Genomic DNA, 124,733 nt, shown 5'->3' on the forward strand with positions numbered 1-124,733 from the left:
AGCCTGCTGGATGGCTGCCCCGGGTCTCCTCACGCCAAGGACAAGTTAAAGCAGCACCCTCACGTCTGTGCGTCCCTTTCTGCGTGGCCAAGGCTGCTCTGGGCATTGCCAACCCGCCTACTCTGGCCTTCTCTCTGCAGCCTTTGGTTTTCTGGCAAGACCGGATGCGGGTATGTGTGTGTGTGTGTGTGTGTGTGTGTGTGTGTGTGTGTGTGTGTGTGTTTTCCTTTCTTTTTACAAGGATTTGAAAACAGAAAGGAAGGTCATAAACAAGCTCTTTAAGATGATCTGGGCTTTGCATGTAACTGAGGATGGGTTTGAATTCCCTCCCGCCCCCATGGCCTGAAGGATAAACGAAAGAGCTCTCTGGGGTGGGTGGCACGTACAGGACACCCTCAAGCTGACCTAAGATTCCTTTCCATCTTCACCTCCATTACAAGGGCCCCTGCTCCTTCTCTGACCCAAGCCCTCCGATGATACTACGTGGTCACTCGGGCCTCGGTGCTCATTCCCCACAGCCCCTTCGTTTCGGCCTGGGGTTCACCTGCACCAGGACTCAGCTCAGGTTCACCTCCTGAAACCTTGCCCACCGCCAGGTGAATCCAGCCAAAGCCTCCCTTGTGCTCCTGTGTGGACAGGCTTCTGGGTGTACCTACTGAATAAACACATGGCTGTCTTTTCCTATTAGATGATGAACGGTTCAAACACACAGACCCTATTCATTTTAGTTCCTCCACACCTGGAACAGCGTCTGCTACCTGGAATGTGCTCAGAAAACGCTGGCTGGTGGAGAAAGCACTTGCCATCCCACTCATCCCGCTTCCCAACGGTAAATGCTCCCCGCGACTCCCCCGGGATGCTCCCCGTCCTCCTGGCAAAGGGACACGCTTACTGCCTGTAAAGCAATGCCAAGCACATTCTTGGTGTTCCATAAATGCTGTCTTCAGAAACATGTGCAATATACTGTGGGCTGCATTTTAAATGATCCAGAGCTCAGTCACAGTCATCATGATACTAACAAATTACTTTTTCTTCGTTTTTATGTTTCAGTTATGATTGACATTCAATATCTTGTTCGTTTCAGGTGTACAGCACAGTGGTTACACATTTACATAACTCATGAAGTGATCCGCTGGGTAAGTCTTGCACCCACCTGGCACTCTGTACACATAACTATTGCAGTGTTATTGACTTATTCCCTAAGTTGTACTTTACATCCCTGTGACTATTTTGTAATTGCAATTTGTATTTCTCCATCCCTTCACCTTGTTCACCCAGCTCCCTCCTCTCCTCTGGTCTGTCAGCCATTGGTTTGTTCTCTGTATCCATGAGTTTACTGGTAAACTTCTTGAGTGCAAGCACTGAGCTAGGCACGTCATGTACATCACACCACCGCCCCTCACAGCAGCCTGTTGGATGGGCATTCCAGGACATTTTATAGACGAGGAGACTCTGACTGAAGGAGCTAAGTGATTCATTACACAACGCACATCTGGCCAGTGACAGAGCGGGGACATACACGCTGGTTTGAATGCAGATGCTCTGAGGCAGCCGGAGCTTGGGCACTGGCCCTTGGTGCCTGTATCTCCAGTGACCAGGCAGCATTTGAAGTTTGAGGGAAAGGGAACAAGCCATCCTTCCTTAACTCCACCCCCTTCTCCTCACAGCCCCCACTAACGGCTTCCCAACATAGCTAAGCATCTACTTGGCTGACTGTATGTATTATTCCAATGTCACTTTATTTTACTTTCTTGCTGTCAACTCATAGGTTATATCCTTGAGACCGTGCAAATAGCTCTGACTGTGGAGAGGATGCAGGCAATTTTTGCCTTGATCAGAACCAGGACTGCTGATAAACAAGAAACTTACAGTTTAGTGAGGACAGAATTGGGGTGGTGCCAGCATTAGAATATTTAATGCTTTAGTATTTCCTGGGAAGTTGCCAAAATCCGGATGTCTTTAACATAAGCAGAGACCGGAGAGTTTACATTAACCTTCCCCAGGTTGTACATCAGGTGCGTGGAAAGTGAGGATCTGAATTCACTCTGGATTCCAGGCCTGGGCTGGACACGCAGGTCAGGCCTGGGTTGTGGTGGGTCTTGAAAGGCAGGCAGAGGTGCACAGGCTATGTTGAAAAGACAAGGGAAGGTTTCTGAGCACAGGCACAATAAAATCCGAGCTATACAAGTTACCCATTGGAGAACTGGCCTAGCAATGGAAAGAGGCAGAAGTGAGGGTGGAAAGACATGAGGCTTGTGGGGAGACCATGTAAGCTAGGCGGCTGTTGCCTTTATAGTACCGTTTCCCCGAAAATAAGACAGTGTCTTATAGATATTAATTTTTGCTCCCAAAGATGCGCTAAGTCTTATTTTCAGGGGATATCTTATTTTCTATGAAGAAGAATACGGTATACATTTATTGTTAAATGAAAATAAAAAAAAATTATTACCTGTATACGGTACAATAGTACGATAGTTGTCAAAACAAACCAGACAAACTGTGAATCCTACAGTATCAAGAATTTACTCATTTATTCAATGACAATCATGTCATCATCTTCTGGAACATCATCATAACAATCCAATTCCTGAATTTCCTGGTGAATTTCTTGTGACTTCATTTCTTTCAGAATCAGTGGACCAAATCTCTCATGTTTAGCCTAGGGGGGCCTTATTTTGGGGGGATGCCTTATATTTCATTCAGAAGGAAACCTGTAAGTAGGTCTTATTTTCGGAGGATGTCTTATTTTCGGGGAAACACGGTAGCTATGCTTAGATGAAGTTTCCTCTCAGCACATTAAGCTTGACATGACAGAAAAGTGGGCCTGGCCAGAAGACAGCTGGCGGTGAGAGGTAGAGGAGTGTAATTAGCGGTAGAGATCCGGGGGTTACTATAGAAAGGCTGCAGACTTCGCTCTGAAAATAAACGAGTCACCAAGGCTGGAGTGGGGACAAGAGAGGACAGAGGGCTGAGGAGGATACATGCAGATTTGGCATTTGCCGAGGGGAAAGGTGGGGAATTTGGAAGAAGACAGGAGGAATAGGCAGAGAAATGCAGCTCAGAGCGACAGACAGCTTGCAACAAACAGGCTGATGAAGCAACAGCAGACACCAACATTCCTCTCAGGGATGGAAGTGTGTTGAGAAAAACTTTGATAAGCTGCCAGGGGGAAAGGGTGAGAGTGACGAGGCAGAGAGCAGAGCCCAGGAGATGAGAGAGGGAGTTACACTGCCCTGCACTGGGAGTGAGGAATTGGAGGTGGAGGCTGTGGAACAGGGCTGGGAGAGGCGAGGGGGTGGGTGGCTTGGTAACTCTGGGGCTGAAGGGCTTGTACCATATGGGTTCCTAAAAAGGCCTGCATGGCAATCGTGAATGCTTGGCTGTCTCTCCAAACCTTCCTTAAGGCTCTAACAGGCACAAAAGCCTGGTGTGATTGTTGGGGAAATCAAGGAACAGAGTGGAATCGCCTTTCAGCTATAGACAGGTACTGAATAGTGAAGTGATGAGTGGAAGATGTTTCATAGAAACAGAATTTCAGAACCAACAGCCTGCAGCCTGAAATCATGAGCACACCAGAAGTCAGGAAAGCTTGGGGAGGGTACTGGACTCCCAAAGGGCATGGGATGGGGGTGTGGCCAATGCCACTTACATCTTAAGAGACACCCAGACTCCAGCTGACATCTGTGGTAAAACCTTCTGACGAAAGACGTGCTATTAAATCCTTACTCTTTCTGAATGAGCTTAATATGTGGGTGGATTTTGTAAGAGTAAACACAGGGGAGGGGAGCCCTCAATAAATGGGTTTAAAGATTTATGAGGCTGGAGGGAGAGCACCGATCCTAATGCAGCATTACACAGATTCAGTTCATATGAGCCGCCCTAGGGCAGGCTGCCCAGCTGCGAGTCATTCATTTAAACCTTTCTGGTCCCTTTGTTTGTGAGTAATTGTTTCCTAGAAAACTTTTCCCAACCCCACAATGTTCCTCCTGAGCTAGAAGGATGGGACCTACCAGAGAGGCTGCCGCAAAGCCAGGGGTTGGAGGCTTCTGAGACCTGCTCTTGCTGTCTCTCTTCCAGTCACAGAAGGGTGGTGAGGCTGGGGAGGGGGCAGGGAGCTGCGGTCTGGGCAGACCCTGAGCCTGGATTAGAACAGAAGCTGAGATACCTGGCTAAGCCCCCCCCCCCCCCCCCCCCCCCGCCCCCCGCAACTCCCCAGGTCTCTTGACTTTCCACCTCAGACACGGATGAGACCTTTTCTCTTATTAGTTTACTAGAGGCCTGATGCACGAAATACGTGCAAGGGAGCTCAGCCCTCCCAGTCCCTCGCAGCCCGGCTGGCCCTCGCAATCCCGGCTTCGTCTGGACGGTTGTTCTGCTGTTCGGTCTAATTAGCACATTAGCTCTTTATTTTTTAGGATGTGAGTCACAGACCAAGCTGTGTGCAGGAATGTGTCCACATGCGTCTCTGAGCAACTCGGGAAATTTTGGCTGACATCGGGAGAAGCATACCACAGGCGAATAAAATCTGTGAAAGCACTAGTTTGAACTCTGTCAAAAAGTTGATGATTTTGCAAAGGTGATTCAGTAAAACAAAACGATGGCTTTCTTCCAGTTATTTCATAATAGAAGTTCTGCAAAACTCTCCAAGCTTGTACAAGGAAATTAAAAGCAAAAAAAATTTAAAACATAGGTGAAAAAAAACTACTAGCTTTTTCAATTTTTTAGCTTTCTACAATAATTACTGGATATGCTAACAGATTGTGTGAAATTTATGTATTACTTGGCCTCCGTGAATCCAGTCTTTTTTAAAAAAATTAAATCTTTATTGTTGAAAGTATTACATGTGTTCCCTTCCCCCCCCCCCCCTCGTTAACCCTTTCTAGCCCATCCCTGCCGCCCACCACAGGCCTTCACTACCCTATTGTCTGTGTCCAGGGGTTATGCATATATGCATACAAGTTCTTTGGTTGCTCTCCAGCCACCCACCTCCACCTCTCCTCCAAGAATCCACAGGGATCCTGTGTTTCTTACCTACAATTGCTAATAAATATTAAAGAACCAGGGAGAGATGCTGCCCAATGGTTGAAGAGGTTGGTGTGGATTGTGTGACAGATTGTACTTTTCACAGATGACTGCAACAATATTTGTTCCACACGTTTTTCTTACGAGGTAGCATTGGCCCTCCTCCCATTACAAGGTGAGGTCTGTGTCCTCTCTCCTCCAGCCCTGAACTGCATTAGATTTATGACTGCTTCAACAAATTGAGTGTGATGTATGTGACTTTCAAGGCTAGGTCAAAAGGTCTCCATATGTAGGAATAGTTGCTTTGAAACTGTAAATTACCGTGTAAAACCTCTGACTCTGGAAACCACCCTGCTGTCAGAAAGCCGGGGCTGTACAGAGACGTCCAGCTGAGGATCCAGCCGACAGCCGGGAACAAATGCCAGACGCAGGAGTAAAGATGCCTGCAGATGGTTTGAGCTCCCAGCCATGGAGTCTTCCCCAATGAGGTTCTCAGACTTTGTGCAGCAGAGATGATAAGCTGTCTGTGTGATGTCCTTTCTAATTCCTTCCCCACCGATGCTGAGAGTATAATGAAAGAGCTTCACCTTACTAAGTTTTGGGACCGTTTGTCATATGGCAATTGTCATTGGAACAGATAGGAACCCTATGCAGTCCCTGAGTCCGCCTGAGATACTTCATTGGAGAGGTAGAGCTCCCTGGACTCTATTTGAAAACCTCTGGATTAGCCAATATTCCAGGGCTAAAAAGTCTACGTTTCTAATAAACCTGGAATGTAATAGTTCATCAAAAAAGAGAAGTACCTTACCTAGTGTTATGAATTGAATTGTGTCCCCCCACAAAGATGTTGAAGTGCTAACCCCAATATCTGTGCATCCTTATTTGGAAACTGGAGGCCAGGTGCACAAAACTTGTGAATTTGATGGCGGGGAGAAGAGAGGGGCGTGGGGAAGCCTAGGTCCCAGGTGCTGGAGGGAAGCCGGTGTTGGCAGCAAGAAGGAAGGCCTACTCTTGCAAGAATTTTGGTCCATTGGGCCTCTAGTATAGGATAAGGTCTTTGCAATTATCAAGTTAAGATGAGGTCATTAGGGTGGGCCCTAGTCCAATATGACTATGTACTTATAAAATGGGGAAGTTTGGACTCAGAGATAGACACACACAGGAAGAATGCCATATGAACATGAAGACAGAGATCTGGGGTGATGTACCTACAAGCCAAGAATCACCTAGGATTGCCAACAAGCCAACGAAAGACAGGAGAGTGTCCTGGAACAGATTCTCCCCAGCCCTCAGAAGGAATGAATCCCACTGACATCTTGCTCTAGAACCGAGACAATACATTTCTGTTTGTTCTGTTTGTAAGTCAGCATTGTGTGGTACATTGCTATAGAAGCCCCAGGAGAATAATATATCCAGAAACCAATTTGGACAGGAACAATGGTCCTTCACAGTTTCAAGACCCTCAGTGAATAGAGTTAGATCTCCTGACTGATCAACGGTATTGTTTCAGGGATCATTTTGTATGAGTAACAAGAGGAAGCACTTTAGTGAAATATAAAGATAAACTAGAGGCCTGGTGCATGAAAATTCGTGCATTCGGGGGTGAGGGAGATGGTTCTTCAGTCCGGCCTGCACCCTCTCACAAACTGAAATCCCTCAGTTAGGGTCCCTAGGCCTGGCCTGAGATTAGGGCCTATCGGGGCTTTCCTTCCCCAGGCTGCAGGCAGCTGGCCCCACCCCTGCCGCTGCCACTGCTTATCATCTGTGCAGTGCTATCCCCACTCCCCTGCCACTGATGGCCTCCCTCAGCAGATGACAGGCTGGGTGCAATGGCTTGGGCCTCCTTCTTTCTTTGATTGGGGGTGGGGCTAGCCCAGCGTTGGCTGTCTGCCTATCTGATCTCCCCTAACCACTTGCCTGCCTACCTGATCACCCCTAACCCCTCTGCCTGCCTGCCTGATTGCTTAGGAGTAGGGCCAGCACTGACTTCCAGTTGGTCAGCCTCCAGTCGTTACTGGTCGTTACAACCCAGGGTTTTAATATATATTAGCATATGGGTTGGTTTCTGCTTTTATTAGGTCTCCAACTCTGAGAGATATGGTAAGCCTAAAATAACCATAGTACCCTAAACACATAGGCAAGTAGACAGTTTTAGAGAAATTCTAAAGAAGTCTTAAAATTCTTTAAAAAGTCTTATGGATCTTAATGTAAGAGCCAAAATTGTGTTTGGATGGGCAGAACTAAATATAGAAGGGGCATTTCTATGAATATCTAATACTGTATGGTTCCTGTTTTAATCAATTCAAATAAAACAGATAAACTGTAAATCCTTTATTGCTTGGCTTATTTAAAGCATTATATAGTTCCAGATAAAATTTTATGTAATCCCCCCCCCCCCCTCCAATATACGTAAAAAAATGTTTATGAGCCTAAGGATTTTAAAACAACCCAGAATGCCACTCTGTTCTTACCATTGTTTACTATGGTAAAGTCAGTGCTATTAAGAATGGCATTATCAGCCCTAGCTGGTTTGGCTCAGTGGATAGAGTGTTGGCCTGCAGACTGGAGTGTCCCAGGTTTGATTCCAGTCAAGGGCACAAACCTCGGTTGCAGACTCCTCCCTGGCCTGGGCCCTGGTTGGGCATGTATAGGAGGCAAACAATCCATGTGTTTCTCTCACATTGATATTTCTGTCTTTCCCTCTCTCTTTTACTCTCTCCAAAAATCAATGGAAAAAAATATCTTCGGGTGAGGATTAAAAAAAAGTATGCCATTACCTAAGGTTTTGGGATCAACTTTCAGACATTTTTGATGCAACTTCTTGATCAGATTTATAATTAAAGCCCTCAAAAGTCACTAGAAGTTTCTTTTTAAGAAAACTTTTATTTTTCTATTTATATATTTTAGCAGTTTTATATTCAGTGATTTAGGGAAAGTTATCTAAAAACAGTTGTCTAGCCAAAACTGGTTTGGCTCAATGGATAGAGTGTCGGCTTGGGGACTGAAAGGTCCCGGGTTCGATTCCGGTCAAGGGCATGTACCTTGGTTGCGGGCACATCCCCAGTAGGGGGTGTGCAAGAGGCAGCTGATCGATGACTGTCTCTCATCGATGTTTCTAACTCTCTATCTCTCTCCCTTCCTCTCTGTACAAAATCAATAAAATATATTTAAAAAAATAAAAAAAACAAATAAAAAATAAAAACAGTTGTCTAGCTGATTTGCCATACTGGGATTTGCTTGTTTTAACATTGTTGTTGGAAGAATCCGAAGGGCAAAGCAGCCTGAATTTCAGGAAGTGTACTGAGCACCTTTTTCCAGGAGGCTCCCAGGTCAGTGCAGGGTCCAGAACTAGTTTCTCCAGAAAGTGCCACCATGGCGTGTAGATCATTTCAAGTTAAAAACAATGAAATTCCAACAAACGCAAGAAGTTCTCTGTTTTGTCTTTACCCCCACCCCTCCTTGCCTGCCTAAAAAATCCAAATAGGAAAAGCTGCTCCAGGAAGGGAGCCTTGGCTATTCCCCTCAGCGTGTACGAGGTTAACGTGGAGGGCAGAGAGGGCCCAGCAAGGTCGGTGTGCTAGACTCCCCTCGGCGGCCCTTTGTCCTCAGTTGGCCAAATAAAACATTTCCACTTGTTTGCTCTTTCTCATCTACCTGTGAATCGCCTGGCTCCTTTTGAAATTCCAGACTCCTCCCTCCCTCTCATTAGTCCAGAATGGCATGCCAGCCTCAACTATCCACTAAGTCCTTGGGTCTCACAGTCTTATGGAACCCCTGTATGTATATACATACATAATTAATTTGGTCATTTTCTTCTGTTAATCTGTCTCATGTCAATTTGATTATTAGTCCAGCCAGAAGGGTTTAGAAGGGTAGAAGGAAAATTACTTTTCTGTCCCCACACTTCCATTTCCCCCTCCCCTCAATAAACAAGTCTCATGTAATGTAAATCAGGTATGTGATTCCCGCGGCATTCTTTGTATCTCCCATTTGACACAGGTTATCTGGACCTGACAAAATATTTATGTAGCTAAATGGTTAGACTGAGCAGTTTGGGTTGAAGCTAAATCTCCAGCTTTCAGTTGCACAAGCATGAACTTATTTTAAACATTTTCTCATTAAACAAAGGCTGTCAACATCCTGTCTTTGTTTCTGGTTGCATAGAAAAACTAAATCTGTTAGGGTGCTGACCTTGTTAAGGCTCTTAAGGCTCGGAAAGTGACTACCCAGAAAGTCTGAGTCACACCACCAAAAGCTGGGACCTGGGGAGAGTTAAGAAAAAAAATCCTGAAAAATAGTAAGTCCCGAATAAAGTCTCCCTTAACATTTTAACAAATGTCAGGATGATTTTTTTTTTTTAACACCACTTAGAGATCATTGATGTACATGCGCTTTCAGGTTTTTGCTGAGATTGGCTATGCTACAAAGTATTTTTCATAAAGCAATTTCAATCACTAAGAATTGTAATTTATACATATAACTCAATAGGCACAAATGGAACTCAACAGCTATTGCATAAATTTGTGGACATTTAGTATTCAAACCTATAATGAGTATGCCTTAATGTTTTGCATTGGTTTTAATTATTATTTGATTAAACTAACATGATATATTTAAAGCTGTCCAAATGTTACTTGGAGTATTATTTTAACAAAATTATTCCACATAGTTTATGTAAAATTATAAGGAAACCTCAAGAATCTTTGCATATCAAATAGAAGAAATGTTATGTTTTCTTTATCAAAATCACTGCTGGGAAGTTGATTTTTAAGAACAACTATGGAAGAGAGATAAAATGCAAAACTTACATGTTGCCTCTTTGTGTCACTTTCCCCAAGAATTTGCCCGAGTCCACTAAGAAGATTGAACAAAAACACTTTTTTAAAAATGATGATGTCTAGATGTAACTTTGAAATGAAATTAATTCCTTAAAGAATTAAAGAAATAAACTGAGGAGAAAGTCCACCTTCCACTTATTCCCAAACTTTATAATTATTATAGAAGAATCCATGAATCACAGTAATGAGAAAGGCCAATTTGTTTAGATGTTTGGTGTGAACATCTTTGCTTAATGCTGTCTTTTATGCAAAATATTCAAACTCTGAAAACATTCTATCACTATGGCATACTGATCATTTTTGCACCTTGCTTTGTTCAAATGTGTTCACATATGAAATCTAAAGTGTAACCTGTATTCAAAGATTTACATATATTGCATTTCTCAGTTCTTGTCCAAAATTTCTCCAGAACTCTCACCACAACGCCTTCCAACTGTCTGATGCCCACATTCAAGGTCCCTTTTGCCACACTCAGTCATTCATCTTAGTAGTCCTTCTTCAAAGGACTATCAATTGCTTATCAGTAAAATAACCAAGTCACAAGTGACTATAGAAAAATATGCAAAGTCATAATTTAGTTTCAAAAGTTACCAATCAAACTTTTTTGTATGAGTGGCACAAGTGTTCTTATAAAAGGCTTTCCTACCCCTGGAGCTTATGCGGCTAATCAGGGAGTCCTCCTAGCTGTGCAGAACCATTCTGATCCCTTTAATTAACCACAGTCATTACCAAGTATTTACAGAAAGCTGGGCTGGCTGGACAGCAATTGTACAATCTGATCTGGCAAATGTACAGAAATTGCACTCCAGATTACATATTATGGCACTAATTACCCAAATGAAACTCCAGGGGCACCTTGGGTAGATGCAGTACAGTGAATTAAGGAAGGAAATAATTAGTCACAATTGCAGAAACTGGCTAAACACAAAGTGGAAGAATGCATGCAGCCCATTTCCTGCAGAGTACAGGGAGCCTTAGTAACAGAATATGCAAAAACACAACAGCAATGCAAAAGGTAAACAGGAGTTCTTCAAACGAGTAAGAAAGGGACAAATCCCAATTTTAAATTACAAAAATGACTTTATTTAAGTTATTTTCTGTTCCTATGTACTACATAGCCAAATAACATTAAGACATTTTACCATGAAATTTGCACGATGACAAATCAACTTTCAAGCATTTTCTTGACAGTCTTAGAGGTTTTGCCAGCATTTGACACAATCTGAACACAGACAGACAGTGAGAGAAAACATAAGGCAAAGGGAAAACTGAGTGAGCACGTAAGGCGTTGGATTTCAAACCTAGTAAAATAGTCATTAAAGAGACAGAATCAGGTGAGGGGGAGAGAGGGGAAATGGTAATTAGCAGAAAACAAATGTATATCACATTAAAAACCATGCATGATAACTGTTTTTAATATGGTCAAGAAATTAAGTTCAAATGTATATATCCCTTTTCAAGGTCTTCTAATTAAAAAAAATTTCCTTGGGGGTGAGAGATCCTTTTCCTTCTACCCCAAATAAACTTAGGGATTTACCTATGTCAGTGACTGGCTTGGGAAAATGAAGTTAAGAGTGGATCCCTAATTTGAAATCGTATTAGAAGTGTATCACTGAAGCGTAAATCTGAAAAACCAGTGGCAGGTCTGGTTGAGACGGTCCATATTTTCTTACCATGTGTCTGAACAAACAAGGAAAGGTGAGAAAAGCATAGAGCTTCGAGACATCTCCTTCACTAACAACTGTGTTGTTTTGCTAATCTAGGGTTAGTGTGGAACCTTGCCCTGAGTTATTGAGATCCTACCCAAATGTGAATTGTCTGAATAACATGATCACATTTAGTATTGATAGGAGAATGTGAACTGAATCTTAACTTAGTCTCTAAACACAAATTGAAATTATATTAAAATTTATTTATTCTTTACTAAGTACTACTGACAGTTTGCATAAAGATGGATCATGAATGCTATTTAAGTAAACATGTCATTACTCTTCATCAGTTATGAAATTAGAGAGTAAAATAAACTACTTAAAAATGAACTTTGATTACAGTAGAATGAGAAAAATAACAGCAAAACTCCTCTTGGGGGAAATGGCACTAAGAGATGTGAAGATTTTGTCTTCTCTTCCTTAATATCAGAGATCATATTGCAGGAACTTAAACTTTCCTCATCCCAAGTAACTCAAGGCCTTGAGAGACAGATGAGTCACCTCTAAATGAACAAAATACTGCCGAAACCAGTTTGGCTCAATGGATAGAGCGCTGGCCTGCGGACTGAAAGGTCCCGGGTTCGATTCCGGTCAAGGGCATGTACCTTGGTTGCGGGCACATCCCCGGTGTGGGGTGTGCAAGAAGCAGCTGATCAATGATTCTCTCTCATCAATGTTTCTAACTCTCTGTCCCTCTCACTTCCTCTCTGTAAAAAATCAATAAAAAATATATTTAAAAAAATGAACAAAATACTGACAGCAGGCATATTTCCCATACCTTTATGAAAAAGCAGGATGCCATGTGAACTGTTAGAACTCACTACAGCTAGTTAGCTATATGGGGAATGTGTGGCAGGGAAAAAGGTAGGTGGACAATAAAAAATTGTAAATAACTGATTTTACTGTATCAAGAACCTTTATATTAAAGGTGTGGTTAAAAAAAAATGAAACGAAAACCCAACACATTAGTTTCTGAGGTGTGAGCTTAGGGGAGTTCCATTGGGATATACTTAAGCTCAGTTTCAACCAGCTTAACCATTAAAACAGACCAAAAAGAGTAGCTGTTATGGGCTTCAAGCACCCAAAGGAGTTATGAGTATATATGGTGCTTTTATATTTATATAAGCAGTTTCCCATGGATCCTATAGAAGTTCTCTCTTTTTTTTTTTTTTTTAGCAAGAACACTTATAAAATATGGGAAAAGATTAGGTAAACATCCCCTTTATATGAAGTTGATCTGTTAAAGGACTTTAGAAAAGTGAGCAGTTCAGTTACCTGAGTTTCTCATTTAAAGGCTAAATAGTAATTGAATGCTTTTTCACTTAAGAATGTGAACAAAAATCTATAATATTAAAATGAGCCAGTGTTAGAAAATTTCGATTCAAGATAGAGTTTGAGAATTTTGAATTTTTATAAAAGCTAATAGAAACATCTGTGAATTCTCCTTTTTAGTGAAAACAGAAAGACATGGAACTATGCTGATTTATTGGATGTTATTTAGAACTTAGGTGTAGGGTCAGCCTGCAGACTCATTAAGAAAGCAAATCGAGTTCTTTTGGAATTCTGAGCAAATTGTTACAAGTGATAAAATAATTACTAGTGACTTACTTCAGTTATGAACCCATGTGAGATTATGAGTTAACACCAGATAAAGACTTGAGCATACATATGATGTTGAACCTGAATAGATCCCTTTTGAAGATATAGAAAATAACCATAAGTTTTATACAGAAAAATAGTGCACCCAGTGTTTTAACAGTAGCTCTTGAAGTTTACCTTTCAAGGGGGTATTTTTGTCATGCTCAGCTGTGGACAATCTTCCAGATTTTTGTTTTGTTTGTCTTGTTGTTTAAAACAGGCCTATGCTTCTAAATATAGCACATTAATATGAGAGATTTTGTGGATTATTTTGTGCAGCAGCACACTGTTCATAATCAGGATCCTAACAATATCCTGGAATTGAGTATTTTACCCTACAAGAAATATAGCCATGTTACTATTTTAAGCCTATTGTTTCAATTACAGGTCGAAACAAATCTGATGTATAAATTACCATTCTAACCCTTTGACATAGAGCAGAGATGTGAAGCACTTTGGTCTGCAGGATTAGATTATTAAGTAAATGAGAAGCATCTTTCCCCAATTCTTCACCCCATGCTGTACTGCGACATTAAAAACACGACTGAGGCACACGTGTCGGTTGAGTAGTACCCAAGGTTGTGTTTCACATGACTCAAAGCAGCACTGAGCAAAGTCACCAGGATCCAGGGGCAAATTTTAAAAGCAGCATTTTGAAACCCCAACGCATTTTCCCACTTTCTCTCATTGTTAAGCCACAGAACTTGTGTAGAGGAGACGAGGGCTTGGCAAATAGTCCAGGTGATTTGGTAAATAGAACAAAATTCCATGATCGGTAGTACTGTCCTGGATTGTGGGCACGTATAGTGTTTTCATTTTCTGTTCCATACAGTTTTACAGCGAAAAATTTTGCCCAAGACTTAGAAAATGTTGGGTTTTTAAGTACAAAGACATGAAAGCTCTACTTGGTCATCAGGCAAAACTGCTTAGTGATATCCACTTAGCAATTTCAGAAAAATGTAACAGAACCATTCTACAGGATATACTTATTTTAAGCCAAAGAGAACATACAGGTTCCTGTGCTTGAATCACTAGCATCACAGCAAGAGCAGCCTTGAGGGGAATTGATTATATATATATAAATATGTGGGTTATTTTGTGCAGCAGGCAGAATTTGAATAGATTCCACCACCACACTGCCCGGAGGAACCAGTGGGCCTGACTGGTGTGCACCAGTTCTTTAACAGAATGCATTAGTAGTGAAATATTTTTCCATCTGATGTGTCTACATATCAAGATATCAAAGATGATTTAATTACTCAAAAAACCAGGCTTCTAATTCTATGATTTTTAAATTTAATTACCTGTTTTAATGAAAATAAATTAAGGTTGCTCACCAGTACTACTTAGCTATATTGAAATTAATGGGAGGTGGTGGGGGGGGGTGGGGGGGGAGGAGCCTCTGTATTTAGCTTTTCAATATTTTTAAATGTCGGTAAAAATGGAAATTGATTAAATTATAAATGATGAATTCAAGAATGCCAACTCTGGGAAATTATTGTATTTACTCACTTAAAAAAAATCCTTGTCTAAGGATAACTTTAACTGTCAGGTATATGAAATAACGCAATTTAGGGTTCTCTTGGAGGTGGGGGGCAAATTGAAAGATAATGTGTCAATGCACTTATGTGAATTTAAATTCCAGAAAAGAGTGTTTTATAGAATGAAGGGCTCGGTCAATGGAGAAGGCAGCTGGTATGAAAATAACTAGCACAGATTCCTTGGTGTACACACAATGACAGCAAGAGCAAGGAATCGTACAGGTGTAAACAAGCTAACAATGACCTTGGCAAAATATCTTCATCTATTTAAAAAAAACACCCCAAAGCATGCAACTTAAAAATTCTTTCCCTTTCACAAGAATTAACTGAACAACAACAACAACAGCAACAAAACAAAACAAAAAACAGATGGAACCATCAGTTTCTGTTAGTAAAAAACAATAATAGGTACATTAGGTTCCAAGACAAATAAAACTTTAAAATATTAATATTGAAAAAATACAATTATATTTTTATTAAAAAATACATACTCCTGACTTGATCTTTGTGTACATTTTGTTTTGTGTGAAAAGAAAAAAAAACAAAAAACCTGGAAAAGCATTAACACTACCTAATTATTTATACTGTTATTTGGTAGAAGCATGTTTCAGTCAAACTTTAAACAAAAATAAGTTATTCTGTTTTCATTTGCTCCCGGACATCAGAAGGCAGGGTTTCAAACAGGGCATCTTCCACAACTAAACCAGCTCTCTTCAGAGCCCGGCAGTCCCCTAGCTCGGGAGGGAGGGTTTCAAAGTGATTGCCTTTAAGATCTAAGTAGGAAAGGAACAGTAAATTCCCAATTTTTGGTGAGAGTACTGATAGGCTGTTTTTCCCGATCTTCAGAGTCTTAAGTTTCTTGCAGAAGTAGAGTTCGTCGGGAAGGTTCTCCACTTTGTTACAAGTGATGGAAAAATACTGTAAACTTTGCAGGACCCCGATCTCAGGGGGGATGAAACGAATGTCGTTGTAGGACAAGTCCAAGTATCGGATCTTGTTGCATAGGAAGAGGTGGGAAGGCAGCACCTCGATTTTGTTGTGGCTGAAGGACAGACGCTCCAGGCTGGTGAGTTTCTTTATGTGCTCCGGGATGTAGGTGATGCTGTTATGCCACAGTTTTAGCACCGTCAGCTTCCTCAGGTGCTGGAAGCTGACGATCTCCTCGATGGATTTCAGATTATTCTCCTTGAGGTCCAGCTCCTGGAGGCTGAGCAGGCTGAACACGGCATGGGGAATGCGCTCCAGGTCACAGTGCACCAGCTCCAGCTCCGTCAGGTTGGTCATCTTCTTCAGGTTGTTGAGCATCACCAGCTTGGTGCCGTCGTTATGGATGCACATCTTCTGGAGATGGCTGGACACGTCGACCACTGCCTGAGGGATTTTGGAAAGGTTGCTTTTGATAGAGAGGATTTTAAGGCTTTTGAGGTCCCTCAGGGACTCCAGGGCGACATTTTTGGAAATATCGTGACTTAGGGAGCCGACCAGGTAGAGTTCTTCCAGGTTCCGGAGTCCGTACATCCAGGGGGGCAGCTCCCTCATGTCATCAAACTTGACGCTCAGGACCTTGATGTTTTCCCTCAGGAAGGACAGCGCCGCGCAGTGGATTTTGACCGAGCACTGGTGGAGGGAGAGCTCTTGGAGATTTTCCAGCTGCGCCACGGTGGCCGGTATCATCACGTTCTTGATGATCTCGAGCTTCAGCGACTGCAGCTCTGTGATCTCAAACACGGTGTCTGGGAGGCCGGAGAGCATGATGAGAGGCAACTCCAGGCGGTTGTGGGCGTTCGTCTGCAGCTTCTGCCTCAGCTTGTCGGGAGTCCACTCGTTATTCAAGTTCAGCTGCTTTAACTTGTTTTCACTCACTTCGGACAGGAACACTGCGAATCGCTTGGAATACAGAGGGTCATACTGATCTATCATATGAAGCATAAAGGCAAAGTCGTTTTTCACGTCCGGGATATCATCGATTCCAGTCTCCTGCCGGACATACTCAAAGGAGTACTCCTTCAGGGAGCGGTAGAACAGCCAGTACAAGGTGTAAAGGCACGTCAGCCCGTAGATGCTTACGAAGCACAGGTAGCAAAAGGAGAGTTTTGAGAACAAGTGTGCCATGGTATGGTTGCAAGAGAAGTTCCTATACCCAGTCATGTCCTGGATGTCAACATTACAGTCCACGGTAAACTGGACCTTGGACACCAGGGCGCTGTTGTAGGCAATGATGATCAGGAATTTTATAACCTTAAGTACAGTCTGGCGAACATACATGGCATATAGTATATCACCTTCTTCCACGTGCAGCCTGAACTTCTTCACCTTCTCAAACAAGGCCTTCGCCTGCTCCCCTTCCTTCTTATCCAGGGCGCCCGCAGTGGATTTGTCAACCACAAACTTCTCAGGAATTGACTTTAAGGACTGAGAGTTGACCAGGGTGCCTTCCGGGCCAGCCTGGACGGTGTTGGACCTGCTCACGTTGTTCTTCCTGTTGTCCTTCTCTTCCGAGTCCTCCCCGGACACTTCCGATAGAGCCCGTGTGGTCCAGGGAGAGTCGAAACACTTCCCCAGGATGGAGATGAAATGCTCTATTTTGGAGCTGGAACCAGGGAACTTGAACCAAAAGTTGCTGCACAGCATGAAGATGAGGGTGTGGATGAGGACGAGGTAAGGGAAGTACTTGGCATACCAGTGGAGGGCTCGCTCATAGCACATCTGGTTGATGAAGCTGTACTGCTGGAGGTCCAGGTCTGTCTTCAGGCCTTTCATTTCCACAGTGACTGGGCTAGTCGAAGATGGGTTAGGTGGAGGCAGGGGGGTGGTTCCGGCAACTGCTTGAGAGACATTCAAAACGGAAGAGTGGTTCTCAGACGGCTGAACTCTTTTCGGAAGGCAAATGATCTTGTCTTGCATGACCTGAAACACAGAAATAATATTTTCAAATTATATTATTCAAAGAGCTTTCATAATATCATTAGTGCAAGGAAAGCAGCAATAACATCCAATAAATGTCCATTTCCTTTGTCTGGAGGATACAATGTCCAATTCCAGCACAACATTTTATTCTTAACCCACATGTTGGAAAAATGAAAATTTATGACTTTGTTAATCACGTCTAAGTTATGACATAAAACACCGCAGTTTTGTTGACACAGAATGATTCACAACAAAATAAATCTTTAAATAACTGTCATGTATTTTTAAAATGTTGCATTTCCTCTCTCTCGCTGGAGCCTGGGAGAACCAATCATTGGTCTGGGAAGTACATCCCTTTACCAGGCTCTGTCTTGAGCTGGATGGCTCCCAAGATTTAGATTCGCTTGGGTATGAGAAGTGAAAGGATTGAAAGGAAAAATATGGAAGAAATGCCTATCTTTCTCATTTCCTCTACTCTTTCTAACCATACCCTGGACAACATGCATAGATGAAAGTGACTGGCCTTAACGGAATGGGAATTTCCCAAGCTTTTATAAAAACCATATCTTCAAAGAGAGGAGAAAGAATATACAGGTGTTCAAGAGTGAAATAAGTATGTTTAATCTTGCTCGCTTTTCAGACAAAGTATTACATTGAGAACGTCTCTCCCTCTAAAAATACTGCAATTTGTTGAAAAGAATATTAAGCCAGCCTAAAAATGTCTAGCAGTCTCATAAGGTTGCACTTTGGGTAAAAGAGAATGTATCCTTTGTGAAGATTAGGCAGTATGAGGCAGAACACAGTTTGAATCAGTCTGGAGGAGTCATCTCCAGAGAGAAACACATGGAACTGGGACTGAACAATAAACAAACAGTTCAGAGGAGTAATAACCAAGGAACTGACAGTAATAATATATGGAATTAATAATGCAAGGAAAGTCTATTTGTACCTTAAAATATCAAATGACTAGAAATCCACAGTGTTCAGTAATTCTGCAACAGCAAATGTTTAGTAATTTGGCAACAGCTAAGTCCTTTATATCGACGAGAGAAGTAGAAGCTGAATCCACTGCAAAGCGGACTGCTATGGCCACAAACTGGGGACATGGGAGATACGGCCCGCCAGACAGAATTACAAGGTTTGATGATGCGGTGCGGCATCCAGCACGGTAGAGTGCCTGGCACACAGAAGACCAGTTTCCATTTGCTGAGAGAGTGAATGGACCCGGAACTGACACCAGCCCTTCCAGTTCAGAGCTGCCATAGGCCTGTGTGTGGACCACATCTCTTCTAGATAAGGGTGGTGATTGTAGTAAGGCAGCAGCAAGCTTATATTGTAGTTCACATGCAACTGACTTACTTTAAAAATGTCATGGGTATTAATTCTTTTAATTGTCACCTTAACCTGACGAGGCAGGCACTCTTATTATTCCCATTTCACAGGAGACCACAAAACACAGCAAGGTGAAGTCACTTGCTCATGTCATCTAGCCCAGGCCACCAGGACCCAAAGCCTACATTTTTATTTTATTTTAAAGAATTTCTAGGATTAAACCAAAGGATCCCAATCTGATAGTGATTTACAAATTACCTTATATGAATTATTCCCGTTTTTTTTGTTTTGTTTTTTTTTTTGAAAAGCTTAAATTTTCTCATATCCTAAGCATATAACCACGTAAAAAGAGAGGTCAGAGGAAGGGGGTGGGCAAGTTTCACCACAGGATTTATAAAAGCTCTGTCCTAGAATGTAAAGCAGGGGCAAGTACTTACATAAATCAAAAGAACAACAAAGGTAATCGCATACAGAGGATTCAGTGGCTACTGAGGTGTGAGGATTGAACAGAGGTCTTCATAGAATATCATCACTTGCCCATGTTAGAGAAAAAATGCCCATTCAACATACCTATGTCTATTCATACTAAAGTACTGCCAATCTCTATGTCAAATATTAAAAAGCTTAATTCTTTTTCCTTTAAGGTAAATATAAATAAAACTTTTAATTTTTATCTGATATCTCAATGGAGCATCCTTCACTTATCTTGGGGTCAAGCACTATGCCATGGAATCCCAGGGACAGTAGGAGAAAGCCTAAACAAATGCCAGACGATCTTGGAGGAATATAAAAGAGAACGAGTAAGAAAGTAGGTGTTTGTGTCAGGTTCTGAATGTTTTCCTATTGGTGGTCTCAGTGATCACGTCGACAATCTGTGGAGGAGGCAGAAGGCGGGGCCTGAGCCCAGCAGGGAAAGGGATTGCTGCTCTGCGCACCTTCTCCCAGAGGGACACCTTTGAGCTAGCATGCTGCTATGCCATTGCTAGTGGTGTGATGAAAATACAGAAGAATCGGTGTGAAGCAGTTAGAAGGTAAAAAGGCAGGCACCTCACAAGGTGCTAAATCCCTGCCATGCAACCAGGCAGACCCATTACTGTCCCCCACCCAGCCCTTTCCCAGGCTTGCTCCTAATGACGGGAGGTGATAAACTCTGCACCTTGGTTGGGTTTCAGGTTATGCACTGCACCAGGGTGCCCAGCTAAGGGGCACCTCTCGTGGCTATGGCCACACAGTAGGGGTCCTTTTATTTATTCTGAACAAAGCACCTGAGCAGTGCCTCTGCCATGCTAGGGAGGCGGGTCACATCCTCCCCTTTCTACAGAAGAAATGGACCGAGGTCCAGAGAACTTGGGTAACATACTTGCCCAAGTTCACACAGCTAGAAAATTATAAAGCAGGAATTTAAACCCACCTTTTCCACAACCTACTGTATTTCCACCACTCCACATAGTCTCCCCAACTCACCAAGCTTCTGCTAGGACCGTGGTCGGCAAACTACGGCTTGTGACTGACATGAGGCTCTTTGGCCCCTAGAGTGTGGCTCTTCCACAAAATATCATGGCCTGGGCGAGTCTATTTTGAAGAAGCGGCGTTAGAAGAAGTTTAGGTTTTAAAAATTTGGCTCTCAAGAGAAATTTTAATCATGTACTGTTGATATTTGGCTCTGTTGACTAATGAGTTTGCCGACCACTGTGCTAGGATGCCTTTATAGAGAATGGCCTAGGGTAGGAGGGTAATTAATACATAGACAGTCTCCAGAAACTCCTTTCAGCCTCTGACATCTATTTATCTTTCAATCTTCTCAAAGATATAAATTTTAAAATGTGTCTACTTAAATCCCAGAAGGGTCAAGACAATGGCCTATTTTCCAGAAGCTGTTAAATTCCGAGAACTTGGAACAGAGTAGAAAAATATACTGGGCTTGAGTCACGAAGAACAATAACTGCTTGTGCTGCTAATAGAACATAAGCTAAGAAGAATTCAGCAGAGACACAGCTCAGAGTAGACTTTGCAAGGAAGGTGGTGGCAAGCTGTCTAAACCAAAACTATGACAAGGAACAGGGCAGGTTATGGAGCTCGTCAATAAAGAGTGTGGAGATCTAAATGGTAATAATTAAAAAAGAGAGAAACTTATCCTGCATGATTAATGGAAACTGTATTTCTGAACACTACAACTTTGAGAAGAACTGGGAGAAGGATCAGCATTTTCAAAATCATGAGTAAAAAGAAGGACGATTAAAAAAAAAAAAAAAAAGTAAGCCAGACAGGATTCTTAAAAAAAAGAAAAAGAAAAAGCACCAGCTGGTGTGGCTCAGTAGTTGAGTGTCAACCCATGAACCAGGAGGTCAAGGTTTGATTCCTAGTCGAGGCACATGCCTGGGTTGCAGGCTCAATCTCCAGTGGGGGGCATGCAGGAGGCAGCTGATCCATGTTTCTCTCTCTCATTGATGTTTTGCTCTCTCCCTCTTCTTTTCTCTCTAAAAAATCAGTTAAAAATATTTAAAAAAAAAAAGAGGACACTTTGGTTATTAGCAGCTTCCATCTCACCTCCATGGACAGAATCCCTGCTGATTTTTATACCAGATGTTATGAGGGCTCCTCTTCTTGGCACTGTTGCTCCAGGGTGGGGGGGGGCAGCCTGGTATAGGTGTCTGAACTGGGTTGAAACCCCTTGCTCCTTGGGCGGTGGGGGGGAGGGGACTTCTGTAGCTGAGATAACTCTCCAGATTCTCAACCACCACATGTGGGAGTGAGGCCAGCCAGTTTAACATCTCTGTCCCTCCTAACAGTCTTAATGTGGCTTCTTCGTTGCATCCTTAGTTATAGGACTTCTGCTCATCTAGTCTTCAGATGGTCATCCAGACTGATAGTCTTGTGATTTAGCTGTAATGTTGATGTGGTGAAAGGAGGAGGGGAAGGCAGCTTCCTCTGACTCCTCCATCTTGGATCAAATCTCTGTGTCTTGTTTTGTTCAATGTCATTTCGTTATAACATTGATGAGATACTATAGACACTTAACTCTCACTTATGTCCATTAGCCTACAGCAAAATTGGTTTCATGATATGTCATTTCACTTAAAGTCACAGAACCCATGGGCCACATTATGTGAGAACTTACTCTTCTTCATTTCTTTTGACCTTTATCCAGTAATTTAAGGATTGGATTGTAAAACAGGTCCTAAAGAAAGGCTTCATAACAAATTTTGAAGGAACAGCTGTAGGATTCCAGACTGCTGATGCAGGCCAAGACAATGCTAGGGGAAGAAGTGGGAGAAAGCCCCACCCCAACCCCATTCTCTAGAACACTGTGGCTCAGGCCATCAGCAGCTCTCACACACATCACAACCCGGAGGATTTCCACCAGTATCTTCTAGGGGCAACCCTGAGGAGGAAAGAAAGCTGGAGACTGGAGCTACATGGGGTGTTTGTGCAGTGGGAGGGAGAAAAGGGGGAAAAGACAGTGGGGAGTGGGAGAGAAAAACATTAAAAAAGCAAGCTGAACAAAAGAATCTGACCCAAAATATAGGAAGGTGAGGAAGTTATTACCCTAAAAATGGATATGAAAATATTCTTGAACGAAATCATCAATGTTGAGGAAAATACCTATGTTACTTTGGGAATGAGGAGAGGAACACATAAAAGAAAGTGAGCCATGGGGTGGAAAGATCATGTGAGGCCAAGGCAACAAAGATGGCTAAACTATCTCCTTCATATGGGGACCAACAGGCTTGCAGATAGGAGAAGGCGCATCAGCAGAGCAGAGAGGGGCTAGGATCAAAGAAAATAGGTCAAGCAACATGGTAGGAGGCTAAAGTATACACACTCATTATTTCTATTTTGAGATGTAAATACCTTTTTATATTCCCCAAACTTTTTGCGAAATCTGCTACACACACACACACACACACACACACACACACACACACACTTATAACTACACCTTTTATGAATAGATTTTCTGGAATTCACAGGAAAAAGCGAGTAAACTTCATGCTTGATTCGAACTGTACAGACAGGGAGAGTTTGCCTGGGAGGGTAAAGATCTAAGCTGTTCCCATGGGACCAGGAATTGAGACCCTGAGAACTTGATCCTTGCAGGAGTCTGCCAGAACTTGGGGTGGGCTGTGGACTGGAATTTGACCCAATATACCCAAGATCCCAAGGAGCAGCTGACATCTAGGTGATAGGAGAATATAAAATGCTCCTCTCGTCTTTACAATTACAGTCCCTAGAGGAAAAAAAATCTACATGTAAATTGGTTCCATGATTATGATTATATCTATGTAATATTTCTGAAAAAGAAACCCAAGGGTTGTAAGGACTAGAGAAATGGGCTCACTAAAATTAGAATTTATGAAATCTCATTTTGCAAATTATTTTGAGATAACACAACAACTGTTTCTGGGAAGAAAAAAGGAACTCAGCTTCCTTAATTCTAAGGTAAATTAAATAAACCAAATATCTTGCTTTTGTTTTCTACAGGAAGAGGTTTTCAAAAAAAATAATAATGTGAAAATTCAAGTTTCCTTGAAGAAGGAAACAACCCATGAAACCTTGCCCTGAATGCTGCTCAGATCTAGGAAAAAAAACCCTCAAATATTTAAAACTGTAATTGTAAAGTTTATACCAGCAAGGAGATGCATTTTTTAAGGGTTTTAAAAAACGTTTCTACTGATTTTTAGAGAGAGAAGAAGGGAAAGGGATAAAGAGATAGAAACATTGATGAGAGAAAAACATCATTGATCGGCTGCCTCCTGCATACCCCATCCTGAGGATCAAGCCCACAACTTGGGCATGTGCTCTGACCAGGAATTGAAGTGTGACCTCTTGGTTCTAGGGTTGACACTCAACCACTGAGCCACACCAGCTGCACAGGAGATGTATTTTTAAGTGGTGCTTATGTGAACTTTACTACACTAATAAAAGAGTAAAATGCAAATTGACTGTACCTTTGTGATGATCACCAGCCAATCAGGAGTGAGAATGCAAATTAACCCAACAAAGATGGTGGGTTAATTTGCATATTCAGGCACTGAGTGGCGGGGAGGGAGGGGGGGAGGAGAGAACTCAGGCTTTCTGCACTGCCATAGCTGCTCTGAGCCTCTGGGCAGTGTGGGAAGGCAGAAAGCTGCTCCAGGCCAGAGCAAAGGTGATGCCAGCAGCCAGAGGAAGGAAGGTCCATTCTTGGAGAATCTTTGTGCATCAGACCTCTAATTTCATGTAAAATTATTGTGCATAGACAATTAAATATTAGGGCCTTTTAATTGTAATTTTCACAATTTTAATATTCATAATCTTTGTATGATATATCTTTGATGATTGTTATTTGATTCTCAGTCCTTTGTTAGAATCATAACACCATTACAATGGAAAAAAGTAAGATCTTAATTTAGGCAGTTTCCAGAAAAGCACAGCAATGAAAACAGAACCCAGCAGAGTAACAAGTTGAAAAAGTATCGTATTTGCATGAATGAGAAACCAGAGGGCTGAGGTTAAAACAAAACAAAACAAACCCACTTAGCTTCAGTACAACAGCTTAAAATAACAAAGATAGAGCAACGTAAGGACCAAGCTTAGTTATTAGCTGTCAGAGATATAAATGACATAAATGGAACTGGTGTAGGCCCATGAAGAACGTAAATACTGAGTAGTCTGAATGCACCCTCAGAAAAAGTTAACCATGCCCTGACTGGTTTGGCTCAGTGAATAGAGCGTCGGCTTGCAGACTAAAGGGTCCCAGGTTCCATTCCAGTCAAGGGCATGTACCTTGGTTGTGGTTACATCCCCAGTAGGGGGTGTGCAGGAGGCAGCTGATCGAAGTTTCTCTCTAATCAATGTTTCTAACTCTCTATCCCTCTCCCTTCCTCTCTATAAAAAGTCAATTAAAAAAAATATATATGTATATATTTTTTTAAAGAAAAAGTTAACCATTTGGGAGGATCTACTGTAGGTCAGCTATTAGGTTAGGGATACCAAGAAAGATAAGTCCTTCAAGGTCAAGCACAGGAGAAAGACAACCACATCTGCAATTAGTGTGATAAGTGCACAAATTCAGGCTTGTCTATCACAACAAACTTTATAATCAATTTCTCTAGACCAAGAAAAAACAAGACAAAAACACTACACCTCATTGATGTTATTTTTTTATAGAGATTAGACTACATTTATAAATTAATTTATGAATAACATCTTTATGGTGTTGATTCTTCCTCTCCACGGTGTGGGTTTCCATTGGTTCACATCTAATTTTGTGTTTTTCAGGAGTGTTTTTATAACTTTCCTCACATAGATTTTTGGATATTTATTAAGTTATACTTAAATATATTTCTTTGCTATCATAAATCTATTTTTCTGAAAAAACATTTTAACAAAAGGTAGAGTCCTCGCTTCACCTTTCCGTACCCCCAAGCTGATTCTTAGTAAGCCTTGATGATTCTGTTGCATGCTCTTCCAGATCTACACCTGTGCATTCACATGTGTATGATATATAGACACATGGGACCTAACTATGTGTATTGTTCCTGCACCACAGAATGACAGCGTGGAGGCACTATGTAATTTATTAATCACATTCCCATGATGATGCGCATTTAGGCAATTTTTGTTCTGAAAGAAGTACGAGTCTCAAAAAATTACATGCTGATTTTACATGGCATCCAATAAAGTAGGACAGAAACCAGATCAGCGGTTGCCAGAGATTCACTGCAAAGGCTCAGCATCAGGGAATTCCTTGTGGTGCTGAGATTCTTTTTTTTTGTGGTGGTGGTTATAAGAATTGGCACGTTTTAAAACTCAAATATATATCTTGATTTGATAGAGTGCATTCTTATTTGTTTATTTTTTGCTAATCCTCACCTGAGGATATTTTTTTCCCATTGATTTTTAGAGAGAGTGGAAAGAGGGAAGGGGAAAATGAGAGAGAGAAAGAGAACGAGAGAGAGAGAGAGAGAGAGACAGACAGACAGACAGACAGACAGACAAATATATGAATTGGTTACCTCCTGCATGTGCCCTGACTGGTTCTGGAGATCAAACCTGCAATCCAGATACATGCCCTTGACTGGGAATTGAACACATAACCCTTCAGTGCAGGGGCCAATGTTCTAACCACTGAGATCACTGGCCTGGATGATAAAGAGCACAGCATTCTTCTTTTTTAAATACATTTTTATTGATTTCAGAGAGAAAAGGAGAGGGAGAAAGAAATACCAATGATTAGAGAGAATCATTGGTCAAATACCTCCCGCATGCCTCCCACTAGAGATTGAGCCTGCAACCTTAGCATGTGCCCTGAGTAGAAATGGAACTATGACCTCTTAGTTCTTGGATCAATGCTCAACCGCTGAGCCATGCTAGTCCTGCTAGAGAGCATTCTTAATGAGGGGAGAGCTAAATGCTAATATTAACAATGATCCACCAGCTACTTTTTTGTTTTTTCATATTGTTCAACTTTTTAGCTATTTTATTTTTAAAATTTCAAGTTAATCACCTCTTCCTCTTCACAAGTGAATCTAATCAATTACATTATTTTGCTCACTCATACTTATTTACCAATATTCAAATTTATTTCTGTATTTTTTATTTTTTCTAAATATAATTTCTTCCTTCCTTATTCCTGCATTCTATTGCATTGATGACACTTTCTATATAAAAATTTTTACCTCAGCTTGTTAGGAAAGTATAAACTGTAATTTCTATAATGTAGATTGTATTTCTATAAGTACAATACATGCACACTTAAAGGTTTTCTCTACAACATCCCAAGCATGTTTTAATTACACACTGAACTATCCAGTGTTTCTTTTAGCTTCTTTTGAAATACACTTTTTTTTGGTATGATCATATTTGATTGTGATCATCTATATATTTATTAAATCATGTGCTCACCAGTTTTCTTAAGTCCTCATATTATCTCCCTGGGCTCATTTTCTTTTGGTTGAAATATATCCCTTGATAATTCTTTTAATAAGGATTTGTGGGTAGAAAACTCATTTATGTTTGAACATGTCTATATAGTTTTCAATCATAAATAATAGTTTAGTAAGTTATAAAATTCTCTGTTGATAGTAATTTGCCTTCAGCACTTTAAAACAGTTTTATTCAGTTTTCTTCTGGCCTATATTTTTTTTCAAGGAGAAACCTGTTTGAGTTTCTTCTTTCGTGGGCAATCTATTTGTCTTGAAAGTAGCTTTAAATATCTTACTATTAATCTCACATCTTTTACAGTTTCACTTTATTTTATGTGTATGTGAATTAACACTGCTCGATATCTGTAGTTAAGGACTTTGTACAATTTGGGAAAATTTTAGCAACGTCTCTTTAAATATTGCTTTATTTTTCTTTCATTGCCTGGCTTATTTCACTTAACATAATGCTCTCCAGGTATATCCATGCTGCTTCAAAGGGTAAAAGTTCCTTCTTTTTTTATAGTAGCGTAAAACTTGTTTCATCATTTCTTCCACTTTTTTCCTGCAATTCCCGTAAGACGCAGGCTAGAGCCTGTGATTGTCTTCCATGGGTGAGTGTGGTTTTAAATCCCTGTCATGTCTTATCTACCTCCTTTTTAATGTTATGTCTTCATCCCTTTGGCTATTGTAAATACACTGAGTGGCCAGATAATTATGATCTCTGAATGCATAATAATCTGGCCACTCAGTGTGTGTGTCTGTGTGTGTGTGTGTGTGTGTGTGTGTGTATAGTAGAGGCCCAGTGCATGAATTTGTGCATGTGTGGTTCTGGCCAGCCTGGCCAGGGGGAGGGGACATAGGCAGTTGGCTGGCCTGCCTGCTGGTCAAACTCCTGGTCGAGGGAACAATTTGCATATTAGCCTTTTATTATATAGGATATACACTGAGTGGCCAGATTATTCTGTGTTCAGAGATCATAATAACCTGGCAACTCAGTGTATATCTATTTTAACTTCATTGTTTGTTTGAAAGCTTAGTTTCATTGTAAGGGAATCAAAGTTTCAAGTGCTAATTTTGTTGAGAGCCTTTCCTAGAATAGTTTTCTTCATGTGTTCTGGGCGTTGGGTTTGTTCTGAGAAGGAAACTGTTTTCCACCACCTCTCGCACATTCTTTTGTGGTTTCCTGCAACCAACCCCCAGTCCCCGAATCCACCAGTAGGTCTTATCATGGTATTTTGATGTTTCACTGCAATGGAGGATCTCACGAATCCATTCCAGGAGTCCATGGCAGGCTGACTCAGTTCCTGGTTGGGAGGCACCCAGAGGCACAGCTTCCTCTAAGGCACCAGATCCAGCATCCAGTCAATCACCATTCTTCTCCACTTCCTTTTGGGAACAGGGGCCTCTGGCTTCCAACAGTGACCAGGCTCCAGGCTCTTATCAAGCCCGAGCATTTTTAGTTCCCTTTACTGGCAGGAGCTAAGCCCCTGGCTGCTACTGCCTCCTTTTGGATCAGAGCCCAGAGGTTGTTTAGCCCCACTCAGTATCTCACTTGTACGCGACAGAAATGTGTATCTTGTTTTTGAGTCCATGCATGAATTTTTGTTCTCTCTCTATCCTTTTATCTATCATGGCTATATTCATTGAATGGAGGGAGTATTTTGAAGTATAACACTTGCTTTATCTGTCTTTCCTGGAAGACAGACTGTGGGTGTAGGTGTTTTCAATAAAAATTAGTCTCCAGACTCACATGGAAAGCCAGCATTCTGTGCTCTGTGGGTAGTGCCAAACAAGGTACCCTGCACTGCCAAAGGCCCCTCCCCACGAATGAGAGGCCCAAAGTCTTTACACATTCCCACTAGCAGCAGATGAAGCCCTACAACCTCCATACTGAAGTCCATTACTGTTTTCCTATGGACAATCCCCCAACCATTATTTCCCCAGTTTAGACTTGAAATCATAATTATGACTATGTTACCACTGACAGAAGTGAGACAGTTTGCTGAGCATGGTAACACAACTGGTGTTGTGATATGTTAACTTGTCATCTGGGGGTATTCTTCACATGGCAGCTTATTCTTTAGACAGTGCTTTCCTATTGTTATGGAGAGTGTGATAAAAACAGGAAGACTGGAGCCACAGAAAGGGCCGTTGGTCAATATAAAGGTGATTAATTTTATCATTTATCCCCTCTCCACTCCACAGACTCAAATACAGCTGGTGCCAGGTGGTTCTGCCCTAAAGCTGACCATCCAGATTTGACCCCATTCTGATAACAAAACAAGTTATCTCCGCTGACCAAAGAATGACCTAGCAAAACAGATCGCAGAGCCCCACTCCCCTGGATCTGTTCATCCTTACCAAGGACAGACTGTCCTTTATCAGCTAACACTTGGTGAATACCTACTATTTGCTAAGCATCACAAGAAAATCAAGGAGTCAGAACCAATGTTCACTATTCTGAAAGCACTTAAAATCTTGCTGGAGAGACATAAATAGCCACATGAAAAGTCAAACAGGACTGGTAACAAGGCAATACCTACACTACGTGAATAGTGTGGTCAGTACAGTAAGTGCTCGGGCTTGGGTGAGCAGGGAAGGCTTGACGGAATAGGAGCAGCTTCCTTGGCCCTTCAAAGCTACTGGGCTTGGACAGGTCACTGGGGAAGCGTAAGGTCAGAACCTTGTTGTTCCACAGACACAGCAAAGGTCTGCATGTAGGAAGAGCAAGGGAAACGATAAAAAAGGTGGGCTGTTGCTCTTCCTTTCTAAGGTAGACCCATTTTTTCCTGGCAAAAGGGGTGGAGATATAAGGGAAGATAATTAATTTTCATGTCACTAGGTTACCAGTTAATGTACAATCTTAATCATGTTCTCCCACAAATGAGGTGCTGGGGGACAAAGCCTCTATCCTCCAGAGGCGTGAGAGTTACCCTTATCAGTGCAAAATTAACCCTGAAGATGCAAAGGCCAACTATGTTCTGAAAATATTTTAAGAGCCGGCCGCCGGCTGCCCCAGGCGGCTGCGTGGCACAGCTCCCAGCCCTGTGTGCCGTCTGGGTGCTATGGACCCCCACTCCGGCCGGCTGGGGTGTAAGAGAGGTCCAGGGCCCAGGAACTCGATGGGAGGCTCTGCCAAACCCCCGACGTGTTTGTGTGACAGGAGCGGAGACTCCGCCTGGAAGTGGCCACGAACCAAATTCCTTCTAACGGCTCGGCCGGGGGATGGTGTTCCTGCAGAAGAAAGGGCCTGAGCAGGAGGGGCCACGGGAGAGCAGCCCTTCCCTGCCCCCTCCTGTGACCGAGGAGGAGCGGGCGCCCTTTCCCCATGCCCAGGTCTGAGGACCTGCAAAGCTCACCTACAAGTGCCAGAAGCCAGGCCTCTCTGAGCCCTACAAGCAAGAGGCCAAGCTCACGCTCTGAGCCACTAGCAACGTCCGTAACCTCCCCAGATGCTGTTCCTTCCCCTGGCAGCAGTGCAAACTCCACGCACACCTCCCGCCCCCCAATTACTCCAAGACATGGTTTCATCTGTGGGTGGCAGTAACACTAGCTGACCCCAGGCCGCTGTGAGAGCCACGTGGCCCACAGGAGCTGTGGTCAGGTGAGATGATGCTAACGAGATAGAGGGAGGAGGCCGGCTGCGTACCTGCCTTCTGGCATTCCCAGACCCTCACTTCATGAACATGGACATGGCGGCCAGGCAGGAGGGAGGGGCAGGCAGGAGGGGGGGACCCAGCAAGGACAACCTCGAGGCTCAGCAGGTGCAGGAGCTCCCCACACCAGGCTCCCTGCTCAGCCACACTGGAATGCTCAGCTGGCCTTCCGCAGTCACCCGCGAAACAGGCACCGGTTACTGAGGGAGTGAACTCCATGGAGACCTGAAGGCTGATGGCAGCACCTGCCCACGGGGCACCAGGCAGAGAGCACAGTTCGGACTTGGTACACTCCAGGAACACAGCCCCGAAGAACGGGCCTCACCGGCTCCAGCGTGGCTCCCTGCTCAGTCTTCTCCCCCTTCAGGGCCTGTGCCAGTTCCAGAGCCTTCCCCAGCCCCCCTTCTCCCAGATCCCCCTGCAGCAGTGAGGCTGGAGGCAGGGACTGGGGAGAGGCCAGGGTCTCGGAGGCCAAAGCCGAGTCCGGAGTCCAGGGTACCAAGGAGGAGGAAGGGATTTCAAAGTCCAGGGCTTCCGAGCCTTGGGGAGGAGCTGGAGGCTGCGAGTCTGAAGGGGAGGCTGTGGTGCTGGCCAGGGGTTGAGGATCCAGCAGGGGTGCGAGGGCCAAGTCCCAGGATGGAGACTCTGGAGCCTTTGGGACTGACTGGCTGTGGATGGGAAAGAGCTGAGGGAATTGCTCTCCTGCTGTCCCCTCCTCGAGGAACATTCTGTCCCCAAAACACACTCTGACTTACTGCTTGTCGTGTGCCAGGCCCTATTCCAAGGACTTTATACCTATAACTCACTTAGTCGCCACAATAATTTTCTTTTCACTAAAAATAACCTCCCAATGACATAAAACAATGGCCTCTATCCTACAGGAATGTCATTGTCAAAAAGGGCCAAAAAGGCAGAGAAACTGTTCCAGGAGAAAGAAGACCAAAGCGACAACTCAGCCGTGAGGGTGCTGACAGGGCGCGGGGAGGTTCTGCCCGTCACAGTCTTGTGAGCTGGTGACACGGGTTCAGTGTAACATTCCCCCAACGTCAGAACTGCACCGTGTACTGCACACGCCACGGCCCCCTGGCTCTGAGGCAGTGCACACTGGGATAGTGAGGGGTAAAGGCGTGGTGTGTGCAACCTGCTCCCAAATGATTCGGACAGTACAGTGTGTGGTGTGTGTGTGTAGAGACAATGATAGAGGAAATTTTCCTTTAAAAGTAACCCTTTTTATCCCAAGTCAAATTTATAAAAACTATTCCTTTACTAACTTTTGGTCGAGAATATGTTTGTATATTTTCAGAAAACAACTCCCAAGACCATGTGGATTCCTGCAACAGAGAGGAATTGACAGGAGTGGTCCGGCCATGAAGACAGAAGAGAATCAGTCCAGAGATGGAAGGCGCTGACATCACCTTGCCATACTAGCAGACAGCAGCTGTGCGGCGCTGAAGGATGCCCAGGACCAAACCAGAGATGGTCGTACTTGCATCACCACCATTTGTCTACCATCCAGAACTGAAATATCATTGCTGACATGTACACATAAGGAACTTTGTTTGGCACTGAAATCGGGACTCAAAATAACTGTTGGTTGGCCCAGAAAGAAACTCACTACAGACTAATTCATTTGCCTCTCAGCATAACCATTATGGCTTGTCTCATTTTCGGTTCTTATAAGTGTATTTCTAGTATCACATGATCTCACGCATCTAGGGGAAATAATGAACAACACAAACTGATTAACAAAAACAGACCCAGCGACAGGGAAGCATCGATCAGACTGTCAAAACTCAGAGGGAAGGTAGGGGAGTATGGAGAAAAGAGGGAGAGATCAACCAAAGGACTTGTATGCATGCATATAAGCCTAACCAGTGGTTATGGACAACAGGGGGATGGGGGAATACGTGGGGAGGGGTACGGGATGGGGGATAAGGACAATTATGTGATACCATAATCAATAAAGAAATTAAAAAAAATAAAAGTAACCCTTTTTGAGGAACTGGAGGTAGATGGAAACTTTATACTTTTTGCTTAATTTTACTGTGAACTTACAACTCTGAAAAAAAGTAATAACCCTTTCCTATTCCAAAAGCAGAATCTGTACATTAGATGGTAAAAAAAAAAAATGAATAAATAAAAAAATAAAAATACAGAGAAGCAAAAAATAATAATAATAACAACCTAAAAATGACCTTATTATATGTCCCACTATATATATATATATTGTATATATATATACAATATATATACTATATATATATATATATATATATATATATATATAGTTTCTTTCTTTCCCCCAAAATAAAATATCATACATGCCATTTTGAAAAAAAAGTAAGTCCAAAAAATATCTTGGTGAGCAAGAAAAGGAACTGAGAAGGCAGAGAAGATGGTTCCAGAGGAGAGAACATCTTCATGCTTTCATTTCCAGTAAGTGTCTTATCCTTAGTCTTACTCTTCTCCAAATCCAATCCCTGGATACTGGGGGGCCATCACCACTGGGGCACAAAAACACTTCCATGGGCACCACAGACACTGCCTCACTCTCTCCGGCACAGCCAGGTCCTTGTCGAGATGGCAAAGCATAACTGCAAGGGCGTGGCCCCGTCATTTCCTGCCCACTGTGCACATGTTCTCTTCCTTGTTAATGACATTTAAAACGTATACAATCAACAGGAAGCAACACTCTGTGTATGGACAAAGATTAGATCCAGATAGTAAAGAGAGAGAGAAAAAAAGGTCTAAAGCAAATTTAAAAGTGTTTATTAATAGATCCAAGGGCTGCCGTTTTTATTGGTTGCTCATTTCTCCAAGAGCAATAGAAAAAGGAGAAGAAAAATCATAGCCTGCAGCTCTGAGGCATGGAGTTGATGTTCTTAGAAAAATATCTAAGGGATTGGAGGGATGAGCTGATTAAAACTTGAATTTCTGAAGTTATGCATTCACTCCGCGGTAAGATATAACAGCAGTACACTTGCTATAGGGTTCATCTGTACATGATTAAACACCAAACATGAAGCACAGCTTCTCGAGTTAAGCATTGGCAGAAATTTCTGTGCTTGAGGACCATTAAATGCTACATGATCACATGATCACATAATTTCTTGAGTCATTACTATACAGAACAAGAATATATAGTTAAAACTGGACCAGATTCTTTCCCTCTATCAGAGCACCTAAGAAAACATAGTGTAAAGTTACTTGTTTTTCTTATCATTTTACTTCCTAGACCTTTAAACTTCTTAAAAGTAGGCTTCATTCTTCTTGACATTGCCTAGCACAAACTAGATATACAATAAATGAATACTGTGCCCCACCAACTCAAAGGAAACAAAGCACAACAATAGCCAGTACACACATTTTAAAATCAGGTTCCACGGGACACCTGGAAATATTTGCCTGCTAGCTACTTTCCTCTGAGATGAAACAATTCATTTCACACATCCTCCAAATGGGCAAGTGATGTCAGCTTAGTGATTCCTAAAGCCAGAGGAAAGTGCTGACTCATTTAAGGAACACAAATGGTGCCAGATTTCGGAGGCACTGCCCATTTATTCCTAAGTAAAAAACCATCACATCTACATTAGGATCATGCCTACATTTTGATATTTCCATAAAGGCAATTCTACTATCTCTGTAAATATAGAAAATCTGAGTTTTCCATGGGTAAAGATCACTATACATATTCTGTATGTTAATTAAAAAAATAAACATATATTTTTATTGATTTCAGAGAGGAAGGGAAAGGAGTGAGAGATAGAAACATCACTGATGAGAGAGAATCATTGATTGGCTGCCTCCTGCCCGACTCTCACTGGAGATCCAGCCTGCAACCTGGGCCTGTGCCCTGATAGGGAATTAAACTATGATCTCCTACTTCATAGGTTGATGCTCAACCACTGAGCCACAACTGAGTTAATTTTTTAAACCTCTGAGAGCCCGAGACTTTCCAGCCATCAAAGATGCTTTCATGCCCTGGCCGGTTTTGCTCAGTGAATGGAGCGTTAGCCTGAGAACTGAAAGGTTCCAGGTTCGATTCTGGTCAAGGGCATATACCTTGGTGTTTCTCTCTCGTCGATGTTTCTGACTCTCTATCTCCCTCCCTTCCTGTCTGTAAAAAAAAAAAAAAAAAAATCAATAAAATATATTTTTTTAAAAGAATGCTTTCATTTCTGTAGTTGCATCATAGTTGTATTTGCTTCCTTTATTTTATTTATTTATTTTTTAGAAAAGCTGCTCCATGACACAAAAGCAATTAGGAAAAAAAATGAGGGAGTGAATGCAATTCAAAACTGCATTTATTTTGCTTCATAGCAGTTTTCCATAAGCCAAGTAGACTAGTGAATTACCTGACCCATGACAATCTAAGATTTAAGTGAAAAGCACTCATTTCAAAATCAATATCATGTGAGAAAATTCAGTGGACATAAAAGAACTATGGATAAACATTAGGAACATACAATTTATGATTCATGAGACAACTTGTTTCAGTTGTTTGAAAATTTTGAAGTATTTATAATTATGCTCTTGAGATAATGAAGGAAAAACTCTTTTGGAATAAATCATCAGGAACTGAACTCTTAGTTCTGTACTCAACTGACTAAAATTGGGACACCTGCAGTTCACTGACTGATCAGTGAGTAGGAGGAAGATTAAAAAAAAAAATTGGGAGAGTCTAAACAGAAACATAAATCCTTTGGACTATCCACACACAATGCCAAAAGCACAAAGTTAGAGAATTCTAAACACTGAAAGAATCCAAATAACAACAACAACAATACATGACTGGACTGAAAGGATATTTTTAAAAATGATTATTTATTTTAGAAATTTACTATAATAATCAAAGAGTAATTTGCTATAGTACTCAGAAATGAATGATGTCAACTGCCAGGCTGTGGTCCAATCTATGTGAAGGAACAGATGGTATCATTTATGAGAGAGAATGAGCTGTACCTTGTGACATCATGGAAGGAGTGCAGGTAAGACAAGAGTCATTACAATTCTTAGTCAATTAGATGTGTTGGATGGTAGGACAGTTTAATTTTTCAGTCATTGTGGAAGTTAAGCTATCTGGACTCCAGAAATACCATTAATTGGATTTAAAAAGGTCCCACACATTCCAGGCAAATAGATCTTTTACCATATAGAGTGAATTTCAGATATGGATTTTTCCTTTTACCTGACTTACCTCTGGTTAGAACTCAACACTATTCTTTGTTCCTCCTTACTTCTTTCTAGAAGAAAGTGGGCTGGTAGAGATGGTAATGTCAAAGGAAAAGTACTGAACCTTGGTGCTCACAGGGGTTAAAGTTTAGAGTTCAAGTGGCTGAGGCTTTCTGTTGAACTCTCTCTTTAGAGTTTCTCTTGGGAGTCATCAATGTGAAGTTCCTCTTATTCCTGGAAGCTGGTGTGATATGTTGGGTCTGAAGCTGCCTCTTAGAAGTGGATCATACCCTGTAAGAACAGCTCAGACAAGCTCTACTCTTGACCTTCGGGACAGTCAATAATCAATCTCCTCCTCTCTTGTCTTTTCTCTTTCCTCTCCTTCCTCTGACTCTTCCTTGCCTGGGTTCCCCTTTGCTTGCTCTCAGCAGGCAGAGATTCAAGTGTGAGGGGGGTTAGTGGGGGAAGGATGAGGAGGAGGCTTCTTGAGCCGCCCCTCGACCCCCTTCTGGTCCATGTCACACAGGCCTTCAGTGCTTACCTGAGGTCTGGCTGCGTCACCAGAAGACTGATAGCAAACTCTGGGGCCAGAGCTTAGCTGTCATTAAATGTTCTTTTGCCTGGTCTTGTCCTCTGTCTATACAGCTCCTACAGATTCCTCTGGGAGAAGGAAGCAGGTAGCGATGGAAAAACTGGGGCATCTGGTCCTTGATCTTAGGCTTCTCTCAATCTGTTTGCCAGAGAAGCAACTAATCACAATTAGGCCAATACTGGGAATGCCCAAATGAGGACAAGACATTTGAAGTCTATATAGTTAAAGAGACTCAAAGTCATACTTTGCCATCATATTTTTCACAATAAATCTGTGAAATGGAAGTGCCTATCCTGTTCATTTAATGAAACTGAAGCTCAGGAGAAATTCATGTGTTTTACCTAGAATCATATCAGAGAGTCCATGTTTTCTGTGTGAAGTTTTGTAGAAAAAAATTTAACTTTTCACTTTAAACTTATTTGATCTAACTGAATTTATAAAAAACAACCGAGATTTTGTATTTCCATATGAGGTCTTTTACAAGGTAAAATGATGATATACTTGATGGTGTATTTGTTAGACAAAAAAAATTGTGGCTTATAGTGCAGAAGTTCTAAAAATCAAAAATTAAGTGACTAATCAATATAATCATGCACAAAGTAATCTAGAAGGGCATGTTTTTTGATCATGCATTATGTATTTTCTGAGTCCAGTATTTAACACCTATATTTTAAAAGTTAATATCAATATCCCAAAACATAAGCTAACATACTTGAACTTAAGGTTACATACCCTTAGTTTTAGATATCAATGTGAAGAATCGCACCAGCTCTGAAGGACTACCTTACCTTGAGTATGGAGATGTCAGCTCAATTTATAAAATAGCTTACCCTAACACTGCCAATCAGCATAGTTTACTTCTTAGGAAAGCTAATGTTTTGAATTTGCTATTACATGATGAAAAGTCACTGGGTACATTGAAAAGCTTTTGTTGCTTTATTCCTAGAAATAGCAAGTGCTATTACAGCAAAGAAATTGAAAGTCTTTATTTGCTAGAAACTTCCAAATGGACATCTATTAAATTTTACTTTGCCTTACAAGTCTTATTATTTTAAAAAATAAGTTTTTATTCTTTGTAATATACCATATTATTACACCCCTCCCCCCTCCCTGAGGAATATAATTTAAGCCACCCTGTACAGAATATAGAGAAAATTGATTTTCCCGGGTAGACTTAACTGTTCTTCCTCTTTCGCAGCCATTGCAATATCTGGTCATTGCAATATGATCACACACACACACACACACACACACACACACACACTACAGCAATTATCTTATGTTTTAGAAGGATATACCCAGTGATTTTTCATCATTTTGCTCCTCCAACTATTTCTTAAGCTCCTTTGAAACATAGATGAAACCTTAAGTTATTTTGTATTCCCCATATTGCCTAACACAGTGCTGGGACCCTAGTCAAATTCAAAAAATATGCACTGATTAATTCACAGTTAAGCATAACACCTCTCCCTAACCCAGATATATACAAACAGAAGCTAGAGAGTAATCTCTTAAAAATGTTATAAAATAATTTTTCACATTAAATGGGAACTTCATTCAATGTAAATTCTAAATTCTCTTCCACTTTTGAAATTGTTATTTTTATATTTTAACAGAAATGTAACTAGCACAGGACTACAACCTTTATGGATTAGAATAAACGAATATCATGTAAATATCAACATTACTAAAAAAACCACTAAACTTAAATACATTTTTTAAAATCCCTTAAAGACTGAAGTATATGAAATAGTTGATAAACATAACCAAGCCCTCAAAAGTTCACTTGAAAATTAGTTGTTTAGAATGAAGGAAGCGTTTTCCCATAAAAACAACATGGAGGTTTTCAGATTGTCAGGGAAGCTCATAGAGGCCAATCCCGGGTACAAAGTCAAGCACTAATGCTGCTATAGGACATTTTCACCATTCATGATGTGGTTTGCTTTAGGATGCTGGCGATATGCTTCACACAGCATCCCTGTGAAAGGGCAGTCAGCGGGTAAGGGCAACTTGCTTCTCATCACGGCAGTCAACTAAAATTTTATTATAAAACAACTACATATGGCCAAAACATAACAAATTCTCAGTTCTGTAACATATAGGATGGGGCAACAGTAGGTTTGTAGTTGTGAGTACACAAAACAGAGTTTATTCTTGTGTTATTAATTATAAATTATTGTATTATTTGCCATACGAACAACTGTAAACCTACTTTTGCCTCACCCCGTATACTCTCATGGGTTTTACTGAGAAAACTCTATGACTTGATTTATGAGGTGCCTCAATTTTAAGTTTCTTTGTTATAACAGCACGATTTCTTTTTCTATACAAATTCTAGCTATTGTTTCCCAACATATAAGGACATATAACCATCTATAAATCTGAATTTATCTCTTATTAACACACTATGACAGTACACCCTCAAAGGGTTTTTCCTCCAAGTTTACTGCACACACATAAGGCCCTGTCTCATTTCTTTGGCACTGGATTTATGCTAATTATTCTAAGGATGATGATCTGCAGAAGGCCACGGTTAATCAAAGAAAAATCATTTTGCTACTGGCTGCTTTTTAGAACTTCGTAATTACCTCACATAAAACTTTCCTCCATCCGTTTATAATGCAGTTTTAAACTGCTGGAGCACATTAATTCACTCAACACATTTGTTGGGTGCATGTTCGGTCTAAGACAAGCATACAAATAGAGATGAACCAGACATAAATCCTGCCTCTTTGGCAGCTTAAAGTCCTATAGTGGCAATGATATATGCTCTTAACATTTTCTGCCACACTGCGGCCAATTAAGTGTCAACAAAGAGGTACAGTAATGCTAATTGCTTTGGCAGTCCACACGTCCCAGGTTCCAAACACTGTAGGATTAAGTCTTTTGTCCTAACTCTGACAAGTCATAATATTGAAAGCTGGAAGCTTAACTCTAAGATGCCTGGCATTTGTGGAAGCACGAATGGCTCCAAAGCATTAGTGGTGACACTCCATTTGGGTCAATGATGCTGTCAAGCCTAACAAAATAGACCCAAGCAAGGAAACACTGAAAGGGGCCACTCTCCCCGTGTTCCTTCTGTACCTGCCACACTGGCCTCTTCTGTTTCCTTTGGCTGGAATGTTGTTTTTCCAGGTACCCACAGACACCCCCCCCTCCCCCCCGCAAGTCCTTTAGTTCTGCTCAAATGTCACCTCTTCCAAGAGAACTTCCTTCACCACCCTATTTAAAGTAGGACCTCTGTCACTCTCTCCCTTACGTGACTTTATTTTTCTCAGAGCACTTATATCTGACACTAGAGGCCCGGTGCACAAAATTTGTGCAAGGAGGGGGGTGTCCCTCAGCTCAGCCTTTACCCTCTCCAATCTGGGACCCCTTGAGGGATGTCTAACCACGCGTTTAGGCCTGATCCCGGTGGGACATCCCTCTCACATTCCAAGACTGCTGGCTCCCAACTGCTCGCCTGTCTGCCTTCCTGATTGCCCCTAACCACTTCTGCCTCCCAGCCTGATCATCCTCTAACCACTCCCCTGCCAACCTGATTGATGTCTAACTACTTCCCTGACAGCCTGTTTGCCCCCAACTTCCCTCCTCTGCCAGCCTAGTCACTCCTAACTGCCCTCCCTTGCCTCTCAACTGCCCTCCCCTGCAGATCTGCTCTCTCTCAACTGCCCTCCCTTGCAGGCCTGGTGCCTTCCAACTGCCCGCCCCTGCTGGCTATCTTGTGGTGGCCATCTTGTGTCCACAAAGGGACATTATCTTTGACCACATGGAGGCAGCCATATTGTTTGTTGGAATGATGGTCAATCTGCATATTACTCTTTTATTAGATAGGATAGAGGTCTGATGCATGGGTGGGGGCCAGCTGGTTTGCCCTGAAGTGTGTCCTGGATCAGGGTGGGGGTTCAGTTGGGGCATGGGGCAGCCTGAACTAGGGGCTTGTGGTGGTTTGTAGGCCAGCCACTCCCCCTGTTGACCCAAGTGGAGGCCCTGGTTATCTGGAATTTATTTACCTTCTATAATTGAAACTTTGTAGCCTGGAGTGAAGCCAAGCCTTCTGCTTGTTCCATAGCTGCCACCATTTCTGTTTGGATTCATTTACCTTCTATAATTAAAACTTTGTAGTCTTGAGTGGAGGCCTGGGCCTGCCAGGATGTGTGGAGAGCTTGGCTTCCTCTGTTGCTGGGGAAACCCAAGCCTCCCTCCTGCTCTCTGTGGCTATAGCCATCTTGGTTGGGTTTATTTGCATACTCACTCTGATTGGCTGGTGGGTGTGGCTGGTGGGCATGGCTTATGAGTGCAGCGGAGTAATGTATATTACTCTTTTATTAGGTAGGATTGTAGTTGGTTATTTTTTTGGCAGGATCTTGCCGTTTTTATCATGGCTTAACTGCACTGCCAAGAACTAGCTTATCTAATAAGAGTAATATGCAAATTGACTATTACTCCATGTGACCAAAGATGTCTGCCCCCATGTGGACACAAGATGGCCACAACAAGATGGCTGGCAAAGGAGAGCAGTTGTGGGCAGTTGTGGGTGACCAGGCTGGCAAAGGAGGGCAGTTGGGGGAGACCAGGCCAGCAAGGGAGGGAAGTTGGGGGAGACTAGGCCTGCAGGGAAGGGCAGTTGGTGGGGGGGCAGGCCTGTAGGGGAGAGCAGCTGGGGGGGGGGGACCAGGCCTGCAGGGAAGGACAGTTGGGGAGGGGGGGATCCAGGCCTGCAAGAGAGGGCAGTTAGGGATGACCAGGCCTGCAGGGGAGGTCAATTGGGGGGGGGGCCAGGCCTGAAAGGGAGGGCAGTTAGGGGCAACCAGACTAGCAGGGGAGGGCAGTTAGGGCAATTGGCCTGGCAGGGGAGCAATTGGAAATCGATCAAATTGGCAGGGGAGTGGTTTGGAGGTGATCAGGCGAGCAGGCAGAAGCAATTAGGGGCAATCAGGCAGAGGCAGGTGAGGGGTTGGGAGCCAGCAGTCCTGGATTGTGAGAGGGATGTCCAACCGCCCACCAGGATGGGGCCTAAATGCATGGTCAAACATCCCTCAAGACTGAAGAGGGTGCAGGCTTGGCTAAGGGACCCTCCCCTCTCCCCATGCATGAATTTTGTGCACTGGGCCTCTAGTTTATTATATGTAAAGAACAAATGAATATGGTTCTCATGACACATGGATTCTCCTTGCAGCCTCCCCTTCATCAGGGTCTTCGGTCTCTGAAAGGGCATCTCCAGTAACAGCCCTTAAGATACCTGTTGTCTGTTCTCATGTTCTCAACTTTAGGCTAAGAATACCTTCACCCAGGCCTCATATAAGAGTCTTTGGTCTCTCTTTTCTACTGCTCACAATGACTTTGGTTATGGTGTAAAATACTCAAAAATGCACACAGTAATTCAAAGGTATCAGCCCCCTTCTAAGGCCATTAGACGGTTACTGTACATTAGCACATGGCAAAAATGTCTCATCTACACTTCCCTCTCACTCTCCCCCTTTATCCCACAGAACAAATTCTGGTGAGCTCCTATATGTGCCTGATACTGTTCTTGGTTCTAGGGATACAGGAGTAAATCCTATTGATAAAAGCTTGGTCTTATGGAGTTTATATCAATTAGAGGTAATTTGCCAACAAATTTTGGTTTTTGAAACAAAAGGATGAGATACCTTAAAGCTAATGATTTTCCACAATTATGAAATTTAGAGTTAAGTTTCTCTCTTATGAAACACAAAAGTAGAAATTTAGAAGTTTACAGTTGAAGAAATGAATAGGATTTAGATGGAACATCTGACTCAGAGTCTGTAAACAAAACTTGAAGAAATTAGTTTATATAGTCAGGGTGGTGTGTGTGTGTGTGTGTGTGTGTGTGTGTGTGTGTGTGGTAGGGACAGGGGAGCTCAGGGATGAAGGGTTGAATTATCCATGTTACTCAATGCATAGTATAATATCAGTTCCTTTCTCCCTCTCCTCTTTTCCTCCCCTCCCCTCCCCTTCCCTCCCTTCCTGTCTCCTCCCCTTTCATTTCATCCAACTCCTTATGCCATTCCCTACCACCACAAGTGAGCACTCTTCAGATAAATTTTGATATGATTATAAGATTTCTCAAAAAATAAAATCTGAATTTTGTAAACATTGCTTTTAATTCATAATATAATTTATGGGGATTGAACATCTTTATAATATGAAGTCTGTGCCAACCAAGGATATAAAATATCTTTCCACTTATCCAAATTGTTTTGTATGTCACTTATTAGGCATTTTAAAAGTTTTCTATGGAGTTCTTATGTATTCTTGGTTAGCTTAATATCTAGATACTTAATAGTTTTTATTGCTATTTTGAATGGTATCTTATTTTTTGTTACATATCTCTTAGTTGCTATGTATTTTTCTCATTGGGAGTATTTTCATATTTTGAAAAGTGGATACAAAACAAAAATACTGAATTAATTTTGTTTTTGTTATATAAAAAACTAGGTATTCCAAACAGTAGGCATTACAAAATAAACAGAAAAATGCAGGCGTTTATAAAGGAAAACAGTAGTGTAGGGGAAGAAGGAATAGCACTCTTTATGTTAAAGAGAATACTCCAGACATAACCTAGAAACTTCTCTGCTTTGCAATAAAAATGTTGTCCTGATGTTGGCCGAGTTCTTACCACAGGGCCCTTTGTGTGGTGGCTGAGAGGAGCCAGATGTTCTCAGTGAAAAGAGAAAGAGGACTGTGAGAGGAACCGAGTGAGGGCAGAAGAGGAAGAGTGGATCTGTTTGCCTGATAGGGTTAGGGGGTTGGGGAGCACCACCAAGTCCAGGGCCCAGATTTGAAATACAAGATCATCTCATCCATATCACAGCAAACCCACTTAACAGAGACCTTTAAACACAGGTTTCGGTGATTTACATCCACGGATCAACAACAGAGAGTAAATATATGGTAAATCTCACTTGCTTCTTACAGGAAAAACCCAGGACTCTGTCAGTCATTTGTTGAGGGAAAAGATGTATTATTCATCAATAGGCAATATGATCAGAACCATCCATATCAGTGAGATCAAAGGAAATGCTCCTCATCCACTGACTGGCATTGGGTGGCATCAGATGATCTAAGAAAGGCATTTAGATTCAATGCCCTGTGTTAAACCCAAGAGGGTGAGGTGGAAGGCACTCGTATATTATTCTTGCGGCCAGGCATGCACTGCACATTAAATTGTCAAGGTGATAGATGACAAGAGGTAAAGTTCCGGGGAAGATGAAAAGTGTCAGTTTGAATAAACCACCAAAGACGGAGACTTCCTAACTAAGGCATATTTTTGTTTCTAGATGTAACAGGGATTTTGAGACTGTTTTTCTCTTAAAATATCCACCACTATCCCTACAGATGTGAGCGAGGCTGTTCTTTAAAATTATTTTCACCAACAAATGACTTTTGTTGCATATTCTCCAAAGACCCAAGGAGAATGGTGGGTGACATGTGGGTACGCAGATAGTCTAAAATAGAGGTGGTCTTCATTATAAGGTTACCCATTAGTGCTATCAGCGATTTCATCCATATTCCGAATTTTACCTTTAACAATAGGCGAATCTAAGTAAGAATTTCTGAGCTTCGATCTCTAAATTGAGCTTGGGCAAAAGAGAAAGATCTTCTAGAAATCCAGACAGTATGGGATAGAGAACGGGGAGGGAGATAGAAGCAAAAATTCAGGGCACATTATCAAAGTGAACTCCTCTGAAATCACTCTGGCGTCTCTATTATTTACCAACTATACTTTCCAGTGAACTGTTTGTAAGCATTTTCTCCTGAAGGCCAATGGCCATGGAGTTGGCGCTATTGGCTCTAAGTCAGAGAAGCAGAAGTTAACTTTAGCCAGTTTGCTCCTGGTGACTGGGTTAAGTCTGCAGGGACTTTTTTTAGGTGGTTTCAAGCCATTGAAATCATTCTCTCCAACTCCCTTCAACACACACACACACACACACACACACACACACACACACACACACAATTCAGAAAGCAGGAAATGTCTTTCCTGTGTAATAGTTACAGAGCAGTCCCCTAGGGCTTCCAGGGGGCTTGTATCTTCCAGTTCCTGTTTCTGGTTTCTAACTGCTAACTCTATATTTGGTAATGGCCTGTCTGTGGGCTGTTTTGGATTTGGTATTAATGAGATAACCTGAGTCACTAAGCAGAGATCTAAAGCAATCTTATTTTTCCAGGAGGCAACATGTTGACCTTTGAGGATTTGGTCTATTTTATTAAGTGTGTTGAGTTTTTGAATAGTGTTGTTTATAGCACAGAGTTGGGTGTTTACACGATTGGTCCTTGAGGGTGTATGACTGTACCGGAATGGGACACTACACACACTCTCCTGCTTTACAATGAGTTTATATTTGTTTCTCATGTGGGCAGATGTAATTTAAGCAGTGCTCTTTATAGAATCTGCTCTTATTCCATGGCAGCCTTGAAAACAGCTACTTGCTCAGAAATGAACAAATACTTGTCAGATGAGTGAGACAAGAGTGTGGATTCTAATTCTTTTACATCAGCGCAAGAAAAAAAAATCAACACTCTTTTGGCAAATAATAACTTCCTCTTTCCCCCAGTATTTTCAAAGCTGAGTAGAGTTAAATCTTTATGAACATAATCTTTTAGGAGTAGACAGAGAGAGAATCAACTATTATTGCCATTGGAAGAAGTCATTTAGAATAGTGGTCGCCAGCCTTTCGGACCTCACACACCACCAGTGGTCCTCACAATCCACCAGTTGGTGATAACTTTAGAAAACAATCAAAAAGTTATCGGATTACTATTTTATCACCAACCTATGCTCTTCTTACCCTACCTTACATTTGATTTGTCTTCTTTTCAAACCCTAAGAATTATTTTGTAAATAAGATCAGAAACAATGATTTCATTTTTATTTTATGAAGGGAAAATCAAGTCATGAAAGCATATATTAACCACTAGAGGCCCAGTGCACAGTGGTGTCCCTCAGCCTGGCCTGTACCCTCTCGTAATCCAGGAACCCTCAGGGGATGTCGGACTGCCAGTTTTGGCCCGATCCCCAAGGGATGTAGCAGTGCCCAAAGAGACAGGCTGCCAGGGAGGAGCCCAAGCCTGGCTGCTCCCGTGAACCTGGCCCCATTACACCTCCCATTGCCTTCTGGCTGAGCGGTGCTCCTGCTGTGGGAGCACACTGACCACCAGAGGGCAGCTTCTGCATTGAGCGTCTGCCCCCTGGTGGTCAGTGCGCATCATAGCAACTGGTTGAGCGGTCAACTGGTTGTAATGGTCACTTAGGCTTTTATATAGATAGATTATATTTATCACCTTGTAAACAGGAAAAGAATTTGAGCATCACAGAGAACCTTTATTTATGAAGTTATCAGTCATAAGTCAATTATCACCGTAGGGCTAAAATAAGAACTTAAATTTTCCTAGGGAACATTGATTTGTTATATGAATACTGTTTGGTTTTACTTCCTTTAGTAATTTGAAACATATTTCCTTTTTAAAAAATATGTTTATATAGTTTGAAAGTTTTTTTTATAGCAAGTGAATAATCTTTTAAAAAAAATCTAGACTATCAAACAAAAAATTCACTTTTTATAACTTTCTATTTTCCATTTTAGTCATTTGCATTTGTTTTTATATTTAAAATCCTGTTTTACAAGCCTACAGTTGGCCACAAAATCATTACAACTGTAGTAGTTCCATAATATTCCATAGCAGTGCACACAGGGGTGAAAGACATGTGCTACAAAATCCTGAGATCTGAACCCTTGCTGCTTCCCTCTTAGCTCTGGGGCAAGTTATAGAACCTTTTATGCTTCAGAACTTTCTTCTACTTCCACAGGTTCATTCTGAGAACTAAAGCACACACAGGTTCTAGCACAGGTTCTTTACCAATGTCACTCAATGCAAGTGCTATCAGCACTCTGGATAGGGCAGGATGTGTGAGGACATGCCCCTAAAATGCCATCTGTGCCAATTAAAGAGGGCTTTGTGACATGATGACACTACAGGGCTTTGTGACATGATTAAATGGACTTTACCCTTCCATTCCTCTTTCTAAAATATATATTTAAGTCCAGCCAGCATGGCTCAGTGGTGGAGTGTCAACCTATGAACCAGGAGATCACGGTTCAATTCCTGGTCAGGGTTCATGCCCAGGCTGTGGGCTCGATCCTCAATGTGGGGTGTGCAGGAGGCAGCCAATCAATGATTATCTCTCATCATAGATGCTTCTATCTCTCTCTCCCTCTCCCTTCTTGAAATCAATAAAAATATTTAAAAATAAAAGAAATATGATTTGTAAAATATATATATTTAATTTTGTATACTCATTCTTTGAGACTAAGCTCTATTTTTACCTCTTCAAGTCTCTAACTCCCAGTAGCTGAGATGATAGCATCATATTTAAAGCTCTAAAGGTGCTTATACACTGAATTACATTGCTTATGTATGTCTACGCTCTTTAGACTATTAGTAACCTGATGGCAGGGGCTATACGGTATTTCTCTTTCATGCCTAGAGCCCCCACACAATGCTTGCTGTATCACTGGTGCTCAGAGATATGTTGAATAAATGGTCCACTCCATGAATTTGCTGAGCCTGGTAGTGTTCATATTCTGATGCAACATTCCTTTGGGGCATCTCACTCTCTTTTTTGAACTCTGGCATCTCAGGCTACATTTCCTGTACATAGCCTGTACGTAGGTCCAGGAAAGATGCTGAAATTGTGCTTGAATCCCCTCCTGCAGTCACTGCGGGCACATCTCCCAAACGAAGTTCATTACAGATATTTTCATAGATACATGCTCCCCTCTGTTTGTGCTCATTTTTTCCAAGTTCACTTCTAGCTCTTAAAGATTTCCTGTGAGGTTTCTCTTTTCTGCATTTCCTCCTGCCATGGGACTATGTACACAGAGGTGAACCTCGTGCTTGTGGCAGTGCTGGGTGCTGGGCACAGTGACAAAGGAAGGGCAGTGTGCAGTCTTCCTGCTGCTGTGTCACCTCCCTCTGTTTCCCGAACTGGCCATTCCAAATATTTGCCCCTTTCCTTGAGGATCCTATTCTACTCCCTTCATTGTTGCCACGTCCTGTCTTCCTTACCCTCAACCTCTCAGCACATGTGCCACTCTCTACTCCACAGAAGCCGTGAGGCATATACGTCCATCTCTCTCTGCCTCTCTCCTCCCTCTGCCCCAATAAAATGCACCTATACCCATCATCCCCATGTTGGTGGAAGATGCTCCCTCGACCAAGTCAAGGATGATCCTCCCACCTAGTTCCATCACCTCCTTCCTCCTGAGATAATCGCTCTTCACTTCCCTGATCTCCTGAGTCTTGTATCCAACTGCCTATTTAACATTTCTACTTGGGGAGATAACACATTATCTCCAACTTAACATGCTTAGAACTTTTTCCAGTTGCTCAAGACCTAACCACTGTTAAGAGTCACTTTTTATTTCTCTTTTTCTCTGATACCTCACATTCCATCTTTCAACAAATCCTAGTGACTTTCCTTTAAAATATATCCAGATCCACTACTTTAATCCTGGTCCAAGCCATCTGCTTCATGTCTTGCCTGGTTTACTGTGGTGGCCTTCTAAATAATCCCGCTTCTGTCCTCTCCCCACACTGTACTCTCAGCACCGAGAGGGATCTTGTTCAAACCTAAGTCACATACTGACATACCCTCTGCTCAGAATCCTCTAAACATGTCCCACCTCACTCAGGGCAAAGCCAAAAACTTTACCAAGACTCCAAGGCTTCTCCGGACTTCATTCTTCTGCTCCTCCACTCACGCACTCTTCCCTAGCACACTGGCCTCCTGGCTTTGCCCTCAAACGTCAGGGATGCCCCTGCTTCAGGCCTATAACACCGCCTGGGGTCTTTCAGGTTCATCTCCACATCCAGACTTACAAGACAATCTCAAACCTCCCTCAGCACCAGAATCACTTAGAAAGGTAGAGGATGGACTCACAACTTGCCGGCAAGGTGACGTCAGGCTTTCCCATTTGGGGGATCTCCTCACTGTCTGTACAGCGGTCCATCCTGCTGCCCAGGAGCTAGGCTCTCTCCGAGCCTCTCCTTCCCGGATCATCCGAGGTGCAAAGAAAAGAGACCCACTGTAGGAAGAGTCTGGACTTACCCTCGCTTAAAAGCCTTATGTTCCAAAGGTTCCCATCTCTCTCGTAACTCAATATATACCTCTCCCAGGTGTCAAAGGACATGCCTGGTTACTGGTGTCACTGCAATCACGGAAGTTCTATGCTATGGCTTTCTATCAGCCCAGATGCCATTGACCAATCAGCAGTCACTTACATCATAAATAATGTTGCCTAGTAACACTAACATTCTACCTTTCTCAGGTCTCCAGAGACACAGAGTTAGAAAGTTGAGAAAGTAAATGTCAATTTCTCTCGGGAAGGGTCCTGTGTGAGCCCTCTGCCTATGTGTTCCTTGCTCTCGCTGTTCGCTCTGCCTGGAAGGCTCCTCCCGGGACATCTACCAGACCTGCGCCTGCACCTCCTGCAACTCCTTGGTCTAAGTCCCCTGCAGGCCAACCTATTAGAGAATCTCTGCTGCTGGGACCTCCTACAGTCCATGTATGTCTGATTTTCCCCCATTGCCCTTATTATCTTCTAACATATGTAATCCACTAATTGATTTTTCTTCTGTTTTTCCCCCCCATAGAATGTAAGCTCCCTAAGGTTGGGACATTAATTCTCCCCCCCCCCCCACCCCCCCCACCTGTATTGATAATTCTTGGCTCCTAGAACAGTGCCTGGCACACAGTAGGTTCTTCAACAACTATTTGTTTTATTTATAGATGAATTTATGTCTTTCCTCTCTTTCAAATCTAGGTTTTCATTGCTCTTTTTTTTTTTTTTTTTTTTTGAGAAAAGACAAAATTTTTTCAGCTGACAAGTAAAAGGAGCATGGTGTTAGGGATTAAGAACAGGGAATTTGGGCCCAAACTGTCTGGGTGTGAATAAGAGCTTTGCCACCCACCTTGGGAGGATGCCCCAAACTCTCTGTCCTTAGCTGTCTCATTTCTAAAAGGGGATAATAACGTCTTAGGGTTGCCATGATGGATGGATGAGTTAAAATATACGTAGCATGTTCAGAATAAGGCCTGACACAAAGGAAGCACTGTGGGTTAACAGGAGTTAAAATCTGCTTTAAAAAGGCTTTTATTTTTACTCTGCACCACTTATAGTTATTTTCCTTTCTTTCAAGCTCCTCTTCCTCTCAGCTGTTTTACCTGAAAGTCACACCTACCCCACAGCCTTTTTTTTTTTCCCCCCGCAATTACAGTTTACATTCAATATTATTTTGTACTGGTTTCAGGTGTACAGCAGAGGGATTAGGCAATTGACAAAGTGTTCCTCCTGATATTTCAAGTACTCAACTGGCACTGTACATGGTTATTACAATATTATTGACAATATTTCCTATGCTGTAATCTACTTCCCCGTGACTATTCTGTAACTACCAAGTTGTATTTCCGGGTGAAAACGGTGAAGGGATTCTGAAGTACCTAGCCCACAGCCTTTAACTTCCACCTACCCACTCAAACTAAGATTTCTAATGGCCTAGTTGCTACTTTTCTCTCCATAGTCCATAAGCTAGTTGTATTGCCTACCATCATTAACCACACCTGCCTTTGACTTCTGAGCCCTTCCTCCTGTTTCCACCCCTTCTTACAGCTGCTCCCTCTTAGTCTTCTTCAGATGCACCCTTTTAATGTTATTCCTAACATCTCACTTGCCAGTGTCCCTTGGGTGATTCTATTCATGGGCATGGCTTCAATTCTCACACTGATGACACCCACTGAATTTCCCCAAGATGCCCCATTCTTCTTCACATCCATGACTTAGAACTTCCCTTCCTCTTCCTGGCACCTGTCCCACCTTCATCTGTCTCTCCCTAACTTCAGCTGGTTCTCCAAATTTTAATACAACCATCCCCCTTTCTCTTGTTCCCAAGCTAAGCACTCCTCCTCTGCACTTCTTATTGCTTATGGATACATCTATTGTAGTATAACACAACCTTTTCCGATTGCCGGTTTATTTATTCAGTTTAACCTTCCAAATAAACTCACTCACTCTCTCTCTCTCTCTCTCTCTCTCTCTCTCTCTCTCTCTCTAGCTCTCTCTCCCTTCCTCCCTCTGTGTGTGTGTGTGTGTGTGTGTGTGTGTGTGTGTGTGTTACATACTAGAGGCCCAGTGCACAAAATTTGTGCACAGGTAAGGTACCTAGGCTTGGCCGGCAATCAGGGCCAATCGGATTTCTGGCTGCTGTCAGGGGCCTTCCTTCATTCTATGCCAGCCCCTGGTGGTCAGTGCATGTCATAGTGAGCAATAGAACTGGTCTCCCAGTTGAACTCCCACAGAAACACTGAATGTTAGCCTTTTATATGCATAGATATTTCCTCACAGTACAGTGCCTGGCACATAGTAGGTATATAAAAATTACCTGGGTTCAATATATGAATGCATAGCATCTATATAGAATAAATTTTGATTGGGCTATCTATATTTAAAACATAAACAATGGGTAAAATTGGTAATATCCCATCAAAATGTTCTTCCAGAAAATATTATCAGGAGTTAGCGGAAGAGGTGAAGAAAAGAATTTCATTTTGGCAATATAAATGGTGCTGTGGCTATGCATGCTGTATTTTACTATAAAGCCAACTTTAAAGACAAGGGACTTCCTTTAATGTTAGTGACATCAAATACTCCCCTTACTTCTGTTTGGGCCCAGAGAAACCTTACCCGTAGCATATTTACCTTATTAGGAAAGTCCAGTAAATCAGGGATTCAGGCTCCCTGCCATGATTATGAACATCATTTACAAGGATTAAAGAGCAACTCACATTTACTTGGTTAAAACCACACAGCCAGCTCTTGTAAGGTTTCAATGACCATCTTGATGTGGCCCCATCTGACATGAGTCTGGGCACCTACCTGCAAAGTACATCCGAACACCCCGATCATCAGCATGGCCACGGAGAGGTAATCGGTGAACACATCCCACCACGGCTTCAGCACCCGGAAGGCAGGCTGCTGCTCAGAGAACTGCCGGAACTCTGTCACAGGAATCATGTTTCTGAGAAAGGAGAGATTACTGGTGAACGCACTGATCTTCATGCACAACATACTCCATTGTTAACCACCTTCGAAATGCTGCTTCAACCCTCCAGAAACAGTGACCGGAGTTACGACAGTAGTGATCACGGCATGTGGGTGTTTTCATAAGTCATTGACTAAAGTAAGGGGGCCACACAGGAAAGAGACAAGTACCTTCACTCACTCACTCCTGTCCAATTAGCTGGTTCCCTTTGGCTCCACATGGGCCAGACAGTCCATGGCCAGAGCAGTCTCAGAATCCATTATTTCCTGGATTCTCTCTTAAACAGAACAAAAGGGCACCAGGGGAAGCAGAGCCTAACCTTAGAGATATTTTTGTTATTAATCTTACTATTTTGGGTTGTTGCTTTAAACTATTTTGTAAGTGTCATCTCAGCATTGGTTTGTGTTCATTCTCTACTGCGCCCTATATGTGAAGAATTTTGCTTGCTCCTTGGGGGAGGCAAACAATTTTGCCACATGGTCCTTGTAAGAGGGAAGATCTTCACTGACGGTGATGTTTGGGGCAGGAGGGGACTGGGATGACCTTCATTTTGTTCAAATCCCCTCCCCCTTTTTTGGGGGGTCCCTGTTCTTTGACTTGGTTTTTTTTTCTATTTCCTTATATTTTACTGTGACTCAAATTTATCATTTATCTCTTCTGAGAAATCAGTTGATCCTGAAAACACTTATCTCTATCTAAATGACAGAAGATAAATGAATAGAAGGGCATTGGCCACTCTGGGACAAGGGAAGTCAGCTGCATCCTTTTCTCAATCTGTATTCCCTTTTCTCAGTCTGTATTCCCTTTTCTCAGTCTGTATTCCCTTTTCTCAGTCTGTATTCCCTTTTCTCAGTCTGATTCCCTTTTCTCAGTCTGTATTCCCTTTTCTCAGTCTGATTCCCTTTTCTCAGTCTGTATTCCCTTTTCTCAGTCTGTATTCCCTTTTCTCAGTCTGTATTCCCTTTTCTCAGTCTGATTCCCTTTTCTCAGTCTGTATTCCCTTTTCTCAGTCTGATTCCCTTTTCTCAGTCTGATTCCCTTTTCTCAGTCTGTATTCCCTTTTCTCAGTCTGATTCCCTTTTCTCAGTCTGATTCCCTTTTCTCAGTCTGTATTCCCTTTTCTCAGTCTGATTCCCTTTTCTCAGTCTGTATTCCCTTTTCTCAGTCTGTATTCCCTTTTCTCAGTCTGTATTCCCTTTTCTCAGTCTGTATTCCCTTTTCTCAGTCTGTATTCCCTTTTCTCAGTCTGTATTCCCTTTTCTCAGTCTGATTCCCTTTTCTCAGTCTGTATTCCCTTTTCTCAGTCTGATTCCCTTTTCTCAGTCTGATTCCCTTTTCTCAGTCTGTATTCCCTTTTCTCAGTCTGATTCCCTTTTCTCAGTCTGATTCCCTTTTCTCAGTCTGTATTCCCTTTTCTCAGTCTGATTCCCTTTTCTCAGTCTGTATTCCCTTTTCTCAGTCTGATTCCCTTTTCTCAGTCTGATTCCCTTTTCTCAGTCTGTATTCCCTTTTCTCAGCGCTCAGGCCCACTGCTTTTATTAAGATCCAGGACTTGAGGCTACTCATTCTGCTACTATGAGAAGGAATATTCTTTCCTATGGCAATGAGAATGAATGGCCAAGGACTAAAAAGGAAATTGCTCACCCTTTCGCCATCGTTGGATCCAATAATCTAGTCACTACTACATCTTACCTGGTTATTAAAGAGTCTAATTAAAAGCAGGGGAAAGGCTACATTTAGTGCTTATTCTCCCAAGCCTTCTTTGTTTCCCGGATCTCTCTTCCCTAAAGCCGAATTAAAGGCTGTATAATAAACAGCCCAAAGAAAAGCCGCTGTTCTTTGAATTTACAGGTGGTTATCTTTGGAAACCATCACAATGTTATCCATTCTGTCTGGCTGCTTTATCTGACCTTTTCTTAAGCAGTAACATGTCTTCCTTTTGGATTTGTTTTTTAATACAGTGTTGAAAATCCAGCAGCTCTCACCCTGGACCTATCTATTTGGCTTCTGTGCAGCATTTGATATGACTTCCTTATTTTACCAAAACACAACTTTCTTAACTCCATTTTGTTACTAAACCTAGGCTGCAAACTATTTGAAGATAGAACCTATGTTATGCACATGCATTCTCAAAAACATGTTGTTGGAAAGCCAGACAAGCTAAATAAATGTATATGCTTAGGCCATTAAAATTCCATACTAGCTCAAAGTTTTATTTTTCTGACACTTCAAGACCTCTTTTCTCAATGAATCATTGCCATCTCACTGTCCCAAATGTTTTCAAGTCATGGTTGTTTCAGCAGTAATCACAGACAGGCACTAACTCATCTTAATTTCCAAGCTTGCTTCAGAAGCTATTGTCTTCCACTTCACATCCCCATCACTCACTGCAACGTCTGAGGAACAAGAGGCCCTGAATACCGTCTGTTGAGTAAATAAATGAGTAAATTTGGATCCTTGTTCACGGAGCAATGCTTGTCCAAATCAGATCTGGGGTGGCCCTACTCTGCTGCAGTGACAAGTTCAGTACCTGTTCTGTAGTCTACCTTCTTTGATAGATTCGGTTGTTGTGTCCTTCATGATAGGTTCCTGACTATCTTGGAAGGATTTGGGTTTGTTCTTTGAAGTGGGGAGCAATTTCAGGAATAAAATGCATCTACTTAAAGGACACCAAGGGTCCCGAGTTCAATTCCTGGTTCAGGGCATGTACCTGGGTTTCAGGTTCGATACCCAACCTGGTTGGGACTTTTGCAGGAGGCAATCAATCAATGTTTCTCTCACTTTCCCCCTCCACTCCTCCCTTCCACTCTTTTAAAAACTCAATGGAAAAAATATCATTGGGTGAGAAATAACAAAAACAAAACAAAACAAAAAAAACACAGAAACTTTTTGATCTCAGGATTCCTTCACATTCTAAAATAGATGGGATGCTCAAAGAGCATTTTCTAAAATGTGGGCTGTACTTATCAACATTTACCATATTAGAAGTTAAAACCAAGAAATTAAAAAATATGTTAACTCATTCAAAAATAATAAAACCCATTTCATGTTAACATAAAATATATTATAAAATAATTATATCCCATAAAGCAAAAAATAAGAATGGGATTGCTTTACATTTTTGCAAATATCTAACAACTGGCTTAATAGAAGATCTAGTATCTGCTTCTGCATTCAATCTGTTGAAATACGTTGTCTTGATTAAAATTTATGAATCAGATACGTGTTTGGAGAAGGGAGAAGTACCTTCATAGCTTTTTCAAATAATTGTGGATATTAATTTTTTATAATATATTAAACTGATTTGATTAGCTGCAATATGGAATCTGAAAATTATCTACTTTTCAAACTCCTGATATTAAAATTGATTAATCTATCTTGTACTTTGAATAGATCTTTTACCTACGCATGGTTTTATAACAATATGCATTGATCAACTGGAAAATATTAGATCACTGAGTTATGTAGCTCTTCCAAGTGTTGACAAATTATATTAAAAAATCACATTCATGCCCTGGCAGGTTTTGATCAATAGTTAGAATATCGGTCCATGGACCAAAGGGTTGCAGGTTTGATTCTTGGTTAAGGGAACGTATCCTAGTTGTAGGTATGATCCCTGTTCCTGGTCAGGAGACAACCAATCGATGTTTCTCTCTCACATAGATGTTTTTCTCTTTCTTTTCCCTTACTGCCTCCACTGCACTCTCTTAGAAAAAAAAATCAATAGAAAAAATATCATTGGATGAGGATTAAAAAAAAAAATCACATTCATTAATATCACCACTACTTGCATCAGAAACACTTTTAAGTAATGCAAAGCTGTCAAACTTATGGTGGTGAGTACAAGATTTCCAAAATTGTAATCACTTGAAAGTCTGAATTTCATTTTTGGCAGCAAATACAACCAATATATCAGTTGTTCTTTTGGAAGTGTCACTTTGATCATTTTGAAAAAATGTCTTCCACATACTGAAGTCTGAATGATCATTTGTTTTATTCAAGTAAAAATTGTATAATATGATAAAGAAGCTAATTCAACTTTCAACTAAAATAAGGACTTTCTCTTGAGACACCCATTGTACTTTAAAAGGTAGCAGAAGAATTTTATATGTTCTTCTCCTTCACCACAGTGTATTAATACAATATGCAGCCAAGGCTTGAGAGGTATTAAAATAAGTTTACTGCTTCAATGAGGACATTACATAAAACTGGCAATTTTTTAAAGTAGTGTGTGCAAATGAAGAATATAATCTCTATAGTACAGTCTGCTGCCTCTATTTTGATTCATCCTAAGATACCTCACCCACCATTGCTTTTGTACCACAGGTGAAAAAGGCAAAAGGCATCTTAGCATTAAAAAATAATTATGGCCCTTCCAGGGTGGTTTAGTTGGTTAGAGCATCATCCCATATACAAAAAAAAGTTGTGAGTTTGATTCCCAATCAGGGCATATACCTAGTTGAGGGGAAAGAACTGACCGATGTTTCTTTCTCACATCAATGTTTCTTTCTCTCCCTTCCTCTCTAAAAATAAATATATCCTTAGATGAGTTTTAAAAATGATAATTATGACCTTGTGGACCCCCTAAAAAGGTTTAGGCTACTATGGTTCCATGAACCACACTTTGAGAACCACTAAGATAGAGGCTCATGTTCCTTTATAACTCTCCTTGAAAAAATCCTGGGTACTCATTATAGTTGAGGTGCCTCAAGGTTTTGGCTGAATTGTCTTCACAGGCATCATTCTCTTAATATGGAAAATATTCTAAGAATCTAAGAAACTTAAGTGTTATCTACAGCTTCCAAATACTGGCACAGCCTAGTTAAGGTAGACTATAAGATTTGTTAGAGAAACAGATGGTCAAAATGACATAGACTTTTAGTGTTATCAACTCAACTCTTAATGTATGTAACCTCTTTTGGGGGGGTGTGTGTGTGTTTATGGGCATTTTGTATGTACATTTTCACATATATATGTATATATATACTACATATAAATGTAGTTAGATGTATAATATACACACAGATGTATAATGTACATACAGATTTTATTGTTTTAACATATCATAAAGTTCAAAGTCAGTATCTAGCACAACAGCAGTAATCTTTGGAATAAGTTTTAATGCAAAAAAAGGGGGGGTTTGAATAAAAAACTCAAAAACTGAAAAGAGGATGACAGACCTTTTGCTTTCTTAACTGAAAAATGTTTAGTATTCTTCTTACACAAATGTCAGCACCTCTGAAAGTCATACATTATAGTTAAAAGTTTTCTTTCATTATTATTATTATAGTTTCCATGTGGTTTGTACCATTTCAAGAACTAACATCTTAATCTGTAGCAGTCATTTCTGAATAAACTGCTGGGTTTAAATAGCTTTTCCCCCCAGAAGCTCAATCAGCATAATTTTATTTTTACTAAATTTTTGTTTTTGTTTTAGAAATGCAAATTATATATATATATATATATATATATATATATATCTCCAATCTCCAACTTGTTATGTAAGATTTTAGTTTGTCTAAGTAAGTAATGTCTTTGGAAATATGGCATTTCAAGTTCAATCAAGAGATTCTGGTATTTTTTAATTAAAACATATATAAAGTTTTAAAGTTTTCTGCTCTGTATCTTATTGCAGAAATCAATGTGCACTTCCTTTATTAAAAACATTTATTATCAAAAGTCATTTTAATGGCTTAATTAGCCAAAAATCGTCCCCTCTCAAATTTATCATGTCATATAATCCTTTGTTAAAGAATATTGGTAAAGTAGTTGCAAACCCAGCGTTTCTTATTGCTCTCATTTATTTGACTCTTCCTAAAACTATCTTCATTCCTCTCAGGAAAATTTTAGTATTATATTTTCCTGAACTAATGACACAGAACAAATTCTACTCTATTAACCCATGACTTGAAGAATATCAAACTTATTCTACTTTGATTCAAACTTGATTGTTACCATTGTTTGCAGAAGCCAAGCTCTCAGGTGGATACAACTAACACAGGCTTTGTTCCGGATTTTTTCTGGCATCACCTTTAGAGAGTACAATTATACACGGTTCAAGGAAACAAGGGCCCATTCTTCATATCAGTAACATGGTAAGTGGCTCCTTGAAAGCTAAATTAAACAATTCAATAATTCCTGAGCCTGTAAAATATGAATTCTACAGAATCTCTCCCCCAACTACATATACATATATTATTCATCTATGTGGCTAAATCTAACAGTCAATTCTCAGCCCTCACTTTTTTTGCTCTGTCAGCAGCATTGGAACAATATGACCATATTTTTCTTTTTAAAAATTTTTTGGTTAATCCTTACCCAAAGGTATTTTTCTTTCTTTCTTTTTTTTATTTTTTAATTAAATTATCTTTGTACATATACCATTTACCCCCCCCCCACATGCCCTCCCTTCCCCGAAGATATTTTTCTATTGATTTTTAGGCTCAGAGTGGAAGAGAGAGGGAAAGACAGAAACATTGATGTGGGGAAAACACATCAATTGGTTGCCTCCTGCACAAGCCCTGACCAGGACCTGGGCCAGGGAGGAGCCTGCAACCAAGGTACAAGCCCTTGACCAGAATCAAACCTGGACCCTTTGGTCTCCAGGCTGATGCTCTAGCTACTGAGCCAAATCGGCTAGGGCATGACCATTTTTTACTTGACTTGCAGGACACCAGAGCCATTAAATTTTTCTTCTTCCTTGGCTGTTCCTTCTTTAACTTCTTTGCTGTTTCCTTTTCTTCTCCCTGACCTGTCTGTGGAGTGCCCAGTGCTTAGTCTTTGGGGTTTTCTTTTTCCTAACTCACCCATTCTCCTGGAGATACATCTAGTCACAAGGCTTTAATTAGCATCTGTACTAAACACAAATTTATGCCAGTATTGACTCATGGAACCAGCTACCTACTTGACACCTCCATCGGAGAGCCACTAGACACATGAAATTCATTATGTCCCAAACCAACTCTAGTTCCATTCCCTTCTCCCCACCTCCCGTATGCCCACCAAAGCTCTCCTCTCACAACTTTCCTGTCACAGTTGATGGCAACTCTATCTTTCCAGTTGCCGAGACCATATATCTTGGAGTCATCCCTGGCTCCGCTTTGTCTCTTACACTCCCAATCCAATCTGTCAACAAATACTTATTATATGTTCCTTAATATGTTGTCTGTCTCCTCCGACAAGAATGTAAGTTTCATGAAGACAGGGACTTTGTCAGTTGTGTTTTGTACAGCGATGTATCCCAACTACCCAGAAAATACTGCTTGGGATATGGTAGGCACTCAATATTTGCTGAATAAATTAGTTAGGATATAGTAATTATGATGAAGAAAAGGAGAGTAATTGCCTTTCATTTTAGAAATAATGACTGGAAAGGCAAAGTGTGCATCTGAGTAATGGCAGGGGAGGACAATCCTGCAGCACAGGGCCAGATTTTTTGCACATCTGAGGCCAGTATGGACAAAGAGTGCAAAAAAAGGAACAGGCCAGAAACGCCACGATTTATTTATGGTTCTTCTCTGTTGTACCCAAAGGCTCCATAAATCAAAATAAAGTCATCAGGATATGCTCAATTATGAAACAACTGCTTTTCCTTTAGCTTGCACAGATGTAAATAAAAATCAGGAGGAAAAAGCTAAATTTTCCAATTACATAAAAAAATGATAGCTTTCTCTCTTGGGAGAGCCTGACTCTAGATTGTATTTTACTCTGCAGCTGTGGTACAGGAGACAAACTATTTCTAGAAAACTCCACTGAAGAAGATGTAATTATATGGCTCTATAGAAATATATTTAATTTAAAAGTTACAAGTGGGTTATAAAATTATAAAACCTGAAGGCACTTCAGAGGTCATCCAGTCCACAGCTCTCATTTTAGGAGTGAGAAACCTGAGTCAAGAAAGATTAGGTGACTTGCCTAAGAGTCACAGCTAATGGTGAGTCCTGACTTCTAACCAAATCTTACTCTTCACTCTGTTGTTATTAGTTAATACAACATAACGCTGATCCAGATGTAACGAATCTATCATATACTAAGGAACAAATAGTTTAAATAGAATTTCTCCCATACTCAATTTCACTTTTCATGTTCCTATTTGACAATATAAAAAAAAATTAAATAAAATGTTATAAATACATTTAAATGATTCTTAAGCTATAGTGCTCTTAGTAGTCCCATAAATGAGAACTTTAGACTCAGAAGGAATAGAATGAGGCAGGTTCAACTTGCAACCCAGTATATTTCTGTATTATCATCCCCTTCAATATTTCTATGATGTCATACATTACATTAGTGGCCCCGTCACATAATTTGGAAAATATTCAAATTGAACTTATTTTCCTAAGGGTAGTGGTGGTTGGGAGCCACATGACTCTTCTCTAGCAATTCTTATTCCTTCTCATAACAGGAAGGTATTATACTTCTTCCTCCTTATACTTCGCACATATTTAAAGAAAAATCCTTTTAATCACTCTACTTCAAACCGTCCATCTCAAGGGTTCTACTTTGCATAATAGTTTCCACAGTTTTGTTTATCGTATTCATAAGCCTTTGAATCCACTAAAAATTTGTTACATATGATCAGCAGCTGATTTTTCTCTCACAAGCATAGATTACCCTCATTTATTTGTGCATGTGCTATAACTAATTATGAGTATAAGATATGTCAGGTACTGTGCTAGATTCTGGGAAAATGAAAGTGAACACAGCAGACAAAGTGCCTACCTCGCTCACATGTATCCTCATAGGAGAATGTGCATTAAAGAGATTTCTATAAAAGCATTTTTTAAAATTTAAATTCTTATTGTTGTGACTGATCTTTGTAATGTGATTATTGTTTCCTGTGCCAATGGTGCACTTAAAGAGGTGTTTGTTTTTATTTCACTGAGAACAGGGTTTATATCTTATTTATCTCTGCATTTTCTAGAATATGGCATAATGCTTTTGAATAGACCCTCAATAAATATTTGCTAAATTAAATTAGACCTAAACATGTACAGACACTCACAGATATACTCACGCTATCATACATTTTGTAGTAAAGGCCAGACTCTTCTGTTATGTCATTACTAGAGGTCTGGTGCACGGATTTGTGCACTGGTGGGGTCCCTCGGTCTGGCCTGCGGAGATCGAGCCAAAACTGGCTCTCCAACATCCCACGAGGGGTCCTGATATGCGAGGCTGAGGGACCCCATGGGTGCACAATCGGGGCTGGGAGGAGGGACTGCAGAAGGGCTCCAGGGCATGTCTGGTCCATCTCATCCAGTCCCAATCAGCTGAACCCCAGCAGCAAGCTAACCTACCGGTCGCAGCGTCTTCCCCCTGGTGGTCAGTGCGCGTCATAGTGACTGGCCGAACAATTGAACAGTCAGACAATTAGCATATTAACCTTTTATTATATAAGATCCTGTTATAAACTTTGACACTGATAAATAAAGGAGTGACTATTATTATATAGCTTCACATTATAAGTAATGATTATTCAAAGAACATCCTCTACCAAAGAGAATGTTGGAGAAGAGAAACAGAGTCAGAAATAATTTATAATTTCAAAGTTAAGGTTCACTGGAATTTTAATGCACAATGGTCTGTCATTTGTAATAAACAGGATGTGTCAACCAATGACTTCTTAGTTCTCAGCTTGTACCCAATGGCTGACTTTTTTTACTCCCTTATCAGAACATTACCCTATTAAGAAACAAGTGACAGAAAATAAGTACAAACATTAAAGTTTTGTCTATAATATAATGGTTTGGAATACTTCATTTATACATCAGTATGACAATGATAATTATTTAATACCTATTCCATATATTTTAAGTAAATTTAAATTCAGAAATCTTTTCTTTTCTGAAGTGAGGCTAACATGTAATCTAATAGTCTTTAAAAAACTAAACAGAAAAGATTATCACTAGTTACTCATTCCCTCCCTCATCTCTGTTATTCTGAATATACCTACAGCCTTTCTGAGAAATATGGCTTCAGGTCTCTCTGCATCCCATTGGTCTTCTCAGTCACCTCTTCATTCCACGTCATCTCTATCTCCTTTAAATCAGGTACAGTTTTCCAGAAGGCAGAGTGTTTACTTACCCACCCCTCCCCAGAGGATCCCAAATCCTTGAAAAGACTATGTGTTTCCCCTCAAACTCTTGATATCAGCCAAATGTGATTTTGACAAGGTTTCAGTTCTTTTTATTAGTCTCTACATTAAAAAATGAAGCCTAGAATTTGTTTTTGTAGTTTGCAATGATTGTTTTTAAAGACTATGTCTTCTTCCAAAGGAAAAGAAGAGACTGAGGTTTATCTCCAATCCACTTTTCCCCTTGAGCAAAGAAAGCCCAATAGTTCTAAGCAGCAGGCACGTATGCATAGGACAGAAAATGCAAACCAAACAAGTTTGGAGAGTCTATGAGGAGGGCTCCTTTTCTCCTGATGAAGGGATCCAAAGAGAGAAAGGTGGAGAACACAGGAGAAGTCCTGCCCTTCAGGACATTCAAACTAACGTTTTTTGCTTATTTTTCACCCTGTGGAGTGCAGAATAATCTGAAAAGGCAAGGGTCACCTTTTCGTTCATATTGCTAGCTCCATGGCCTAAAATGCTCAATAGTTTGTTGAGTTAAATTCCAAATGATTCTATAGAGGGGAAAAGGGAAGAGTTGTCTTTTTTGGTTCCAACAGGAAGTTTGGTGTGTTTTATAAGTACCTTTTCACAAATACTGACAGACTGGTACTTAAAACACAGTCAACCAAACGTGTGTTAGGGAATTAAAGCAACCTGTTATCAAAACTTTCCCACTAAGCTGCTTGTTTTTAATGGGGTAAAAAATTTTAAATTTCCAGCTACGCTAAATACAACAAGTAGGAAGCAGTAAACATTGCTCAGGAAATAAGAGATTGGTGTTTAAAGTGAGAGATTCAAAGAGGAATGGATTTATAGTCTGATCGTTTTTATTGTCCTTTTTATCATTAAACTCATCTTTACTGGAACCTCCCATCTAAAATTTCCTTTTTAAGATCAGGGATCTTAGAAGGGTTCCTAATAGCAGAAAAACTACGTAACTGCTGAGTAATTCTGTTCGGGGCTTTTCAAGAAGGTTCTCAGGAAGTCAGTCCATTGTCTTTCCCCCTGGATGTGCTCCGTCAAGTGATGGAAGAAAGATGTTTGGGTCTCAAGCCTCTAGGGAAGAAATAAAAACCCAGCTCTGCAGGAGGAAATCAGCAACTACCAGACTTTCACTGTCAGGATATTAAAACTGCTGTGAATGTACATGAGCATTAGAATATTTGGTTTCTGTCCATTCAACCAATAAATATTTAATTCAAGACTTTGTGCCTACAAGAAAAATATTTTTTTTTAGTTTGGCTCTAAATTAAACATATTGATTTAATGGCCATCTTTTCCAAGTAAGACATTTTATGAGTTCCCTCTTCCAACTCTTATTTCTTATAGCAAAGCTAAATAAAATCTAATATGATGATATTCGATAGTTCTAGAGTCTCAGATCCTAGGATCTGAGGGAGGCATACAAGGCTCTAGGAGAGTAGGTCAAAGGCCACTTGCCTCTCCGACTTGACTTTGACAAAAATCTAAACAGAAGAAATGCTTGGAATATATGAATCATTCATGAAAATACACCTGTTCTTGAAGTGATATATTTAGTGAAAAACAACAGCAAAAACGAGAGCAAAACAAAATAAAACATGAAACTAGGTGATAGACATTATATAATTGCGAAGATCAAGTGATGTGTGTGGCTCTCAAAGGTCACTAAAAGGAGATACAAGCAATAAATAGCAGGAACTTGTGGTGCTAGTACTATAACTGGAATATTCTTTTATCGGAATCAGCAAATCACTTGCTTTGCTGATTCCGATACAACCTGCAGAGCTCAGCTTTACCACCACCTGCTCACCTGACCTCCATCCCTGACCTCCCTGACCAGGTCAAGTCCAACACCAGAGGCCCCCCAAGTGGACTTCCCTTGATGGCTGGCCCCTGTCACAGACACCATTCTCCATTCATCTGTGTGGTGCTTGGGTTAATGTTAGTCTCCACTATTTTCCCAGCACCAAACAATCTTTGGCACATAATAGGTGCTTAATATTTATTCATCAAATAAATAAATAATGAATTAAAAACAAAGTTATGAGAACAGTGTAAGTGTGAGATCTCAGACTATTCATTTGAATACTTTGTCAGCAATTTGGAACAAGACCAAACTCAATACCATCTTTATAGACAAACTGTATAGTATTTTGAAACTATTTACTTGCCGTTGCTATTGTTAATCTTGGGGCCAGATAAAGTCTTCCTGAGAAAACGATCTCAAAGATATTGAGAACCCTGCCATATTTATGTTTAAAGTGGTTGAGAGGCCTAGAAAACAAGATACTGAAGCTGAGCAATATACTAACTTGCATGATGGCACTTGGTTATCTTAAGACAGTTTCAGAAGTGGTTTTGTCCAGTAACTTCATCAATGGGATGAAAAGGTGGATATTGGGATGCATAAAAGGAGCAAAACTAGTTCATGAATTGTTAAATTGGGAGGTTTTAAGTATTGATCACAAATCCTAAAAAGTAAAAAAAAATTGTGTAGCAAGGTCACAGAAATTTACTTAAAATGTTAGCTTTAGTAGAAAAAACTAAGAAAGAAGCAAAAAGAAACTTATTTTAAAAGTCAAACATTTCAAAACATTTGTTGGAAGTTCGGAAGTGGGATTTCGGAATGAGTGGATGATCTTTGGGGTGGCACAAGGTCGAGGGAAAAGAGAAGGTTTATGGAACAACTGTGGGATTTGTTTGTTTTTGGCTGTTGTTTAATGTTGATACTATTTTTCAGATGACCCATGTCAAAAACTTTTTTTTCCATGTTAAAAACTTAACAGACCAATGTTTTAGGGGCCTAAAAGATGGTTACACAGACATAAATTAAAATTGTTTAAGAACAAAATACATTTCCACTCAACAGAGAAATAGAAATTGGGAAGACACGTTGGTTCACTTCTACTCAAGTGTCCTTCGTTACAAACGGGGTCAGTGTCAGGATTCTTGAGGGGAAGGAGTGAGGTTTGGGGAAATGAGATGGAGAGAGCCATTCGACCTTAATTCACCCAAAGCTCCTTCTGGAGGCTGAGAGAGGGATGAAGTATCGTTGGAAATTTGCTACTCCAGGAGCACAATGTTTCCCAAGGATAAAAGCAGTGAATGACTGTGAAAATCCTTATCTCCCTAGCACCTACTGCAGTGCCGGGAAGCATTATCCATTCTTTCTCTGAGTACCAGAGTAGCTTTCATCTGCAAGGTATTAAGCTCAGTAATGTGGATATACAGTGAGTAAGAGAGACATAACCACTGCCCTATGGACTTCACATTCTGTTGGAAAGACAGGTAGTAAATGCTTACACAAAACCGTTTAATCAAAATTGTGTGATAGGTGTGAGGAAGCGGGAGTTTAGGATACTCTGGTAGTTAGTACTCTGAGGCGCCTGAGCTACTGGGGGTTAGAAGTGATGCTGCAGGGAAACATGAAGTACAGGTGGGAATGGCTACCTAGGGGCAGATAGAGGCCAGGGCCAGGAGAACATTCCGGGCAAGGATGAAAGGTCTGCAGTGTAATGTTTTTTTTTTTGTCCCCCTTCTGAGATGTATCATTTTGCCCTCCATCGCTCACTATAAATATTTTGTTTTTGTTTATTTTGAATGAGGGTGGACCTCGTATTTTCTGTCTCTGGAGACATGGGGTAGCCTGAGCTGGTCCCGATTCCGTGAGACCAAGGGAGCAGCAAGTTACATGTTCTCAGACTAAAATGGCAAAAAGCCACCAAGACTCGCCAAGAGTCTTTAGCTAAGGCATTTATGCAAATTTACCCTCAAGCAATCTTGTTGTAGAAGACCTAAAGAGTTTTTCCTGCTAGTCTTGGGAAAAAACAGTTTTCCAATGGTCTTGGGCTCTACAGCAGCAGTTCTCAACGGCTAGCAGGGTCGCCTAAGACCATCAGAGAACACAGATATTTACATGACGGTTCATAACAGTAGCAAAATTACAGTTATGAAAGTAGCAATGAAAATAATTTTATGGTTGGGGTCACCACAACATGAGGAACTGTATTAAAGGGTCGCAGCATTAGAAAGGTTGAGAACCACTGTTCTAGAACCTCAGCGGGACAGTCATACCAGGGAGGGGGCTGCTCAGTAATTTCCTGGGACTGAACACAAGTGGCAACGATGAGGGCCAAAGGCTGCTGCTCTCCCTGCATCTGCCCAAAAGGAGTCCCGCCTGCAGGGCAGATAGCACACTTAGGTTCCAGTTCCTGCTTAGGAACGGACTTCTGAGGATAGTCAGTCTCAGGTTGGAGGATAGTCTCCTTTGGGCTGTTTTTAACTTTTCTTCTTTGTTCCCTTTGATACATCCTTTTTTCTTCCTTTTATTTCTTCCTTCTGTCCTCCCCCTTTCCTTCCTCCCTCCTTTCATCATTCGTTATCCAATTACTATGCATCAAGTATTAGAGATAAAACATAGATATGAAGCTGTAGTCAAATATGTGGGGAATAGATCTGTAAACAAGGAGACTCAAAACCTGTTATCCCTTTTCTTTGCTCCTCAGCTCTTTGTACGGATTCAAACCCCAAGAGTTTGTGTGAGCCAGACCAGCATTAAAAAAGACACATGTCAAATGGCCATTTAACCCCTACAGGCAGTTTGTCAGAGATATAAAACCTAGCTGGAGATTGCCGTGGGATGAAATAAAAATGAAAACAAACAGCTATCTTAACTTTTACAGTTTGAACTTAGAAACAGAATAGTTTGTGGTAGATATTTTTTTATATAAATCCTCTGCTATATAAATTCTAATAACTTGCTATTCAAAACTTATTGGATAATAAAAGGTACTATTAGCCTGGCCAGCGTGGCTCAGTGGATGAGTGTTGACCTATGAACCAGGAGGTCATACCCCATTGGAGCACATGTCTGGAGTGTGGGCTTGATCCTGAGCAGGGGCCATGCAGGAGATAGCATGGTCAATGATTCTTTCTCATCACTGATGTTTCTATTTCTCTCTCTCTCCCTCTCCCATCCTCTCTGAAATCAATAAAAATATATATTTTTAAAAGAAGTACTATTAGATATGCTATTTATTAAATACTTCCATCCATTATTTATTTTTTAATTGACATACAATACTGCATTAGTTTTAGGTATATACTAATAACAATGATTTGATATATATGTATATATTGTGAAATGATTACCACAATAAGTTTAGTTAACATCCATCACAATACATAGTTACAATCTGTTTTTCTTATGATCATGAGAACTTTTAAAATCTACTCTCTTAGCAACTTTGAAATATACAATACCGTACATTTAACTATAGTCACCATGCCAAACATTATATCTCTGGGATTTATTTATCTTATAAATGGAAACTTGTACCTTTTGATCACTTTACCCATTTCACACCTGCTTCCTGCCTCTGGTAACTACCAGTCTGATCTCTATATCTATGAATTCAGTTTTTTAAAAAATTATTCTTAGGGTCCACATATACATGAAGTCACATAGTATTTATCTTTCTTTGTCTCACTTATTTCGCTTACCACAAAGTTTCCATTTTGCATAAGGTCCATCCATGTTGTTGCAACTGGTAGGATTTCTGTCCTTTTTATGGCTAAATTATATATATATCAAATCATTTGTGTTATCTATTGATAAACACTCAGGTTGTTTCCATGTCTTGGCTACTGTAATAAAGCTGCAATGAACAAGGGGGTGCATGTATCTTTTTAAGTTAATGTTTTCGTTTCCTTTGGATAAATACACAGAAGCAGAATTTCTGGATCATATGGTAGTTTTAGTCTTTTGAGGAACCTCCATGCTCTTTTCCATAGTGGCTGTACCAATATACACACCCACCAATCTTTTCTCCACATCCTCCCCAACACTTACTATTTCTTTTATATATATAATAAATATTCTAACAGGTATAAGGTGGTATTTCCTTGTGGTTTTGATTTGCATTTCCCCGATTAGCGATGCTGAGCACCTCTTCATGTACTTGTTGTCTATTTGTATGTCTTCTTTTGAAAAATGTCTATGTAGGTCCTCTGCCTGTTTTTGAAAGCAGATTACTTGTTTTTCTTTCTATTAAGTTATATGAGTTCTTTATATCTTTTGAATATTAACCCCTTAGCAGATATATTATTTACAGATATTTTCCCCATTCCATAGGTTGCCTTTTCTTCTTGCTAATGGCTTTGCTGCACAGAAGCTTTTCAGTTTGCAATAGTCCCACTTATTTCTTTTTGTTCTTGTAGCCTTTGATTTGGTGTTAAGTGCAAAAAATACTGTTAAGACTGATGTCAAGAATCTGATACCTTATGTTTTCTTCTAGGAGTTTTATGAAAACTTCTAGGAATTTTCAGGTCTTCAATTCCTCTTTAACACATTTTGACTTAATTATTGTGTATGGTAAGATAGTGGTCCCATTTCATTCTTTTGCATGTGGCTGTCCAGTTTTCCCAACACCATTATTGAAAAGACAATCTCTTCCCCCATTGTATGTTTATCCATTACTTCTTAAACTTTTTTTCCCCCTGGTGAGAAGGTCCACAGCACTTTTTAAATCCTCAGTGGGATTTATAATCTCCCCAAATATGTAAACATATACCAACAGTACATCAGCTATTATGACTATAGAAAAGCAGAAAGCATCTGTGTAAAGTAGTTACTGGAATTAATTGAGAAAAAAAATCATAAGAACATGAGTGAGTCAGCAGGAGGGTATAAGAGCTTTAAAGGTATCAACTTCAAAGAAAAAATGAAATTATTTGGGTTGCCCTAGTAACACCAAGATAAAATGTGGAAATGAAAATGTGAGACTTGACATTTAAAAAAAGTTCTTTCAGCATAAGGTCTCTCACACCATGGAATGAGCTTTACCATGGTGACAGGAAAAACACACACATATAAACGGATTAAAGAAAGAAAATATCCAAGGGTGGAGAAGCACAGTAATAAGGATTAAGCTGAACTAATAAATACCCTGTATCTTTCTTTTCCTTAACTCACATTATTAAGTTGGGGGGAGCAAAGTGTCTGCAGTGATCAAATTAGACTTTCTTCAGTGACATGTGATCATAAATGATTTAAAATGTTCAGTTCTTGTATTATTTCTACCCACTCACTTTCCCCCAAATGGTACAGAACTTCCACTCATTCTAGAGCTCTGGCTTTAGTAACAAGAAAAGGCAAAAGAAAAACAAACAAACATAAGGAATAGGTTATATTTTCTATGCTCAATCTCTACTTTTTTTGGAGGTGATAATCTCTCGTAATTAAGACCAAACCAGATACTCATATGAATGTAGCATTATAGCGGTTGAGGGCACAGCACTGAAGGCCAAGTGTCTCATTCTGAATCCTGGCTCTGCCACTTGTACGCTGGGTGACCATGAGAGGTCCCTAAATCCTCCTCTTTCTTCATATTTAAAATGGGGGGAAGGGTATAGCTTCTTTCACAGGGTTGTAAAGTATGTAAGAGATAATTGTGGTAATCACTTATTACAGTACTGGGTAGGAAAGTAGCACTCAGTATACTATCAATAAAGCTAATAATCAAACCTGATAAGTGTGGAATAGAGTTCACTATTAAGAGTAAGAATTCCTTGGTGTTTGCAGCCTCTAGTTCTAACTTGAGGCATCACACTAAAAAATAATCTTAACTAATAATAGACAAACATGTAAATTGGCCATACTTCCGCTATGCCCACAGCCAATCAGGAGTATGCAAATTAACCTGACAAAGATGATGGGTTAATTTACATATGCAGGCCTGGAGCAGCCTGGAGGGACAGGACCCCTGCTAGGAGCGGGGAGAGGGAGCAGAGGAGGAGCTCCAGGAGTGGTGCTCCAGCCAGGAGCGAGGACTTGCAGGCTCCCGGGCGGCCTGGAGTGAAGCCAGAGGAAGGAAGCCCTATTCTTGCATGAATATCGTGCAATGGGCCTCTAGTTATTTATAAAAAACACAAGAAACAAACTTTGAAAGAAACATTTGTGTTAAATGGGAAAGGAAAAGTATAACCATGGACATTTAATATTATTGTGCCTCTTAAATGCCCGGCATTAAACATGTTATCTGTTGAGCTTTCCTTTTAACTTCCACGATAAAACCATGAGGTAGGTATTATCCTGGCTCCACAGGGAAGGGAAGGTGCAGAGAGAGACTAAGTAACTTCTCCAAGGTCACAAAGTCTGTGAATGACGCAGCAAAACTGCCCACTCAGGTATGACAGATGCCAATGCCCAAGCTCATTCGACTTCATGAGATAAATTTATCATCTCTAACAACCTCCTTTGCTGGAAAGTCAGCCTATCATCCATTGGTAAAAACATCTATTTGTGCAGCTTGCTATCTGAGGACTGAATCCAGGGCATATTTGCGATTTGCACAATCTAGCCTAAAATCTGGTGCTGGGAGAGAAGTCCAGTCTGAGGAAAGATTTCTTTAAAGGTTAGAAAGGACTCCGCCTCTCTCTGTAAAGGAATTACTGGTATGGGACTTACTCTTCTAGAAAAACGGACTTTTACCGCAGCCACAGGGGGCCTTTATGCTGTACTCTTGATTACACCAATTTTTATTTTTCTTGGTCTGGTGCTAATCCCTTGGGTGGAGAATGCAATCCCCAAATTCCACACAGTTCCAATCCTTCAGTGGGATAAGTGTGTGATTTCTAGGAACTCAGTGCAGCAAAGCAACAAGCACCCTCTGTACCGGGAATTTGAATACTGGGAAATGTACACCAAATCAAAATAGAAGGATAGCAACTACTTACTTCCTTTTCATTGTTCTTGTTCCAATTAATTTGGTCAAGACAATTATTAACCACCTCTTGTCCCTAGAAAATTACCAGAATCTCCCTTTCCTGGTGTTTCAGTGAAGTATTTTGCTTTATCGCAGATGGGCCCACAGAGAAGATGAGTTTTCCTTTAAAAAAGATGGTTCAAATGTTCACTGCTTCCTAAAAATTACGACTCTGCATTTTGCTGTTCCCACTCAGGCCCCACAATGTTTCCAGAGGCAGGGAGGAGAAAATGCTCTAGATGAACTTATGGAAAGAATTCCCAAGGGCACCTAATGTCTCAGTACAATCCATGGTGCCACAGCCTTCGTGCTACCAACTCATTTTTAAGACATATCCAAATGTATCGGACAACTCCGAAGTGCAGCTCTGTTAGAGGAATCTGACTTTGATGTGATTTCACATCAACCTGAGTTCCCCAGCCTCAGCTTTCTTCATATCATCAGAGACCACTTTGCAGATACTTCTGCTTCTGCCCTGCAATTTCTTCATCCCAGCTTCCCAAATTCTTCCTTCTCCAGTCTTCCCCGATTTAAGGAACACATGATCTACCTGATGGATGGATGTGGAGTTTGAGACAGGGAGATGACACCAAGATTTCTGACTTAAAAATCAGAAAGGATGGAACTGCATTTCCTAAAGGGAGAGGGAAGCTACAGAGGAGCAGCTGTGGGGAGGAGTTTCTCCAGAGACATATTAATCCCAAGATGTCAGCCGTCCAGGCTCCATTAACAGCTGGATGTATTAGGCCAGCGTTGAAAGGTCTGGCCTGAAGACATACATTTGGGAATGATTAGGGTATAGGAAGTAGTTAAAGCCATGGGACAGAATGGAGTCCCTTAGGAAGTATATATAGAGAGAAGAAAACTACCTAAGGACTAACAGCAAGCAAGGGTCATTTTCCAACCAGATGTGGGATTGGGTCACACTCTTGCTTCCTGCATTTTTCTGCACAAATGTGTTATCAGAGACACACTCTCTGATCATCATTTTTACAATATTAATACTAACTTGCTACTATCCCAGTGTTACCTTTTTCATCCTCCAAGTTATTTTTCTCAACAGCATTATCTTAACCGATATATTACACATGTGCTTACCTGTGTTTTGTTCTGTCTCCCGCCTTACAAGTTGAATTCCATTAGAAAAGGGGGCTTTGTTTTGTTCACTCTTATCTCCCGATATGCAGAACAGTGCCTGAAACATAAGCAAACAAAAAAATATTCAATAGTTGCTGAATAAATGAATGAAAAATGAGTGCATAACTATTCTTAAATCCCCCACTTGTGAAACATATATAACAGAAACATTTCTGTGAATACCAGAATTAAGAGTTAGGTGCATTTCGTTTTGGGGAAAAAAACCACTAGATTTCTCTTGCAACTCTGTACTTTTTCATAACACCTGCATGATGCTTAGGGATATAGTTGAGGCAAAGAAGGCGTAAAACGTCTCTTAGGAGATTTATGTGGAGGTTGAAAAGAAAAATTTTCCTTTGCCTTGTTCAGGGAGTTGGAAGAGGAAAGACAAGAATTAAAAGAGGAGTTCTCAGCCTGATTGATTTTGAACCTTGGGCTCCTTTGTAACATTAGCAATATCATGTTTTTACCTCTACTCTCACTGACTGCCGCAGTGATATTCTCCCGGCTACGGAATAAAAGAGAATAACAAGTGTTTTCTAAGCAACAGCAGTGCAGTAGTGACCACTGATGATTGGGGTCAAGATACTCAATGGCAAATGACCAGCAACACACAAGTGCAGAAAAATGGGAAAGTGAAGACTGTGGGAAGTTATGGTGATTCAGAAGTGGAACAAATGAACAATATCATCATTCTTAAAAAAAGAAAAAGAAAGAAAAAAAAAAAGACACTGAACTTGTAGTATTCAAGAGCCAGAAAGGCAATCGTTTGCATCATTTGGGCCCCTTACTAGACTCTGAGGCTCTATCTTTTAAGAGGAATAGGGAAAATCTAGGATACACATTTATTTAAAAGCAACAAATTATCAAAAATGTATCCAGATGGTAATCATTTCTGACTCATCTCCATTGCTATCCACCCTGGTCCATGTCATTATTATCTTTCAACTAATTATTATTGCAGTAGCCTCATAATTGGTCTCCTTGCTTCTACCATTGACTCACACAGGCAAGTCTCAACTGAGCAGCCAGAATGATCTATTAAATTACCGAGTTTCTCTTTTGCTCAAAACCATTTCTCATTTAGAGGAAAAGTCAAAATCTGTACAAAAACCTCACAAGGCCCTTCAGACTTGGCACGCCCCCCACAACTCCAGTAGCAGCGGCATAGCCTTCTTCACTCTTGCTTTGCTCCAGCCATGCTGGAACTTCTGGAACAACAGGCTCATCTCTTCCTCAGGGCTTTACATTTCTAGTTCCTTGTCTGGAATTCCCCTCTTATTGATATCCACGTGGCCCAACCCCTGACCTTCTTCAGGACTTGCTGAAACTTACTCCAGATTCCAACCACCTTTCACCATCTTGGTCACTGTTACTCTGGTCCAAGCCTTCACCAGCCCTTGCTTGGATATTCCTGCAAAGCCGATGTAATATTACAACCCCACCCATAGATCCAGCTCTCCATTTTTCCTGCTCTGCCTCATTTTTCTCTAGAGCAATTAGTATCTTTGAATATTGTACATTTTTAAAAAACTGATCTTTATTGTTTAAAGTATTGCAGATGTCCTCTTTCCCCCCATTGAGCCCCTCCTCCCTGTGTCCATCCCTTTACCAGGCTTTTGCCCCACTGATATAGACAAGTGCTTTGGTTGATCTCTTCCTGCCTTCACCCCTTCCCTCTAAGAATCCTGTCTGTTGCATCCTTCTGTGTCTCTGGATCTTCTCTCCCCCCCCCCCCCCCCCCCCCCAGTTTATTTTGTTCTTTAGATTCCACATAAAAGTGAGATCATATGGTACTTGTCTTTCTGTGACTGGCTTGTTTCACTTAGCATAATACTCTCCAGGTACCTTCATGCTGTCTCAAAGGGTTAGATATCCCTTTTCATAGCTGCATAGTATTCTATTGTGTAAATGCATCACAGTGTGTATTTTTGTTTGTCTGTTTTTTGTTTTATCCATTCATCTACTGATGGGCACTCGGGCTTTTTCCAGATCTTAGCTATTATAAATAACACTGCTATGAACACAGGGGTGCATATATTCTTTCGGATTGGTGTTTTAGTATTCTTAGGATATATTCCTAGAAGTGGGTCAAATGGCAGTTCTATTTTTAATTTTTTTGAGGCAACTCCACACTGTTTACAATAGTGGCTGTACCAATCTGCATTTCCACCAAGAGTAGTTAAGGTTCCTTTCTTTCCACATCCTTGCTGGCACTTGTCATTTGTTAACTTAAATGATAATAGCCAATCTGGAAGGTGTGAGGTGATACCTCATTGTTGTTTTAATTTGCATCTGTCTGATGAATAGTGACATTGAGCATTTTTTCAGCTGTCTCTTGGCCATTTCTATGTACACTTTGGAGAAGTGTCTAGGTACACTGCCCACCTTTTTATTGGTTTGCTTATCTTCCTTTTGTTAAGTTATCTGAGTACTTTATATCTTTTGGAAATGAGCCCCTTATCAGATGTATCATTTGCAAATACATTCTCCCATACAGTGGGTTCCCTTTTCATTTTGCTGATTTTTTTTTTTTTTTTTTTTTTTTTTGCTGTGCAGCAGCTTTTTATTTCTATGTAGTCCCATTTTTTACTTTTTTCATTGTTAGTCTTGCCATAGGCATTTATCAGTAAAAATTTTGCTATGTAAGATGTCTGATATTTTGCTGGCTACATTTTCTTCAAGGATTTTTATAGTTTCATGATTTACATCTAGACTTTTATCCATTTTGAGTTTATTCTCATGTATGATATTAGTGGTTTAGTTTCATTTTTTTAATGTACTTTCCAATTAACCCAACATTTATTGAAGAAACTATCTTTATGCTCTTGCCTCTAATGTAAAATATTAATTATGAACATAATGGCTTGGGTCAATTTCTGGGTTCTCTGTCCTGTTTCATTGATCTATATGCCTGTTCTTGTGCCAGTACCAGGCTGTTTTGATTATGGTGGCTTTGGAGTATAACTTGATATCTGGTATTGTGATCCTTCCAACTTTGTTTTTCTGTCTCAAGATTGCTGCAGCTATGTGGGGTACTTTTTTGGTTTTATATAAACTTTTGGAGTGTTTGTTCTAGATCTGTGAAATATGCTATTGATATCTTAATGGGATTGTATTAAATTTATAGATTGCTTTAGGTAGTATGAACGTTTTAATGATATAACAACAAATATTTTCAATGAAATTTTTAGTCAGAATCTTTATCATCATTTTTTTAAAATATACTGGGTATTCTGAAAAATTTATATCATTTGGACAAACTTTGCTACAACATCGAGTAAATTTTCCATCATATGGTTTTTCATCAGAGAAATTTAGTGATAGGCAAAACTGACATGTCAGTCATTCCACCACAACTGTGTTTGATAATTGCATCCTCATTTACCTCTTTTTCACTATGAAGGCGGATCCTACCAGTATCGGCAGTACTTGTCTATGACTGTTCTTCAGACAGATTCTGTCGATGATGTTGCTTTCTTTCAGCTTCAGAGGTAACCCTGTGCCAATAGCTGATCTTCAGATACATTCTGTCGACAATGCCAGCTTTCAGATTCAAAGTTATGTTGTGGCAGCAGCTGGTCTTTAGATATATTCTGTCAACAATTTTGGCTTCAGAATGTCAACAAAAATGTAACGTCATTATCTGGTGCCCACAGCCACCGTTTGTGGACTGGGCTGGACTGTGGGCCACATTTTGCGCCATGGCAGCGTTGGTTATGATTTGGTGGGCTGTTGTTCTAGGGTGGTGGCAGGGCCTGTGTCCCACTTGGAGGAAACCGAGAGTTGCTTTGTCAGTGCCAGGTGTAGTTTCTCTGTACACATCATGGCAGCTCCTGCATTGAGTGTCTGCCCCGATGGTCAGTATCATGGTGACTGGTTGAACAGTGGAAAGGACACTTAGCATATTAGCCTTTTATATATATAGATTTTTACCAGGGTTACATCCTCTTGTTGTATCAATCCCTTTAGTATTATGAAGTGGCCTTCATTGTTTCTTGTTATGGCCTTCATTTTGAAGTCTATTTTGTCAGATTTGAGTATTGCTACCTCAGCTTTTCATTTCTATGGAATATTTTTTTTCCATCACTTCACTCTTACCCTGCATTATTATTATTATTATTTTTGTTCTGAGGTGGATCTCTTGTAGACAGCATATATATGGGTCTTGTTTTCTTATCCATTCAACTATGCTATGTCTTTTTATTGGTGCATTTAATACATTTACATTTAAGGTTATTATTGACAGGTACTTATTTGTTGCCATTTTAATTCTTTATGTCCGAGTTCCTCCCTTTCTCTCTATTTCTTCTCCTTACAACAGCCCTGTTAGCATTTCTTGCATTGCTGGTTTGATGGCAATAAATTCCTTTAACCATTTTTGGTGTTGTTCTTTTGTTTGTTTTTTTTGTCTGTGAAGCTCCTAATTTCACCTTCAGTTTTGAATGATATCCTTGCTGGATACTGTGGTCTTAGATTCAGTCCCTTGCTTTTAGTTACTTTGTATACTTCAGGCCTGAAGTGTTTCTATTGAGAAATCAGATGATAATCTAATGCAATGTCAGCAAACTCATTAGTCAGCAGAGTCAAATATCAATAGAATAATAATTGAAATTTCTTTTGAGAGCCAAAATTTTTAAACTTAAACTATATAGGTAGGTACACTGTTATTAACTTAATTAGAGTACTCCTAAGCTGGCCTTTGGTAAAAACTCAAGGGGCCAAAGAGCTGCATGTGGCCTGTGAGCCGAAGATTGCCGACCACTGGTCTAATGGGAACTCCATTGGTAATTCTCTCTTTCACAGCCTTTAAGATTCTTTCTTTGTCTTTGACATTTTCCATTTTAATTATGATGTGTCTTGATGTGGGTCACATCTATTGGTGGTGTCGGGCGGTGGGGCCATTTGTCTAGAGGTGCTGGGTCAGGCAAAGTAGACGGTAGGGGAAGGTCTGTGCATCTGGGTTCATTGGATCACACCACAGAACTGGGCACACCACATCAAGGTGGTGGGGCCAGTTGTCCAGAGGAGCCAGGCTGGGATGGCAGGTCCTTGGATACAGGCAGGCCACGTGTCAAGGTGACAGGCTGGCTGGTTGCTCCACTGGTAGGGGTAGCAGAGTGGGCTAGGTGCTGCTCAGTGGGCTAGGTGACCCCCAACCATAAGATAATTTTTATTGCTACTTCATAACTGTAATTTTGTAGTTAATGAAATATAATGTAAATATCTGTGTTTTCCAATGGTTTTAGGCTCTACAGCAGCAGTTCTCAACCTGTGGGTCACAACCCACAGGTTGAGAACTGCTAGCAGGGTCACCTAAGACCATCGGAAAACACAGATATTTACATTACGATTCATAACAGTAGCAAAATTACAGTTATGAAGTAGCAATGAAAATAATTTTATGGTCGGGGGTCACCACAACATAAGGAACAGTATTAAAGGGTCGCAGCATTAGAAAGATTGAGAACCACTGGTCTAGAGGCTTTAGCTCCTACCAGTGTGGTCATGGGCATCCATCTGTGGCCTAGGAGCACTGGGGCAGGGTCACTCCCCACAGCCTCCTCCTGTAGAGGACCTTGCAACTCCATCCTAATAGATATTTTAATTAGTATGCATAATACAGGTAACATTTCTGTGTAGAAACAGAATCTATACAGAAATGTCACATAAATTGAGATAAACAAAGGACACAGGTAAGTCTAAGTGATGAATCGAGAGCATGGGAGTATATGGACAGACTGACATACCAAGTATAGAATGCTACAAATTCATATATAAAAATAAGCTTCAAACCGCTGCATGAGAGATTCAGGGTATACAGGAAGAACCTGATAAATGACTGAATAGAAGATTCTAGAACAAAACCTGTGGATTGGTCATGCTATAGTGATATGATAAAATAGGACAGTGAATTATGTTTTGAGGGTGAGAACTGCTCTCTGAAGGCATACTGCTAGGGAAGCAAGCTTCCTGCTCTCCACCCCCACCCCCCTCTGCTCAGAGTCTCAGTTTCAAATCACTCACTGAAATGGCAGAAAGTGACATGTGTTTCCAAAGGGAGAACACATGGACTGATATTAAACTAGGAAATGCCAATTGGAAAACCGGCTGACAGAATCTGGGCTGAGCCAGTCTCTTGAAATGTATTAGAACAACTTGGAGGAAACAAAATGTGTGTAGGTAGAATGGAGATTCTCAACACTGGTTGCACGTTCGAATCAGCTGAAAATGCTTGGGTCCAGTTAAATCAGACTGCCTGGGGTGAGGTTTGTTTTTAAAAGATTCCCAAGTAATTCCAACATGCAGGTGGGGTTGACACATTTCCCTAGAAACATCTTATTTCCTCCCATTGTTATAAACAACACATCAGATGAGGTCTTGAAGAAGAAAATAGAGCTTTATCTGGACCTCCCAATATAGGGTTCACAAACTTAAAATGATTTTAGAACTTGATGGACTTATAGTTACTAAGTCTAAGGAATAGGCTAATCATATCTTTAGTTACTATGTACCTCAGACCCCACCTCTCGTCTCCCCAGATGCACAGGCTCCCCCATGGGAAGAACACGCTACTAGGATAACATCTGAAAGGGTCTTAGACCATAACTCCAATGTTCTATTTTGGAAGCCTGCGGCTGTGTATTTTCATATGCAGTCCAAGATCAACACTTTCCCTACCTGCTCTGTTCACTTCTTCACTCCCCTGCGTTATTTATATACTCATTGGTCTCCCCTCCCCGACCCTGAACTCTGCAGGGGCAGAGGCTGCCCTGCTCCTTCGGGCACTCCCAGCTTCTGGCCTAGCTGTCTGAACAGTAATGGTTTTATGTGACAAGGAGCTCCATAGGTATAGCAATGACTTACCCCTCCAGAATCTTCTGAATGTAGAAAATGCTCTGAACATTACAAGAGTAGTCCTGGAGGGGTCCATTTTTATTTTTATAGGTGCTTTTCTGTAGTATAGCAATATTAATCTCACCCAGCAAAGATCTCCTTACAGATAAAGGGAAACCTCATCTCCACCACAACGGGAGCTAAGGTTTACTCTGTACTTAGATGGTGTCAGTCACTTCACATGTACCCTATTATTTAATTTCTAAGCACCGACGCCTAGGTTCTAGGCACTATTAACTTACTCTTACAAAAGAAATGGAGGCTTCAGAAGGTTAAATCTCCCACCTGGGGTTACACAGTGGCAAGCAGAGAAACCCACGTACAACCCAGGTAATCTGTTTTAGAGCCAATTATTAGAAATCCCTAAACCTAACATTTCATGGACAATAGTAAGAACAAAATTGAAAACTGAATTCTTGATTTAATTTAGGAATTAATGGGAAAGAGTATTTTTCCTTTACAGAGGATTTCTTAGGAATTGAGAGTGATATTATTCAAAATTTCCTATTAACTAATAATATCAAAGATGCTTTCTTTTAAATTTATATTATACTGAGAGTGTAATTACATTAGAGTTGTTTCCTTTTAAGTTTCTATACCGCCTCTTAACTCTTTGGGTTTAAATATATTAGCTCTTCATTCTCTTTGTCAATAACTTTAAAGAATTTAAAGGGGAAAAATCTCCTTCATCCAAGAGCTAAGTGAGAGTACAGATACTCCATTTTCTTATTGGAAAAGTGCCCATTTTCAGCATACTATACATTCAAATTTTTAATTAATATTTTATGGTTTTTCACTTTATGATACACAGATTCAATTTTTTTTATATCAAATAGTTTTAATTTTAGAAAAGTAATAAGGATTTCTGGTTCATAGGTGATTCCAATATAAAAAGTGATGGTGCTTTGGTATAATCTTTCTAAAAATGAGGACATAGCTGTCTATTTTTAAAATACTGTGTTTAAAATACTGCAGGCTTTTCCACTTCCATTAAATAAATGCCTTAGTTGGAGTACAAGATGTTAAGAGATGTGGAATGACTATTTTAAAATGTTATGGAGGTTAAATATTTTCTAACTCATTTTCAGATTATATTCTAAAAACAAATGTATTCTAAAACAGGTTTCATTCCAGGTTTCCAAGCAAACACACCCAAATAGATTAATTAATATATCAGAACCTTAGACTGGTTTCAAGTACTATACTTACACTGCTTATGATGTCACACAAGTAATTTTTATTCATTTTGAATATGTCAACAGGAAGAGGTCTGGCAGAAACATAAAAATTCTAAGCAAACTAATTCTGAGACTCAAGCAATTCCATCACCAGAAGCGTTAGTTAAACCAAACAGTAGCGCGGCCAAAGAACACCAAGGAACACCACTGTTTTCAAGATCTGCGGTTTCCTCTTATAAGGGACCTATTCTGCTCTGATTTGGACTTGGCACAAGGGGGCTTTTTGAAAGCATGGGGTATTTCAATTAAAAGACGCATCTCATTACAGCTGAGTAAACGTAGGGATGCTCTTGGTCACACACTTACATCCCCGGATCCTCTATATATGCGTCTGCCGCTGAACATTAGCAACGCACTTTACTGCCTCACCTACAACATTTTTGTCATTGTGTATAAAATTCTCAAAATGTGATATGGTCCTAGTACATAGCTCCAGTTTGCATCTAAAACAGTTTTCACTTCTGTTGAAGAACAGGCCCCCTGAACATTCTGCAGAAACAGTCTAGTATCATCTTACTAAGCACCTTTCTGCTAAACCACAATGTCCACTGCTTACTGAGGCCACTATCACACGTAATGATGGGATATGCTCTTACTTAGAGCATGGACATAATATTAATTGCTTAAAAAAATTTTTTAAAGCCTTGGCCAGTTTGGCTCAGTGGATGGAGCGTTGAACTACAGACTGAAGGGTCCCGGGTTCGATTGTGGCTAGGGGCACATGCCTGGACTGCAGGCTCGATACCCCAGTGAGGGGTGTGCAGGAGGCAGCTGATCAATGATTCTCCCTCATCATTGATGTTTCTATCTCTCTCTCTCCCTTTCCCCTAATCTCTGAAATCAATAAAAATATATTTAATTTTTTTAAAGAATCCTCACCTAAGGATATGCATGTTGATTCTTTTAGAGGGGAAAGGATGGATGGAGGGAGAGAGAGGGAGGGAGGTAGAAAGAGAGAAAAACATCGATATGAGAGAGACATCAACTGGTTGCTTTCCATACATGCCCCAACCAGAGATCAAACCCTGACAGGGAATTGAACTGGCAATCTTTCAGTATATGGAATAACACTCCAACCAACTGAGCCACACTAGTCAGGGCTCGTTGCATTTTATTACAAACTTCAAAAGTAATTTGTGCAAATTACCTTCTTTATGAAGTAATTACAGTTGTTTTGTACATCTGGAGTGATATGAAGTCCTTAGTCTAAAACACTATATGCCAAGTAAAATAAAAATACTCCTGTTATTACCTTATACCAGTATGTATGTACTACCTCATTGAACATCTAAACTCTTAAGTGTAGTCATAAGCAGCAACAGTAATCTAAAAAATAAAACTAGCGCTAGCCAGTTTGCTCAGTGGATAGAGCATCGGCCTTGTGGACTAAAGAGTCCTAGGTTTGATTCCAGTCAAGGGGCCGTACCTCGTACCTCGGTTGTCGGCTCCTCCCTGGCCTGGGTCCTGTTTGGAATGTGTGCAGGAGGCAACCAATCAATGTGTTTCTCTCTCTTTCCCTCTCTCTTCCACTCTCTCTAAAAAATCAATGGAAAAATATCCTCAGGTGAGGATTAAATGTTTTTTTAAAAAAAATAAAAGTCATTTCTGCTCAGCATTTTGTTCAACATAAAGTGGTGGTTATAGCGCAAATTTTACAGCTGGAAAGACCTAGGTTTGAAATCCAGCTCTGTGCCAACCTCTTTGAATGATACACACTTATAAAAGTGCCTGGCAGTATATGACAATTGTCAAGTTCATTACGTATTTAAGAAAATACGAGCGAGGCTGCCCTTCTAGGAAGCTTCTGCATTCTGAAAAAAAAAACAGAACATTTATTGTATGTTCTCTATATCTACTGTTCTTGGAAAATGCCTAAAAGTTCTCCCACATAAAGCTGTTTGGGGTCTTCAATAATTTCTGAAGACCCTGCCCTGGCCAGATAGCTCAGCTGGTTAGAATATTACCCCAATACACCAAGGTAGTGGGTTCAATCCCCAGTGAGCACACAGACCAGAAGTAACCAATGAATGCATAAATAAGTGGAACAACAAATTGATATTTTTCCTTTCTCTCTCTCTCTCTCAAATCAATAACTAGAAATTAAAAAAAAAAAAAAAGACTGCAAAAGTCCTGAAGCCTAAAATTTGGCCAATGGCTTCTCTACACTGCAGACAGAGTGATCCTTTGAAAACTCAAGTTAGATTATGAATCTCCCTTATTCAGAAACCTCTAACGGCTCCTCCTCTCTCAGAATAGAGGTGGACAAAACTCTTAATGAGCCTACAGCACTAAGTAATTCCTCCTCCTCCCCCAGGGCCCTCCCCCCACACTGGCCTTCTTGCTGTTCCTCCACCACACCAGGAGCATGTCTTTTTATTTGCTGTTCCCTCTGCCTGGCTCTCTCTTTCCTCAGATATAAATGGCTCCCTCTCCTCCTCCAGGTCTTTGCCTTATGAGCCATAGTTTTGTTTCCCTCTGCAGATAGTTAAATACGTGCACAAGTTTTCCCTGTTCTCCTCCTTATCTGTGTCACCTGTCTGTTTACCCTAACCCCTCTGTCACAGAGTCAGTCCCAGGGGCAGCGGTTGGTTTCTAATCTCAGAGGACAGCCCCTCCGGTGTGCACGGCATCCTGTTTGGTCTTGAGGGTTATCTGGCGAAACCTTTAGGTAAAATCAAACTTCATCCATGGCAGAGACCAGGAACTCAATTGTAGCTTTAAAATCTGCCCGAGACCCAGCCTCTAGAAAAATTTGTAGAAAGGCTGATGGCTTGATGACAGAAAATTCTTCTTTTTAAATCCTTAGGCTACAGGTGAAACTTTTATCTCTTTCAGAAGAGATGTACAACCATTCTCCACATTCAGTTGGAGATCCCTTCATACCCTTGAAAGTAATTATGAGATCTCTCCTTGTCATCATCTGAACTGGAACATGCCAATGTGCTTTTCATTTGTCCCACACAGATTCAACTTTTCAGTGCTCTGATCCTCTTGGTGGTGGTCTTCTCTCCCCCAAGGCTTTCATCTCCCTGTTAGCTATGTAGCCTTAAACTGTAAGAGTTAGTGTGGCATCAACAGATCCCTAGAGTCTGCTTTTCTGTTTTCACAATCCAGTGTACGCTTTTAAAATATACTAACAGGCTGCCTTACAAAAGAAAAACCGTCTCAAATCTGTTTGTATAACTTTCAACTTCCTCCGAGAAAGAAATCAGTGTTCCTGATATAATCCTTAAATAATTGATTCTCATGAACCTTAATGACATTAACTGGGAAATTGGTTACTGCCCACACAGTTGACCAGCTGTCAAACAACCAAATGTTATTTTCTTTTTATGTCAAATCTAACATCTTTCTAACCAGTTTCTTTTCCTATGAAATGTTCTTACCAAGAGCAAATCTTTGAATTAGTCTACTAGAGAGCATTTGCCTTACAGGAAATTTGTTATAAAACTTGGATACAGCACTGCTGTCAATGTTGTTTTATAATGCAGGATCAGCGAGCTTGTTCTATACAGGGAGAGAGAGTAAATATTTAGGCCTTACAGGTCACATCTGGTCTATGTGGCATAGTCTTTTACAAATATTTCAAACCCTTCAAAAAATGTGAAAGCCAACTTCAGCAAGTGGGCTCTACAAAAACAGGCTGCAGACCCAAACTACCTGGACCACATTTGGTCAATTGTAGTGTTTCTTGGAGGTCCAGTGGGGCTCACTCATCTCAAAAGGAACCGAGCTTTTGGGAGCCTCTGGGTCATGGAAGTTCAAGGCAGTTAGCTACTGAGATTCTTTGTGTATCTCTTCTAATCATGAATACTTTGCTGATCTATGGTTATTTGAGTGTCAAAGTCTAATGGCCACCTGACAGGACTCTTGTTCTGCGAGGCTTACGATGACTTACCATCTAAGTTGAGAGCTTGGAGAGCAGTCTGGGGCCTAAAATTGAATAAACTTGGGGTTGGAGTTAAAACAGAACTCCTTTCCAGGAGGAGATTAAAGAGGTAGTTTGATAATTGTGTGACATAAGGGATGCTCAGAAAGGAAAGTCAAGCGCAGAACCCAAAAGTTTCTGTCCCGTGTCTTATGTTTGAGAACTTCCATGGCCAGTGTTTTGTATTTGACACATTCCATGCTAAACGTCTGCCATATTACTGAGAAACAACCAAAGCCCTTAAAAGGAAAGTCAGGAATGAGAAAGTATGCATTATTAAGAAAAAAAGGATCTAAATCTTGGAAATGAGGCCAAGGGAGGGCAGACTATTCTTTCATTGTAATACTGAAAAACTGTTTAGGGAAATATAACTTTCTTTGACTTGTTAATTACTACTGATTAAAGTTCAGACTTGTAGATTTTTGTCCAGTAAGAAAACCCAAAACATTATTTTTTTTCATTGTCCTGAAGGACATTGCTTAGTTTTGTATCTAAGCTCCCAATGTTATTCTAAGTCTTCCCCCCCTCCCCCCAAAATAATTCCTGGATGCTCTTTGAATCCACTCTGCCATTCTGTCAGCTCCTTCATCAAGGAGTTGAAAAAGTCTTTGACATGTTCATTTTGTATTTAAGAGTCATGCTTAACTTTCTGAAAATTATCCTTTTATAACGTTCACTAAAGACTCTTTATTTTGTGCTTTGCTTGCATTGAGTTTGTGTATATATTTGTATTTACATTACCCCAACAGTTAAAATAGCGTGTAGGAATTGGTTCAGAGGTTTTCTATTTGCCTGTGTCTGACAGCGGTTATTTTTAGTGTTGTGCTTTTGTGGTGAGTGAGTTCTTGGGGCACCTATTAGACCTACAGCTTCCTAGTGGCTTAGACACCTTTAAGAACAAAGACTAAGTGGTCACAGGAATTTGTCCCTTGTGTGCTAGGAGAACACCTCCTTAAACAAATAGGCCTGGGTATGAAAAGAAAAAGAGTTAAGGGAAATTTCTGCCAGGACTTGGCCTGACAGTGAATGAAAAGAGTAGTTCTAAATAGACCAAAAACACATAGAGATCTACCATTTATCAAGATAATCCCCCCATCACCATCCCAAACAACAGAATAGTGGAAGAATGTTAACCAATTAAAAGTGTTTTACTTTTAAAGTTGCCTTTGCCTCTTTCCAAAGAGAAATTAATAAGACTCTAAATCCTCAAATCAATGGAGGTCACATATTCCAGGCAGAAGCTAATAAACACAAATATCTAGAATAAAAGAATATGAAAAAGTTATTGCCCCAGTGCTCATAACAAAAAGAGGGGGGAAATTTCACAAGAGGGGAATTTAAACTTAATGGGTGGTAGTCAGATCATTAAGGATAAGGAACCAAAAAATTTCTACCTGATCAGCCTTCATCTGCCCTTTCTAGAATTCTTAACCAGAACTTTTAATCTAAAGTAATTTAATAGTGCTTTGATAGTACTTTGCAAAACTACGGTTGAATTATATAAATCAATGTTCAATTGATATTTCCGATAATGAGGAATACTTGAACAAATTAAACTATTTTGTTCAATGTCTTAGTCTTGACTTTATTCTAGTTGTGGAGACGATATAAAAATTATACCTCATTTACATCAAAATGATAAAATCATAGATGTCATATGATCCAGCAATTTCACTTCTATACATACTTACCCAAAATAAATGAAAAAATATATATATCCACACAAAAATTTGTATCTGAATATTATTAGGGGCACTATTCCTCATAGCCCCAAAGTGGAAACAACCTAAATGTCCACCAATTGATGAATGGATACAGAAAACATGTTATATCTACATAATGGAATTATTATCTAGCAGTGAAAAGGAATAACATATTGATACATTGTATAACTTGAAACATGGATGAACATTGAATATGTGTTAAGTAAAAGAAGCAAGTTACAAAAATCACATATAATACCATTATGTGAAATGTCCAGAATAGACCATCTATAGATTCAGAATATAGATTAGGGGCTGTCCAAAGTTTGAGCAAACTGGGAGATATGGTGAAGAGTGACAGCTAAGGGTACAGCCTTCTTTTTAATGTGATAAAAATGTTTCAAAATTGGATTATGGTAATGATTACACAATTCTGTAATTACACTAAAAAGCATTTAATTGTATACTTTAAATAAATCAGTGTTATAGTATGTAAATTATATCTCAATAAAGCTGTTCATGCAAGACTAATCTGTTCTTTAGTAGAATGTCTATTTAATGGGAAGTTACTAAATTCCTTATATTTGTCTAAGTCAGTACATTACACTAAAAATTTAAGTCTATAAGAGTTATAACTAGCCTGTTTCTTTAATGGTTATAAATTTTAGGCATTGCTGCAGTAATGTGAAACCATAAATGTCATAGCTATCTGATAAGTTTTTAATATGAACTGTAATACATTATTTTTAAGTGGTAATGTGCATTGTAATTCAAAATAATTAATTTTAAGACCTGGGACTAACATTAAAACTAAACAATTATAAGTAATCTTTGTCTAAATATGACCAAGTGATAGTTTGAAGCTATGTATCATATCTCTATACATAATTTTTTCTTTTTACTACTCAAATAATAAGACTAATTATTGTCACATCTGGGACAATATTAAAATTAAGTAATTATGAATAATCCTTGGCAAAATAATATCATGAGTTAAAGCTATGTATCATTTCTTTATAGATAAGTATATTCTTCAAATATTAAGACTATAATCATTATTTTATAGCATACTTTATAAAATTAATGTTATCTTAAAAACTAAACTTTAACACTATTGTCACCCACCATTTTTAGCTTATGTGATTTATATAAAAAGTAACACATACTGAGATAAAATTAAAACTTAAAGCAGCTTATTAGAATAGATAACTTGGTCACTCAAAAATAATAGTTATTTCTGAGATGACCTTTTCTCAATATGAGGCTATAAAATTATTTACCAGATGACACCCAGATATTCTACCCAGATGACAAAAGTTATTTTTTCCTCAATCCAAATGTGTTCTTTCAGAAGGGACAATTAGCGTATTTCTTCTTGTGCTACTTTTTATATTTCAAATTTATATATAACTGAAAGCAAAAAAACAAACAAAAAAAACCCAGAATGAGATTCTTGGCCTCTAGAAAAATTAAATTCTGATATTTCATCCGATTTATCTGTTACTAGTTACTATTTCAGCCACCAATATGACCGTTTCTTATTACTGTGCATCTACATTGCTATGCAACAATATTTTAAAATGTTGCTTTATGTTCCAGATTTGGAGCATTAACAAAAGGAGCAGTTGTTTTTAAAAAACTTGTATGTGAAAGTTCAGATGATGACAAGGAGAGATTTCATAATTAAAAACGCACTTGTTTGTTTTCCTGGTGGTCAATGGTTGAGGTCTCTTTCAACAGCATATTTCAAATGAATCAGTTCAATGTCTTAGCCTTGTGTACATTTTATTGATTTTTTTTACAGAGAGGAAGAGAGAGGGATAGAGAGTTGGAAACATCGATCAGAGAGAAACACCCCCTACTGGTTATGTGCCTGCAACCACAAGGTACATGCCCTTGACCGGAATCGAACCTGGAACCTTTCAGTCCACAGACCGATGCTCTATCCACTGAGCCAAACCAGTTTCGGCAGGAGCAGTTTTTTTAATATTCAAAACATGTTTAATACATACTAGATAGCCTCTAGGTAGCATCATATGTCTGCTCCCCTTACTATAAGCCAGGATGTGGCACTATCAAGTAAAAGGAATACAGGAAATAATTAGTTTTAATCGACTTACTCCTAATTCCTTAATTAGATCAACAGTAGGCTGTTCTGTTTATTGCAATCCATTTATGGGGAAAGATGTCAAGTTAAAAAACAGGTAAAATGTTAGTTATGTGATTATAGTATTAGATACTATAATCCAAGAGAAGCAAAATCATCTTTGCATTTGTGTACCAGGGCAGACTGAAATAGACTTACTTCTAAGATTTTGCTCGTAAATTTTAAGTAGCTGCATGCCAGTCAAAGATGAGGGTGACACCTATTTTTAGTGGTGGTTTTGTAGATTCCTTAGGATGTGTGGTGTGTGTCGTTGTGTTGGCTCTGACTCCCAGTGATTCAATCAATGAATTATGTCCACACAGTCCTATCCTCAACAGCCTGCACAGCTCCTGTAGACAAATGCTTATAGCTTCTTTAATGGGAGTCAATCAATCTCCTATTTGGTTTTCCTCTTTTCTTGTTGCCTTCTATTTTTCCCAGCATTATTGCTTTTTCTAAAGAATGCTGCCTTCTCATAATATGCCCTAAGTAGCACAGATTCAGTTTTGTCATGTTTGCCTCCAGAGAAGTTTCAGGCTTAATTTACTCTATGACGCACTTGTTTGTTTTCCTGGTGGTCAATGGTTGAGGTCTCTTTCAACAGCATATTTCAAATGAATCAGTTCATTTTTCCTGTCAGCCTTCTCCACTGTCTTTAGGATGAGGAATCCTAATTTCTAATCACAAGTTTGTGAAAAGAGATTTTTTTTTTTTTTTTACTTCTTCCTTTCCAACATTTATGACTTTATCATTATTACTAGAGGCCTGGTGCATGAAATTCCTCACAGGTAGGGACCCTAGGCTGGGCTGGCAATCAGGGCCAATCTGTGGGGTGACCTGCAGGTTGATCAGGGCCTCCACTAGCACCTGCCATGGCTGGCCTGGCAGCATCACAGCTGATTGGGGCCTGCGGGCCAATCAGTTATTAATCCACATAATTGTGCATTAACTAGAAAGTTGTGTGTGTAGGACAGTATTCCCTAACTTTGCTGGTAAGAACATTAAGGATAATGACCTTGCTAATGTCAAGGGAGATAATACAAATTAGCTTAACAGTGTTTTCCTAATGAAACTAACTATATATATATATATATATATATATATATATATATATATATATATTAAATACAAGATGTTATTAGCTAAATAACTTTCTATAGCATTTTTCCACAAGTGGGATTTATAGGTTATGTCTTTTCCATTTTTTCAAAAAGATATTTGAGCACGTTTCTAATTTTCATACATCTCTAAAGTATTTGAAAGAGACTAGATAGTAATTTTTATTGATTTTACAAGTTCTTTGTGTACATAAGGAGAGCTCAAAGGACCCATGAGTTTTCATATATTTAGCTTACTTAGTGACTTTTCCATAGGGTTTATTTTGATGTTCTGACTTCATCTTTCATATAATACTTGTTCCTCATTTCCAATCACATGTAGAAATATTTTTTGTTAATCCTCACCCGAAGATATTTTTTCCACTAATTTTTTGAGAGAGTTGAGGAAAAGGAGAGGGAGGGAAGGAGGGAGGGAGGGAGGGAGGGAGGAGAGAGAGATCAATGCGAAAGAGACATATTGATTGATTGCCTCCTGCATTCATGCCCCGACCAGGTCTGGGAAGCAAGCCTGAAGCCCAGGTGTTTGTCCTTGACTAGGAATCAAACTCACAACACTTCTGGCGAGGGCCAGCACTCTAACCACTGAGAACACTGGCCAGGGCTAGAAATATTTTTGTGTACATATTTCATGACTCTACTGAGAAGGATAACTTCTAAATTACACTATCAAATTTCATTACCAGAATTAAAAACAATAGAAATGGAAAAGGATACAATCCAAGATGGTATGTTAGAAACATTACTGTAAAATATATCATTAATACTTAATCTAGGACTATTTCTTGAGTAGCAGTGTCCCAGGCACCATGAAGGTGCTGTGGATACAGACATAAATAAAACAGATATGGCCTATATGGCCTCTGCCCTCATGGATGTTCACTGAAGCTCTAAAAATCAGACAGACAAAAGTGCTGAAAAACAAAGATACTTCTGAAGTTTGGGGGTAAAGGAAAGGGAAAAGATCAATTTGGTTAAAATAAGACCTGGAGGATAAGAAGATGACTTGTTTTGGGTTAAGGGCAGAAGCAAGAGCCAATAGGTTCCACATGCTGAGAGAAGCCAGTATAGTATAAAGAAACCAAGCTCCCCTAACCCTACAGCACCCAGATTAGACATCTCCCCAGGGAACGGAAGCATGAACTGAAAATGAGAAAGCTAAGAATGACTTCTCTAAATATCTACTTGTTGCAAGCTGAAATCCCTTTGATAGGAGACATAGTGTTTCATGTTTATAAATAAGTAGCTTAAAATACAAATGCTCTAATAAGGACAAACTCATTTATATTTATATAATTGACCAGTCACATGAATGGCTAATATCAGAGTCTTCCCAGCATAACAAAAGTAAATACAGGATGTTGAGCATTTAAAGTTTGGGAAAGGCTTTTCCATCCTGGAAAAATAAGAATGTGGGTAGACGAGGCTTGGAAAGATAACTTTGTGAATTTAATAATTTTGCCAAGGTGCAATCCAGACAACAAAAAGCCATATATATATATATATATATATATATATATATATATATATATATATATATTTTACTTAGGTATTTCAGTTTAAAAGTCAATAAATAGTGCATGGTTTTTTATAAGGCAAAGAAAAAGCAATCTAATTCCAGAGAATTTGTTCATTAATGTATTAAATGCATTCATACAAATATATGTGCGTGTGTGTGTGTGTGTGTGTGTGTGTGTGTATTCTATTCTTCATGTATTTTAGTTCCATATGGCTCTTGCGTGAGTTTCTAACATAATACAGAATCATGCCACATCATGTATTCTCAATAGGGGTGCAATCTTGCCCGTGTTGAAAATTGGTTCTGGGGAGCAGGGTAAAAAGGTCTTAAATAATGTTTTGTAGTTACTAACATTAAAGGTGCAAAAAGGCCACATTGCATAAGCAGATATATAGTGTACCTATGACATTATAATTTATCTGAAATAGGCTCGGGGAGGGAGAGTCACGAGGAAAGGAAAGGGTGAGGAACACTTTTCTAGGAGTGTCATTGTATTTTCTCTAAGTTTGAAAACCCTTGAAGCAGTTGTTTTGGTTTGGCGCCACGAACTTTCCTCTTGGCTCCACCTTCCCACCCTTCTGAGTGTGGGAATGGCTCTGCTTCTTCTGAGGCCTCAGAGGGGCTCTTTAAGGCACACAGAGTTCTCCTGGGTCCCTTTGATTCAAAATACTTCAGTCATCTGAACCGCGTCAGTTACTTCCCTAAGCTTTCAAACATGTTGCTTGAAATTAGTGTTTGAATTTTTTCAGTTCTCCCTTTTCTTTTCTGAACTCCATTCAGTTTCTAAACCCACATTATCATTTCTCTACCAACTGCCATTCATAGTTAGATACACTGTAGACTACAGAACCATATTTTATGTATTTACATTTTTATTCATTTCAGAGAGGACAGGAGAGGGAGAGAGAGAAACATCAATGATGAGAGAGAATCATTGATTGGCTGCCTCTTGCAGGCCCCACACTGGGGACTGAGCCCGTAACCCAGGCATGTGTCCTTGACTGGAATTGAACCCGGGACTCTTCAGTCTACAGGCTGATGCTCTAGCCACTGACCCAAACCAGCTAGGGCCAGAACCGTATTTTATTTTTTAATATATTTTATTTATTTTTTATAGAGCAGAAGGGAGAGAGATAGAACGTCAATGAGAGAGAAACATTGACCAGCTGCCTCCTGTACACCCCCTACCGGGGATGTGCCCGCAACCAATGTACATGCCCCTGACCGGAATCGAACCTGGGACCTTTCAGTCCACAGACAGACGCTCTACCACTGAGCCAAACCGGTTTCAGCCAGAACTGTATTTTAAAAGGACACCCATCCAACACCAAAAATGATCTTAAATTCACTCCTAAAATTTATGATAGTGTGTTATACTTCTATGTAGATAGCTTGGGTTATTTGTTTCCTGATATTAGGAAAGACTTCAGTTATTCTTTTCCTCTTTAATGCTTAGAAATATTTCAATGTTTTTACCAAACTATTTTAACCAAAGTTCTGAAATTACCCTCTTGCCCTCCTGTGCCAGCCCTGGAATCAATGGGAGTATATTCATGTACTAGAAGTTCAAAGCCACAATAGTTTCTCTTGCTCACCTTGACCCCACAGTCTCTTTCCTAATTCTATAGTCCAGCATTTAGCGATATCTAGCAGGCCACAGTCATATGTTAGTATAGTCATGCTTCGCTTTTACCTCTTCCTTTTTATTTTTTCTACCTCTCATATTTGGGGTGAGATTGTCTGGGTCTTTGTGCTAATTATCTCATGAAGGTCACTTTTGGCAGTAGCCAATACACTGCCATGATGAGTCTTATTTCCAAGCTAAGGGGTTTGAAATCCTCCTCGTTTATTATCTCAACCTTCTCTCTAAGGCAAGTGTTCCTTTCCCTCAGGTAAACCCAATTCCTAATGAAAGAAATCCATCTGGACTGTTACCCCATCTAAAATGCCAAACTACTCAAACACTGTGGGCATGCTCAATATCCCTGCAACTAAGGAGTTTATCATACCACCACAGGAGTAATTTATTAATGAAAACACACCCTCTTACATGGTACCTGGTGGCCAAGGCTTTGTGTGAGGTGTGTGGTGGGGAGATCCCGGGTTTGTCATGGTGCTTTCCTATATATGCCTTCCCAGTTAATGGAATGCCAGCTAAACTGGTGGAGAAGGCTGGGATGAACAAATCTCAGAATAAAGAGGAAGGCACTACTAACAATCATGTAATGGAGACAAATAATTTGGGTGTCTTTCCTAATTACTGTAAGAATCTGTCAGAATTTCTGACTCATCTTTCATTCAGGAAATAAAAAGCATGTAAGCTTTATATAAAGCAAACATTGCTAAGACACAGAAAAATGGCCTGTCCGGTGTGGTTCAGTGGTTGACCCATGAACTGGTCAAGGTTTATCCTGGGTTGCAAGCTAGGTCCCCAGTAGGGGGTGAGCAGAAAGCAGCCGATGGATGATTCTCTCTCATAATTTTGTTGTGTTAATCTTCACTCAAGGATAATTTTTCCATTGAATTTTAGAGAGAGAGGAAGGAGTGGGAGAGACACAAAGAGAGAAACATTGATGTGAGAGAGACACATCAATTGGTTGCCTCCCACACATGCCCTGACCAAGACTGGGGATCAAGACTGCAATGGAGGTACTTGTCCTTGACTGGAATCAAACCTGGCACCCTTCAGTCTGTGGGCTGATGCTCTATCCACTGAGCCAAATCAGCTAAGGTTCTCTCTTATCATTGATGTTTCTCTCTCTCTCTTTCCTCCTTCCTCTCTCTGAAATCAATAAAAAATTTAGTAAGAAAAAGAAATAGAAAAACATCCCTGACCTCAGAGAGATTACAGTCTTCCATAGGATATTATTTGGACAAATAACTAAGAAAGTAAAAATAATATTATTTACAGCATTAGGGGTACATGTCTGAATTATAAGTGAATGGACAAAAGATTTAAAATACAAGGTACATGAGCTCAGCTAGATGTAGCATTCAGGCTGAGCCTTGAAGGAGATGCAGAATTTTAGTGGTCAAGGCTCAGTTAAGGTAAGGTGTGTGGTAGGGAGGTCCTGGGTTTGTCATGGTGCCTTCTGTGAGTGATAAGCAAGGCTGAGAAATCAGGAGAGGCAGAAAACAGGAAAGTGTTTTTGCCAAAAAATACATTCCAACCAAAATGTGGCTGGTAAAGTTTTTAAAACTGTGCAGAGTGGAACAAAGGGAAAACTATGTGAGGTGAGTAAATACGTGTAAGTCAGGACTACAAAAAAAGGATGTGACTCAAAAGTTGAAGATGCTAAACACTGGATTAGAATTTTGTGTAGCCATATGAAAAATGAGTCACAGACAGCAGTGACTAATCACTATGCACATGCAAAACATACAAAAAGTGAAATACGGCAGAAATTTCAATTAGTGCTAGCCAGGATACAGAGTATTCATCCATCCCATTTACTAAGCACCTTCTAGGTGACAGCAGCTGCCCTTTGTATGAATTGCTACATCTAATCAGAACAATGATCTCTCCAGGTAGGCTTTATGAACTCCATTACATACGAGGAAACCAGCTCAGAGAAACTGAATAATGTGAATCAGTTGGCACTCCTACTGTGCAGAGCCAGAGTTTGATACAGCTTTTCCTATCTTTTAAAAAATATATGTCTTTGTTGATTTCAGACAGAAAGGGAGGAGAGAGATAGAAATATCAATGATGAGAGAGAATAATTGATCAACTGCCTCCTGCATGCCCCCTACTGGGGATCAAGCCTGCAACTTGGGCATGTGCCCTGACCAGGAATCTAACGGTGACCTCCTGGTTCATAGATAACACTCAACCACACTGACCAGGCTCAGCTTTTCCTATAATGAGGTAGGCTCTTTACCCCATGCCAATCTAGGGTAATTTATATTTTAAGATAACTTAAATGAATTCAAGGATGCCTCTAGAGCACATGTGTCAAACACAAGGCCCGCGGGCCAAATCCAGCCCGTCAGGCCTTGCAATGTGGCCCGCACCGCGCTGTCATCACTACACTCCGCTGTCAGTTTATGACATTGTCAGTTTATGACTGTTCAGTAAACCATTCGGCCCGCGATTTAGGCTGGATTTTAGATTTTGGCCCCTTCTCTGATTGAGTTCGACACCCCTACTCTAGAGTAATTTTTACCCTTGTTGGCTGCAATATGCTTTCTTAAGTGATCCAGGGCTGGAGATACAGCGAGTCTTTGAAAGTGTGATATACGTAGCCCATGGCCACCACCATTCCGTGAATGAGAATAGCTGATGAGCGGAAGTAAAATGTCCATTAGGTTGAGCTCTTAATTAGTCATTTACTAGAGATCAGTGGCAAGAACAGGAGTTTGGGAAACATGTGGCCCTGATTCCAAGTTTCAATTCTGTGACACACAAGTTACACAAAAAACTCTGGACAGGAGACTTTACTTCCTTGACCTCAGTTTTTTTCATACAGTCACAATACATTTATGTAGGGAGAAAAAAAGGGAGCTTTGGATGGTGGAAAAGTCCATTATTATGGCTAAAAGGGCTTGGCCTTATTCAAACATTAATGGTCTTGGGCATGTCATAAACTCTAAGCCTTTTCCTCTGTGAAATGTGGATGGCATCATTTACCTAAAGGGTTTGCTGTAAGAGTCTGAGATAATGTATGTCATGTACTTAGAGCAGCTGACTATATTACAATACTATATGACATCATTAACAATATTTGGCAAAATACTTATAAGTTTCCACCCCCTTTATTTTAACTTGGGCTTCATTATAATGCTACTAGTGGCCAGGTGCATGTATTTGTGCACATTGAAACAAAATTAATTAGAAGAAATATTTTAATATCATTATTCACCCTTTCTCTATAATAGAAGTCTCAACCAAATTCACAATGGACAATGACAGATGGAAACACACATGTGCAATTGGCACCTAAGAGAGCTTTATATGTATCAAGCATGTGCAAGTCAACTTAGCCTTTTATAGATATAGATTAAACTTGCTTAATTAAACCTACTTTCTAATTTAGCTAAACTTTTTGGAGCCCATTGAAGCACCCCAACTTCTCTTTCAGGTAACTGTCAGCAACACAGCAATAAATATCAACATGAAGTAAATTATTATTGTAGATCATGCAGGGAGAACAAAGGGTAAAATATTTAACTGCAGCAGTGTTTGACTGTATTCTGCACAGTGAGAAAACCTGAAGTCATTTTCAAGGTCCACCACTTCTTCTTTTCAGTTGGGTCAAGTTTCTAAGCTTTCTAAATCTGTTTTCTGGCTAATGAAAATAAAATAGGATTCCACTAGTCTCCTATCTACATACTCCAGGACTTCTGTGGGGATCAAATAAGATGAGGCATGGGAAAACGCTTCACAGACATTTGGTTACAGTGTAAAATGTTTCCACCTGGCTATAAAGCAACTCTTGTTCCTGGGTTGAAGAAACTGCAAGGAGGCTAGTCGCTAGGGAGAGGAAGCTGGGTGTTGCTATGTGACATCATTACCCAGACTGTCACTTGGCATATTAGCCATTTATATATATAGATTGGTAAGTATAACTGAAAAACACTACAGACTATTAAAAATTATAATTACAATTTGGTAAAAACTGGATAACGTAGAACTTAAAATATTGCTAACTTTGTATTCTTTTTAAACGATAAACTGATAAGCTTCATTTAAGTGGAAAATGATTCATTCTTTTCTCTTAAATTGTCTCTTACATTTTTTTCACTAAAAGCATTCCCTTCCTAAAAACACATTAAGTAAATTGAAGTGCTTAGTTGAGAAATAAGAAATTAGTACCATTAACAAAGGCTCGGAAAACTCTATTAATAAGGAAACTGTTACACATGCTGATATGATTGTTGTGTTCGTGGGCCCTATCTGTGGTCAACATCTCTTCTGTGAACCTTAAAAAAATATCCATCCTTGCAGCTACTGCCCACCTTCTCCCCAAAAGCAAGCCAACAACCTCTCCTAGAGAGTGTTTAAGTTAATGACTCCAAAGTAAAGCAAATCAGTTACAGCCTTGCCCTTCCCTATTTAACCGAGTTACAGGAATGCAAACATCACAGATTCGTGGTATACATCTGTTATCTATGTCTATACATCCGACACAAGGCTTATGAATCTGAGCAAATTTTGTGCAGTTCAGCTTTCATTTTGGTTTACACAAATAATTTTTAAAAGACAGAGAATGTATACACCGATAAAGCTCATTGATGCTGGCAATTTCAGTGCTGTGCCCATCCAGAGGGTCACCACCACGCTTCCTCCTCTAGCATCTAGTAGATGTGTATGAAGCCTCGGTGCATACCTTAGGAAACTACTACAGCACGCCAGTCCCGAATGTGCATTTCCTACATCACAGGGGCCTTGTGAGGTGTGTGTGTGTGTGTGTGTGTGTGTGTGTGTGTGTTTAAAAAATAGGGCTGCCATTTTCTTTACCTATTCCTCCCCCACCAGGCTTCGTTAAATAGGGTCATTCAAGCCTCCCTCTGCCCAATGCCAGCACTCCCATAAAGATGGATTATTATTATTATTTTTTTTACTTTAAGGGAAATAGGGACTTGAAAGTGTCTCCTAACTGGTTTGCTGGGAGTTTTAAGAATTTGAAACCAAGTTAAGTTTGGCCCTCACACTGAACTATCGGTCCTCGGACGTGGGCTGGGTGTCTGCGACCTGAAGGAACTGGGATGTGATGTACACGGGCCGGCGCGGAGTGGGGGAGGGAAGAACTAACGGGCCGAGGGAGAAAAGAGAGAAATTAGTGTCTCCAGAGCACATCCTACGGTTCCTGAGTTGCTCCCTTCATCCCTCACTACCTCGTTTTTGGGAACCGGCTGGAAAGGGGAAGACCAACGAGCATTAGTTGGGTTCCAGGCAGCCGCCCTGGCCTCCACCACGGGCCTAGGAGACACCTGGCTGGTGGGGCCCGGGGCCCGGCTCGGTCCTCCCTCCCCTCGGGTCCCCAGGGGGGCGGCGGCGTCACGCTCTCGGCCCCTTCGGAGCCCTTCGCATTCCTCTGCGCCCCGAATGTTCACTTCGGGGGCGCGAGGTGGCCAGGGGACAGCGGACCAGAAGGGGCAAGCCCTGGGGTCTCCGGGATTTTTAAGGTAGCCAAGCACCTCGACCTCCCCCGGCCGTGGCCCCGTTCCCTCCGGCCCACCCCCACCCCACCCCACCCCACCCCCCAAGTCCGCAGAACCTGCTGCGGCCGCGCCGCGCTTGGCGCCAGGCTGGGGGCCCGCGCCCGGAAGCCGGGATGGGTGGGGTGGCTGGGCTGGCGGGTCCCTGAGCCCCAGCGGCGCAGGGAGGGCTCCGGGGACCACCAGGGGCCAGCGGCCGCGCTCTGCCTGCCCGGGGGTCGGGGGCCCGGGGCCGGAGCCGGGGGCAGGCAGGCAGGGAGCGGGGCGGGTGAGCGCGCACCTAGCGGACCGAGCGCGCTCCTCCGCGGCCGCCCCTCTCCATCCTCCGCGTCCCGCCCTTACCTCCGCGCGGTGTCCTCGGGGCCGGGCTCAGAGGCGGCCGGCGGCGGCGGCGGGGTCGCCCGCGAGGCCGCAGCTCATGGCTCGTCGCACCCGGAGCACTGCGGCCGCGGCCACTGCGGCGCCTTCCTCCTCGTCCTCTTCGCGGGCTCCGAGCCGGGACGCAGCGGACGCCCCTGCCCCGCGGTCCTCTTCTCCGCCCGCCTCCTCCTCCTCCGCCTCCGCCTTCGCCCGCCTCCCGCCTCCTCGGCGCGGACCGAGCCGCCCCCAGCGCCGCCCCGCGCGCAGCCGGGCCCGCGGCAGCCAGCGCCGCCCAGCGCCCGGCCCCGGGGCCGTCCCAGCCCCCCCTCACCCCCCCACCCCCGCCCCGGTGCCGGCCCCCCTGTGACGCAGGCCGCCTGCCGCCCGGGGACTTCCTCCCCCGGGAGACCACCCCGCGCCCGCGGCCGGCCTCCGGGGAGGGTGCCCCCCGCTGCCGGCACCTCCTTCAGGCCGTGGGGACCCCCCTCCCCCGCGTCCCACAGCCCGGCCGCGCGGGTCCCTGGTCCGCCCACCTGGCGGCTCTCCCCAGCGACTCCCCGCTTATTCCACCCCCCCCCCCCCCAATCCCTAACAAAGCGCGGAAACCCCCGGCCTTCTCTGCGCGCAGCCTCCGCGCCGCACCGCAGCTCCTCCCCGGGTGGTTAGAGGTGGCACCACCCCTGAGAAGAGCCCTGATGGGAGCTCCTGGGAAGGACCCGGGCACCCGGTCACGGTAGAGCTAATTTTTTTATTATTATTTCTCCCCCCACCCATCGGAACCCAAGGGTGGACGTGGTCGTGGAACACATGGAGGCAGACGCCAAAGAGGAGGGCGAAAGCTCATTTGCCTGGACCAGGAAGCCCATCAGCCCTTTGACACTCGAGTCTCCTCTCTGGCAGGAACCCCCTTGTTGTGGGACACTGACAGCCCCCCTTCACACCCCCCATCTCCCAGCAGCAGGTTCCCGGGACGCTGACATGGAATGTGCCGCCTACAATTTTCGTGCGGTGCATCAACGGGTGGACCGTGCTGGTCCAAACCACCTGTTGTTTAAGAGTATGGGGGGGGCGGGTTTTTTTTTTCTTATTGATCGGCACCATTTTTTTTTTCTCCACCCTCCTTTACCCAATTTTAGGATGAAAACGCAAACTCTTGTCTTCTGTACGGAAAATCTGCCCAATGAAAAAATTCACAGACAAGATTACTAAGGAATACAGTCTTCTGGGATGCTTGATAAATACCAGCTATTCTACAAGCACCCCAACTTAAACCATTGCTCTGTCCAGCATCCAGGAAAAGACCGATGTATGTGAATAGAACAATTAATAGACAACTAACAGTCTTCCGCTGGTTGGTTTCTTCTTTCGTAGCAAACCTTAAGAAAGCAGGCACCTTCTTTTACCCCATTTCTATTTCCAAGGCAGAATGGACATTTGCCCAAAATTGTTCTCATGGGCTTTATCTGCTTCCCCCAGCTAACCTGGCAAACTCCTACAGGTTTGCAATATCAGTACTGTGTTGGGGTTTCCCCTCTCAGAAGACTCCCTTACGCCCTTTTAGCCCTTAAAAGAGGGCTCCAACGCCAGCCTTAATGAACCTAGATCAAGACAAAAATCTAGGGTGGGAACTTCTTCCTAAATAAGCAGGTGGAAAAGTTCCTGGAGAGTTCCTAAGGAAAAGGCAGAGGCTGACTCTAGACATTTGCTTAAAAAAAAAATTTGAATACCTTGCAAGCCATCAGGTACTCTCAGAGGTAGGATCAGCTCTTAAATGTATTTAAGTGCTCCATGAGGCAAGTATAATACTAAGGGCTCGGACCTCGTGGGGTGGGCCTTATCCTGCAAGTGCTTCCAAAGCGCACCTCTCTCCTTCCTTACCACAGGCACCCAGACCTCAAGCGTAAGCATCTCTAAATTGTTGCATCTCTACCCAGTTTCAAGGAACCTTTCAGCCTGAGACTTTGGACTCAGATGAACCAGGAATACTACTCTTCCTGTGTAAACGTAAAGAACTAACTGCTACTTTTTATTTTATTTTAATTATCCGTTAGATACTACGTAGGCTCTATGGCATAGGGTATTATGAGAATTAGATAACATACTTAAAGCAGCAAGAACAGTGCCAAACACTTTATAAATACTCACCTAATAGACAACTAATTAGTTTATAAGACACTTTGTAAATACTCATAACATCACCTAAGGTAGCTGTTATGTACCATTACTACTTTTGATGGCCCTGGAAGCAAAGGGGCTGGGTACAGCAACAAGGTTTGGAAATGGCATATGAACCCCACAACTTTGAGTCTCCCTACTTCCCCTCTTCACTTGCTTAATGGTAACACTTTTGTCTACTCTGTGCCTGCTTTCTAATACGGTGAACTGGATAGTTCTACGTGAAGTCAAGTGATGCACATACACACTGAAGTCTGAGGGACACTAGACTGAAAACTATATAATACTGCTTAGGTCACGTTAAAAAGCAATTATAGCATGTAAACCTCAAGTCTAGTCACCTCACCTCAGTCAACCTAACTCAAGTCAACATTCACACATATCAAGCCCCCAGTAAGGCACCAGGCGAATCATCAATGATCAACCAACTTCTATGAATGCTGGACTCTGAGAGTCTCAAAGCATAAAGCTTATTCCCTGGTTTCAAGGTGTTCACAGAGCATGGCAGAGGGGACCCCGCAGGTACATGAGCCACATAAGCCATTTCAAACTAAATGTAATTGAAATGTAGAGAAATGAGAGTGCACTTGGGTTAGGTGTCTGTATACAGTAGAGCCACCATCTTGACCTTTCACTGATTACTAAACTCTTCAGTCCCAAGTTTGACATTCTAGATGGGCTTCCAGAATGAGTTCCCACACTTAGACTCCACATAGTTACAAGTTAGCCATGTCCTGGCTGGCAATGGGAATAAGCAGATTTTTCTGGGCAGTGCAGGGCCATAGTAAGGGATTTAAAACAATACACAGTGATCGGCTTGAATCCTGGGTCTACAACTCACTAGGCAGATGACGGTGTGCTTCCTAATCTTTGAATCCCAGTTCTCCATCTGTCTATGGGGACATCCATACCTACTTTTTAAGATTCTAGAAAACATATCTGCAACCCTTCTAGAGGGTCCTGTGGAAATGGTAATTGTATTACATTGTTTGTTAGCTACAATGCAGGCTGGGTTGTATCATTCCTTGAAGGCATATTTCAAAAGTAGTCTTTGCTGAAACCAGTTTGGCTCCGTGGATAGAGCATTGGCCTGTGGACTGAGAGGTCCCAGGTTCGATTCCAGTCAAGGGCATGTACATTGGTTGTTGGCACATCCCCGGTAGGGGGTGTGCAGGAGGCAGCTGCTCGATGTTTCTAGCTCTCTATCCCTCTTCCTTCCTGTCTGTAAAAAATCAATAAAATATATATATATATATATATATATTTTTTTTTTTTTTAAGTAGTCTTTTCTGTGACGCCTCTGCAGGCTCCAGACCAGTGTAATTTCCCTTCCTTGTGCGCCCACAGCACTTGCTTTTGAACCTCTATTTTGACAGTTAACCATGGTGTGCTGCCCTTTACCACTAGGTTTTTGCTTTACTGCTTTATCTTTATTCACCTCAGTGTCCACGCCTCACATGGAGCCTGGTTAAATGTAGAAAGAGTGAGTTTTAAAGTTTATTGATTCTGATTTCAGTAAAACTTGTCTTGAACTAAAGCTCTAGAACCCACATGAATGAAACCTTTAGCTCATAAAGAGTTTATATTAAAATGAATTATTATGTACATGTCTGCGTAAGCCTTGATTTCTCAGTGCTGGGCTTCTTCTTTAAGACCGCTGCCTTCTTTGTTTTGCATTTGATTTCAGTTGATCTTGCCTAGTAATAGTGAAAGTAAAGTCTGAATTCTAAACCAAAACCACCAGCATTCCCTGACCACCCTATGCACATCTGCTCCGCAGACCATTTCTGAGCTCTGTGGGAAGGATCCCTAGCTAACAGAAAGTATTGTTGTGTTAAGTTTCAACTGTTAACACTGTTGCAGCCACTAGTACTTTCTGAATTAAGAGCTGCAAGATAAAACCACCTTTGGCAATAATTTTGAAATCCTTAACTCTATGCCATCAAAAATGCTAGGGCAAGGAGAATTCAACCTCCCTTAGAAAATGTCCTGTGAGACAGTTGCCCAAGAGGTGATGTGCTGAGAACCTAAAAATAGAATACCACAAAACTTTAGGTCAAATTCTGCTAAAATCAGACCTTGATATCATATAATCCCCCCTTCAACACACACACACACACACACACTAGATGTGGTTGGTCCCACTAACTTGTGAGATATTATTTGGAAATAATAATAATGAGTAAGCACTTATTAGGTACACATATGTGCTAAGTATGTTCTAGCTTTGTATATCTTGTTTATTCACCATAGGCAGTGTTATTTTCTCCTATCCACAGAGGAGAAAACCTAGGCACATAATAATCAAGTAACTAGCCAAAAGTCAGGTTACCAAGGAATGAAAGAGTTAGGATTTGGAACCAGGTAAATCTAATTTTAGAGTTCTCATGCTTAACTCCTACTCAATCACATAGCAAAGGTATATATATTTTTAAATCGAATCCATCAAGTATATTCATTAAGGTGAATGATTTTTTCCTATAGTTTTTAAAATTGCATTTATTCATACTTTTCCCAATAGAGTGGTCACACCGTATGTGTGCTTTCATAAAGTGATTTTACAGCTCAGCGTTAACTGAAAAGCATTTTATGATTAAAAACAAACTTCTTAATGAAAGATCAAACTTCTTAATGAAAGATCATGAAAGTCTGTGGCTCTGACTTTAGGTAACATGAAGTATACCAGGCAGAAAGCTTCATTCTTAGAATTATTGTTTATATGGGCTAATGATAAATAAGTCACCTTATAGATATATGCAGTATAAGTTTAAAATAAAAAAATGAGTTTGACATTCTCAGCAAATACCACTGCTATCACTAATATTTGCTTGCAGCCATTAAGCATGAAAAGTTGCTGAATTAAGAACTTTCATGTATTATTAAACTCATTAATTAAATATACAAATGACTGACTGTAGCCATGAACTGAATTATTCTAATGATAATGAAATGCTCTTAAGGGACTTAGCACTTGCTTATTTATTAAAAAATAAATTAAAATACCTCTCCCAAGGAAGGTAACTCATTTTTCACACGACTCAAAATTTCCAGCCATTTCTTAATACCATATCCTATTGTGCATAATGTATCATAGAACATTCAGATCCAATTTAACATCGACTTGCTTCAAATTTCAGTGACATCAGTCCTGACAAAGCACATAATTTCAAGTCTAAGGAATTGTACTTTTCCTTTGACTGAGAAACTTCTCTTTTTCCGAGGCATACAGATCGACGATGGCTCAAGAAACCTTATCATAGTAGTGAAATTGAAGATGCTATTGTTACTCACATGACTCGCTTTGGAAAAGTATCATGGACGCTGCTTTGTATACTTAGAAAATGCTATCACCATGCCCAGAGGCTCTCTTCTTAAAGATATCACCCCATAGTGACTCAAGATGCATTTTCTGGAGTTCATTTATTAATTTCTTAAATTTACTCTGGGGGTGTGGGGCAACCAAGAAGGAAGGCCTGGTTTGCCTTCTCAGTATCAATGACAATGATCCGTGATAGTCACTTTTATTGCTATTTGTGAAAAGATCATACACTGGGATTAATGAAACCTGGGTTCCAGGTGTGGCTCTGCCGTTGACTACCTTTGGGACTTTAGGACAGTTTCTTAAGATCTTTGGATGCTCAGTCTCCTTATCTAAAATGAAGGGGTTTAAATGGGCGATTTCTTAGGACTTGTTCAGTGCTAAGACTTTTCACGTCAATCTTAAAATGATCCATATTGATCTTTCCTAGATTTCAGTGAGTAATGGATAAAATCACCTAGAAGCAGGAAGACGTCCATTCCTGCTCTCTTTGGGAAGTCTGTCTCACGCAGAACAGACTAGGCAGGCAACATCCTCCTAAAGCACCTGGGTCTTCCTCCTTCCAGGGAGATAGAGCCATCCCTCCGCGGAGACCTTTCTAAGCAGCTCTCCATAGAACTCTGCCTTTTAAACACCCTGAGAAATAGGGGTCCTGTGGTCACATTCATTTGGGAATTGCTATACCTTCTTAGAGTTCCACAGTGCATAGTAACCTGCTTCCTGCTCTGAGAAGTCCTGCATTAAAAACACTCGTTCACTTGGCTGAACGTAGCATTTTTCTAACTTCATTTGGTGATAGAACTCAGAAAAGGATGCCTGAATTGTTATTCTAGAGTTAAAAACCACAAAAACTTCATGAGACATTTTTTTTTTTTCATAAAGAGAAGGAGATGATATGCCCTATTAACTCACTTAATGAATGCCTACCAAGATAAGCCTTGTGGAAGATGTTTTCTGCAGCTATTTTCCTTACATCAGCCATAATGGACTGCCTGTCATTTCTAGTAGGACAAGAGCATCCATTCTCACTGTATTAGTGTAGCACTATTTTTTTTTTTTACACTAGGGTATATTCCTTTGCATTTACATATTCTTATTAGCCTCTGGGTCCTTTGACATCCTTTTAGAAATAGTTAAAGTTAATGTAAGACCAACATACCTGAGCTACTCAAAGGGCTGGCATAGCATAGTTTATTTATTAGTGACTGCCCGGAGACACCGCTCCACAAAGTCTAGTATTTCCGCACATCTTCTCTCTCACACACAGTGAGCAAGGCACTGCAGGTCTTGAGAGCAAAGGGCAAGCATACTTACTGTCCAGTATGATAATGTTTCTCTCTAAGGCAAAGCACAGCATATTTACACTGATAAAAACTTCACATTCCTCAATCTCATGGTTCCTTTAACTCAGCCTATGGCTACTGTGTGGGGGCTCCAGGAACTGACAAAAAAAATGCTGATACTCTGGCTACTGCTATTGCTGTGAGCAACACACTTTCGTTCATCTCTGATTCAGGGGTTTTATGTCTTCTGCCAGTATTCAGGAAACTAACAGGCTAGTCTTTTAGCTTGCAAGGAATAAAGCCGTAGACCTTTCACAGTTTTTGGTAGTAACTTGCCTTTTCCTCCCTGTGAATTGAACGTTGGTGGAATAACTTTTTATCTTCAGGGTTTCTCCCTCCCTGGATCATTCCTGGTCTTGTGAGTATTCCCTCCTACAATTGCTTCTCTGGACTTGTTCAAGTGCTTAGAGCTACCCACCCCTGTTTCTGAGGAACATTTATTAATAGAGGCGTAGTCTTAGTGATGCACTTTGATTATGGAATATCAAAGAAAGGCACTATGAATTTCTTTCCAGCATTTCATTAAAATGATGACAAAATAACCCAGCGAGTGTGGCTCAGTGGTTGAGTGTTGACCCATGAAACAAGAGGTCACGGTTCAATCCCCAGTCAAGGCACATGCTCAGGTTTCATCTCAGTCCCCACTGGGGGTGGGGAATGTGTGCAGGAGGCAGCCAATAAATGATTCTCTCTCATCATTGATGTTTCTTTCTCTCTCTAAAATCAATAAAAAATATTTTTTAAATGATTATAAAATATTTTATAATTATTCTTTTTCCCCAAAGAAATTTAAACATTAGTCCTCAAGGGAAATGAAGTAACATCTTACAGTAAAAAATGGGTATGTGGGAGTGGGGGAAGTACTTCTGAGTTAATTATAATGATTGCTTCCAAAAACAATGTAGGAAGAGGAAAAGACTAGAGTTCAGATAAGATAAATTGCTTCATGTGACCAAAGGGAGAATCATTTTACCACAAAATGAAAACAACTGTGGTTACATTTAGAAGAATGAAAACATCCAGACTTCTTGAATGTCAACAATATTCTTCAGCTTGTAAAATGCTCCAGACAGCAGTCTATTTACTTCTGATCTGATGTCATTTCATATTAACCGATTTCATGGGCTAACCCCAAACTCAGAATTATTCTTTCTGTAATTATGCTATGGATCCATTGCTTTGAAACAGACATTTTCTGCTTGAAAGGATTTCAGGGACTTTAGAATATATCAGTAAGCAGGTTGGGAACATCCTGGTCTGAAGATTTGAAATGGTAGGCTGCTAACTTGCAACAGTGATTTGAATGTCATAATAGAGTAGTAAATTAACATTTGTTGCGTGCTCTATGCAAGGTGTGGTTGAAAGCATGTTACTTGTATTATGTTGTTAAACCTTTGTAACAGCACTATGAAGTAAATAGATCACTGCCTCCACTTCACAGGTGGGGAGTTTGAGGCACAGGTTGGTAACTTACCCAAGATCATGCTGCTAGGAAGTGGCAGAGCCATGAATGGAATGCAGGCGATCTGGCTCCAAAGCCCACACTCTTACCACTATCTGTCTGCCTTATAACATCAGAATTTTTTAAACTGCTAGAAAATGTGATTCTCCCTCCCCCACCCCCCATGGAATGTTTAAGGGAAATAAACTTCAATTTTCTTGCTTCTTTGGAATTTTATCTCTAGACTATTATCTTCTAAGATATAATGTTCTGTTCTTCACTTCCTTATAAGGAATCTATTGCAGGACCATTAAGTATGAATTATGTTGATCAGAAACTCATGTTGACTGAGAAGATGAATATTGTGCTGCTCATTTTGAGTAGTGAGACACTCCAGTTAAGAACCCTCTAATCAAATTTCCACCTTGAAATAGTCCACATAAGGGCTTGATGTATCTCAAATTTCTAACATAAAATGCACTTGATAATTATTAACTAATCCTATCTAATAAAACCCTAATATGCAAATAGACCAAACAGTGGAATGACCAGTGGAATGACCCATCATTATGATGTGCACTGACCACCAGGGTGCAGATGCTCAATGCAGGAGCTGCCCCCTGGTGGTTAGTGTGCTCCCACAGGGAGAGTGCAACTCAGCCAGAAGCTGGCCTCACAGCTGGTGAGTGCAGCAACGGTGGTGGGACTCTCTCCCGCCTCCACTGCAGGCAGACGGTAAGGAGCAAAGGGTCCTGGACTGCAAGAGCCCCAGACTGAAAGAGGGATGTCTGACTGCCATCTGACAGGCCTAAGCCAGCAGGCAGACATCCCCTAAGGGATCCCGTACTGAGTACTGAGAGGGGGCAGGACAGGCTGAGGGACCCTCCCCTCCAGTGTACGAATTTCATGCACCGGGCCTCTAGTCTAAAATAAATAATGATGCTTGGTGTTTATCTTTAAGTCTATATCCAGAGAAGGAAAAAGCAACAATTTTTTAATGTTATCAGTTCTTTCCTTGAGCAAACTAAGTTTTCATGCTCAGGAGTGGTATTATTACCAGTTCTCCAAATCACCCACAATTGCCAGTCCCCAAATGGCCACATTGTGACCATGTCTAGACTAACAATCACATCACAATGCCTTTCCTATGATCAGACTGACAGCTTATACAGGCCAATCTCCCAAGAAGCATGCAGGTGGGAAAGAGTGGGCGGGACTTCTGAGGGCTTTCATGGGAAAGGAACGTGAAAATCTTGGCTTGACTATTACTTAGAATGATGAGGAAATCATTTACTATGCAGAATTGGTAGATTGCTGCCCAGCCTCTGAAACTCCAAAATGATTTCTGAAAACTAGTGATAGGAAGGTTTCATGTAACACTATGGGTATTTTTTTTTTCTTCCTGTCAAGGCCTTGAAGAACTAAGGAACATATTGAGTGGAATGTTTTGCTTCTCTACATCTCAAATCTAGAGGTTTAAGAGAAGTAAGTATGAATCTGTCTCCTACTCTTCATGAGACCTCAAGTAGCTGTACAGAAATATCATAATTCTTAGTTAAAAGGATTTTCATTTATCTGGATTTTAACCTTATTGCATGTTTTTATAAGTTATATGATAACTGAATGTCTATGTACTCAAAGTTTTTGTGGGCTTCTTTCCCCTCCCCTCCCCACTTTTCTAAATGTTGGACTTGTTTACTGAGGGGACACTCTAATCAAATTTTCACCTGCCTTTGGTGGCTTGTTGCTCTTTCCTACCTCCTTAATTTTGTGCATACTTTCATGTCACTGTCCAATTTCTCTTATTTCCCTTTTCTCATCTCTCCTCTCTCCTCTAACTTGCTTCAGTCTTTAAATGTCCCATGCAAAGCCTATCTCCATGAAATTTTTCTGATACTTTCATTACTGTAAACTCTTACAGTAATTAATCATCTTTTTAACTTCCACAACTGTGAGAACTTACATAAGTTACTAACCTCTATGAGCCTCAGTTTATCCACAAGTAAATGAGGATATTATAGTACCTACTTTATAGTATGGTCTTGAGAATTAGATCATTTAATACATGTACCTTAGTATAGTTCCTGATATGTCATTAACATGCAATAAATTTTTTAAATATATTTTTTATAATAAATCTTTATTGTTCAGATTATTACAGGTGTTCCTCTTGTTTTTCCCCATAGCTCCTCTCCACCTGATTCCCTACCTTACCCCATGCCCTTACCCCCCACCACTATCTTCATCCATAGGTGTACTATTTTTGTCCAATCTCTTCCTGCACCCCTCAGATCTCCTTCCCCCTGAGAATTGTCCGTCCAATTCCTTTCTATGTCCCTGATTCTATTATATTCACCAGTCCATTCTGTTATTCAGATTTTTTATTCACTTGATTTTTAGATTCACTTGTTGGTAGGTATGTATTTGATATATTTATGTTGTTCATAATTTTTACCTTTACCTTTTTCTTCTTCGTCTTCTTCTTAAAAAATACCCTTCAGCATTTCATGTAATCCTGGTTTGGTGGTGATGAACTTCTTTTGCTTTTTCTTGTCTGTGAAGCTCTTTATCTGCCTTTAAATTCTGAATGATAGCTTTGCTGGATAGAGTATTCTTGGTTGTAGGTTGTTACTGTTCATCACTTTGAATATTTCTTGCCACTCCCTTCTGGCCTGCATAGTTTCTGCTGAGAAATCAGCTGACAGTCCTATGGGTACTCCCTTGTAGGAAACTAACTGTTTTTCCTCTTTCTGCTTTCAAGATTCTCTCTTTGTCTTTTGCCCTTGGCATTTTAATTATGATGTGTCTTGGTGTGGTTCTCTTTGGATTCCTCTTGTTTGGGGTTCTGTGCACTTCCTGTACTTTTAAGTCTATTTCTTTCACCAGGTAGGAAAAGTTTTCTGTCATCATTTCTTCTAATAAGCCTTCAATATCCTGCTCTCTCTCTTCTTCTGGCACCCCCCCAAATCCAGATGTTGGTAGGATTAAAACCATTCCAGAGGCTCCTTACACTATCCTCACACTTTTGGATTCTTCTTTCTGCCTCTCTGGTTGGGTGTTTTTTGCTTTCTCATATTCCAGATATTTGGTTTGACTCTTGGGGTACATTGATCTACAGTTGGGTTTCTGTAATTCTTTATTTCAGACAGTGTATGCTTAATTTCTAAATGGTCCTTTTCCATTTTTTTTGGCATTCTCATTAAGGTCCTTGAAGGTCTCTTCAAGTTTCTCAGTGGTTTTTAGAAGATTCTTGAGTAATCTTATAAATGTGATTCTGAACTCTATGTCGTCCAGTAGTTTACTTTCCTCCATCTCTCCCATTTGTGACATGCTTCTGTGTCTCTGCATTTTGGCTGCCTCCCTGTGTTGATAGAGTGGCTTTGTGTGGTAGGTGACCTATATGGGCCAGTAGCTCAGCTTCTCCAATCACCCGAGGTGGTCGCTCTTGGTACACCCCTTTGTGGGCTGAGTCCTTTGTGGGCTGAGTGCAAAGCCTTGGTGTAGTTAAGCCTTAATTGCTGTTGGTACACTGGGAGGAATTGACCTCCAGGCCAATTGGCTGTGAGGACCCGCTGTGTCTATAATGGAAGAACTGCTATACTGGAGACACGCTTATGGGGCAGAACTTGTTTCAGTGGGGCTTCAGTGCTCACTAAGTCGGCCTCCCGAAAGTGTCACTTATGGATGTGAGGAGTTGAAATCTGGTGTCACACACTGACCACTAGGTACACTGGCTTCTGGATCTCCAATGGGGTGCAATTCTGAGGCCACCCTGCAGGAGCTACAGTGATAACCACAGTCCTCTCCTCCCTGCTTGGAGCTTGAAGGCTTTGGAGCTGTCTGCACCAGATTACAAGTTTGCTAGGTTACACTGCAATAGAGAAGGCCATTCATATGCAAAAGCCACTGCTTAAAGCTTGGGTGTGCTGTACGGGGTGAAATCTCAAGGGCATGGCAAACAGTGATGGCTGCCAGTCAGCTGATTCTGTCTCTTTGACCATGTCCCCATGTCTCACACTCCAACACAGCAAACAATTATTCTTGCACGCAGTTGTGCAAGCAAGCCACCCTCACTTTCCAACCCGATGGCAGACAGTCCAGCTTCTCCCCAGAAACTGGATTTCAGAGAGATTGGGAGCTTGTCTCTCTTCGGGTTGAAGAAAGCAACACCCTCTGCCAGCCAGGATCTGCCACCAGCCCATATTGCATGAGCATACCAGTACCTCAGTTTTTCAGCGATTGTGCCCTGAATGCTCTTTTCGCTTTCAGTCTAGTTGTAGAGCTTCCACTCAGCAGCTCTCCTGTGGTTCTGGAAATTGTTGTGCACGGCAACAGTTTAGTTGTTTACCTATGCCACCATCTTGGATCTCGTCTGCAATAAATTTAATTAATATTAAATAGCTACTTGTATCTCCTTTTTTTCAGTTGTTATCTTATTTATTTAAAAAAATCTTTATTGTTGAGCGTAGTACAGATGCACCTTCTTTCTCTCTCCCCCCCCCCCTCCCTGTAGCTCTCCTTCACCCTGTTCTTGCCCCACCCCAGGCTTTTATCACCCTATTGTCTGTGTCTATAGGTAATGCATATATGAATATAAGATCTTTGGTTAATCTCTTTTCCTCCCCCCTTCCCTCTGAGATTTGTTATTTTGGTCCATGTTTCCAAGCCTCTGATTCATTTTATTCACCAGTTTATTTTGTTCATTGGATTTTGTTTTTTAGATTCAGTTGTTGATATATATTGATTTATTGCCATTTTATTGTTCATTCTTATCTTTTTTTTCCTTTTTTCTTTGTCTTCTTCCTCTTCTTAAAGAATTTCCTTCAACATTTCATGTAATACTGGTTTGGTGTTGATTACCTCCTTTAGTTTTTTCTTATCTGTGAAGCACTTTATCTGACCTTCAATTCTGAATGATAGCTTTGTTGGGCAGAGTAATCTTGGTTGTAGGTCCTTGCTATTCATCACTTTGACTATTTCTAGCCACTCCCATTTGGCCTGCAAAGTTTCTGTTGAGAAATCAGCTGACAGTTGTATGAACTCTCCCTTGTAGGTAACTAATTGCTTTCCTCTTGTTGCTTTTAAGATTCTCTCTTTGTCTTTAATCCTTGGCATTTTAATTATGATTTGTCTTGGTGTGGGCCTTTTTAGGTTCCTTTTATGTGGGACTCTCTGTGCTTTCTGGACTTGTAAGTCTATTTCTTTCACCAGGTAGGGAAAGTTATCTGTCATTATTTCTCTCTTTAAAAAAAAAAAAAAAATACTTTATTGATTTTTTTACAGAGAGGAAGGGAAAGGGATAGAGAGTTAGAAACATCGATGAGAGAGAATCATCAATCAGCTACCTCCTGCACACCCCCTACTGGGGATGTGCCCGCAACCCAGTTACATGCCCTTGACTGGAATTGAACCCAGGACCCTTCAGTCCACAGGCTGATGCTGTATCCACTGAGCCAAACCAGTTTCAGCTGTCATTATTTCTTCAAATAGGTTTTCAACATCTTACTCTCTATTCTTCTTCTGGCACCCTCATAAGGTGAATGTTTGTCCCAGAGCCTCCTTACACTATCTTCATATTTTTGGATTATTTTTTTATTTTTGTTCCTCTGATTGGGTGTTTTTTGCTTCCTCATATCCCAAGTCATTGATTTGTTTCTCAGAATCCTCTACTCTACTGTTTAATCCATGTAAATGATTCTTTATTTCAGTTAGTGTATGCTTAATTTCTGACTTGTCCTTTTTCATGTCTTTGAAATTCTCACTAAGATCCTTGAAAGTCTCACTAAGTCCCTTAAAGCTCTCATTAAGACCCTTGAGCAATCTTATATCCATTGTTTTGAACTCTGTATCCAGTAGTTTGTTTGCTTCTATTTCTTTCATTTGTGACATGTTTCTTTGTCTCCATATTTTGGCTGCTTCCCTGTGTTTGTTTCTATGTATTAAGTAGAGCTGCTATGTCTCCCAGAATTGGTAGAGTGCCACTGTGTAGTAGGTATCCTATAGGTCCCAATGGCTCAGTCTCCTCAATTACTTGAGCTGGGCACTCTAGGTGTACCCCTGTGAGGGCTGTGTACACAGTCTCGTTGTAGTTGAGCCTTGATTGCTGTTGGCATCACTGGGAGGAATTGACCTCCAGGCCAATTGGCTGTGATGACCAGCTTTGACTATCATGGGAGAGCAGGAGACACCCTATGGAATAGGACTTGCTTTAGTGGGACTTTGGTGCTCACTGAGTCTGTCCCTTGAGTGTGTCACTTGTGGATGTGTAGAGTTGTAATCTGGTATTGTCACTGGCTTTGGGGGCTCCCAGGAGGTGCAAAGTTAGTCACAGCCTAGGGCCACCTGGCAGGAGCCACAGAAAGATCTGAAGATGGCTGCTACTTGTATTGGGCTTGGAAGTGCCCAGGCAGGCCCAGCTGTAAAACAAGGCAGGCTGGTGGTAGTGCTGGATCTTGGGCCTCTTTTTGGCAGCTATGGAACACACTGATGTCAGCTGCTACTTGTTTAAGATATTTTAGGAGAGGCTGAAGCCTGAACCATTCATATGGAAAAACTGCTACAAACAACTTGGGTGGGACTGCAAATTGGGTGACTCTCAGAGTCATCAGGGTGGAGCAAACAATGTGGGCTGTTGGAAACTTAAGATATGGCTGCCAGTCAGCCCTTGAATAGGGGAAGTCCCAGCAAAGGAACAATGACCCCTGCAAGCACCCTGTGTGGGGGAAAGCTGCCCCCAAGTTCCTGTCCCAATGCCAGACAATCCAGTTCCTCCCCAAATGTCCCAAGTTCCTTTCAAGCCGCCACCCCAGCATTGGAGCCCAGAGGGATTGAGTCAGAGTAAGTCCATGTACTGGCCCTTTAAAAGGAATTCCCTGGGTCTCCAGCAGCCTCTGGAGACTCAGCCACAATCCCTACTGGTTTTTATGAAGTTATGGGAAATTATCTTCTCAGTACTGGAACCCTGGGCTGGAGGTCTAGTGTGGGACTTGGACCTCTTGCTCCTCACGGGAGGCCTCCACAGCTGAGATATACCTTCTAATTAAAAACACACCGCATGTGGGTGTTGGACAAGCCCGTTTGTGCCTCTGCCCTCCCTACAGTCTCCATGTACTTTGGTCTTTACTTCTCTAGTTGTAGTACTTCCATTCAGCCAGATTGCAGGCACTTCTGAATGATGGTTCTCTATTTTAGTTGTTTTGATGTGAATGTGGGAGGCAGCAAGTACTGGTGTTAACCTACACTGCCATCTTCAGCTCTATCTACTTCTTAACACTTTACATTTTTTTCTTATTTTTCACATACTTAAGGTTAAAAAAATATTTATTGATTTATTTATTTTAATATAATTTGAAAGGAGGAGTCCATTCTTCAGGATTTTTTAAAGGATATTGACAAACATGAAGGGTTGCCAATTTTCTTAAAAACCAATCCAATTATACAAAAACCCTGGGTCCATCACATCCACAACAACCAGGAGGCTTGACCAATTGGAGGTCAGTCCTGCAGTTAGTGCTGGGTTGCCATGGCAACCCAGTGCTGACTGCTATGCTGACTGCTATGGCTGCAGGCACAGTGACCCAACTGACTGTTGAGGGGGCTGCAAATCAGGCCCAGAGAGAGATCTAAAGAGAGAAGCAGGGTCTGATCCATAGCCTCTGTGGCAGCAGTTGATCAATACTTGCCTCTCTCTGTAGCTCTAGGCCTGGGCCGCACCTCCAGGCCTCCACTGGGGCAACCAGGCCAGTAGGGGAGAGAAGTTGGGGGCCATCAGGCCAGCAGGAGAGGGCATTTGTGGGTGAAATTAGGCTGGCAGGGGAGGGACATTGGGGGCGAGATCAGGCTGGCAGGGTAGGGCAGTTGGGGGCAAGATCAGGCTGGTGGGGAGGACAGTTGGGGGGGGGGAGGACCAGGCCTGCAGGAGAGGGCATTTGGGGGGGGGGTGTGTGCAGGCCTGAAGGGGATGGCAGTTGGGGGCCATCAGGCTGTCAGGGTAGGGAAGTTGGGGGTGAGATCAGGCCAGTGGGGAGGGTAAATGGGGGCATCCAGGCTGCCAGGGAAGGGCAGTTGGGGGTGATCAGGCTGGCAGGTGAGCAGTTAGGTGTTAATCAGACTGGCAGGGAAGCAGTTAGGGGATGATCAGGCTGGCAGGAAGAAGCATTTAGGGGCAATTAGACAGGCGAGTGGTTAGGAAGTAGTAGTCCCAGGTTGTGAGAGGGATGTCCGACTGCTGGTTTAGGCCGGATCCCTTCAGGCTTGGCTGAGGGACCCCCCCTCCCCAGGTGCATGAATTTCATGCACTTAGCCTCTAGTATCTTATAACTTGATATATAACAATTTTAAGTAAACATATTGAGTTCTTATTGCCTGAATAAATTGTATATAATTTTTTACTATTTCATTTCTATTTCAATTTAATATATACATAATACATTAAAATAATCTTAATTTATCTCCCCCACCAGAAAAATTTAAACCTATGAAATTATTTTTGAAAAGGGTACACATTGAGAATTCTGAAATTACTTTTATTAACTGAAATCTGCTTGCTGGAAGAAATAGCCAGTTTTAACACTGCAGTATTACAAGCTGTCTTTTACACAGGACTAATACATTGCCCAGCCCCTTCACCAATATGTGCTCTACAAGGGGAGAAAGGAACTTGTACTCAAAAGTGAACAAATTTCAAAAGGCTGTTTGAAAGGTACAAAAACAAAAGAGAATATTTTCAAACAGAATTAGGTCTTTCATTTGAACAGGGGAGCCAACATTTTTGTTCAGAAGTACCAATGGGAATATGGCATTACCATAGGACAGGAATCCCAAAGTTTGTTCAAGAGATAAAATATTAAGAACTTTAATGTTAGTTGAGTTTTTATTTTTTTAAATGCAAGTTCTATTCATCACAGAGGAGCCACTTTATCAATATTTCTTGGATGTTTTTAGAAAGGAGCTGAACTCTTCAAGTAGTTTTAACTTCTTGACCCATTGTGTAGTAGTTTGTAATTGACACAACACTTTAAATAAGTTGAATTCTTCCTTTAAAATCTCTCTCAAATCCTCCTTTTCCATTTCCACTTCTGCTCCCCTGGTCTAGCTCTCACTTTGTGGTTACATAGTGTTACTGCTTCTTCCCAACCTTCCTCTGGCTTAGCTTCATCCAGACCACCCTCTAATTCAGGGGTCTTCAAACTACGGCCCGCGGGCCACATGCGGCCCGCAGAGGAGTCTGATCCGGCCCGCCAGGTTTTTTGGGCAGTGAGCGCAGCCGAGGTGTTACAGTAGGAATTAGTAGTTCATATAGTCCGGCCCTCCAGCTCTCTGAGGGACCGTGATCTGGCCCCCACTTTAAAAAGTTTGAGACCCCTGCTTCATCCCCCAAAAGTACTGCTGTCAGCACATACATTATAAATGGCTGGCCCACAGCAGCTGCTCAATAAACAATCATTTCAGCTTGCTTTAAGTGACAACCCCCCCCCCCCCGCCCAAAAACACACACACACACACACACACAAAATAAAGCATAAAGTTAAAATCCATGATGATTTTTTAAAATATATTTTATTGATTTTTTACAGAGAGGAGGGGAGAGGGATAGAGAGCTAGAAACATCATTGAGAGAGAAACATGGACCAGCTGCCTCTTGCACACCCCCTACCGGGGATGTGCCCGCAACCAATGTACATGCCCTTGACCGGAATCGAACCTGGGATCTTTCAGTCCGCAGACTGACGCTCTACCACTGAGCCAAACCGGTTTCGGCCCATGATGATTTTTAAATGATAATAGGAGACCATGGTGTGGTAAAATATATCTTTGTCCTGATTTCTGGTACAGAGCTCTTATGTTTGGAATTTTCCGACTGATGGTGGTGTCTTTGTTAAGTTAATGAGGTGACTCAAGTGGACCTCCGGATAACTTCAGGAGTGGGGGATGGATATCAGAAAGACCAACCATGTGAGTAGAGTGTTGGAACTTTGGGTTAACCTGACTCTGTAGGGAAGAAGGGTTGGGGGACTGGAGATTGAGTTCAATCATGTGGCCAACGATTTGATCAACCATGTCTGTGTAATGAAACACCAATGAAAACTCTGGATACTGAGGCTCAGTGGAGCTTCTTGGTTGGTGAACTCATAAATGTGCCCATAGTGCAATATGCCCTGACTCCACTGGGAGAGGGTGCAGAGCTCTGTGTTCCTTTTAGACCTGGCCCTAGGCATCCCATTTGGCTGCTCTTGAGTTGCATCATTTATAATAAAGCAATGATCACAAATATAGCATTGTCTCAAGTCATTCTAGTAAATTATTAAATCTGAGGGCACTGTGGAACCCTCAAATTTATAGCCAGTTGGCCAGAAATGTGAGTGGCCTGGGGACCTCCCAAGATGTGTGGCTGGCATCTGAAGCAGGGCAGTCCTGTGGAGCTCTTCACCCTTAACCTATGGAGTCTGCACCAACCCTAGATAATCAGTGTTAGAAATGGGTTGGGGTAAAAACAGAGCAGAGACATACTGAGTAGTTATTACTGGAATCTATAGAAATAGATCAAGTCACAAAAGCATGATTTCATATATTATAACAAATAGACTGATTTACTATAAGTCTCCCAAGCACCATCCTATATAATAAAAGGCTAATACGCAAATTGTCCCAATGGGTGGGTGTTTGACCTACCAGGAGTTAGATGTGTGCTGACCACCAAGGGGTGGGCAGCCTGGGGGAAGGGAGGCCCCAGCTGGCAGCCACTAGGGACCCTAGCTGTGAATGATTTTTGTGCGCTGGGCCTCTAGTAAAATGATAATACCACTTCCTCTAATTTGGCTTATATGCAACCTGTCAGAATGGCCTCATGCCAATGAATCATGCCTGTGTGTCATCTGAAGACAACAGTCTAAATATTTTGATTAGCCTAGGGCAGTGGTCAGCAAACTCATCAGTCAACAGAGCCAAATATCAACAGTCCAAGATTGAAATTTCTTTTGAGAGCCACATTTTTTAATCTTAAACTTCTTCTAATGCCACATCTTCAAAATAGACACTACCAGGCCGTGGTATTTGGTGGAAGAGCCACACTCAAAGGACCAAAGAGCTGCATGTGGCTCGTGAGCTGCAGTTTGCCGATCACAAGCCTAGGGCAAAGCATTTGGGGTGCGTTGTGACCCATGGTCTTAATTTCAGAAGGCGCTACCAATAGTTTATTTTGGCAAAAGATAATATGTGTCCTTCTCCACTTAGTTTCTTTGAAAAACATTCCACCTAAGCAAGGCAACTAATTCTAAATAAAGAGTTACAAGTTGTGTGCAAAGCTTTGGAATCTTCTGCACTGTCTGCATCCTTGGTAGCAATTCTGAGAAGAACTGAGCTGCTAGCGCTGGTCATACTGGTTATGGGAGGGAAGAGGGCTTTGTCTATTGCTCACCAAGCTGTCTGTTTTCCAATGTTGTCAGTAAAACATAGCAACAGAGAGAAAGAAAAGAGAGTCCACAGGATTTGAATACTTATTGTCCACCAGGCTTGGTGTGAGAGCTTTAACTTGTTAGCTTATTTCATTCTCATAACCTTCCTGAGGAGAAGGTTATCTTCATTCCCAACAGACACTCAAACCATGGTTCTGAGGCCTCAGAACTAGTAAGCTAGAGAACAAGCATTAGCACTGAGGGCCATATCATTCCAAATGGAAACTCTACGCTCAGCTTTACTGCTGCATGTCTAGGTCTGGGCCTCGTGTTGGCATGCCCTAATCACGGTCTGGGTTCAGAAAGCAGAGAAAAGTTCTCTTTCCTCTTAATTTTTTTTGGGTGGCCTATGTTAATCAACCTTCAACTTAGGGTAGAGTAAGCTACTGAATCCATTTCCCAAGACAAGTGAGAGATTGCCACTGGCAAGGCAACCCTGACATCTTTTCCCCTGGCATTCTCTCTGTTAGGCAAATTGGTGTTAATTATGGGGCAAATGGGAATAAGTAATCATCACAACCTCCTGGAGACATCCTCGGGGCAGCCGCCCAGGACACATTTGGCTGTGTTTACAGAACATCCCTCACTCCTCTGAATGAACTCTGTCTAGTTTTTAGTAGCCCGCAGAGACTCTTCCAGTGGGAGTCCTTTATTGTGCATCTCTATGTCCACCAGGAGATCGCCTTGAAGTTTCAGAATGTGCTGGAAGCACGCTGGGTGGGTGAGGCTGAGCCCCACAGTACTAAGTATCTATTTGCCATGAGTAAAGGGCTATTCCTCACACCTAACCTCCCAGGGCCAGTGGTATGGAGCCCAGATCCCTGGGGGTGGACACTGAAAGGAGCTGGATAAGACATGCTGACCTTGGCAGTGTTTCTTGCCACCAGCAGGGTGGGCACCCTGGCATTTTGAACAGCTGTGGGCAGGAGCCTGGGCAGCAGAGTGCCTCCATTTGCCAGAGAACACCTCGATCCGAACTCTTCTCTCCCCGCCCCCCCCCCCCCCCCCCCCCATTGCCTGAGGTTTTATGGCCCTTGACTTCCCATGGAAACAAGCAGAAATCTGTTTTCATCATCCGGCAGTTTTAGTTTCCTAATTTGTATGGGAACCTGGAGATACAGACATGTGGTACATTCATTATCCCAGAAAGCTACAGCTGCAAGGAAAATAGTTAAAGCCAGGCTTAAAACTGGAAAGCATCATCATATGCCTTCAAATTACTTTCTGTAATCCGGAGACTGTCATCAATGCTGTCAAAAGAGCAGGTTCTGTTTCAGATCAGGACTTACATCTGAACCTGGTGTGCCTCCCCCACAGCACAGCCCTGCCGGCCCGCTCCCGTGGTTGGATAAGGAGCCCCTCTTATCTCCTGAAGCAACAGAGGGAGGGAAATGAGCACGGGCTGAGTTCTAATTCTGACCTTGTATTTCCTAGTCCTGTGACCTCAGCCCAAAACTGAGCTTCTCTGTGCCTCATTATCCTCATCTGGAAACTTTTTTGAATCATCAACACCATTCGTTGGACATATATTTTGTGGCAGACTTTATCCTAAAAACTGGGATGATAGCAGTGAATAAAATAGGTCTTCACCTTCATGGAGTTTAGGTCCTATTTTTAGGGAAATTAATAAAACAGATGAGTTGGAGGCATAATATGCTCAGTGGTGATAAAGATTATGGAGAAAAGTAAAAATAAAACAGGGGAAGGGAGTATTTGGGCAGGGCAATGACAAATTTAAAATATACTGGCCACCTAGCCAGTGTTGCTCAGTGGTTAAGCGTTGACCTATGAACCAGAAGATCACAGCTCTACTCCTGGTCAGGACACATGCCCAGGTGTGGGCTTGATCCCCAGTAAGGAGTGTGTCATTGATGTTTCTCTCTCTCTCTCTCTCCCTTCTTCTCTGAAATCAATAAAAATATTTAAAAATGTATTTTATTGATTTTTTTACAGAGGGGAAAGGAGGATTGAGAACTAGAAACATCAATGAGAGAGAGACATCATTTCAGCTGCCTCCTGCACACTCCCCACTGGGGACATGCCCGCAACCAAGGCACATGCCCTTGACCGGAATCAAACCTTGAGTCCGCAGGCCGACGCTCCATCTACTTAGCCAAACCAGCCAGGGCCAATAAAAATATTTTTTAAAAATAAAATAAAGTACACTGGCCAAGGAATTCTTGCTGAAGAGGAGGCAGGTGAGGTATGGCCTGAAAGAGGGATAAGAGAGAGCTGAGCCGAGCAGATGGTGGAAGAAGAGCATTTTGGATGGAGGCCCTTAAGTTGGAGAGGACTTGCTGTTTTGAGGAATAGCAAGAAGTCCAGCATGACTGAAGTCCATGACTATGGGGCTTTGGGAACCACCAGAGGGAATTTGATTGGGGCCGTCCTCATACTGGAGGGTTTTGAGCAGAGGAGACATGATCAAAGTTGTGTTAGGGTTACTCTGGCTGCTGTGCTAAGAGTACAGTGAAGGGGAGGGAGGGACACAGTTACACAGTTAGACGTCTGTGGTCTTTGAAGGGAAGCATTTGATGGCGAGAGGTGATTACATGCTAGCTAATCACATTATTCTGAAGGTAGAGCTGCCAGGCTTCCAGGTTGGATGGAAGGATAAAAGGAGTGATAGATTACTCCAAGGCTTTTAGTCTGATTGCCAGGAAGAATGGAGTGTCCATTCTCTGAGGGGGTGAATAGTGGAAGAGGAACTGGGAATGTGGGGCAAGGGGGGCAGAGGAATGGCAAATCTGGAATTCAGTTTTCAACATGCTAACTTTAAGATGCCACTTAGTATGCAAATGGATAAGATGAAAACATACTACTTTATCAAATAATAATACTCACCGAATGAAATGAATCTAAAAGAACAATTGCTTTTTTTCTTCAAGAAAAATAAGAGTTATCGCTGCTGATGCTATGTGATGAGAAGCCGAGGTGATTGAAAGGAACCGTGGGCCGAGAGGCTGTGGTGAGCATCCTCTGTGCTTAGGCCTGGTCCCTCTCCATTACCCCTGCCCGTTCTCTCTCTACCAGTAGCCCCACTCCTGCCACTGGCCTCACTCACAATTGCTGAGAGTGCGGAGCAATTGGAGACAGCACCATCAGTGGGTGCCAGCGGCAGCTACTGCCCTGTTCGCCCCTCAGGATCAGGGGAGGTGAAGAAGTCCTGAGGGGTGATAGGGGCTGGCAGCTGAGTGCCAGCAGTGGGTGTGGCGGTGGTGGCAGCTCTGACACTGGCAGTGGGTACGAGAACCAGGCAGGACTGCTGCACACAGGAGCCTCAGTAACTAATAGAGGCTCGCCCCAATGACAGCAATCGGTGCCTCACCTTGGTCTGGTGCCCCTGCTCACCTGCTCTGCCATCCAACTGCGGCTGACACCTGCCATGTTCCACACACATGCCCCCTGGTGATCAGCGCACATCATAGTGACCAGTTCAGTTGTTCAGTTCCACTGTTCAGTCTATTCGGATATTAAGGTTTTACATAATAGATTGTTTTTAAGGTAGTAGAGACTTACATGTCAGATCAAGGTAGAGTTAAGACTTTAATCTAGAGCAGTGCTACCAAGTGGAAATATAAAGCAAGCCACATGGGTAATTTTAATTTTTCTAGTATCCACATTTAAAAAAATAAAAAGAAGGAAATGAAATTGATTGTAATTATATAACTTAACCCAATGTAACCAAAGTTTTATTCTTTCAACATGTAATCAATATAAAATTATTGATACATCTTATAATTTTTAAATAATTCTTTGTATTATACAACAATAGAATAAAGGATCCCCATTTTAAGACCTTAATAGTCACACGTGGGTAGTGCTATCATATTGGGCAGTGCATTTTGGTGTCAATCAGGAGGTATTTTCTTCTCTTGCTTTATGGTTTTGTGAACGTGACAATCCTCTTTAGAAACATGATGTATTTTCAGTCAGTCAGGCTCAGGTATTACTTGTTTCTGTGCTTTATATAGCAAGGAGATGTGTGGTTGCTATTCCTGTACATGCTGGGAACAAAGGATCTCAAACTGTCTTTGTGCACTGAGCACTTGGAATGATAAATTGCCCTGCAAGTCTCCGGCTTCACCTGCTCTCACCTCCCACAGGTAGAAACACAACCCAGTAAAAATGAAGGAAAGATCCAATAACAAAACTTCAGCTTGGGTGGGTGGTCAAGCCCAATGACTACATTTTAAGATGTTACTTTTCTCTGATTTTATATTAAAAATCTCTGTGATGAAAAAGCACAAAAGTGGTGGGTGGGGCAGGGAAGGCACAACTTAGAATTGCTGGCAGGAGGTCTTTGAGGAAATGGCACACAAGGAAAGACAAAGGGAAAACTATCTGCAAAAACAGAGCTCTTAGGCACAGAATAAGTGCCTAAGGGGCCTTACCTTACATTTCAGTTTATTAAAACAAATTCCATGCTTTTGCTGACTGATCATGTTTCTAACTTACAAAATTCCTCTCTGACTCCAGAATATTAATGTTGGCCCTTCTTGGGGCGGGTTACTCCAAACAATACTGGTTCTAAGCCCTTTGAATGTATTAATGTATTTTAGCCTTGCGACAGTTCCATGATCCTTATAATAAACCTATAACAGGTTTGGCCTGAGAATAAAATTAGATAAAATATAAAATGAATAAAATAAATAAATAAATAAAATCTATATATATAAAACCCTAACATGCAAGTAGACCAAATGGCAGAGAAACTGAACAATCTGTTGGTATGATGTGTGTTGACCACTAGGGGCTGTGCACAGAACATGGTGGGTGTCGGCACCAGGTGGGATGGTGGAGCAGGTGAGTGGGGGTCACCAGACCAAGGCAGGGCATGGTAACTGTCATCTGGGAGAGCCTCTGGTGGTCACTGAAAATTCTTTGCCCCCACATGCCATGGTCCTGCCCAGCACTCACCCATTACTGGTGCCCAGCACTGGCCCTGACCTCTCAGTGCCCTCAGCGGGTGGGAGCAGTGGCTGCCAGCCCAGATCACCCCTCAGGACTTCTCCACTTCCCCCTGCTCCTGAAGGGCAATTAGGGCTGGCAGCCACCACTCCTACCCACTGCCGGTGCCCTGCATGCACCCAGTCCCGATTGCTTAGCACTATGGCAACTGTTGGCCCCAACCCCTGCTCCTGAGGGGCGATCAGGGCAGCAGCCACCACTCGCAACCACTGATGGCACTGCCCCGCTTGCACCCACTACTGGCACTGGTCCAATTGCTCTGCCCCATCAGTGGGTGTGAGCAGGGGTGAGGGGGGGGCGTGGCAGGAGGGACCAGGTAGGGGTGTTGAGGATAGGCTGAGACCTGCTCCCGTGCCCACTGCACTTGTGGCCCACAGTTCCTTTCAAGGTGCTCAAATTCATGCGTTGGGCCACAAGTAAAATAATAAAATGAAGAACTAAGATTAAAATAATAATCAAACAAAAAACAGTTCTATGATCCTTGTAACAAACCAATAACAAGTTTGGGCTGAAAATAAAACAAAAAACCCAAACCTACCAGAGAGTATAATGGTGGTTACCAGGGGATGGGGTGGAGGGATAAGATTAATGGCGTTTAAGGGTACAGATTTGTAACAAGTAGTAAATAAGCTACAGAGATCTAATGTACAGTATAATGAATACAGACAATTTTATACTATGACTGTGACATGATAAATATCACTGCAATGGCAATCATATAACCATATATAAATGCATCAAAGTGACATGCTGTACACCTTAAATTTACACAATGTTCCATGCCATATTTTTAAAAATCTTTTTAATTATTCAATAAGTAAAAAAGAATCCAAAGAGTATAACAGGTTTTAATCTCAGCTCTCACTTGCTAGTTAGGACACTCTGTGAGGCTTAATTTTATAATATGTAAATTTTTAAAAACGACTCACTTCGTAAGATCGTTGTGAAAACTAACCTGAGTTGATGTGTGAAATGTACATTGAACAGTGCTTGGCTACTTTGCAAATATTGAGGAGAGAGGTTCTAGGATATTCTATGGCAAGGAGACCACAGGATTAGACTCTTTTCTTCTGGGTAGTAATAGTGGTTTTCTTCAAGAGCCACAATTTCCTTTGCCTATCTATTAGAAAGTTTTGGGGGCTATCCTAACTTTCAAGGCATTGGAAAACTTTCTAGAGTACTTAAATCAAGAACTTATTCTAACCTCACTGAAATTTTGAAGTAAAATTTGAATAGATAATATGTGCACATGCTGCAAACTTAAAAGAAAATATACAAAAAGAAATGAGGAGAAAAGAGTATACATACAGTTACCAGTTTCTGTTCATACACCAGAGATGTTCTGTGATACCCAAGGGCTCACCCTCTCTCCTCCTCCACTAGCAAGTTTATTCAACTGGTATGTGTTGTTTATACTGAGACACTCCAAAGCCCACGTGTTTGTAAACACTTCAAGCAAGAGTTTCAGTTTAGGAATATTGATTAAAGCTTCCCCAGGAACACTTTCTAACAGACTCACAACAGCTATTGGCTGTTAGGGATCATCTCGCCCAAGGCCCCAGAGAGATGTCAATAATCAGGTATAATGAGCAAGAAATGGTAAGAAGAGAGTGTGGGAAAGGAAGGTGAAGCTGATAAGTGCCTACTGGGTGTCAGATATGACTCTAAAATTTTAAATGTACTGTCTTAACTTTCCCAACCACCTTGGAGATGTTATTATCCTTTCCCATTTTGCAAATAAGAAAACAGGTTATAGAAGAGGTAAGTGACTTGCCCAAGCTAACACAGCTGGAAAGTTGAGGAGGCAGGATATACTCAGACCTTATGGGGCTTGCATGTCAACTGCCTTTGTCTAGTCCATTCCCCCAACAATCAGAAGGGAACAGACTTGGGGAACGTTAAATGCAGCTTTTTGGCAAAGCTGTATACATGGCCTGCCTATATTATCTGGTCTTCCTTTTCACTCTTTTCCTGTTAAATAATAACCGGGTTATTACAACTGCATCAAGATCTGAAAAACTAACAAAACATCAAAAGCAATAACCAGTAGGCAGAGACCGGAGTTGACAATCCTTCTCTCTTTCAGTTTCTCTTCAGACAAATGGACCATGGCCAGGACACATTGTGATTGTTCATGGAGGTCAACCTAAGACAGGCACAAAGAGATGTTCATTTTTGTTGTTGTTGGGGAAGGCAGATGCTCTACCCCTGTGCTGCCCTAGTGAGGCCCCAGAATCTTCATTTCTATGGTTAAGAGAAAAGCAGTTATAATCACTGAACACATAAGATTTTTGTAAACAAACATTCCTGAATAAAAGAAATAGATTCTGTGTTGATGGTGTCGTTGTCTTTATCAGTCTGGGCTGCTGTAACAAAATGCCACAGACTGGGCGGCTTAAACAACAAACATTTATTTCTCACAATTCTGGAGGCTGGACGCCCAGGATCTTAGTTCCCTCTGATTTCATGGGGCCTCCGCCCTTATGACCTCATCTAAACTCAATCACCTCCCAAGGCCCCAGCTCC

At 41.2% G+C, this 124,733-nt stretch overlaps 1 protein-coding gene and 1 long non-coding RNA gene across 2 annotated transcripts; one reads left to right on the forward strand and one right to left on the reverse strand.

Moving 5' to 3' along the window:
• Nucleotides 1-15,193: 15,193 nt before the first annotated feature.
• Nucleotides 15,194-97,701, reverse strand: LRRC8C (leucine rich repeat containing 8 VRAC subunit C). The gene is made up of 4 exons (XM_084872326.1): nt 97,488-97,701; nt 71,400-71,496; nt 51,272-51,413; nt 15,194-17,655 (listed from the first exon to the last, which is right to left on the reverse strand). Exons 3-4 carry the CDS (start codon nt 51,407-51,409, stop codon nt 15,382-15,384), a joined length of 2,412 nt encoding a protein of 803 aa, XP_084728452.1. The 5' UTR covers nt 51,410-51,413; nt 71,400-71,496; nt 97,488-97,701; the 3' UTR covers nt 15,194-15,381.
• Nucleotides 97,702-97,823: 122 nt separating this feature from the next.
• On the forward strand, nt 97,824-99,519 carry LOC311616681. Its single transcript, XR_014793970.1, has 3 exons — nt 97,824-98,238; nt 98,642-98,811; nt 99,389-99,519. It is a non-coding gene; the product is annotated as an uncharacterized lncRNA (long non-coding RNA).
• The last annotated feature ends 25,214 nt before the right edge of the window (nt 99,520-124,733 follow it).

The sequence above is a fragment of the Pipistrellus hanaki genome, assembly GCF_964339955.1.
Source record: "Pipistrellus hanaki genome assembly, chromosome: 2".
Classification (NCBI taxonomy): Eukaryota; Metazoa; Chordata; class Mammalia; order Chiroptera; family Vespertilionidae; genus Pipistrellus; species Pipistrellus hanaki.

Bases quoted from the DNA above. Each gene is read 5' to 3' on its own strand.
- LRRC8C (XM_084872326.1), bottom strand. From the start codon at position 51,409: ATGATTCCTGTGACAGAGTTCCGGCAGTTCTCTGAGCAGCAGCCTGCC. The intron at 17,656-51,271 runs GTAGGTGCCCAG...TCTGTGTTTCAG, and splicing joins TGTTCGGATGTACTTTGCAG to GTCATGCAAGACAAGATCAT.